Here is a 135,982-nt window from a genome sequence, read left to right as displayed (position 1 = left end):
GGCGCACCGCGCTGATCCGATGGCAGGAGCCAGGAGCCAGGAGCCAGGTGCTTTTCCTGGTCTCCCATGGGGTACAGGGCCCAAGCACCTGGGCCATCCTCCACTGCACTCCCTGGCCACAGCAGAGGGCTGGCCTGGAAGAGGGGCAACCGGGACAGAATCCGGCGCCCCGACCGGGACTAGAACCCGGGGTGCCGGCGCCGCTAGGCGGAGGATTAGCCTAGTGAGCCGCGGCGCCGGCCAGGTCCTAAGTTTTAAAAGGCGAACACACTTGGCTAGCTTTCACGGATGTCACAGGAGCCCAAGCCCCCGGCCGGGGGCTCCGCAGACCCGGCTTGCGCGGACCAAGGACAGGCAGGTGGGAGCCCAGGCACCTGTTTCCAACGCGGTCGGCCCTCGGCGGCGCTGGGTGCGGGGCCAGGCAGCGCCCCACGTGGACCTTTCTCTCCTTGTAGCTGAGAAGCCGCATCGGAACCCCGGCGGCCTCCGTGCCCTGCAGGACAGAGCTCTGTGATTGCCATGTCAACCACACCAACAAGCAGGTTCCTGGTAACCGGTTTCCATGCGGGCCGAGCCCCGGAGGTTATAAAGGGCTCTCAGAACCTTCTCCCAGGGCAGAAGGGCCCTGCCTATTTATAGTTCAGAGCTGCATCACATTTCATCAGATCTAATCTGTCCTGGATTTCGTAAGGTACACTCAACGCGCAGACGTCTAAGGGCAGAGAAAACACACACCTGCCAGTTAACCCCCCACCCCCACCCCAGGCCATTGACTGATGGGAGCCCTGCAGCGTAGCATGAGTGAGCAAGACCAGGCTCAAACCCCGCATCGGCCACATCCCTCATGTCTGGCTCCACTCCACACGCTGGAAGGCTCCTCACGCGGTGTTTCACCAGTCCCTTGTTGGTGGAAATCATTGTATGGGGGAAAGAAAGAAAAATAATAGGGTCATGGGGACATTGCGAAGGCGGACGTTCAAGGCCTGGGGCTGTTCAAAGAGGGAGAAGGAGTTGGGCAGCACCGGCGAGTCCAGGCAGGAGGCACACGCGTAGCACTCGGGCGGAGGCCGCCCAGCCACTGTGTGTTTCAAGATGTAAAGTCTCCCCACCAAGGGCACTTTTTTTTTTTTTTTTTTTTTTTAAGATTTACTCATTCAGTTGAAAGAGAGAAGGAGAGGCAGAGAGAGATCTCCCATCTGCTGGATCTCCCATCTGCTGGTTCACTCCCCAAACGGGTGTTATGACCAGAGCTGGGCCAGTCTAAAGCCAGGAGCCAGGAGCTTCATCCCGGTCTCCCATGTGGGTACAGGGGCCCAAGCAGTGGATTGGAAGTGGAGCAGCTGGGACTCGAACCAGTGCCCATAAGAGATGCCTGTGCTGCAGGCGGCGGCTTAGCCTGCTGCACCACAGTGCAGGCCGCAATGTTGCTTTTAAGTTTAAGATTTATTTTTATTTATTTGAAAGGCAGAGTTACAGAGAGAGGGTGGGGCAGATAGAGAAATCTTCCATCAGCTGGTTCACTCCCTCAGGTGACCACAACAAAGCCCGGAGCCTGAAACTCCATCAGTCTCTCATGTGGATGGCAGGGGCCCAAGCCCTTGGACCATCTTCTGCTGCTTTCCCAGGCACATTCGCAGGGAGCTGGATTGGAAACAGAGCAGCCAGGACTGGAACCGGTGCCAATGCTGAGGGAGGCTCAACCCTATGGCAATACTTTTGTAATGTAGGCTATAAGAGAGTGTGAAAAGATAATCCCATCTTTCTTCTAATGTGTTTAATAAGTTTATCAATGATAAGTTAGAGGAGTTTCTTTCAACGTCACAAATGCAAATGATGAGATTGTTGCAAATCTGGGAAAACTTCTATGTGGTTCCTTACATGAATAAGCCTGAAGGCTTTGTTGAATTAGGAGGGGATTATTTCTTAGATGATCGACCAAGAGAGAACTACTGTGGGCAGCCACAGGTAGTGGCTCCCTTTGTTTACACTTAAACATATGAATGGAGACTTCCCGGCACAGACAATTAGGCTAGGGGAGATTCCGGGAAGAGGCAGGGAGAACCTAAACCTTTCACAAGAGATAATCAGATAATCAGTCACACCTGTAACCTGCATTTATCACCTCAGTGTTTTATTGTACCCTTGTAATCAATAATTAAGAACCTTATTGGGAACTCTTTGTAACCTTAAGAGCCTTTTTGATATGTAAATCTTTTGTGCTCCTTCTTGTAAACAACTGGTCATGTTTAAATACTACTGGATTTATTCAATAAACGAGCCTTGATCAGGACTTGTCTTGGCTCCATTCTTTGCGTCCTTGTCCCCGCATTCCCACTCTGTTTCAGGAAGACCCACTTCATTGTGCCGCAGGCCGGCACAAACTACCATTATTACTGAGTGGGTTAGTTGTGCCTCGCTGTAGAACCAATCGACCCTCCTGTCGCTCCCCCTCTTCGTGGAGGAACGACACTAAACCCTGCCTAGGTTTCCTATCCGAGTCACGGCACCATTATGTCGCTCCCCCTCTTCGTGGAGGAGCCACACAGGACCCTGCGCTGTTCTTTTGTCTGCTCGGTCCTTCCTGGGTTTGCTGCTGGTTCTTCCCGGGTTGGCTGCCGATCCTTCCACCTCGGTTCCCCCTGCCACTTTCCCCACTTCCGCGGGGGAGCGGCACACCGCCAGCCGGCTCTCTCGGGGGCTGCTCAGATGTTATCCGGATGTTCCTTCAGATGTTCCTGGTGCATGTTGTCTCTCTCCTCCTTTATAGTCCTCTTCCACCAATCCCAACTCTGCTACCCACACGCCGAGTACGCTGCTCTCCTCCAATCAGGAGCAAGATCAGCTCCTGCAGCTCAGTCAATCAAATTGGCAAGAGGCAGCTGTTTGCTCCCTTCTCAGCGCCATATTGTGGGAGAGCAGATGCATAGAATAAGTCTTAATTCCAGTAACTTAGTCTAGTCCGAGTTGCTCCCCACACCCTCCAATGCAGTAGCTTAAAGTGACATTCATTGGCTCACCTGGTGAGCCGGGAACTCCGAACAGCGAGGCTGTGTGCAGTCAGGTTGTCGGCTGGGTGTGTGTCCCAGGAAGGACTGGCCGGGTTGCAGGGGCCATTTCCAAGCTGCTAACAGGAGACCTCGTGCTTCCCCCAGAGTAAGTGAAGAGTTTGAAGAGAGGGAGAGGCCCCAAGACGGAAGCTGGGGGCCGTTGTGCCTCTCACGACCCGGCCTGGGAAATGGCCAGCAGAGCCGCAGGGCCGCTGACGGCACTGGGGTCTGTCCTGGGGGCTGGTGTCCCTACCAGGTGTGAGTCACCGGTCCATCCGAGTGCCGCAGGGCAGGTTGATGGCGGGCTACAAGTGTGGGTGGCCCAGTGGGGGAGTAGCTGCGTACATTCTACATCTGCGTGCCGAGCACTAATGTAACTGCAGAAAGTGACTGTAAGCCCTGATGGACCAAGGACATAAGCTGCAGCCATTCTCCCTCATTGCCCAAAAGAGAGAAACTCTGGAATGTATTCCTTGCCCTTGAAACTCAATTGGGTCTCACACCCTATTGCCTTCATACCCCACCCTGCATTGTGTTCCAGGTTCCCAAGCCCCCACCCAGTTCCTGGAATTCCCCTCCCAGCTGCCCCCTACCCCTGCTCCCAGCCCTAACTCTCCTTAAAAAGGCCTGGTGGTCAGAGCCTTCTGCCACGTGCTCCATCGTGTACACACAGGCAGATGGTCACCCACCTCTGCAGATTTATTTTCTCTGAATAAATTCATTCTGGCTGTAAATTCATGTACTGCCTCCTCTCTGTTCTGCGACTCTTTTCCTAACATCTTGGTGCCCTGTGTGAGGAGGCACAAATCTGCAGCCTTTTTCCTAACAAGCCCCCATGCGAACATTCCAGAATCAGCTTACTGGCGCTCAGGCTCCTCTAAGCTAGGTCCCCAATGCCCAATAAGAGAAGCTATTGGCGCATTCAAGTGAGGAGGAAAAGGACCCTTAATCTTTGCCATTAAAATCTTGCTTTTGCAAAAAAAAAAAATTAGGGCTGACACTGTGGCAGTGCCAGCATCCCATATGGATGCCAGTTCGAGTCCTCGTTGCTCTACTTCTGGTCCAGCTCTCTACTATGGCCCGGGAAAGCAGAAGGAGGCCCAAGTGCTTGGGCCCCTGCACCCATGTGCGAGACCTGGAAGAAGCTCTTGGCTCCTGGCTTCAGATTGGTTCAGCTCCAGCCATTGTGGCCATTTGGGGAGTGAACCAGCAGAAGGAAGACCTTTCTCTCTCTCTCTTTCTGCCTCTGCCTCTCTGTAACTTTGCCTTTCAAATAAATAAATCTTTTTTTTAAAAGATATTTTTAAAAAAATTTAAACATTTCTTTATTTGAAGGCAAAGCAACAGAGAGTGAAGGAGATCTTCCATCTGCTGGTGCATTCCCCAGGTGCCCAAAACAGCTAGGGCTAGCCAGACTGAAGCCAGGAGGCAGGAACTTCACCCAGGGAGGAGGTGGCCCCCATGTGGGCAGCAGGGACTCAAGTCCTTGAGCCCTCGTCTTCTGCCCCCCCTGAGTGTGCATTAGCAGGAAGCTGGATTGGGAACGGAGGTGGGACTGGATCCCAGGCAGCCCAATATGGACTACTGGTGTCCCAGCGACAGCTTAACCTGCCGCACTACAACGCCTGCCCCTGCTTCTGCAAATTGTAGAATGACCACCCTGCTAGGGTCCTGCCCAGGGCCTGGAACGTCCATAGATGCATAGATGTCCTCATGGCTTCTCCCCAGAAAGCTGCAACAGCCAGGGCTGGGCCAGGCTTCACACCCAGACCCTGCAACTCCAAGCCGCTGCTCACTCTTGACCCCACTCATCACGCTCTGTCTGTGAGCTCCCCTTGCTCCAATTAAAGGACAAAAGTCGGGACCGGCGCCGTGGCTCACTTGGTTAATCCTCCACGTGCATTGCCGGCATCCCATATGGGTGCCAGATTCTAGTCCCGGTTGCCCCCCTTCCAGTCCAGCTCTCTGCTGTGCCCATGAGGGCAGTGGAGGATGGCCCAAGTGCTTGGGCCCCTGCACCCGCATAGGAGACCAGGAGGAAGCACCTGGCTCCTGGCTTCGGATCGGCTCAGCGCCCAACAGAAGGAAGACCTTTCTCTCTGTCTCTCTGTCTCTCTCTCTCACTGTCTGTAACTCTACCTGTCAAATAAATAAATAAAAATCTTAAAAAAAAAAAAAAAGGACAAAAGTCCCTCTCTTTTTCCTTCCAGACCCCCTGGCTGTCCGACCTCCGGTTTCTCCGCAGGTCCCCCGCCCCAACCCCGGATCCACACCTGGCTGTCGGTGTGGCCCAGGGTGCAGTGCTCGGCCCTCTCCATCCTCTCCCTGGGTGTCTTGTGCGTTTCCCCACACCAGGGGACTCCCAGGTCGTACCTCTGAGCCAGTCTCTGTTTCACTGCCTGCAGGTTCTCCAGTGGGCTGTGTCACAGGCACTTGGAATTCAGTATTCCAAACACTGATGTCATCGTTGTGTCCTGGACTCTCCTGCTAGCCCTGAAGTCTTTGTTTCCGTGCATGGTCACTGCCACCTTCGCTTCCAGAGGCCAAAGCCCTGGCAGTCATGAAGGTCCCCTCCCTTTCCCGCACTTCCCATATCCAAATACCCGAGAGCAGTTCTTAAATCTAATCACTTTGCCTGGCTAAGGCTTGTTTTCCCGATTGCTGTGACGGCCGCTCATTTATTGTGTGGCCATGGCTGTTGCCCTTTCTTTAATGGCCTTGCAATCTGCCACGCAATTTCTCTTTCTAAAATCCAAGTATAGTCTAAATACCACACATACAAGCTTGTGCATAGAGAATTTTCTGCAAGGATTACTAACCATGTTTGACTAAGGTGGAAGGAGACTTACTTTTTATGTCTTTTATTCTTCTGTGCCATTCAAATCTTGCTTTCTCATAGATGTGTTATTTTTATTATATAAAAGCTAGGTTTTTGGGTTCTGCGCTGTGGTGTAGTGGGTAAAGCCACCGCCTATAGTGCCAGCATCCCATATGGGCCCGATTCAAGTCCCGGCTGCTCCATTTCCAATCCCGCTCTCTGCTATGGCCTGGGAAAGTAGTGGAAGATGGCCCAAGTCCTTGAGCCCCTGCACCTGTGTGGGAGACCCAGAGGAAGCTCCTGGCTCCTGGCTTTGGATTGGCCCAGCTCCAGCCATTGTGGCCAATTGGGGAGTGAACCAGCAGATGGAAGACCTCTCTTTCCCTCTCTCTCTCTGCCTCTCCTTTTCTCTCTGTGTAACTCTTTCAAGTAAAAATAAATAAATCTTTTTTTTTTAAAGCTATGTTTTTAAACATCTCTACACTTTGATTCAGAATTCCACATCTAGAAGTTTGTCTTGTCTTTTTTTTTTGACAGGTAGTTATCGACAGTGAGAGAGAGAGACAGAGAGAAAGGTCTTCCTTCCGTTGGTCCACTCCCCAAATGGCCAATATGTCTGGAGCTGCACCGAACCAAAGCCAGGAGCCAGGTGCTTCTTCCTGGTCTCCCATGGGGTGCAGGGCCCAAGCACTTGGGCCATCCTCCACTGCACTCCCTGGCCACAGCAGAGAGCTGGCCTGGAAAAGGAGCAACTGGGACAGAACTGGCACCCCAACCGGACTAAAACCCGGCGCCCATATGGGATGCCGGTGCCGCAGGTGGAGGATTAACCGGGTGAGCCATGGCGCTAGGTCCTGTCCTGCCTTTTATACTCACACATGAACCTTTGGTGATACAGTTTAAATACTTCAGTTGTATGCCTGAAATTCTAGGCCATAATTAAGAATGTTGTGCTTTCTACTATGTATCTTGATTAATGCGTTAATGTATGACAATTGATGTATTAATATAGACAGGTGTGCAGAAACGTCTTATAAAATGTCACCATTTGTATCTCACAGAACTGGAAGAGTGCACAAGAGACCTGAGCAGTAGTCGCATCTGGGGCAAGCCAAGGGGGTCAGGCAGAACCAGGTGGATGGGCTAAGCAGAGCTTGCCCCCCCCCCCTTGTGGTGCTTCAATTTTATACCGTGTTTATGTATTAAGTACTCAAGCATTTTAACGCAGAGTAGTTCAGTGTGTCTCAGAGGAAGAGGTGAGAGTCACCTGCATTGTCTGCCCCTGCCCGGAGGCCACAGATAAGCTAGCAAGCTTATCTGTCACTGACCCACAGCATTAGGCAAAATGAAGGGTGGTGGCTCTAGTCTTGTGTTTCCTGATGGGTGGGCCAACTACTGTTTTACGGAGGATAGACCCTGGCATATACAGTATAATTGAGTCTATGTTGGTCGTGTGTCTAGCTTTCCTTCCATGTCTGCAAACACACAATCCCTCTGTATTGCAATATCTTTAAAACACATTATAGACCTGGCCCTGAACTTGGACTTATCTATGAATCAAAGCATCCTGAATGTCTGTGTTAAAATTATAATTTACTACCCTATTAAAAACCCTTTTTATATATCCTTTGCCTTTAGGGTGGCTTTTAAGCTGCTAATAAAGCCCTTCCAAACCTTACTGCTGCCTGCCTGTTCATCCCAGAACCTTACTTCTTCACTCCCCTCCGGTTCTTCTCTGGGTCCCGCGATTCCCTCACCGCGTTTACCGTCTCAGGCCGCCAGGGCTCTGCCCTTTCTCCCAGACTGCTTATCTCTGGGTTCTGGCAGTTTGTGACTTGTGACGGTGTCAGGTGTCACGGTGTCAGGTGTCACGTGGGGTGGGGCTTGACCTACAGGTCCCTGGCTCCTCCAGTACTGTGAGCTCCTGGAGAAGAGCGGGGAAGGTCCTGTCATAGCCCTGGGGCTGAAGGCATCCCGTGAGCCCTGAAGGGTGACTGTTAAGATGGGGGGGGATAAGGGAGCAGGTTTGAAGGCCAAGGGGGTTACAGAGAAGCACCATTGTGTGGAAGGGAGTAACTCCTGAGATGGACCCAGGCCGGAGGGGAGAGATTAGTGTCTTAAAACAAAATGTCAACAAATCAGGTTTAATGAGTTAATCAGTCCGTATTGGGGAGTCAGAAAGCGAGGCCAGAGGCCCATCTGTGGAACACAGGAGGTGGGCTGTGTACCCTTCCCCCACCCCCCAAAACACAAGGCTGAAGAGAGCAGAAACAAGGAACGAAAAGCAGAGTGGTCGTTTTTAATAATACACATCTGAAAGAAACATTTTTCTTTTCCATTTCTTTATTCTCATTTTATTTACAAAGACACAGATAGGAGCCCAGAACTCCGTCTGGGTCTCCCGCGTGGGTGGCAGGGACCCAAGGACGTGGGCCATCACTTGTGTCACCACCCAGGGTGCACTGAGTGGGGAGGGGAATACCTCAGCAAGTGCAAGGACTCAACCCCGGCGCTCCAGAGTGGGGGAGCCCGCCCCAGCAGGGACCCAGGTGGGCCATCGGTAAATTCGGTAAATGGCCTTCCTTACAGGGCCAAAGCAGAGGGGACTCACTCTCTGGCGATAGTTGCTGTGAATGTCTTTTTTTTTTTTTTTAATTTTTTGGTAAATTTTTCGTTCGATTTCTCGGTTTAGTTTGCTTGCGTGGCACCTGCACAAGTGACCCCACTGTGGTTTAGTCTGGTCTGTCGGGGAGTGCCTGCCTCTGTTAGGACCTGTCAGGCCACCGAGGCCTCAAATCCCCAAAACAAAACTGGGCGCAGATCATCTAAGGATAGTGGGATGTCTGCTGCTTGAGAAAGGTGCTCAGCTGGACATTCCAAATGGCTGAGACAAGACATTGTGGGGGGGGAGGAGAGGGAGAGTGAGGAAGAGGGAAGGAGAGGGAGAGAGGGAGAGGGAGGGGGAGAGAGAGGAGGAGAGAGAGAGAGGGAGAGGGATAGAGAGAGAGGGAGAGGGAGAGGGGCAGAGGGAGAGAGGGAGAGGGAGAGAGGGAGGGGGAGAGAGAGAGAGAGGGAGGGAGAGGGCAGGAGAGGGAGAGAGAGGGAGAGGGAGAGGAGGAGAGAGAGAGAGGGAGAGGGAGAGGAGCAGAGAGAGAGGGAGAGGGAGAGGGAGAGGGACAGAGAGAGGGAGAGGGACAGAGAGAGAGGGAGGGAGAGGGAGACAGAGACCGGCCCTTCTGCAACAGGACCTCTCAAAAACAACACGGACAGACCCACCAGCTGCTGCCCGGGGCACGGGGGCAGGGGAGGGGCTGAGCATTCGCCTTGAGCCCACCCCCGCCCCACCCTCCCAGAACCTACAGTCTTATCCCTGTCCTTTCTACAATGAAAGTCTTTTTTTGCTTTAATCCATCATCTCTGCACCTCTTAGAGTCCTGGAAAACCTAATATGGGTGCTGGTTCGAATCCCGGCTGCTCCACCTCTGATCCAGCTCTCTGTTATGGCCTGGGAAAGCAGGGGAAGATGGCCCACGTCCTTGGGCCCCTGCACCCACATGGGAGGCCCAGAAGAAGTGTCACTGATTTGCTTATTAATAATCTGACATATTAATAAGCCTTGTGGGTTCTTGCCATGAATTCAGAGAATTCTGGATACTGGTACAAATAAACCAGGCAGCGTGATATGTTTTTAAGCTTTCTATTTAGTGGGAGAAATGCGTAGGAGAGTGAGGGCTCTATCTAAGAAGGAAAAGGAAATCTGGATTCATACCGAGCACCAGGAGCCAGCCACGTGGAAGAGCATGCAGGCCAGAAGGCTCGGAACAGGTGGCCCAAAGGTCACAAGCCCCGGAGGGGTGGGGCAGCAAGTGGATCAGGCGCAGGGAAGGAGAAAGAGGGCAAAGGGAAAAAGAGCCGAAGAGGCAAAAAGGGCCTGGCCCACTGTGTTTCAGGCCCTTTAATCCACTTCCGAAGGGGAGTGGTTAATTAGTCTGATTGGCAGGTGGGCGCACAAGTGTGGCCAGGTAGGGGCCTGCGATCACACAGGGGCGTGCTGAGGGCGTGGTCTTCTGGCTCACAAACCTGATCAATTTTATCCTGTTTGCCTGCCTACAACAGAAGTTCCCGGCTCCTGGCTTCAGATCAGCCCAGCCCCAGCCGTTGTGGCCATCTTGGGGAGTGAACCAGCAAATGGAAGACCTCTCTCTCTCTCTCTAGCTCACTTTTTCTGCCTCGGTTTCTGTAACTCTGGCTTTCAAGTAAATAAATCTTTTTTCTTTAATTATTTATTTATTATTTGAAAGCCAGTGTTACACAGAGAAGAGGCAGAGAGAGAGAGGTCTTCCAGCCACTGGTTCACACCCTAGTTGGCTGCAACAGCCGGAGCTGCACCGATCTGAAACCAGGAACCAGGAGCTTCTTCTGGGTCTCCCACATGGGTGCAGGGGCCCAAGCACTTGGGCCATCTTCCACTGCTTTCGCAGGCCATAGTAGAAAGCTGGATTGGAAGTGGAGCAGCCAGGACACAAACCAGCAGCCCTATGGGATGCCAGCACTGCAGGTGGTGGCTTTACCCGCTATGCCACAGCACCAGTCCCAATAAATAAGTCTTTAAAAACAAAAAAGCCCTAGTTTGCCGCACCAGGTCCTGCAGGAAGCACTGGCCGCCAGGCCCTGCATTCCTCCCACACATTTCTTCACAAACTGACCCCTGTCACAAAACAGAGGGAGCAGAGGGTCTGACCCCCGGGGAGACACAAGGCTACAGAAATACGGCCAGTGGACTGGGAAGGCCCAAAGTGGATTTTCTTAGGTAGGAGCTTAGAAATAAGCCTGTGTGCGTGACAGCGGCCTAAGAAAAACCAAGCAAGCCCCTGTGGCGAGGAACGCAGCAGGCTCTCACAGCCTGGGAGCAGCCCAGTATTTCACAGCACAAGGTCCTGCCCGCACTCCAGTACTTTGACAGGTGGTCCAGCCTTCCCCCTAAGGAAGGGACCCGGGGAACCCCCTCTGCCCGGTGCCACGTGGGCTCCCAGATTGATAACACTGGATAACTTGACCTATTTCACACCCAGCAAACGCTTTGTTCAGGAGGAGAGGGTGGGAGAAAAAGAAATGGGGCAGGGGTCGGGGGGACCCAGCCCCATTCCCTTAAAAGCCTCTGTCTGCGTACTCAGCTCTTTCCCGAGACACCTGCCCGGTCTATCAGTTGTAGTCTCTCCTAATGGAGAGCCATGTAACCTCGCTTACCCCAGGTTGAATGCTGGGCGTTCGCTCTCTCTCTCTCTCTCTCAGATTCTGTTGAGAGAGGGGTCTGTGCCTCCTGACGGACGCCCTGCCTGCCCCTGCCCTGTTAAACCTGGCTCCCTTGCTGACAACCGCTCTCTGTCTCACATCTGAATTCTTTCTTGTGCAGACAAGAACCTCTCCCACCCATCTCCGCTAGCAATGCTGGGAAAGGACACGCAGGATTCCAAGAGGAAAACCGCTATGAGGGAAAGTGGCATCGTGGCCACCGAATGAGACGCAACCCGAAAGCCTTCAGGGAGACCCTGTCACACTGGGAGGGCTTAGGCAGGTGGAGGGAGGTGACCTGGAGGAGGGTATGAATAGGAAAGGGAGGAGACCAGGTAGCTTTGCTGTGGCACGGCGCTGATGGGGTTTAATGAAGATGGTGTAGTTTTACCCTCTGGGAAACCTATAGGAGCCTACACTAAGGCCTTTAGGAGGCAGTGAACTCCAGTTTCATTCCTTCAGGGCTTCTAGGATTTGAGCCAAGGAATTGATATCACTGCGGCAAAGCTTTCCAGCTCTACTGAGCAGTCGCTGCTTGGTTCCATTATTAGCATGGGCAGCAGGTGCCTGGGGCAGAGGCCAGCAGTCATAGGAGATCAGGGTAGAGCGGTATCTCCTAGTGGCTATTAGGGACCCGGCATTCCAGGGTGTGGCTCCAGGGAGTGTTTTGGTCTCTTTCTCATAGACACAGAGGCACCAGGGGCATCCTCAGAAACAAGCAGGGGCAGGTATTTGGTGCAGTGGTTTAGCTGCTGCTTGGGACACGTGCATTCTATGTTGGTTCAAGGCCTTGCTCCACTTCTGATTCCAGTGTCCTGTTACTGTGCACCCCGGGAGGCAGTGGGTGATGGTTCAAGCACTCAGGTCTCTGCTATAAACATGGGAGACCCAGATTGAGTTCCTGGCTCCAGCCTGACCCAGTTCTGGTTGTGGGAGGTCTTTGGAGAGTGAGACAGTGGACTGGCAATTCTCTCTCTCTGTCTCTCTCTCCCCCGCCCCCTTTCCTTTCTCTGTCTTTGCCTTTCAAATAAAGTTTCTGTTCCTTCCATGTGCTTCTGTGAGTCAATTAAGAATTAATTAGTTTTAGAGTTTTTAGAAAATTTGTTTTATTTTATTCTAGTAACTGCTTATATTCCCAGCCATACCGACAATACAATGTAATAGATCTTAAGGTATATAAAACAGAGGAAAATAGAAACTAAGTAATTAGAAGACTAAGCCTTTAAGAAAAGGACTTTAGGGCTGGTGTTGTGGTGTACCAGATTAAACCGCCGCCTGCAACGCCAGCATCTCATAAGGTGCCGGTTTGTGCCCCAGCTGTCACTTCTGATCTAGCTCCTGGCTGATGGCCTGGGAAAGACAGCAGAAGATGCCCGAGTGTTTGGACCCCGGCTACCCAGGTGGGAGACCTGGATGGTGCTCCTGCCTCAGCCTGGCCCAGCACTGGCTGTTGTGGCCATCTGGGAAGTGAACAGTGGATGGAAGATCTCTGTCTCTCTCTGTCTCTGGAACTCTGCCTTTCAAATGAATAAACAGATCTTTACAAAAATAGAAAGAAAAGGGTTTTGGAAATCAGTCCTGGCCCGTGCACCACTGAGCTGGGCGGCTCCAGGTGTTTCTGCTGCTGCTCGGGCAACAAACGCGTCGGAAGCAGCTGGTTCTGTCTCTGTAACACCCGACTGTCACGCTTCAGAGACTCTCATCCAACCGGGTTTAATTCTAAGCAAAAGCTGACAAGAGGTGGAAAAGACTCCGGGATGGACCCTGCATCCATTTATTTATTTATTTAATTTTTTTTTGAGAGGTAGAGTTAGAGAGAGAGAGAGAGAGAGATCTTCCATCTGCTGGTTTACTCTCCAAATGACCACAGTGGCTAGAGCTGGGCTGATCCGAAGCCAGGAACCAGGAGCTTCTTCCAGGTCTCCTACGCAGGTGCAGGGGCCCAAATACTTAGGCCATCTTCTACTGCTTTCCCAGGCCTTAGTGGAGAGCTGGATCAGAAGTGGAGTAGCTAGGACTCGAACCAGTGCCAATATGGGCTGCCGGAACTGGAGGCAGCGGCTTTACCAGCAATGCCACAGCGCTGTTTCCAGGAAGCAATGATTTGAACAAATGCAGGTCTCTCATCAGAAATTATGGCGACCAGAAAACAACGAAATGAAAGCTGTAACGTGGTGGAGAAAACATCTGTGGACCTGGGAACACATGCAAAAGTCATCTCAAAGATCGCCAGTGCGGGGGCACTTCTTCCTTACAGAAGAGTTTCAGTTAGCAATTGTAGGGGGAATGAAGAGAAAATGACCTTATGACACTATGATCTCATGATAGTCGCTACAGGCGAGATCCACCAGGAGACGCCAAGGTTAGCGGGAGAAGTTCTAAGGAGAAACCGAGTATTTGAATAGTCTCAAGGTATCTCCCTCCAGACGTTTACTTCAAAGGAGAACACAGTGACTTCACAGTGAAGCCACCTTGAGACGAAGCAACGAAGCAAGCAGCTGTGACATCACCATGGCAACACCTACTGCCATGATGCCCCAGCCCACGCACTGCAGCGAGAAGGGCACCTTCTACGGTATTCGCCCCAGAAATGCACAACCCCAGCCTACACGAAGCTGTGAGACAGACACCAACAGAGGAGTATCTCACCAGCTGGTACTGTTCAAGAGTGTCAAGGTCATGGCGCATAAGCCAGGAACGAGGAGCTGCCACTGACTGGGGGAGACCAAGAAGACATACCACACAGTATGTGGGGCCCTTCACTGGGTCCCGGGACAGGAAAAGGACGTTGGCAGATAGCTGGTAAAATCCCAGTAAAGTCTATTGGTTGGTTAAGGATATTATACTAATGTTTTTTTATAAAGAGTTATTTATTTATTTGAAAGGCAGACTTATAGAGGGGCAGAGAGAGAGGAGAAAGAGAGAGGGAGGAGAGAGAGAGAGAGGGAGGTCTTCCATCTACTGGTTTACTCCCCAAATGGCTGTAATGGCCAGAGCTTAGTTGATCTGAAGCCCTGAGCCAGGAGCTTCTTCAGGGTCTCCCAAGTGGGTGCAGGGGCCCAAGGACTTGGGCCATCTTCTACTGCTTTCCCAGATCATAGCAGAGAGCTGGATCAAAAATAGAGCAGCTGGGATTTGAACCAGTGCCCATATAGGATGCCGGCACTATAGGTGGCGGCTTTACCTGCTACACCACAATGCTGGCCCCACTAAGGTTATCTTCTTAGTTTTGATCATCGTATTATAGTTATACAATTTAAAACATCAGAGGATGTTTGGTGAAGTGTATGTGGGAAATTGCTATTATTTTTGCAACTTAAAAAAAAAAGGTTTATTTATTTATTTGAAATATGGGGGGGGGGGGAGAGAATCTTTTGTCTGCTGGTTTACTCCCCGAATGGCCATAGCAGCCAGGGCTGGGCCAGGCTGAAGGCAGGAGCTTCAGGCTGCACCACAACACCCGTCCCTGTTTTTGCATGTTATTTATATGTAAAAAAATTACTTCAGCCAGTGGCGTGGCTCACTTGGCTAATCCTCTGCCTGTGGCGCTGGCACACCGGATTCTAGTCCCGGTTCGGGCGGCGTCCCGGTTGCCCCTCTTCCAGTCCAGCTCTCTGCTGTGGCCCAGGAGTGCAGTGGAGGATGGCCCAAGTGCTTGGGCCCTGCACCCGCATGGGAGACCAGGAGGAAGCACCTGGCTCCCGGCTTCAGATCAGCGCAGCGCGCCAGCCATGGTGACCATCTGGGGGGTTAACCAACGGAAGGAAGACCTTTCTCTCTGTCTCTCCCTCTCTCACTGTCTAACTCTGCCTGTCCAAAAAAAAAAAAAAAAAAAAAAAAAAAAAAAAAAAAAAAAGACTTCTGGGGTCAGCACTGCGGTGCAGTGGGCTGAGCCACCAGAGCAAGGGTTTGAGTCCCGGCTGCTCTGATCCCAATCCAGCTCACTCCTAAGAAAGAGCCCACGGGCCGGGAAGACAAGGCGTTCCCACAGTGCACGCCACGCACGCTGGAGCTAGTGTGGGCAGACCTGCAAGGAGAGACAGACAAAGCCACAGCTGCAGGGGAAGGGTCAGCACTCCTCTCCCAGTCACCGACGGCAAAGCAGCCAGGACACGATGACCGGAACCACAGCCCTCAGCCGAATGGGCCCGCCTGCCGTCCGCCGGCGCGTCTCTCAGGCCCAGCGAGCGCGCATTCCCTTCCTGTGAAATCCCGCACTTGGAACACTCTGTCCTGATCCGGGATTTTCAGGAAGGGTCTTTTCCTTCTTAACAGAGAGCCAGGCTTCTCCAGGACACCGGGCACAAACCTGGACTTCTATGGGAGATCCTAGCTTCCGAGTGCAGGTTGCTTAGGGACCTGGTGTTTACATCCCAGCAGGACAGGCCCCGCCCCCCCGTGTGTGCCTGGGATTTCCCAGGACGCTGGGGGCTGGCTCTGCTTTGATGTGAGCAGGGACTTCTAGGAAGAAGCACTTCCCCTAAATAAATGCTGTAATCTGAGAGATAATCGGAACAAGCGTTATCAGGAAACCAGCACATGTTCCAGGTCTAGCAGCTTCTTCCCACACCTTCCTTTCTTCTCTTGAAACCCAGACACATGCACGTGCCTGCCTGCGCTCATGTCTTTGTGCTGCTCTGAATCTCACGATAGAGCTTCAGGCATAATCAGGTGCCATCGTCCGAGATGTTACATTTTCTTGGTAGCCATTCCCTTCCGAATCCCTGGAATCAGTGGGTCTGTCACCTTGCATGTAAAGAAGGACTTTGCAGGTAGGAGTAAAGGCCTTGAGATGGGGGACTCCCCCTGGGTTATCCCCGCCAGCCCAGTGTAATCTCAGGGCCCTTACAAGGAGGCAAGACAGTGAGAGGCTACAGAGGGGTGTAAAGACAGGAGCAGAGGGAGGAAGGGGCCGTGAGCTCTGAACGCAGGCCGCCTTCCGGGGCTGGGAGGCTGGACGAGTCCTGCTCCCCTGGAGCCTTGGGAAGGAATACGGCTCTGCCAGCACCTGGGGGAGCCCCAGCAGGCTCAGCCCAGACTTCCAAGTCTAGAGCTGCAAACAGTAGCGCTGTTTTAAGTCACTAAGTTTGCGGTTTGTGTTAAGTTTTCTTCTTTTTTAAAAAGGATGTATTTATTTATTCGAAAGGCAGAGTTAGAGAGATAGAGGGAGAGAGAGAGAGAGATTGATTTCCCCAAATGGCCACAGCAGCCAGGCCTGGGCCAAAGCCAGGAGCCAGGAGCTTCTTCCAGGTCTCCCACGCAGGTGCAGGGGCCCAAGCACTTGGACCATCTTCCAAGGCTTTCCCAGGTCATTAGCAGGGAGTTGGATTGGAAGTGGAGCAGCTGGGACTTGAACCGGTGCCCACAGGGGATGCTGGCGCTGCAGGCAGTGGCTTAACCCGGTAAGCCACACGCTGGTCCCTGTGTTAAGTTTTTACAGCAGCAACAGCAAACTAACACAGCAGTGAGATTTATCAGTCCGTCCTTGGAGAGCAGTCTGGGTTTGGGTATGTGTTTGGAAGGCTCTTTACTGCTCTGAGATTATACAACTTTCCCCCGCGTCTCCTTCTGGAACACCCATGGTTGTGTCACTTCAATAGATTTGGGAACTGAGATCCACATCTTAAACTGATAGAAGAGCAAGACGGACACGTGGGTGGAAGAACGGCCACCCATTTGCCCTTTGGGCCGGGCCTGTGTCGCCTCCCAGGGGTCTGCTATCCCAGGTGGGGATGGCCATGTACTGTCAGTCCAGCGGACACTGAAGATGCCATCACTTAGACTTGGGGCGCAGTGCGCTGGGGGAGGGTGAAGGTCCAAGGGAGCCAGAGCTCTTGCGAGAAGGCACGTGTTCTCGGTGGCAAGGGGGAGCTCAGGCCTCCCTATCTCAGGTGAGCACAGACACCTGTGTGCAGGCAAGGTGGGCCTGTGGGCACCGGGCTGGCTCCATGATGTATGGGGCCAGTGCAAAGTGAAAATGGGAGACCCTTGCTTAAAAAAAAAAAAATACAGCATCATTGAAGGTGCTATAATAGAACGTTTTCTCCACTCTTCCAGCTTCTTAACTTGTCTTAGTGTTTTGTCCTTTCTGGTTAATGCGATTGTAGGTAAAGTTCACATTTTCGATCATTAGCATGGACTTTGTCATTTGTCTTTATATCATGCTAAGCCAGTTTTTTTTTTTAATTTTATTTATTTATTTATTTATTTATTTTGACAGGCAGAGTTAGTGAGAGAGAGAGAGACAGAGAGAATGGTCTTCCTTTTCCGTTGGTTCACCCCCCAAGTGGCTGCCACGGCTGGCACGTTGCGGCCGGTGTACCACACCAATCCGAAGCCAGGAGCCAGGTGCTTCCTCCTGGTCTCCCATGCAGGTGGAGGGCCCAAGGACCTGAGCCATCCTCCACTGCCTTCCCGGGCCACAACAGGGAGCTGGACTGGAAGAGGAGCAACCGGGACAGAACTGGCGCCCCAACTGGGACTAGAACCCGGTGTGCCGGTGCCACAGGTGGAGATTAGCCAAGTAAGCCCTGGCGCCGGCCACTAAGCCAGTTTTAAATGCAAATGTAACAGCACTTGCTCGTGTGGAACCGCCACAATTGCACACTTCTTGTTCTGTAGGTTGTATAAACACCATGGATACTACTTGTCGACTCGGTGAATTCACCCACTTGCTAAAATTTTTTACAACCCCAGCATCAGTGCTGTCTGCACCTGTGGTCTTTGTGCAGACTTGAAGCGGGAACTCTTGCCTGGACCCTCGCACACGCGCCGCTCACGGCTGAGCAAAGCCAAGTCAGTCCTTTGAGTGGACCATTTAGTGCCAGTTTTTGCAGGTTTGTGCTTTTTGTTGGTAATTTCATGTTTCTGATGGCCTCCAAAGCGTAGTGGAATCTGGGGTTCCCAAATACAAAGACTGTGATGTGTTCAGTGAGAATGGGCTCCAGGTCAGTGTCCTCCATGTAGAGGCGAGTGTGCTTGGTTGTGGCTTCGGTGAATGAATCAACGTTAAGGCAGTAAATAAAGTCAGTGTCTCTTTAGGCAGAAACATGGAGAAAGCGAGCTGCGTACTGGTTGGCTGATGAGGTTGGGACGAAAGCTGACAGAGAGCCAACTCTGGGTTTCCCTTGAGGACAACACGTGCTTTTCTAAACCAGTGTTCTTAGAGATTTTACAGAACACCGAAGCCAGGAACCCAACTTTTAGAGCCACTGAGAATGAGAACTGAGTATATTTCTTTCTTCCTTGAGCAGGTGAAAAGCTCCCAGAACTAGCTACGTTCAGTGTGTTGGGCGGGACAGCAGGTTGCTGGGGAGAGGGGCACGCACGCTAACAGCCAGAGCAGCCCCACCAGCACTGCTTTCCGTCACACACACACACAAATGGCTGACATCTGCTCACGTGGGACAAACCCGCTTTCCTTCACTTTCACCACTGTCCGTCTTCACGATTATTCTGTTTTGCGATGCTTTAGCTTTACAGAAGAGTCACAGAACAGTGCCATGTTCCTCTAAACTCTTTCCTCAACTTTCCCTCATGTTAGGCGTAGACACCAGGCGATGAACATGGGTGCAACACCAGCAGCTAACACATGGACATTTAAACACTTCACATTAAACAAGTCTTTCTAAAGCTCTTTTTTTTCTGTTCTGGAATCCAACCCGAGGCACCATGTTGCATTTCGTCATCATTTCTCTTTGGTCTCCTCTGATCTGTGACAGGTTTTCCGTCTTTCCGTGAATTTCATGATTTTGACATTTTCAAGGGTTCTGCTTGTGCAATGTCATTCGGTGTGGGTTTTCCGATAAGACTGGAGTTATATGGGTTTGGGGAAGTAATTTTGATCAGATCAGAGGCGCATGATGCAACATGACTGATTTCTGCAGACTTAACTTTGTCCCTCGGTGAGGGTGGTGTCTGCCGGATTTCTCCGCTGTAAGTTTGTAATTTTCCTCTTTCTTCCTATATTTTACTGATTAGAAAAAGCCACTGAGTGCAGCCCACACTGGAGGGGAGGGAGCCAAGCTCCGAGCGAGGCATCATGTGACTTGCGGGCGGGTGTTACAACCCCCGTGGTGATGAACACACATTGGGGGCGATTCTTGGAGGCCATGCGACTATCTTGCCTCTCCTTAAAAGTCACTACTCATTCTAGCATTGGTCAGGGGGTCTGCCCACACCAACTGCGGTATCTTAACAGTGAGTTTTCAATTTCCCTCATTCTTCCTACAGCTATTTGGAATTCATCTGTAAGGAATAGCCGTCCTTTTTTCTGTATTTATTCAACCATTGGTAAGGATTTGTGGATATCTGCTCTGTTTGTTGGGTTCTTAATCAGTACGACAATCATTCATTCTCATTGTTCCTTCATGGCTCCTTTCCATATCCTCTCTCCCTCCCTTTCTCTCTCTGCTTTGCTTTTCTTTTCCACAAGATGTTCATCTTGGATTTTCCCTGCCCTAGTGTAGAACCAGCCATTTCTCCAAGAAGCTGTGGTTCCTTATATTGGAGAATCGTATTTAGAAACCCAGACTTGGGCTGGCGCCACGGCTCATTTAGCTAATCCTCCGCCTGTGGCGCCGGCACCCTGGGGTTCTAGTCCCAGTTGGGGCACTGGATTCTTTCCCGGTTGCCCCTCTTCCAGGCCAGCTCTCTGCTGTGGCCCGGGAAGGCAGTGGAGGATGGCCCAAGTGCTTGGATCCTGCACCCACATGGGAGACCAGGAGGAAGCACCTGGCTCCTGGCTTCGGATTGGCGCAGCGTGCTGGTTGTAGCAGCCATTTGGAAGGTGAACCAATGGAAAAGGAAGACCTTTCTCTCTGTCTCTCTCTCTCACCATCTAACTCTGCTTGTAAAAAAAGAAAGAAAGAAAGAAAGAAAGAAAGAAAGAAAGAAAGAAACCCAGACTTGAGTGCCAGGTGTTCTTATTGCTACTTGGGTGTCCTTGCTCCTGGGTCCTCTCAGAACTAGGAAACACGTATGCATACTAGACAGTGCATATACACAATTTACCTATATATTTCTCTATCTATTTGCATATATAAAATATGAGCTCATGCTCTGTCTCTAACTCTCTTCTTGAATATTATTTTCATTTTTTATTTGTAAGGCAGAGAGACAAAGAGGAAGAGAGAGAGACAGAGAGAGATCTTCCACATGCTGGTTTAGTCCCTAAATGCCTGCAAGAGGCAGGGGCGAGGCTAAGTTGAAGCCAGGAACACAGAATTCAATTCAGGTCTCCGCTGTGGGAGGGCAGGGACCCGAGGACTGGAGCTGCCTCCCAGGATGTGATTAGCAGGAAGCTGGAGGAGCTGCCACTCAAACCCAGCTTGGCAAGCAGTGGCTCAGCCACTGTGTCAAATCCCCACCTCCAATTCAGCACCGTGGGGCTCACTGCAGGCTTTCTTTTTTTATTTATTTTTTATTTTTTAATTTTTTTATTTTTATTTTTTTGACAGGCAGAGTGGATAGTGAGAGAGAGAGACAGAGAGAAAGGTCTTCCTTTTTGCCATTGGTTCACCCTCCAATGGCCGCTGCGGCCGGCGCACCGCGCTGATCTGAAGGCAGGAGCCAGGTGCTTCTTTCTCCTGGTCTCCCATGGGGTGCAGGGTCCAAGCACTTGGGCCACCCTCCACTGCACTCCCTGGCCACAGCAGAGAGCTGGCCTGGAAGAGGGGCAACCGGGAAAGAATCCAGTGCCCCGACCGGGACTAGAACCCGGTGTGCTGGTGCCGCTAGGTGGAAGATTAGCCTATTGAGCCGCGGCGCCGGCCTACAGGCTTTCTTATTGGCGTATTTGTCCCAGCTTTTCCTGACAGTGAGCAATTTCTCCTTATCTACGATATTTGACTTTTTTATTCCATCCTAGGAGGTACATAGTTGGGAACTGCTAACTCAAATGACTGCAAGATGCAGATTTGCCAGTGGGAGTGCAGAGTGGGTGTCCAGTTGTTTGCATCTGTATCTTACAGTTTCAAGTCAAAGCATTGTTTTCCAAAGTTAATTAGGTCAGCTCCTTCTTCGCCTGTGAAGTTATGTCATTCATTTGTAACACGATATACAAATAGATCTATTTGTCACAATCTGTGTATCATCCTAGGTCCCCTGAGAGCCTGGTTAACTTTTTAAAAATTTGCATACGGTTCTGTGTGCTTGACAAATGCACGCAGCTGTTCATCTGCCGCTGCAGAACCGCACGGAACAGCGCCCCCATCCTAAAAAATGCCCGCGAGCAGCCCCTCTGTCAACCCTTCTCCTCCCCCAAACCTGGCCACCACTGTCTCTTTCCATTCCTATAGTTTCCCTTTTCCCGAATATCACGCAGCTGCAATCACACCAGATGCAGACTTTTAAATCCAACTCTGTTCACGGAACAAAACCAAGTTAACCCGTGTCCGTGTTGCTTCGTGAGCCAACCGTCCATTCCTCGTTCCTGCTGGCTACAACGGACTCGGGGTGGATAGCCAGTTCCCCTGGCCATTCGCCCATAGAAGGTGTGTTCTGCTTGTTGGCAATTATGAATGAAGCTGCCAGAAAGAGTCACGCATAGTTTTTTTTTTTTTTTTTTTTTTTTGACAGGCAGAGTGGACAATGAGAGAGAGACAGAGAGAAAGGTCTTCCTTTGCCGTTGGTTCACCCTCCAATGGCCACCACGGCTGGTGCACTGCGGCCAGCGCACCACGTTGATCCGATGGCAGGAACCAGGTGCTTCTCCTGGTCTCCCATGGGGTGCAGGGTCTAAGCACTTGGGCCATCCTCCACTGCACTCCCTGGCCGCAGCAGAGAGCTGGCCTGGAAGAGGGGCAACCGGGACAGAATCAGGCGCCCCGACCGGGACTAGAACCCAGTGTGCCGGCGCCGCAAGGCGGAGGATTAGCCTAGTGAGCCGCGGCACTGGCCACACATAGGTTTTTGAGTGAACACGGTGTTCAGTCCACTTGCAGCAGTTCATAGGAGCGGATCGGGGGCCACGGAAGTGCCTGCTTTTGGGAGATGGCAGACACTTTTCCAGGTGGCTGTAGATGCTCCGTGGGGGCAGCAAGTGGGCTTCCTCCTGCCCTGCATCCTCAGGGCAGGGGGTGGCCGTCCTCCTGCTGCCATGGAGACTGCTTGCTCCCTCCTCTCCTCCTCCTTCCTTTGGCTCCTGCCCGGCTTACAAAACAGTCTGTACTCTGGCTTGCAGCCCACTGGGGCTGGTGAACCCCTCAGGCCCACTGCGTCCCAGCAGTCCCGGGAGGCGTCCGTGTGAATGTCCTCAGCTCTGTACGGAGACAGCGGCATCCCGCCTGGGGACAATTCCTGTCTGGCTTTCCCAACCCTTGCTTCCAGGCAGCTTTTTTATTTATTAATTTTTTTGCTTTTTACTTTTTTACTTTTTTTTTTAGCCAAACCGAGGGAATCTACTGAACTCCTAGGGTGGCCCAGAGTCTCCCTGAGGCTCTTCGGCAGCTAAGGAGCCGGCAGGACAGACGGTGTCATGGGGCGTTCCTGTCGGGGGCCTGGGCCTTAACTGGTCAGGAGGGAGCCAGGTGCCAGCGTCTTGGCCTCCCGGCTGGACAGCGAGCACATTCTCATAGTCACTCGAGTCCTCGCTGCACGTCCTCTCGCGCTGCAGCTGACAGCTCTGGCTCTCAGCAGGTGGCTGAAAGGCCACAACCTCCCCTGAAGCCAGCAGCCTCCTTGAGACAGGCTGGAGGTGGGTCCCTGGACCCTGCGCCCTGCCCGCTGCTGCGCTGTCTGGGCTGGAGGAGGTGGCCTCTCCCCCAGCCCGCTGCTGGCTGCCGTCTGGTTGAGCCGGGGCCACATTTCCGTCATCCCCGCAGCGCTGCAAGGCCGCCCAGAGCTGAGTCTCCTGGCTGCCCGCGAGCTCCAGCCTGGCCATGTTGACGTAGTCGTCCGAGGCCTGGGAGGAGCTGTCCGCCTCGCTCAGCGGGTCAGCTGGACACCAGAGAGTGCTGTAGTCGCCGGCACCATCACAGTCCTCGTGGCTTTCCTCGGTGAACCCCAGCCCCTGGGCGCCTTGGTGAGCGAAGCAGCACCCGGGGGCGCTGCAGACGGAGGCGGGGGGCTCGGCGGCGCTGCAGGCAGAGGCGGGGGGCTCAGTGGCCGCGTCGGCCGCGGGGACGTTCACATAGTCGTTGGCGTCCTCCGAAGCAGAGCTCGTCCGCTGTCTGGGGGCCCCGTCGTTGCCGTAGTGCGCCGAGGGCACCAGGGTCTGGCACACGTGGGGCACGGGGGCGTTGTCATAGATACCCACTGCGAACCCCACGGTGGGGATGCGGGCTCCGTGCCCCTGCAGGGTGCTGCTCCCTTGGGAGGGCTACGGGGAAGCAGAGACATCCGGTGATGAGAGGGAAGCAGAGAGGGGTCAGAGTGTCTGTTGCTCCCTGCGCGCAGGGCCACACGGGCCCCTCCCGCTGGTCCCCACCGCTGGCCTCCAGGGAGGTGTGAGTGAAAGGGCTTTGGCCACTGGCAGCGGTTCCACTGGGAGTGGGGGGTGGAGGCGTGTTACAAACTGGGGGGAGCTTGGCTCCGCAGAGCACGTGGAGAGGAAGGGCTGCAGGTGGCTGGAGGCAGAGGCTGGGGTCAGGACGGGAGGTGACGACCCCAGCTCCCCCGCTGAGTGCTGATCGAGTCTGAGCACTTGAACAGCTCCTGGTGCCTAGAAATGCTTAGCAATGCTCTCCTTGTTGTACAGGGGCAGCTGGCACACAGGCCCTGAGGGGTGCTGGTCTGATGTTTCCAGAATGTCTGGGTTTTTAGGAAAAGCTCAGGGTCTGGACTTCCTGTGTGAAACGCCTTCCATTTTTAAGGATTGGCCACTGGTTCCCAATGCGCTTCACGCGGCGGGGGCCTGCGTGCTGTCAATGCCACCGTCCGTCACGGCCCAGCCAAGCCCTGGGACGAGCGCTGGCAGTGGGTCTCCTGCTTGCTGCCCTGTCTCCGTCACGCGTCTTGCTCCCTGAGGACATCGTGGGGCAGGAGCTACGTGAGGAGAGGGAGGAGGGGGAAGCAGAGGCTTCTGTGTAGTCCCTGAGCCTCAACCTCTGGGTACGAGAAGCTGAGAGACCACAGACCCCTCCTCAGGGTGACCATGAAGCCAGAGGGACCAATTTTTCAACAAAGACCCTATCTGTGAGAATCAGCCTGGGGTGGGTGGGCATTGCGATGTAGCGGGTGAAGCCGCTGCCTGCGACGCGGGCATCCTGTATGGGCCCACTTCTGATCCAGCTCCCTGTTAACGTGCCTGGGAAAGCAGCAGAAGACTGGCCCTGCACCCATGCGGGACGCCCAGATGAAGCTCCTGGCTCCTGGCTTAGGCCTGGCTCAGCCCTGGCTGTGGCAGCCATTTGGGGAGTGGGCCAGTGGGTGAGTGAGCCCTCCGCCATGCCCTCTCTCTCTGTAACTCTGCCTTTCCAATAAATACATACATCTTAAGGAAAGGAAAGCAGCATAACCTTGATCTTCAAAGCAGTCCCTTCACTGTCCCTGGTGCCTCGGCACCCGGCTGCCCTCGGGCTCCTGACTGGCAGGTGCCTTTAGCGCCGGATGACCAGACCCTCGGGATGATCGGTGTGAGTTGTCACACAGCCCTTGCGACCTCAATGCTATCCCCATCCAGGGGCTTGACTGTGTTCACATGTTGGAAAGCGAAACAGCGCTGGGAGGTGGAGCCTCGGGGGAGGGGCCGTGGAGAGTCCCCCCGCGGCTCCGTGCGATGCTGCAGGAGTGGGTTCTGATGAGAGGCTGGCCCGCTCCTCTCTCGGGCCTTCTGGCTCTGGCTCTCTCTCGCACCTGCCCATGTGCTGCCTTCCTCCGAGTGGTGGTGCGGCCCTGGATCTGGGACTGCCCGGCCTCCACGACCGGGAGCCAACTACAATACTGCCCGGTACCCGTGACCCGGCCTGCGGTGTCCCCATCTGAGCCAACACTTTTTACTCCAGCCACGGAGATGAATGGGCGTCTCTGCTGCTGAGAGTAACTGAAATCAATGCACACAACCCCTCGGGGGGGTTCCCAAGGTGGGGCTCTCAGGGTGCGTGAGGCCCCAGCAGCAGGCTGGACCACGTAGGAACCTTCCCGAGTCGGCGGCTGGGGAGGAAACAGCACCAGTGTGGACACGCGAATCGCCATGTCTGCTAAAACCCGTCCGTGCCGGTTCTAGCATCGTGCGCTCGCCAAGCGTGCCTCGCTGGTTTTCTGACATCCCCAGCGCTGGCTCCTGTCTCCTCAGGCTTTCCCGCTGGGCAGGAAGGAGGCCGAGACTCATCTTCCCAACTTAAGAGGGCTGCAGGGCGAGTGCCAGAGGCCACACTGCCCGTCTGCCCCAGAAGGCTCTGGTACCCAGAAGTCCTTCCCCTCGGCTCTCCTGCCAGCGCCCTGCCATCCCCCAAGGGGCTCGTCTTGTCACTCAGCACTCACCACGTGCCCAGGGGGGTCAGGGTTTCTGGAGAGGAGGCTCTCGGTACTGAAGACACGGATGCTCCTGGACTGACATCTCCCTGGAAGAACAGAGAATGGCTCCTGAAGACAGCGGGCCTGTCCTCGGAGCACCTGGGCCCGAGCAAGGCCCACTCCCTGTGGGCTCCGACGTCCTGTGGGGAGGGGGTCAGAGGCCCAGGGAGCTTGCACTGGGAGACCCGGCGGTGCTGGGAGATGCTGGCACCAGGCATGGAGGCAGGCTGGGAAGAGAGCTCCTGCCGAGGGGCCCCCAGCCCTGCCTGGGACGCTGGTGCCAGGCTCTCCTGCTGCAGCGCTCCCCCAGCGGCTTTCCTCAAGAAGAAACAAAGCCCCCAGCCCAGACCACCCGCTGCACCCTTTCCAGAGCCCTGCCGGCCTGTCTCCGGAGTCGCAGCTGATGGTCTTTCCAGCCTGTTCTCCACCAAGCGCTCAGGGGGGCCGGAAGACCGGAAGCTTAGAGAAGGTCACCTCTGGGAGGTGCCAGGTGCATTCTGGGTGCAGAACGTGGGGCAGTCTGGCCTCAGGGATCAGAAGGAAAAACCTACCCAGGTCTTCTTGCCTTGGAGGCAAGAGGTCATAAATATTTTTGGCTCGCTGTCCAGGCCGAGGCAGAGTCAGTGAGGGCATGCCAGTGACCCGTAGGTAGGGGACACGACCTGCAAGATAACAAGGGGGCGCAGGTTACGGGAGGGCCACAGGAGGCCCACGGGAGGCCCATGGGAGGCCCACGGAAGGGCCAGCCGAGCAGAGCGGGGCACCTTCCCCACCCTCCGCAGACCTGGGCTGGAATCATTTCCTGGAGGAACAGGGGACTCGCTGGATAGAAGCTGAGAGGGGAAACTGGGCCCAGGGGTTCCAGAGCAAAGTCTTTCTCACAGGCCTTCAGTGAGCTGGGCCTTTGGAGCAAGGCCATGGCTAGTGTGTCAGGTAAGTGCCAAGGGCTCCCCAGCCCAGAAGTGCACACCCCTGGAAAACGAGCTGGGCTCTAGAGGACTGCCAGGCGAGGTCATGAATCCCACGGTGTGGGGCTGGCACCATGGCGCAGTGGGTTAAGGCCCCTGCAGTGCTGGCATCCCATCTGGGGGCCGGCTTGGGTCCCGACCTCTCCGCTTCTAATCCAGCTCCCTGCTGATGCGCCTGGGAAAGCAGCAGAGGATGGCCCAACTCCTTGGGCCTTTGCACCCACGTGGGAGATCTGGAAGAAGCTCCTGGCTCTTGGCTTCAGATCGGCTCAGCTCTGGCCATTGCAGCCACTGGGGAGCGAACCAGCAGATGAAAGACCTCTCTCTCTGTCTCTACTGCTTTCTCTAACTCTGCCTTTCAAAAGAAAAAAAAAAAAAAAGATCCCACTGTGCCTCAACCCAGGACCGGCAAGGGACTCACGCTTCTTCCGTTTGTTCCAGGTGCACAGGATGCAGGAAGCCGTGATGACCAGCAGGAGAGCGAGGAGCGTCGCGAACCCAAAAATGATGCCGCTGCTCGGGTCCTGACCTCTACAAGGAAAACCGCAGCGCGCTCCAGCCACGGTGGGCCGGGGCGGGGTGGAAGGGAAGCCGAGGTGTGTGCTGGGGGAGGCCCTCTCTGAGCAGCAACTCACAGAGGCGAGATGCCCAAGGGACAAGGGAGCTGTCCCTCTTGGACGCCTGCCTGGGGGGTGGGGATTTTGTATTCAACATTGCGACAACCTTATCTCTCTGTCTCTTTCTGTGGCCTGAGCAACCTGAGATTTTGAGTCAGAAAGGAAAAGTAGGGGCGGGTGTGTGTCACAGCGTGTTGAGCCACAGCTTGGGACGATTGCATCCTGTACCCGGGTGCGGGTTCAAGTCCCAGCTCCTCTGCTTCCGATCCAGCTCCCTGCTAACGTGCACCCTGAGAGGCAGCAGGGGATGGCCCAAGTACTTGGGCCCCTGCCACCCACATGGAGTTCCAGGCTCCTGGCTTCAGTCCTGGCATTTGAGGGATCACACAGCAGATGGAAGATCTGTTTCTCTCTCTTTGTCTCTCACGATAAAGCAAAAGGAGAAGGACCTGTCCCGGATGACACAGGTAGGACTGAGCAGGGGCGGAGGTGGCTCTAGGTCTGTTGGATCCACAGATCACGCTCTCTCCGTTCTAGCACACCCCTCTCCAAGCTCACAGAGTGGAATCGGCCCGCCCCCTGCTCCTGGGCTTCCTGGCTTGCTCAGAGGAGAGGCTCACTTAGCTCACAGCAGGGAGTGGCGCTGGGACAGAGGCCAGCTTGCAGGAACTCCAGTAACCCCCACAGCACTAACTGGTGGAGCTGGTCTCCAAGCAACACTCAACTGCTGCGTGGAATTTGACCAAGGCAACCTGTCTACCCTGTGACTCCTGCGGCAGGGCGGGAGACACTGCTGGGCTTTGCAAGGGTGCGGAAGTGCGTCCAGCCGATCATAGCCCCAGGTGGCTGCACATATGGTACCCAGAAGCAGCCCGGGGAAGTGGCAGCAGGAATCAGCAGCTGACCTGCTGGCCCCAGACCCTCGAAGCCTGGCCGTCTGCCAGGGAAGCTTTGTGTTCTAGGCTTGTTTTCCTGCTTTCTGCTGGATGGTTCCTCCAAGCTGCCTAACAGAACTCCGGCTGTCCCACAAGGCGGCTCCGCGCTGGTGCGCACCGTCATCCAGCGGCCGGCTTGAAAAGCTTGGCCTCTGTTTTGCTTCCATGTGCCACTTCCAGTCCACCAGCAGGTTCTGTCTGCCCCAGCCTGGGCGTCCGTCCCAAGCCCAACCCTCTCTTCCTCCTCCGCTGCTGACCCCGCTGACCTATGCGCCCACCTCCCCAGTGGGTCTCTGCTTTCACACCCGGCTCCAGGGTGTGATGCTATACACATGGGCTGGGATGATGGTTCTAAAGAGCCAATCAGACTGTGTCCCTCTCCGCTTGGAGCCCTCCGTGGCTTCTCGTCACACTCAGACTCAAGCCGGGGGTCCACCCAGGGAGGGCTCCCCAGAGCTGGACTTGGCCCACCAGCACTGCTTGCTGTCCCCGCCCATGCCTCAGCCTGCCTCGCCCTCCCCGCTGTCCCTCACCTCCTTCAGGTTTCTTCTGCAGTGCCACCTCCGCAGATGGGGCTTCCCTGGCCACACCCTGTCACCCCCAGGCCCTTTGTCCTGCCCTGCTGTGTTCACAGAGCTTCCGGCTGACTGCCATCCTAGTGAGCGGTCTCTACTGGTCTGGGCATCAGCCTCTGCTCCCACCTGTCTGTAAGCTTCCTGTTCACCTACTGCCTTCCAGGCTGCCTGGTACCTGGTAGGGGCCTGTTCAGTGAGTGAGTGACCACATGAACAAATGAACAAACATAGAAATACTTCTGGAGTAGTGCAGCCAATGTGGGATATTGTGTGAAGGGTCTTCGAAAATTAAAATTAGGGGTGTGCGTTTGCCCACACAGAAGTTAAGCTGCCTCTGGGGTCACCCACGTCCCATAGTGCACTGCCTGAGTTCCAGTCCTGCCTCCATTTCCCATCCAGCTTCCTGCCTATGCACGCCCTGGAAGGCAGGTGATGGCCTAAGTACTTGGTTTCCTGTACCCATGCAGAAAACCCGGATGGAGCTTCAAGTTCCTGGCTTTGGTCTGGCACAGCCCAGCCTGTTGCAGGCATTTGGAGAGTAAACCATCAGATAGAAGATCTCTTTCCTTCTCTCTCTCTCCAGCAGTTCTATTTTTAGTAGCATTATTGAAACAGCACTAAAATAGAACTCCTGTTTGATGCAGCAGTCCCACGGACTCAGAGGAAATGAAGTCAGTGTGTCAAAGCGACGCGTGCACTGCTGTGTTTGCTGAGCCTTATTTGCCATACTCAAGGCGTGGACTCCACCTCTGCGCCACTCAGCAGGTACATGGACAACGCAGATGTGCTGTACACACCCAGCTGTACTGTTCGGCCTTGAAGAAGAAGGGCATCTTGTCCTTTGGGGCAACACAGATGCAATGAGAGGCTATTGTGTCGAGCAGATAACCCAGGCCAGAAAGACAAACACGTATGATCTCCCATGCGACTTGGAGTCTAAGCCAGCTGAACTCACAGCAGCAGAGAGTAGACGGGGACCAGGGGCTGTGGGGGAGGGGTTGTAGGGATGACAGTTACCAGATACGAAATTTCAGTTAGAAGGAATAAACTCGGGGCCATGGCGCACTAGGTTAATACTCCACCTGTGGTGCTGGCATCCCATATGGGCGCCAGTTCTAGTCCCGGCTGCCCCTCTTCTGATCCAGCTCTCTGCTATGGCCTGGGAAAGCAGTAGAAGATGGCCCAAGTTCTTGGGCCCCTGCACGCACGTGGGAGACCTGGAAGAAGCTCCTGGCTCTTGGCTTCAGATCGGTGCAGCTCTGGCCATTGTGGCTGTCTGGGGAATGAACCAATGGAAGGAAGATCTTCCTGTCTCTCCCTCTCACTGTCTGTAGCTCTGCTCTGTCTCTCAAATAAATAAATAAAAAATCTTAAAAAAAAGAAGAAATAAACTCAAGAGGTCTACTGCACACTGTGGTGACTGTGGTTAATAACAATGTATCATAGCCCTAAAAATCAGAGAGAGTGAATTTTAAGAGTTCTCCCCATGAGAAAGGAAGTAAGTGAATTAGTGCATAGCCATTCTGCAATGTATACAATATTTCAAAACATGTTATGCACCATACATGATTGTTCTTTACAATTAAAAAACAAAATTATCTTAAAAATAAATAGCTTGGTGAGGGAGCAGGCTTCTGACAACTTTCAGGAATTCATTCTTCATCAGCACCCACGTCTCACTCGCAAGCGACATATGTTTGCCACAGTAAAAACGCGTTTCTCAAAATGACAGCGATTTTAAAATGTATTATCATGGGCTTGTATTTTTCTCACGGTACTGACCTTTCTTGCTAGCAGTGTTTCTAAAGATTCAATGGCTGATGGACTTATCTTTACTGGTGCGAGACCGAGAGTAGCAGCGGTGACACAGATGCCCCCTTAGTCCCAGGAGAGGCTATGTCCTAAAGATGAGTCTTTATGCTGATAGGATTCCATTTTCCATTCATGGCAGGTTTCTAGAACCTAAAGACACATCCTTGGGAAACTGGGCTTTTGTTTCTATCATGGTAGGATCATGTTTGCTTCACTTTCTACTTTTATTTATTCAAAAGTCACACAGGGAAGAGAAAGAGAGAAAGTTTGATTTCCCACTGGCTGGTTCACTCCCCACGAGCCTGAAATAGCCAGGGCTGGGCTAGGCTAAAGCTAGGAGCCCAGAACTCAATCTGGGTCTCCCACACAGGTGGTGGGGAGCCAGCTACAGCATCTGCTTCCTCCCAGGGTGCACGCCTGCAGGAAGCTGGCATCAGATGTGGAGATGGGACTTGAACTCAGGAGTAGGATGTGAGATGCGGGTATCCCAAGGGCATCTTAACGGCTGCGCCACATGCCCACTTCCTATTTTTTTTTTTTTTGAGGGGTGTTTGGTGGGACCTGAGTTAGGGAAGATGGAGGACGGGGCGCAGGGGCCCTGAGGGAAGTCCAGGGGAGTCAGGCCACCAGCAAAGAGGACCCGTGTAATTGGACTTCCTGACCCCTCATCGCCTGCCCGTCCTCCCGCCAGCCCCGAGCAAATGCCTCCGAGCCCAGAGCTTGTGGCCTTGGGGGACCCGAGCCTGTTTGAGGCTCCCCAAGGTGGGGGGGGGCGGGGAAGCCCCATGCTGTCACTCACCCTTCCAGGCTGCTGGCCTCCAGGGTGCTCCCTTGCATTCCTGACAGGGTCGGGGTGATGGCGCCCATCGTCCAGCAGCCTCTGAGGTATGCCCCGTCTTCAGCTTCTCGGCCTGCTCTGGCTCACAGCCGCCAGCCGGCGTGTCTGCCACACTCCCACTCCTCCTCTGGGGCTGACTCCCAGGAGAAAAGGCAAATGGGTTTGTATTTTGCATGTAACCACTTCTTGTTGTTGGTTCTGCAGCAGATCACGTAGAGTGAGAGACCTCCTGGTCACCCCGTCTTCCCAATACTCCCGGACACACCATCAAAACTTGCAAAACCTCTTCTTCTTAAATCTTTGTTCCCCAAAGTCCTTCACGAAAGCAGTATTTCGGTTTTACTTTCTTCCTAAACATCTTTTGTTCTAGAACTTTCTCCCCCGCCCCCAACATGCTGTCTTGCCCCCGAAGTGCCAGGCCCAGCTGACCCCACGTCACAGACAACAGGTTTGGTGCTACCTGGCTGTGGCCGCGATGTCTGCCGTCGGTGGTGATGGTTGCCTGGGCGCAGGGGCTCCCGGAGTGAGGAGGCTCAGGCCCAGCCTCCCAGCTCTGTCTTCCCAAGCAGACGCGAGGGGCACAGCGGGGCAGGCTGCCAAGAGGCCCAGGAGAGGCCCCGTGTGAAGCTCATCTTCCTCTCACCCCCAAAACTGTGTGAAAAAAAAAAAAACACAAACCACTCTCTGCCAGAATGGAAACGGAGAGTCAGCCACAGGAAGCGACGCCACCAACGTGCTAATGAAGCCAGGCAGGAAATGCTTCGCAGATAGCAGAAGGTGCAGCCCCCACCCGCAGCGCCTGGGTGGGCCAGGGGGCCCTGTGCTCTGTGCGCAGTGGGACCAGCACTGGGCATTTGCACCCCGGCTTTCTGAGCTACCTGGGGTCAAGGTGTTTCGGAGGCAGAGCCTGGGAGCACAGATGCACCCCCTTGTGATTAAGTGGGTGCAGGTGCAGCCGGAGCCGGCGGGGGGGCGGGGCAGGCTTTCTAAGTGTTTAACAGAGCAGGTGTGTTTTGCATTTTGAGAACTTCTGCTTTCAGGAATAGAGCTAACGCTGGGGTCGGCAGTCACCATCCTGGTTCTTATAGTCACAGTGTCCCCAGGGGCCACCGGAAACATCCCAGGTGTTGTTAACATCCTTGCCCTCCTGCCCCGCCCACCCGCCCTGCCTGACTGCTGGCCTGGGCGGGCAGAGCCCTCTCTTTGCAGGAGGAAGCCGCCTCCCTTAGTGGGGAAAGGGAAGACGTCTCAGTGCCTCCCCCACCCTGGACACTGGTGACCTCAGCTTTGCGGCCAGCAGGCCTTGTCCCACAAGTGTCCAGCACAGGCCCCGAGGCTGCAGGCGGGTCCTGGATGGCTCCCAGGAGCCCGGCCTGGCAGCCAGTTCTGGAGCTAGAGCCTGGCTCGCCGCCCTCTTCGCCTTCAATAAGGATCTGTCGCCCTGGTGTCCAGGATGGGTGCCCTGAGCCATGGACCTGAGACGGAGGGGCTGTGTGTGCACAAGGAGCCTGGCGGGCAGCGAGCAGACTGTCGCTCCTCAGAGCGCATGGCCCCCACGGCGACCCCTTCAAGGCCTCCTCTGCTTCTCCACCCAGCTGCCGCCCCGGGTGTCCTAACTCCCTCCCACCACGTCTGGGGAGACACCCTTGGGAGTGGCCGCGAGCCCCCTTGCTCCAGGCCCCTCTGTCCCATTTTCCTTGGGCTGGAGCCCACTGAGCCGGACTCTCTGGAATGCTTCACCCTAACGGAGAGGAAGCTGGGTACACTTTAAATCCAGTTGCTCTGCTGTTTCCCTTTAACCACTTCTCGTGATCTTAGGGGCTGAACGCCACGTACGATTAGACCAGGGTTCTACGCAAAGTTCACAGAAAAGCAGAACTATGAGCTCATTATGGTGCAATTTTTTGAAATCCAACCTTTAGGGTTTTTTATAAGACTTTTTCCACGTACTACAAAAAGCTATTTTTTTTGTGTGCCAAAAATTAACTCACACTTCTTTTTCTTAAAAAAAAAAAAAAAAAAAAGAGAGAGAGAGAGAAGATTGGGGCCAGAGCCCTAGCACACTTGGTTAATCTTCTGCCTGCGGTGCTGGCATCCCATATGGGCGCCGGATTCTGTCCCGGTTGCCCCTCTTCCAGTCCAGCTCTCTGCTGTGGCCCAGGAGTGCAGTGGGGATGGCCCAAGTGCTTGGGCCCTGCACCTGCATGGGAGACCAGGAGGAAGCACCTGGCTCCTGGCTTCGGATCAGCGCAGCGTGCCAGCTGTGACCTAGGTGACCTTGGTGCTGTGAATTTGCGACGTGACTGTGGGATAGGGTGAGATGCCCAGAAACAAATTCGCGGCTGGTCTTTTCTTCCTGTGTGCCCTCATCCGCCAAGGAAAAGGGCAACCCCCCACCCCCCAACTGCCTTCCCAGCAAGGCCAACCTGGGCTCCTGGGTTTGGTGTCCTGAGCCCTGAGAATGCACGAGCTGCCCCAAAGACAATCCCCCCCAGGCACGCAGGAGCAGCCCTGGCAGCCTTCTGTGGGGGAGCCCCCGCCCCCATCCCTTTGCCCGGAGGCCCCCCAAGTCTGGACACGTCTGAGCCTGGAACAGAGGCGGCACACTCCTTCCTCCTCCCAGGTGAGAACAGGAGGGTGTAGCGAGGGCCGTGCCCACTCCCCCCAAGAACCCTAGGCAGAGTGAGGGGCTTGGGGGGTGGGGGGTGGGAGCAGACTGGAGGAAGCGCCTGCGCGGGCTGAGTCCTCAAGGGGCTGGGTTGGTGTTGCCCACAGGCGGGAGTGGCGGCAGAACACTCCCCTGCATCCTGGGGCCCTGCGGGCAGAGGGGGCTCCGCCCTGGCTCCCTGCTGGGCTCTCTGCCAGACAGCGTCCCCCAGTGTCCCCTGGGACTCCCCGGCCAGCGCCCCCGGGGAAGGGGCCGTCAGGGGTCGGTCTGCCAACAGTGCAAAGCCTTGCGCCAGGCCCGGGGTGCACGGCAGTCTGTGGTAGGAAGTGGAGACCGAGCCCTCAGCAGCAGGAGTGGGCTGGGTGGTCGCACCAGGAATCAGAGGGGCTATGCCTGTCTCCAGGGAGCACAAGGGCAGAGGGACAACAGCGGACGCACCAGCAGGAGCGGAAGGCCGGCCCGGGGGGCACACAGGGCCAGCAGGAGCGGAAGGCCGGCCCGGGGGGCACACAGGGCAAGCTGGCTTTCTCTGTGCCCTCCGGTGGGAGCAGACCATTCCAACCAGCCAGGGTGCTACCTCACCGGCCAAGGCATCCCGACCTGCCTGGGGTGCCAACAGTGTGTCTTCATTTGATCTCTTTAACTGCACTTTCTTAATTTGTGTTTGTGTGTTTGGAAAGCAGAGCGACAGAGAGATGGAGACAGAGATTTTTCCATCTGCTGATTCAACCTCACTCCCACTCCCCCAAATGCTCGCAGCAGCTGGAAGCGGGCCAGGCTGCAGGCAGGAACCCAGGCACGGGAGCCATCAGCTGCTACCTCCCAGGGTGTGTGTAGGCAGCAGGCTGGATCCCAAGTGGAGCCAGGGGCTGGCATTGTGGGGCAGTGGGTGAAGCTGCCGCCTGTGACCAGTTGAAGCCCTGGCTGACCTCTACTTCCAATCCAGCTCCCTGGTTATTCACCTGGGAAAGCGGTGGAGGATGGCCTACGTGCTTGGCCCCGGCACCCCTGTGGGAGACCTGGACGGCCCAATCCTAGTCATTGCAGCCATTTGAGGAGTGAACCAGCAGCTGGAAGCGCTCTCTCTGTCTCTCTCTCTCTCTAACTCTGCCTTTCAAATAAATAAATAAGTCTTTAAAAAAAAAAGCGGAGGCAGGACTTGAACCCAGGTACTCTGGTATGGGACGTGGGTGTTCCAAGCAGTGACCTAATCATTGAGTTGAACAGCCAGCCGCCTTGGGCAACTGTGTGTGTCAGAGGACGCCCGTTTGTGCGGCTTGGCCTGCCCTGGGCTCTGCACAGCAGGCTGGGCCCACACGAGCTGCGTGTGTGGCTACCGATTCACTGCTCTTCCACTCTGCCCAGACTGCAGCCGCGCTGGAGCCCGCATGGCCCTGCTGGCCTGTTGGAGTCTTGTGGTTCTCGGTTCAGTCTTCCAGTGAATTCCTGTTTCCCAGAAGCCGATCTCACAGTGGGACACAGGTCCTGAAATCATGGGCATTCTCTCACTTGTCACCCTGGCCTCCTTCCACGCCCTGGAACAAATCGAGATCTGCGGCGGGGCCCTGGCCCGGGTGGCGCCCTCTTCCGGCCACTCCTTGCCTCCATGTAATTGTCCTCCTCGCCCTCTCACTTCCCCCAGGTCCGTCCTGGGCGTCTCCATCAGAGCCAGCTGCCTTGACCCCTCTGCATTCCCACCTCGCAGCCCTGCTGCCCGCACCTGACCTGACACGTCACCTGTTTGTCTTGTTTATCCTCAGAGCGCACACAGTGTGACCGTCATGATGGCTATTTCACTTGTTCGGTGAAGAAGGGACACGGTCACAAACAATGACGTGGCTGGGTGTGAGCTTGTCCGGTGCTGGGTTTGACTTAGCAGAGCCAAGGCACCTATTTCTTGCGCTTCGAGGGTGTGGAGCCCTCTGTCTGTGGCAGGGCCAGGATTGGGACAGGAGCCGTCAGATGCCGGGCTGTTAGCACCCCCTCTCGCGTGAGGCACCTTGCGTCTCCTCCCCGGTCTCCTGCACCCCCACTCCCAGACCCTGCCCGCTCCACAGGCGGTCCAAGGCACGGGGTGTCACCCCCAGCAGCCCCTGCTCCTCACGGCGAGGTTTTGTTCCGTCTCACCTGTGCGCACCCTGATAATTCTAACGGGCCAGAACTGAGACAGGACGCAAACGAGGCACAACTGCTCCTTCCGTTGCCACCCGGCTTTGCCTGATTTCAGCACAGGTTCTTTTGCGTGTTAATTGGAATCGAAGCCCTCCAGGGCCAGCAGGGACCTCAGAGCTGGGCTAGCTGAAGTGCTTTGAAGTCAGGTGACATGAAAGGCAAAAAAAAAAAAAAAAAAAAAAGTCTTAAAAAAAAGTGCTATCTTGGTGGCACACACACGGGCCCCGAATCTTCTCTGAGGGGCCCTTTCCTGATCTCCGCTGTGTAGCTGGGAAATCATCAGTGCGGCTCGATGGTCTCTTCGTAGCCAGAGTCCAGCAGGCCAGCAGGTGGGGTGGGACCAGGGTAGCGTGCACCTCCTGCCTCCCGGTCTGCCACACAGCAGAGTCTCGGCTCCGTTTCTCCGGTGGTGGGGTCCTTAGCTCCTCCAGCGCAGGCTCAGAGAGAAACAGGACAGCTCAGCTGAAAGGTCCCACAGGCGGGGGCAGGGGCGCCTGACTGCGGGCAGCGCGGGGCTCTGGGCCGCCACGGACCTGCTCCGCCTCCCAAGCACAGCTGGAGCCAGCACTGGTTGCTGTCCTTTGCTCCCCAGCTCTTTCAAACAGGTCTCCCTGTGCACTCAATTCTCAGGGGCCAAGACGTGGAGACCCGGAGCTAAAACCCCGACTCCGTCACTGCCGTGATCCCGGCCGGGCCGCAGGGACGCACCGTGGACTCGCTGTGCTGCTGGGCACCGGGCAGGTGCTGGAGGACGGCTCACGGATGTGGCCTCGGTCCCAGGCCGCCTAGCACACGGGGCCTGGCTGATGTGGCCGCCGCAGGCACGCGCTCGCCCCCGCCCCCGCCCCCGCCCCCGCCCCCGCGAACGTGATGGCAGCCAGGAGTGTGGACCCTGTAAGCTCTCATCGTGAGTGATGGGGCAGTCCAGGTTTGACACCAGCCTCTCTCGGGAGGCGACCAGAGGTCTTCTGAGGACAAGGAGGCCATGCTGGCCAAGGGCCATTATTTGAAGGACAGATCTGTCTACCTGGGTCCCACAGCAAGGTATAGGCAGGCTCGGAACCCCGACACCCCGCCCCCCTCCAGCTCAACCTGTTCAGGCCTGCTGGTTCCCTCCCCAGAGACCTCAGGCCAGGGGCTGGTAACCTTCTCTGGATTTGCCTGGCCGTGTGTGCACTTGGCAGGGAGCCAGTGGTTGGGGGCCAGCTTTGAGTCAACTCAGGGAGTACACAGGCAGGGGAGGAGACAGCGGCTGGGAAAGGGGACACACGGACGCTCCCTAAAGGCGCAGGGCAAGGGAGCCTTCTCCTGCAGAGCTGGGGGTGGGGACAAGGGGGGGCACGTTCCTTCCTTCACACACAGGACTGGCCAGGGGTCAAGTTGGCCTTCTTTTTTGTAATTCACAAATTGTTTAAACGTTTTTATTTGAAAGGGAGGGAGGGAAAGACAGAGATCTTCCATCTGCTGGTTCACTCCCCAAACACCTGCGCCAACCAGGGCTGGGCCAGGCAACAGCTGGGAGCCTGGAGCTCCATCGGAGTCTCCCACATGGGGGGCAGGGACCCAGGTTCCTGGGCCATCACCCCTGCCTCCCAGGGAAGGAAGCAGATCCAGGCTTGGGTGCGGGTGCCTTAAGCAGTGTCTTAACCCCTGTGCCAAATGACCGCCCCCACGAGTGGATTTGACTGTCCATTGAACTAGTCTTAGGGATACGGTTGTTTCTGCTAGAATACTTTTTTGAAAAAAAAAATATTTGAAAGGCAGAGTGACAAAGAGATTCCATCTGCTGATCTGCTGGTTCACTCCCTGAATGGTTGCTAACAGCCAGGGCTGTGCCAGGCGGAAGCCAGGAAGTCCACCCGGCTCTCCCAGGTGGGTGGCAAGGGCCCAAGTATTTGCTTTCCCAGGTACATCGGCAGGAAGCTGTATCAGAAGCAGAGCAGCCGGGACTCAAACCGGTGCTCTGGTCTGGGGTGCTGGTGTTGCAGGCGGTGGAGGTCTAACCCGCTGCGCCGGGCGCTGGCTCCGGGATACTCCCGAGGCTTCCGCACCATGTGCTGGGGTCAGGAGGCGGGGAGCCGTGGGAGCCTGTTTGGCAGAGCCGAGAGGCACAGACTGAGGCCCAACGGAGACAGGCGGCATTGAGAGCGGAAGACACAGGGCGGGGCTTCAGCAGAAAGGACCTTCGTTCTGTCTGTGATGATTTTGTGACTCCTGGGAGCAAATAAACCCCAGCTCGTTTTCACAAAAATTTTCACTTTTGCCTGTAGCTTTATTTATTTATTTATTTATTTATTTTCTATCCCAGCCCTTGGTGTAAAGAAGGGGAGCAGGCACCGTGCCGGCGGGGACAAGGCCTCTCAGGGGTCCTTTCCTGAAAGAGCTGGAGGGGGGGACACGGCCCTTTCCTGTCTCTGATGTTTCAAAGCAGAGAGGCGACCTGACTGTGCGCCTGCGTGACGGCTACAGGAAGGCTGAGCCAGACGGGAGGGCTCGGAGCACAGATGACCTTCCAGGAGGCAGCTGTCAGCTGGGCCAGTCATGCTCCATCAGAGCCAGGGCGTGATGGACAGAGAGAGGCAGGCCTGCCCAGACCGCCTCGTCCCTACCTTTCCAGAAGCTCCGGCGTCCCGCTCCTGGACGTGGCTTCTAACCACGCGGGCAGAGCCGAGCCCGATCTAGAGACAGCGAGGGTAGCAGCCAGGGCCGTGCGTGCCCAGCGACAGGCCGAGGCCTGCACCTGCTCTGATGGGGTGGCTAGGGCAGTTCCCTCCTCAACTTCGACGAGCGGTGGCCGTACGCAGAGGCGGCGACACAGGGAGGACAGCGCAGTTACAAGTGGGCACGGGCCTTTATTCTCAGTGCATGGCAGTACTGGTTTCTGCTCATCAGCAAGAATTATTCGTTCCAAAAAAAAAAAAAAAATCCCTTTGAAAACTCCTTTGCTCTTTTACCTTCTCAGTGGAACACCACATTTGAATGGCACATCTGCCAATATATAGCACCCCCCTCCCACCCCAAGAACCATATAAATACATGCGAAATATTGTCCACAGAGCTTAAAGATACCAAGATGCGATACAGGCCGGTGCTGAGCTGCAGTTGAGCCGCAAACACTGGGCACACGTCCTTTGTTTGTGTCATGCAGGCCACAAGAGTCAACCTTGTGTTTTTCTCTTTTGTACAAAAATACCAGCGCTTGTTCTACTAGCTAACAAAAAGGACAAGGTGGAACTCCAAGTCTACCTGCGTGCGCATTCCAAGAGCACACGCACACAGGTTTGTTGGCACGGACATAGGGCGTATGCACACGTGGCACACACACACACACGGGGACGAGACAGGAGCCCCGGGCCGACTGGGCACGGGGGGCTCATCTCCCTCCGCCTCCTGGAACAGCAGGCCCGACGGCAGGGTGGGAGGGCAACAGGACTGGCACGGAGCCACGCGGAACCGAGGGCCTGGTCTACTCTGGGGCGTTCCTCAGCGCCATGGCCTCCGTGTGGTCCCCACGCGGGACAGGTGAGGAAGTGCGCCAAGGGGGATGGTCCCGGGAGGGGGCGTGCGAGTGTGCCCGGCCTCGCTGGGTTTTGGGCAGCGAGGGAATCGCTCAGACTGACCTGGGCAGACGCTCCCCTCTTGACGCTCCGGGGGAAGAAAGCCAAGTAATGAAGCCTCCCTGGACCCCTCAAAGATGGGGGACCCCTACGGGAAGGGCTCAGCCCTGGGCCAGGACCAGTCACTGCTGCCCTGAGGCTGAGTCCGCTGTCCCCGACCCAGCACAAAGCACAAAACCTTTCTAGGGGAGGGAAGGAGCCTCAAATCAGGTGCGCGCACCAAGACTCACTCGCGGAAAACTCCCAGGGGAACAGGAAGTGAGACAGCCATAAAAAGCAGCGGACCCCAGACCGGAGCATCCTAGGGACTGGGAGGTGGTGCTGGCCTGGGGAGCACTTGGCCTGCCATTCTCTGAGAAACACACCGCGGGCAGAAGGTCCGGGCTCTAACGGCCGGCTGCCAGGAGCCTGTGGCTTGTGCGGGCCAGGCTGTGCTCCTCCCGGCCAGCCCGGGTTCCCTAAGCTCACGGGAGAGGATGCTAGGATGGCGCTTTCTCCCCTCCCCGTCAGACCCTTTCAGACCCAAAGCGCCATTTTGGGGAGAAGCGTTAGGAACTTGTGCCGTATCTGCTCACTGCCAATTGGATCGCTGAAACTCAATAGAAAAAACTTACATAAAACAAAATATATGCACATAAACACTGAAACTTAATTCCATATCAACAAAATTTATATTAAAAAAAGTCTAGAACCCGACAGATTTTTCCCCCCTAAGTACAAGGATGGCTGTTTGGCGAAAGGAAATACAGTGCGCTGGCTCTGAAACCAACGGCGGAGACACGAGGTCACCCCTCGTGTCAAGAGCTAGGTGCGCACTTCCTTCCACCGGGTTCCGTGACGGCACTGGATTGTGAATCCTTTAAATACAAGACATATGGCTGACGCAAAAATATCAGTTTCTAATCTAAAGAAGACTCTCTGTTTTTTTGCATAATATTTCTGTATTTTCTCTCCTATGGAAACTAGCGTGCGCGCGCGCACACACACACACACAGAAACCATTGACTTTAAAAACCTAGACCTGAGCTCTCCCTCCCGGGTCACCTGTCAGGCACGAGTCTCAGGAGCAGAAATGGTCGAGGAGGAGAGGAGCCTCCGAGCTTCTTATTGGCTTTTTAGAATGATCTGAGGTACTAAAAGACTTGACAGAATTCAGTCTTCCGATGTACTTAATAAATATTTATGTGAACACCTTACACCTTGGGTGAGCTGTTTATTACCCCCCTGTGGGTACTGAAGACAGAGAAAAATCGCTGAAGCACGGAACCTGCACAAAACCAAAGCCAAGTGTGCTTTTTCTCTTCCCTACTAGGATGGATTCTGCAGCAGTGCGGGGTGCGGTGGGCGTGGCTTCCTTGCTGGTCCCGCCTTCGACAGACAGCGCAGGAGAGTGGGGAGAGGGAACAGGGGTCTGGGAAGGGCTGGAGCAGGTGGCTCAGGTCACCTCCTCCCCCAGCGGGATTCACACGCCCTGGAGCCCTCTCCATTTTCTTCCCATTGCTCTCGGAGGAGGGGAGTGGGCTTCATTTATTACAGGGGACGGAATGAAGTTGGGGGGCCCCCTCCCATGTGCCCCCACCTGCCCCAGGGAGGAACACTGAGACACCCCCTCGCAAAGCCCCCAGCTCCTGAGGGGCAGGTGGGGAGGGCAGCGCTGGGGAGAGAAGGCACCGGGCTCTCCCCCATGGCAGCCGGACCCACTGCTGGCAGGGGGCTCGTGGGGGGGTGGGGGGCAGGCGTGCAGGAGGAAGGCGAGGGCAAGGGGGCGCTGCGGGGTGGGCCTTTTGGCCCCTGTGAGCCGGTCAATGCCACAGGCTCCCCCACTCTGGATACACATCTTTCAAGGTAAGAATATCTGAGAAAGGCTGGGATCTTCTCAGAGAGGGAGGAACAATGGGGCACGGGTAAGAGGCAGACCCGAGAGCCAAAGGGGATGCGTGGGCTGGAAGTGCGGGGCTTCTGGTCCCTGTGGGCAGGTGCTCTGGAGTCCTGCTGCAAGGGCCCGGGGGCTCCCTCAAGGCTTCGGGATGCTCACTCGCCCAACCCTTGGCTGATGGCTTTGAAAGCAGCAGTTGCCCCCAGGAGGAGCGCCCGGGAGCCTGCTCCGAAGGCCTGCCAGCTCCTGGCTGCAAGTCCAGCCAGGGGGCAGGGCACCCCCAGCTCCCCCTTCTGCCATCCCTTGAGGACGAGGCCAGGACTCAGGCCCCTGGTAAACTCTCCCGGATGTGTGCAGGCGCCCCAGCGGAGGCCGCGCTCCCCCTGCACCTGAGCCTCCCCAGCCCCGCCCGCCGGATGGCAGTTTAGAAGCAGAAGGTAGCCCGGCAACAGCAGGTGACCTCGGCAGCCCCTAGCTGCTCCCACAGGACCCTTCCTCAAGGGAGCCTCCCTGCCTGTGCAACTACACCGAGATTTCTACCGGGCCAGGAGGGAGAACGGTGCCGGTCCGCGCGATGCACCCACGTCCTCTCTAGTCTCTCAACAGACACAGCGCTAAAACAGAAACAAGCCGGGGGGAGGGAGACGATGGGGCTCACGAGAGACAGAGAGGATGCCGGGCAGGTGGGGCCGGAAGGGCAGGAGGAGCCAGAGGCCCTCAGGTGAAGCGTTTAAAACGGGACAGTTGTTGTGAGCTCGCTCACTCAGCCGGCTGACTCCACACCTCTCCGCATTTCATCTGGGGCGGGCTGTCTGTCTGTCTCAGCTCTCAGCGTGGCTGATCACCGGCCCAGACCCGCAGGGCAGCATCCCGAAGTCAGGAGAAGGTCACGCAGCTGTGAACACTGGGGTGGGGGTGTCGGGGGCGGGGCTCGGGTTGGGGTGACGCCCAGAGGATTGTCATCATTTCACCACGGACAGCGGACACCCCGAGGAGGAGACTGCCAGTACCTGCCCGGGGTTTGACTGGATCCTGCTACAAACCCCAGCTCAAGTTTTGGCTGCCATCCTGGTAGGTCTCTTGTTTATTCATCTTTTTTGTGCTCAGGTGGGGGGTGGGGTGGGGTTCAAACACACTTGGGAGCAGCTGACGTGACAGTGGCAAGTTGCATTGTCGCCTTACGGGGAGAGCAGATGAGAAGGGGCGCAGGGGAAGCAGGGGTGGGGGTCCTAGAACGAGTGTTCACACGGAGGTCTCCAGGCTGTGCAGAGGGCTGTCGGAGCGGGACGCGGCAGCTCGCGACGGCTTGCAGTCCACCGCGTTGTTGTTTTTGTTGGCGTAGGGCGCAGCCTCGCCGTCCGGCGGGAACACCTTGGACCCAGAGTCCAGGGCCTCGTGCAGACTGTCGTCCTCCTGCTCATCTAGGAAGGGTGTTCGTGGCGACTCCTCATCTATGGCGAATTCAGGGTGGGTCATGAAGTTGTGGATGGAGTTCTGGTTCCTGGGCTTCTGAATGCTTTCGTGGAGGGAGCTATGGAACGCTCTGACCACCTTGATCTGCACCGGGGGAAGCAGGAGGAGGACGAGAAAACAGCACAGTGAGAATCGGCCAGCAGGAAGGCAACCAGCGAGGAGAGAAACAAAGCCCAGACACAAACAACTGCTCCACAACCAAAAACCAAGAGACCATGGGGCATGAGAAACATCGCAAGGCTCAAATGTCAAGCAGGGGGCGGGGTGGGGGTGAGTGATGGCAGACAACTGTGACGCATCGGAAGCTGAATTAAAAAAAAAAAAAAAACAAAACAGGAAACCCAAAGCAAAGTCAGCATTCCCAAACAATCCATTTTTAAAATGAAACAGAAAACAAAATGAGTCATTAGTTCTTTCGGATGGAGGGCAAAGACGCTGGAACTGGGCGCAAGTTAACAGCCAAACGTTAAAAAAAAAAAAAAAAGATTCACACGTGTGGACTTCTGTGTCGAGGCCAAACATTTCGTGAATGCGGGATGGGAAAAAATGATACATCTAAGCTTCATTGTTTGTTGAACCCCCCTCCAAGGGCCAAGAGGAAACCGATCTGCACATTGAGTGACAAGTGACTGTAACCGCTACACAGCCAGGCAGACAAACCAGTGTTCACTTGTGTGGGCCGCATGCAGGCAACGAGAACCTCCAACCGAGTGAGCTGCCCTCGCGGTCAGAGGCATGCACGGGGTCACATCCCATAGCCTCCGCTGGGCCCCCTTCCCCGAGAGAAAAGGGGACTCGACTCCTTCACTGCTCCCCTGGACGAGGCTAAAACACAGGTGTCAAAGGACGCTCTCCTCCTGCCTACGAGGGGAGGCCTGGCTCCCACAACCCAAATCCATGTCCCTGTCTCTGCGCCCAACGAAGCCCCTGCCTCCAGCTGTTTGCAAACTGTGAAGAGGAACACGGTTCCGCGTGGAGAAGGGAAAGGGAGAGACGGGGCGGGGAACCCAGTCCAGGAAGCTGTGCTGCACACGAGTGGCGCATCCCAGAGGGCGGGCAAGGGGACTGCACCAGCCCGCGTCAGCCTTTGTCCTCCTGCACCGACAGGAAGGGGTCCAGAGGGAGAAGCTGATGTGGACTGATGTCTGGGACCAGGATCTGCTCCTTGGGCAGCTCCGCTGTCCTCACCTGTAGCTCACTCTCTCGCTCTCCCTCCCTCTCTCTGAGCCTGGGCTGGGAGAATCAGGGTAGGGGGAGAGGACTGGATGCCAGAGAACCTGGAGGGGCGTGGCCTCAGGGCAGCTGTAGCTGCGGGGAGGTGGCTGATCCTGGTCTCCTCCGCAGGGGAAGCTGCTGAGGCTGGGGCGGGGCGGGGCGAAGTGCTGAACACTGGGGCAGGGCATCTCTCTCGTTCTGCTGCTGCTCAGGCAGAGCACACTCATGGAGAGGACCTAAGAGTGTGGAGGAGCCAGCAGAGCAGTCAGCCCCGGGGCCGGCGCTGTGGCGTTAGCGGGCTAAGATGCCACCTGCAGTGCTGGCATCCCGTATGGGCGCTGGTTCCAGTCCCGGGCTGCTCCACTTCTGATCCCGCTTCCTGCTAATGCACCTGGGGAAGCAGGAGATGCACCAAGTGCTCCACCCTCGTGGGAGACCTGGAAGAAGCTCCTGGTTTCAGCCTGGTCCAGCTCTGGCTGTTGTGGCCGTTTTGGGAGCAAACCAGCAGATGGAAGACTTTTCTCTGTTTCTCCCTCTCTATCTTTCAAATAAAGAAAATAAATCTTTTAAAAAGAAAGCCAAATAAATTAGCTGAATCTCCTGTCCTAGGGCTTTCTGCCACTGTGTAGAATCTTCCAGAATACTGGGCAAAGAAGGCTCACCGTCAGTACGGTTGGTCCCTCCTCCCTGGAGACACTGCACGTCCACTGGCTAAGTTTTCTGCTCTTCCTCGCCCCACCACGGCCTGCAGCCCCCCTCAGCAGGGACGTGGCAAGGACTTCTTGCCGCTCAGTGCGATCAAGCAGCTTAACACCTCAGCTAGGAAGACTCAAGGAGCCGGGCCACACGCGCCCCTGACTGCACAGGACTGAGGACCCATGTTTCGCCCTCCTAGGATTCCTGCTGTGCACCCGAGGGTGGACTGTACCTGCACGATGCCTCTGCTCCCGATCCCGGTGAGCCGGGGGAGTGGAAGCTCCACTGGCGTCCAGCGAGCTCCCGCTTCCCACGGCTCCACGTCAGATCTTCGAGCGAGGCAAGTGGGGTCAGGTGGGCCCAAACCAACGCCTTCTCTCTTGGCCCCGGGGGCTACCCGGGCAGATGGACAGGCCCCAGCGCTCCCACCTGCTGCAGAAGTGCAGCCCACCCTGCTCATCTGCTTTTGGGATCTCAGAACCTCTAGGGGGAGCACTACAGGACGGCGTGCGCCCTCAGCGTCAGTGACGTCAGACTTCCTACTTCTGTTTTAGACGCAGGTGAGGCCTTCCTGAGACAAGTCCATGGGAAATCCACTGTGGAAAACAGACTTTTAAACAAACTGGGGCTGGAATGAGGGTCTGGAGTCCTGCTTGCTGGCTTTTCCTCTCACCTGCTGGGTGGCCAAGCATTGTTATAGGAGATAAAAAGTGATTTGGGGATAAGCAGATGGAAAAGGTAGGGGAGGCTTTTGGGGGAACAAGGAAGAGCCATCCAGCCTAGACTGCAGACCTTCGGGGATCTAAAGGGACACCGGGCACCTGTAAGGGAAGCTGAGTGTCAGAAAGCTAGGGCCCCCACCGGGCCAGCGGCAGGAGAGAAGGGGACGCCCGTGGGACATCACCGCCCCAGGTCCGCACCCTCCCTGCAGCGTGGTGTGTGGTGCGGGGACAGCAGTGGAGGCAGGACAGGGCTAACGCAGCAGGCGGGCGTCGTGCAAGCTCTGAGCCCCGCCCACTCAGCCGACCCCCCACCCTCCCTGCTCATTCGGGAAGGGGGCTCCTTGAGGACAACTCCTGCTCCTGTCCCAGGAGCCCCGAGCAGTGCCCGGGCACACTCTGGGGTCAGATGGAGACCCCCTTTCCTCGGCTGGAATTCAGCTGCTTTCTGCTTCCTTTCCAGAAAGCAGGGGAGGAAAGGCCCGGGCTCTCCCTGGAGAGGGAGGCCCTGCACAGCCGTCCCGTGAGGGTGGGACAGATATTCCAACGTGTAAGATCTGGAATGGGAAAATGCCTGACCCTGACTTCCCGGACTTCCCAGGAGGAAGGCCGGGGCGGCCTGCCTGTGCTCCGGGCGTCTACTGGAGCCAGCATGCGGGCTCCCTCCCGCTCAGTCTCCCGACACTCACCCTTCCCGCCAGAGAGGGAAGGAACAGACACCAGTTAGCAGGGAGAGCAAATGCGGAAGAGAGGCGGGATTAAGACAGGAACGTGGGAGGCCCGAGGGGGAGGCTCTTGGATACTCGCGGGCTGACACTTGTTCTTTCTTGCCTGCCTTTGAGCCTGTGGACGCAGCACGTGTCTCTGTCAAGCCCCACCCCCGCAAGTCTGACACCAGAACACTTATGGTTGGCTCAAAAATCTAAACGAATCCAACTCTGGTCAACCTGCCCGGTTCATAATGCGGCAAGCCACAGACAACGCAAAGGCTCTTCCTGCGGCTCTGTGCCGGGGTTGGGCACGGGGCTGGGCGGGGTGGCTGAAGGCGCGGACTCGACTCGACACGCAGATCTGGGAAGCCCCACGAGGGACTCACTACCGAGAAACTCCTTCACGGCCCTGTCGGGGAAGAGCTGGCTGCCTTCCTGCGTTCCCCTCCGGGAAAAGGCCCAGTGACCGGGGAGAGGAGAGCACAGCGTCAGCCAGGGTCTGACAATCTACCACCGGGACCGCCTGCTCTGAGCCCGAGAGTGGATGGCATTGCAGCGCCAGGCTGGCTGGCAGAGCGGCTCCTAGACTGCACGTGCAAACGAGACAGGAAGGGCTGGCTACCGGCGAAGCAATCGAACCAGAGGAGAGAAGCAAAGGAGGGTTGCTCTTCCAGAAACTCCTAAAAAAAAAATAGCTTAGTCGATGACGTAAAACATGTTGTTTTGATCCTTCCACGTGCCCAGAAGTGGGCCAATAGATTCTTTTTTTTTTTTTTTTTTTTTTGACAGGCAGAGTGGACAGTGAGAGAGAGAGACAGAGAGAAAGGTCTTCCTTTGCTGTTGGTTCACCCTCCAATGGCCGCCGCGGCCGGCGCACTGCGCTGATCCGAAGGCAGGAGCCACGTGCTTCTCCTGGTCTCCCATGGGGTGCAGGGCCCAAGCACTTGGGCCATCCTCCACTGCACTCCCTGGCCACAGCAGAGAGCTGGCCTAGAAGAGGGGCAACCGGGACAGAATCCGGCGCCCCGACCGGGACTAGAACCTGGTGTGCTGGCGCCGCAAGGCGGAGGATTAGCCTAGTGAGCGGCGGCGTCAGCCCAGTAGATTCTTAAAGTGAGAGCTTGCTTTATTTATGGGCCCTGCAAGGTAAAAGGTCCAGGACCCTCCACCCTGAGCTACCTGCCCCGCTATGGCCGCCGGGGGCGTGCCAGCAGGAGGGCTGTCTGAGCAAGCCCAGAACTAGCTGGGCTACGGCAGGTGCAGCCGTCAAAACCCACGGGCACGGTGGCTCTCTGTGTGCCTCTCCTCAAGCAATCCCCGCGTCACCCTCAAGTGAACAGACTCCCTGGGTGTCCACTCAGCCTCACCTTGCGTCTGAGCTTAGGAGGGAGAGTTTAGACTCAGAGGGAGTAGAGGAGCAGCGACATAGCCAAACAAAGCAAGAGACAAACAAAAAACCCTGAAAACAACAAAAACAAAACAAAGAGGCAAAGCAAAACAAAAACACAAGGAAAGGAAGAAACAAGCGACGCAGAGGCACAGGCGGAAAACAGGATTCTGGTCTTTAAAATGCTTAAGGTTTAATAGCTTTTCAACATTGAAAAATAATAATCAAAGGGCACACAGCCTGGTTTTAGAGTGGGACTTTTGTCTTTTCTTCCCTTGGGTCAAAGGTCAAAGGGAAAAACCAAAAGGAAAAGCTAACCACGGTGGGTTAGGGCGGAGGCCGCGTGCTCTCTTGTGGTCATCTTAGCAAATCATGCATCGTAAGAGACTCTCACTCACTGCCCACAGTAGGAGATGACGCGGCAGCAGCAACAGAAGTGGTGGGGGAGGTTCTGACTGGCGCAACCGACACATAGGACGAGCTAGGACCCAGTTTTACGTCAAGGTGCTGCCCCATGGTCTGGCGCCTTAGGACTCCCTTAATAGAGGCTCCCGTCTGGAATGTGTTAATTACTTCGATCTGCAAAGAATCAGAGAGTGAGACAGCTTTGCTCCCCAGTCAGCAGAGGGTAGGAGAGCGAGGGCGGGCGGTGGGGGGCTGGGGAGGGCACAGGAGAGAGAGAGAGAGAGAGAGAGAGAGAGAGAGAGAGGAGAGTCGCTCACACACAGCAGTGGTGAGGGGAGGGGGGTGCTCATTGCATATGGCACTTCAGTTAAGGAACGGTTACCATGGAGCCAAATGCCCGCTCAGGACTCAGAGCCCGGCTGTGCTGGGCATCTGAGTGTGCAGGTGTCCTTGCGTCTTCAGAGCTCAAAGCGGGCTGCCCCGCCTCCGGCCCTCCTTGCGCTAGGCAGGGCCTGGAGCCTGCGCATCGTCCTGACCCCGACTGTGAAACAGAAGGCGCTCAGCACCTGCACCAAGTCAACCGCAGCCTCTGTTTGCAGGTTCTCCAGGGAAATAACTCACGTGTTTCAGGAAAAACCCAGGGGGTGTGGCAGGCCGTACAGAGGCGGCCGGAGTGGAAAGGCGCCCGAACCCGAGACTCCTGGGATCACGGAGTCTCCTGGGATCCCCTTTCCCCAGGCTGAGGGGGACAGGGCCCGTGTGCCCGTGGCCAGGGAACGCGCTGGAGTTCCTGAGCGTCCAGCAGTTAGCCCGGGGTGTGGCAGCCGAGGCTCCAGGCCTGTGCCAACGTCTCCTCATGGGCAGGGCAGTGAACGCATTCGCTTCCCAACAATGGCCTTGATCTGCCGTGGTCACCCCTGAACCCGAGGGAACAAGGCACAGACCAGAGGGGAGTCCCTGCTCTGTCGTGCACCTGCAGGAATCGTGCCTGGCGCGCCCACACGCTTAGCTAACGCCCAGGGTCATCTACCGGGGCACCGGGAAAGGTGCTGCCTCTCTCGCCCGCCGCACCTCCCCGGGAGTGGAGGCCGGAAAGCGGGCACCTTGTGAACAAAGGGTTGTTCTCATGGAGGGGCGGCCTTCAAAAAGCTCATGGAAAATGCAAATGATGAAAAAGCCATGATGCATGGATAACAAGATTTTTTGCACCAAAATAAACGTTACCTTTTAATTCCACTTTCCACAAACTTTTTGAAGTACCTTTGCATTTATGAAGCTTCCTGAGAAGCCGTGAAGTGTTCTGGGCTGGTTTCTGGATTCGGATTCCAGGGAACTGCGGGAGGGCAGGCCTGGCACAGGGGAGGTTCCAGTTCCATGGGGGGGCGGGGTGCTGCAGGGACCCCCTAACTCAGTACTCATTCGGGCAGCTGAGTCCCAACCTTGACAGTGAAACTGGACGCCAGCTCACCTTCCCGGGACTCTGGCCCTTAAGTTTCTCAAAACTTCTGCTTTCTAGAGCTTTCAGAGTTCAGGGAGAATAATCTAGAACCAGGACTGGATAACAGCTTGGCACACCTCCAGTCGCCAGGGGTTGCGAGGACCATGACAGTGAGAAGCAACTGGCTGGCAGGGATCCTGTTAGCACCCCCTGGGGCCGAGGGTTTGGAGCCACGAGGGGACACACAGCTGCTCACAGGGGCAGGTGCCCGAGGGGGTGGCATGGCCGTGGTCACTGCAGCATCCCTGGCCGGTTGTTTCTGTGGCCCGGACTGCCTGGTGCTCCAACAGAGAAAGGTCGTAGGCCAAAGCCAGGCAGCCAGTGCCACCAGACAGAGAGGTGCACAGTCAAGGGGACAGAGGCTGGCAGTGGAGGGAGAGGAGGACCCGGGGGCCTCAGCCCCCCAGGAGAGGAGACGGGCAAGGAGGGAGCGAGGAGGCACTGCAGTGAGGGGCTCCTGGTTAGGAAAAAAACCACGCAATGGAAGAGGAGGCGGGTGTTCCTGAAGGGAAGAAAAGCAAAGAAAGGTTATTTTGGAAAAGAGTAGACCCCTGGGAAAGCACAGGGGCAGAGATGGGAGCCGCGGGCACCAGGTTCTAGGGGCACTTGACGGACTCGGCAGCTGGCGGCTGGGGTGGGCACCGTGCACACCCCCAGGGGCCTGTGCGGGTCCCGCTGGGGTGCCCCCTCTGGGAGGAGGACTCGAGTGAGGGGAGAGCAGCCGCAGGGCTCCCCTGCCCGGCCCTCATCCACTTCCCCGTCTGCCGTCTTGCCCGTGGGAGGCCCGGGCCTGCTGGGTGTGTGGCTGGATGTTTGCATCTGCTGGGAGGCAGGCCGCACCGGGGACCTCTCTGAGCCAGCTGCAAGGCCAGTTTCGAGGCTGAGCGTGATTTTTGGGATCAGCGGAGGGAGACAGGCCCAAGACGGGGAACCTCGGGATCGGCACAATAAGGTGTGTGGGGTGATGGCAGGGAAAGGTGGAACGGACCAGCCCAATCCAGAAGGGAGCCTCGGCTGCTGCGTGGAAGGTGGCAGGAAAGAAGCCACTCCGAGGTGACAGGCAGGGACTTGGGAGCAGCAGCAGGAGCCGCTTCCTAATCCCACTTCAGAAATGGCAAAAAGGGAAGAGGTTTGAAGAAATGACAGCTTCTTCCTTTTCGAGAAGCAAGCCGGAACCCTGCAAGAGACGCTCGGGCGTGGGGACGCTGCTGTCACAGGGCGGGAGGTCTGAGTGGGAGGTCAGGGCACGAGTTGGTTTTCCTGAGCTCCCTCCAGAGAACGGCGATTCCCGTAACGGCAGCGCAGGGGGCACCACGCGGCCTGCGGGGGATGCTGGCCCAGGATCTAACTTCCTCCTCCGAAGGGGTAGGGACACTGCCCAGTTTCTACCCTGGGGTCTGGTCCAGTGCTTGCAGGAAGCTTGCCCATCCAACAGAGGGCGGCAGAGAGCGCTCGAGCCCCAGCCCGCAGCTCTCAGGCTTGGCAGACAAGGTCCCAGGGCCCAGGCCCCGGGACTCCCTGCCTCCCACGCAGAAACCCCCATCTCTGTCCTGGAGCTCGGGAGCTGGGGCTGCCCTGGCCCGGGGAGAGACGCCGGCCGCCCGCCACCCTCTCCCAGCATGGGGTGGTGTCCTCCCCTGGGGCGAGCAGAGACCACGAGCGGAGTACCTGGGTCTGGATCCGGTTCAGGCCCCGGAACCAGAGGATCTGGCCTCGGCGCAGCTCCATCTCGGCGTGGTCGATCTCATCCAGCCCCTCGGCGTCCTTGCTGATCTCCTCCTTGGTGGTGCCGTGCCCGGCCTCCTTCAGGAACTTCAGGGATTGCGTGGGTATCGCAGAGATGATCTGAGGACGAGAAGAGCCGTCACCTCGTGGGGGCCACCTCGTGGGAGCCGGCCCGCGGGCAGTGACAAGCTGGGGGAGAGAGGATGTGGGAGGAGCTGGGCACGTGGTATGCGCACGGCCAAGGCGCAGGGACAAGGCCTGGGTGAGAAGGATCTTCTGGGTTCCCACTCCCACTGCAGCCTGTGTGGTCAACCTCGGGGAGGGGGTACCCCACGCTTCCACGGCGTGCAGCGCCCGAGCAGACTGTGTGCGACTCAGAACAAGTCACTGGGCGAGCTGGGGGCGTGGGCAGGTGGCGCTGGCACCACGTGCTGAGAGGGAGGAACACTTGGGCTTTGTGCTGCGATGCTGGGAGGGGCTGGGGGCTTCCGAAGGAAAGCTGCCGCGTGGCATCAAGGCCCGGGGGCGGCCCCACGGGGGACCGGCAGCAAGGGAGCGACACAAGGGGCCGGCAGCAGGGCAGCCTGGGGCCCGGGCTGCTGCTGTGTTCCAATACACACAGAGGAAGAACTCTTCTACTCCTAAGAGCCTCGATTAGAAACCACAAGGACTGGGTGCGGTGTTATGGAGCAGGGGGTAAAAGCCATCGCCTGCCACACCAGCATCCCACGTGGACGCAGCTTCCTGTCTCGGTAGTTCCACTTCTGACCCCCGCTTCCCTGCTAATGGCCTGGGAAAAGCAGAGGAAGATGGCCCAGGTGCTGGGCCCCTGCCACCTATATGCGAGCCATGGAAGAAGCTCCTGGCTCCGGGCTTCAGTCTGGCCCAGCCCTGGCCACTGTGGCTATCTGGGGCAGTGAACCAGTGGATGGAGGATCTCGCTCCCTCTCTCTCTGTAACTCTTTCAAATAAATGAATCAATCTTTTTTTTTTAATATCGTTTATTTGAAAGACAAAGAAAGAGAGATATCTCTTCTATCCACTATTTCACTCCCCAAATGTGTGCAACCAGTCGGGCAGGGCAGGGCTCAAGCCAGGAGCCTGGAACTCCATCCAGGTCTCCCTCTTGGGTGGCAGGGGTCCAGGTACCTGGGCCGTCATCCGCGGCCTCCCAGGGAGAGCACTGGCCGGAAGCGGAGCCAGGCCTTGAAGCCGGGTGCTCTGTTACGGCAGGTGGGCTGCATCAAATGCGGCCCCAGACCCTTCGGTTTTCTAAAGCTGAGTTCCACCGCAAAGTCCCACGCCCGCCTCAGGAAGCTAAGCGATCTGCCTGTGCCCAAGCACGGGTATAGAGGAGGCCAGGAGTTTCCGACGCGCAGGCCCCGATGCTCTCACCCCGGAAGACGGAGGGGACTCGAGGACTTGGGTGAGGAGAGGGGAGGGGAGGCTGAGGGCAGCTGGGAGCCCCTGCGGGTGCTCGTCCCGTCTCACAGAGGAGAGGGGTCTGCAGGCCGTGCAAACGCGTGGGGAAGGCACGCGGCTACTCACCTGGCCCCACAGGAGTTCTCCGATCCCAAAGAAGAGACACCACAGCCACTGCGACAGGCTGAGCTTTGTGCAGCTGAAGGGCTTGCCCCCAAATTCCACAATGAGAACCTAGAACAGAGAGTGGCGGCCCTCTAGACACGGCCGCAGATGCCACGGCTCCCCCTGCCCTCTCCGGGAGTTCTGGTTGGCTCGTTGCGGGAGGAGAGGGAAGCCTGGAAGGGGAGTGGGGAGGCGGTGAGGTGGGGAGAGGGGAGGCAGGGAGAGTCCACAGAGCAGCTGGACGGGCAGGCAGGCACACGTGCTGTGCTCGTGACTCCCGTAAGGTCAGAGCAGGGGCGTGGGGGCGTCCTGGGGCTAAAGCCAGCGGGCGACCAGGAGAGTGCACAGCATGGAGGGGGGCAGCGAGGGAGGGACCCTGCTGAGGCTGTGGCTGGACAGGGAGCTCCCAGTCCCTGGTACCCCCAGAGGGCAGGGAGGAAGGGGCCTGACCCTTTTATCTCAAGGTCCCCCATCTCCCTGACCCCAGTTCCCAGGCTGGACTCACTGCCAGCCCCGTGCCCCTCCCATCACTTCTCTTTCTCCGTGCCTTGCACGGCACTGTGCAGCACGCCACGTTGCCAGGAGGCACGGAGGTGGGCTGGAACAGCCTGACTGACCGTCCCCTGGTCACTCTGTGGAAGACGTGTACTTAGGAAGGTAATGAAAGGATCCATCTTGTCTTATTTGCATGCAGCACGTTGCCTTGTGCTGGAGCACTGGGCACACTGGGCTCCCGTTCTAGAGCAAGGTGCGCGTGGAGCTAAACTGGGAGCCCCAAGTGCTTGTCCTGCGGCCGCAGCCCCACCAGCTGCTCCCTTACTCCCTCTCCGAAGTACTTAGGGCGTCCTGGCTCCCAGCCTGGGGTCCCCGCCCTCCGCCCCGCTCCCGATGGGCCCTCACCTGGCTGATGAACGTGCCCAGGACCACCGAGCAGAAGATGAGGTTGTGGTAGATGCCAGCGAACACGTTCCTCTCGCCGTGGATCTTGCGGGAGTTGATCTCGTTGAAGAGCTGCATCAGCACGAAGGTGTTGAAGACGATGGTGTAGTGCTGGCTGGGCGGCGAGTGGAGCGGGGCCTTCCTCCCACTGTCGATGTGGAAGAACTTCTCACCTGTGGGGCGAGGGCAGGCTGAGTGGGAACACGCTGGCATGGCTACCCAGGGAGCGTATGGCTCGTGTGCACCCCAGGTGGGCAGCAGTGAGCCGTCCTGGCTCCTCCTACTTTAGCAGCCAGCCCTGCACTCAGCCTGCCTGCCTGGATCTTCCATTGTTCCATTGTATCTATCTGCCTTCTGGTGAAAATGAAGCCGACCACAGTAGGGCTGACATAGTTTTGCATTTTAGGGCCCCTATAGACTCATCCTACAGAATCATCGTCTGTATGACCTGAGCCACAGTGTTCTCGCGGGATGGAAAGGTGTAAAAACCGACCCTTGTGAAATTCTTCAGTGCGCTGGGCAGCGGCAATGCAGGCAGTGCTCAGCAGGTGGCGCCATCACTCCGGATCTGTGTCAACCTCTTTCCAGGGGCCATTCTCGGCCTCCATCTCCCTCCAGCACCCCCACCGCTGCCCCAGCCCCCGGCCCTGGCTCACCAGCAAAGACCAGGAAAAAGATGATGGTGAGCTGATAGACGGCGTGGCCCAGGATGTTCTTCATCATGGTCCGCGAGATCAGGGGCTTGTTGCGGCCGTAGGGGCGCCGCCGCAGCAGCGCGTCGGTGGGGGGCTCGGTGGCCAGGGCCAGCGAGGCGAAAGTGTCCATGATCAGGTTCACCCACAGCATCTGCACGGCTTTCAGCGGGGAGTCCTGGTGGGAGGAAGGTGCGGTCCCTTCAGCTTGCCCCAGGAGCGGCCCCTGCCCACTCAGGAGACCCCCTTCCGCCCCCGAGCTGGGTGGCCTCACTCCCACTGTCCACCTAGACTTCCAACCTGGCCGTGCTGTAGAAATGCACCTAACCTCCAGGCCGCAGATGGGCCGGCAACACCGCCCTGGCACGGCTGTTCTTGGAGAACAGACATGGTGCACCCTCGTGTTGGTGCCCACGGTGCTGGTCAACACATCAGAGCTATGAAGGGTGGACAGTTTATCTTCACTGGAGACAGTTGGCCCGGGGGCTCCGACATCGTGGGGACGCCCGGTGTACGGCGCACTCCCTGGCCCCTGCCTTGTCTCCCTCATCTGAGCCCACCGCAGGCCCCACTCACCTGAGTGATGCAGGCGCCCGTGAAGGCCACGATCACGGCCACCACGTTGACGGTGAGCTGGAACTGCAGGAACTTGGAGATGCTGTCGTAGACGTTCCGCCCCCACATCACGGCCTTGACGATGCTGGTGAAGTTGTCGTCGGTGAGGATGATGTCCGAGGCTTCCTTTGCCACGTCTGTGCCTGCAATCCCCTGGGGGGGGGGGGGGGAGGCGGGAGGGAACCCGGTGAGGGCTGGGCACCTCTGGAAGCCAGACTCCACTTCCTGATGGCCAGGAAACTTCCGAGCTGGGTGTGAACACTGGAGGGCACCCCAGAGGAAACGGGGGTGGGGTGGGGGTGACACACTGTGCCAGGGTCCCTACAGAGAAGGGCCGAGAGGGAGGGAGCCCATTCTCCCTGCCTAGGCCTGTTGGGAGCACAACTACGCAAAAGCGAAGTGGCTCGATGCCTTCACGGAACCTGATGTGCAGCCCTAGCAAATATACCTGTGGGCGGAAGACCTGGAAGAAGGCAGCCGGCTGGCTTTAGCTGACTCAGTGGATCAGTATTGTTACTGCTGTTTGGAAAGGATGACATATAGTTTAGGATAAAGCGAATGATGATTATGTTAATGCCACGACGAGTCAAAGTGTGGAGCATACGACATACAAATATAAAACCAGGGGGAGTCAAATCAAACGAGCAGGGTAGAAACTGGGAAGTGAGAATTCTCTCTTCCGAATGTGAAGGGGAGCTTGTTTTTGTTTTTGTTTTTAAACTTGAAATATTCTTGAAAATAAACAAGGGCAAAACCCAACAGGAGACAGTAAGAGCGTAACTCTTGGCTTTGCCTCCGAGAAGGCCTGGAAGCAAGGAACACCCTCTGGCTCCGGCTCTGTTCCCCACTGAACGGGACGGGGACTCCCAGGAGAAACGTGTGACGCCGGGCGCAGGCTCAGGCATCTGAGCTAAGGCCTGGAGAGAGCTGTGGGGGCCCCGCACTCAGCGGCACAGGGGCTCCGCGATGCTGAGGGGGCTTCTCCTGGCTGAGGGTGGGGCAGCCTGAGCGCCAAACACACACGGAACACACCGGAGAGAAACACACCAGCTATGCTTAAACCCACGAGGCTGTAAAATCGTGCTTAGAAAAACGCTCATCAGTCACCCTTGGAGGTTCCTAAGAAAACCAACTCGTCATCTTGAAAACTGGGGAGAGGAACAGCTAAGCTGCCTTTCACGTAAGAACTGAACCACACAGTAAGCTTGCTTCGTATAGAAGGAAAGCAAATAATTATTAATGGAAGTAAACCCATCAAATTACGATATTATCCTTTCACAGCCCCTAATGAGAGGAGGGATCTAGAATCTGATTGCTTCTAGAACTACTCACTTACAGGGATTACAAGAGGTGAGGGGAAATGTAAAGGGACATTCCAGGGATACGACCAACAAAATCCACACTGTGGGACAGCCTGTGTAGACAAGCAACACAGTTCCTTCAACGCTGAATCGCTGGGGGAAAAGGACGGAAGGGGTTGTGTAGGAGCTGACATCACTGGCCTGGGACTGCTGTCCTTAGATAGGCCCATCTGCAAGGCGGGCACTTGGCCAGCGTCCGGGAGCCTGGCTCTCCGAATGCTGGCAGTGAGTTAGCTGGCAAGGGAGGCGTGCTGGGTCTAGGCCGCGCCCAGACGGCGTGCTTCATCTGAGCACCTGCTCCCCCCCCAGGGGCCTGCGGTTCTGGTGCTTGCCGGGCAGGAGGGGCCTGTGTGACCAGTCCTAAAAGAACTGCGTGTGCGGAGACCGGGATGGGCTCCCGGGGGCGGGAGCATCACACGTGCACGTTGCGGGGTTTCTGCAGATGGCGGGAAGAGGGGACTCCGAGAGACGCCCCGGGAGGACAGCGCAGCCAGGCCTGGGTCCCCACACCCTGCCAGGCTCCTCCCCACGTCACTGGCACCATCTTTCTGTTTATTTAAAATTTATTTATTTTTATTTATTTGAAAGACAGAGTGACAGAGAGGTAGAGGAAGTGGGACAAGGAGAGGGAGGAGAGATTTTTTTAAAAAAAGATTTATTTATTCGAAAGGCAGTTACAGAGAGGCAGAGAGAGAGAGAGAGGTCTTTCATCTGCTGGTTTACTCCCCAGATGCCCTCAACGGTCAGAGCTGGGCTGATCTGAAGCCAGGGGCCAGGAGCCTCCTCCAGGTCTCCCACGTGGGTGCAGGGAGGGGCCCAAGGACTTGGGCCATCTTCTACTGCTTTCCCAGGCCACAGCACAGAGCTGGATCGGAAGTGGAGCAGCCGGGACTAGAACCAGTGCCCACATAGGATGTCAGTTGTCAGTACTACAGACAGCGGCTTTACTCGGACACCAAAGCATCATCCCCAGAGGGAGAGAGACAGAGACAGAGAGAGATCTCTCACCCACTGGTTCATTTTCCAAATGCCCACAGCACCCAGGAGCCAGGAGCCATGAGCTCCATCCTGGTCTCCCGAGTGGGTGGCAGGGACCCAAGCACTGAAGCCATTATTTCTGCTGCCCCCCAGGGTGCACGTTATTACCAAGAAGCCAGAGAGGATGGGGAGGTGAGATTTGACCCCAGGTTCTCTGGTATGGGAAGCAGGTGTCCCAAGCACAGGCTTAACCCCCTGGACTACAACACCTGCCTCAGGCTATAATAAACTGCTTTAAATATTTATTTTATTTACTTGAAAGGCAGAGTTCCAGAGAGAGAGAGGGAGACACACACACACACACAGGTCTTCCACTCACTGGTTCATTCCCCAAATGGCTGCAACGGCCAGGGCTGGGTCAAGAGCCAGGAGCTTCTTCTGGGTCTCCCAGGTGGGTGGAGGGACCCAAGCCCTTGGGTCGACCTCTGCTCGCTCAGGTGCATTAGCAGGGATCTGGATCAGAAGTGGAGCAGCTGGAACTCCAACCAAGCCCTTATGGGGTGCTGGCATCGCAGGCGGTGGTTGTACCCACTGTGCCACACTGCCGGCCCCTGCAGTAAATCTTAACCACGAGTACAACCATATGCTGAGTCCTAATGAGTACATGAATACAAGAGTGGTCTTTGGGACGCTCGACACAGGATTCCACAGAATTGGTGGTTTTCAACTTTTGAGTGCATCAGAATCAACGAGAGGGCTTTTATAGACACATATTTCTGGGGCCAGGGTTGTGGCACAGCACGCTAAGCCACTGCCTGCAATGCTGGTGGTTCGAGTCCCGGCTGCTCCACTTCCAATCCAGCTCCCTGCTAATGCGCCTGGGAAGGCAGCAGGAAATGGCCCAAACACTTGGATCCCTGCCACACACATGGGAGAAAAGGATGGAGATCCTGGCTCCTGGCTTCAGCCCAGCCCGGACCTGGCTGTTGCGGCCACTGGGGGGGAGAACCAGCAGATAGAAGCTGTGGACTGAGACGCGAGTGATGTACCCACCGCTGCAGTGCATGGATCTTTACTGGATTGTGATTTGGACAAATAAACTACAAAACAACACTTAGGAGCCAGCTGGGGCAACGCGAGCAGACTGGCCACGTGACAGTAAGGGTCAGTCTTGCTAGGCAATAATGGCGTTATCTTTCCTTTAGACACATTTTACGGATACACACTTATCATGAAGGGACATGGTCTGGAATTTTTATGGATCAAATGACACTGATGTCTTGGCTTGGCTTCAAAATAGTAAGTAAGCTGGGAGCAGGCTGCTGGCCTCAGAGCTGCGCCGGCCGGTCCCCCAGCAGAGCACCTCTGGCTCCCGAGTCCGGCTTCCTGCAAAGCAGACCCTGGAAGACTCGACCGCCTGGCTGCTGCCACCTGCATGGGAGACCTAAACGGGGCTCCTAGGGCCCAGCTGTGGCCTCGTCCAGCCCTTGTTGGTGCAGGCATCTGAGAGTGAACCAGAGGACAGGTTTTCTCACTCTGACTCTCAAAGTAAATACACAACAACAACAACAACAACAACAAAAACCTCAGGTGTGGACAGGCCACAGGGACTGGCCACATGTGGATCGTTGAAGCTGCCAGACAGACATGGAGGTACGCTAGCCAACTCTGCTTTTCGGCGCGCGTTCACACGGAACACGGCTGTAGCCTGGGCACACGGCGCACGCTCACACGGAACATGGCCTTTCTATAGTCTGCCCAGGCGGACATCACCATGTTTCAGTTGCTCTTGCTGTCCCGGGTCACGATCCTCCGTGACTTCCCTGCCTGTGCCTGATCCGTCAAGCCCGGCGGGTCTCCCGTCACACGTGTTAGCAGTGGCCAGGTAGGTGGGTGGGAGAGACGTAGTCAGGGGAAGGAGCACACAGAGGAACAGGAAGCAGCTGGCCACTGGAAGCGTGTCCCGGCCTCCCGACGGGGACGGCGGCTTCCCATGGGACAGGGACACCGCGCTGACCTTACCATGGCAAAACCAACGTCTGCCTTCTTGAGGGCCGGCCCATCGTTTGTGCCATCACCGGTGACAGCCACCACCTGCCGCTGGTCCCCAACGGTGCTGTCAATGATGCCTGAAAAGCAGACACGCGCCCCGGTGAGCTCGAGGCTGCCTGGCGGCTTCCGCCCGGCGCTGCCTCCCCGCCCCCGCCCCTGCACGCCCCTCTCCATCCTCTCTCCCTTCCCCCTGCTGCAAGGAACCTCCCAGGGCCCTCAGCTGCGGCTGGCTGGCGCCGCCGGCTGGGAAAGGCTGTCCTGTGCCAAGGAGAACAACACGGGGAGGATTTGAAGGCAGACAGCTGGGAGTCGCCTGCGCCACTCTCCCCCACGAGTGGGCAGGCCGGGAGGGGTCCTGTCTCCTCGGCCTCACACGTCCCTTGTTGTATCCCAGAAGCGTGGCCCTGCCCTGACCTGTTCCCAGAGCTACCGGCAAACAAGACGTGAGCAGGCTTCAAAAACCCAACACAGCCGCAGGATCTGGCCACCCAGGGCTGGCTGCTTGCTCTCCCCATCCGCCTGGTGCTCTCGGGACAGGAGACAGCCCCCTCCTGCCTGTGGCCGCCGGCACCAGCTCACCTTTCACCAGCGTGTGCTTGTCTGTGGGCGAGGACCGGGCCAGGACCCGAAGCTTGGGCCAGATCTTGTCCAGCTTCTCTTGTTCTACCTGCCAACGCCAGACACACCGTGGCTCAGCCAAACACGCAAAGCCACCTGGGAAGATCTGTCTGTGCCACACACGCCGAGCTCTGAGAGATCTGGGGCAGACAGGGAGTGCTTCTCCCGGCCCTGGAGGAGGTGACGCCAACTTAGTCTCCAAGGACAGAGCTATGGATGGCGGCCGCCGGGGTCAGCTGCTGGCTCCGGTGGCTACGGTGGTGCTTCGGGGTCTTAGGTTTGATTTCTACGTAGACCAGGAAGCTTTGTTCTGCTCCACACCTGGGCCACGGCCTCTCACAGCCTGAGCCACTGGGGGTCACATGGCAGGGGCGACGGAAGAAGCCGAAAGACACAAAAAGTTGGCTTGTGAACGATGCCAACAAGAAGGAAGACAATGGCCTGTTTTGCCAAGTGAGTGGCTCTGGGAGAGAGGGACGCTGGACGTGAGTTTAGAAACTGGCCGCCTTCTCCCAGTGCCCCTGATGCCTCAGGCTGGTGCCTCCCACCCAGGACCCACCTCGAGCCCAGCCTTCGCCCCCAGGGAGGCCCAGGTGCCTCCCACCCAGGACCCACCTCGAGCCCAGCCTTCACCCCCAGGGAGGCCCAGGTGCCTCCCACCCAGGACCCACCTTCAGCCCTGCCTTTGTCCCCAGGAAGGCCCAGGTGCCTCCCACCTAGGACCCACCTCTCCCTTTTCATTGCGAATGAGTCGGTTGAATTCTTTGCCTTCTAAACACAGGAAGTCATCGCCAGGTGTCAGGATGCCACATTTGGTGGCGATGGCTCGGGCTGTGTTGACATTGTCCCCGGTCACCATTCTGACAGTGATGCCAGCTCGCTTGCATTTGGAGATAGCTTCTGGGACCTGTGGGGGAGTGAGGAAAGGAGAGGTGGAGGTGGCAGCAGTGGCCTCTGGTGCCTCCAGTGTGGACAGCAGAGAGACCGCTGACAAGCACTGCCCCGGGCATGGGCTAAGTGTGGGCACTGCTATATCCGGGGTTTCCTCACTTCCGTCCACCTGCGACGGTCACATTGGGATAGGCCCTGTTGTGCCAGGAGATGAAGGGCTCCCTAGGAGCCTGGAGAATGCTCAGCGCCCAGGGGATGTGCACCACAGGGGTGTTGGCTGAAAGGCGGTGGCAGAAGTCAAGGCTGGTGTTCCAGTTGATCGCACCAATGGTGTGTCCGCTGATAGCTCCATTTCTCCCTGACTCGCACGCCATAAACCCCACGAGTGCTGCCTCCCACCACCCACCACCCCAGAGCAGCTCTGGGGAACTGGAAGCCCCGAAACACCTCCTGTTGTGGGCGAGAGGCAGGTGATCACCCGCATCTTGCTTCCCACTAGGTCACGGCTGGGCCGTGGTGGTCCCCACCACCCTGCCCCAGGCCAGGCCAGCGCCTCACCTCTGGGCGCACGGGGTCCTCGATGCCCACGACAGCGATGCAGGTGAGCTCGGTGAGGACCTCGCTCTCGTTGTCCCAGGAGGGCTCGGCGTCGTCGAAGTCCCGGTAGGCTATGCAGATGGTGCGCAGCCCCTCGCAGGCCATGGGTTCGATGACGCTGCGCACCATGTCGTCGCGGTCCTTGTTCTTGAACGGGACCGCCTCCCCCTTCTTGTCCAGGATCCGATTGCACCTGGGGAGGCACAGGGTCAGGAGGCGGGGTCCCCCCTCCCACTCCAGGCTGCTGCCGTCCCCGCCAGGCGCTCTGGCTGCTCGGCTTTATTCCTAATGACACCGCTTCATGGCCAAAGAGCTCCTCTAGCCGCCACCCTCTTTTGAAGGCGTCCAGGATGCGTGTGCGTGGGGCAGTGCCCGGGGAGCAGGAGCTGTGACTCTCCCACGTCATCTGTGCTCTTGTTTTTTGTTCAAAGATTTATTTATTTATTTGAAAGGCAGAGTTACAGAGAGGCAGTGGTGGGGTGGGGACAGTTTGTGGGGGTGGAGAGGAAGCCTTCCATCTGCTGGTTCACTCCCTAAATGGCCACAATGGCCGGTGCTGTGGTGTAGCGGGTAAAGCTGCTGCCTTCAGTGCCAGCATCCCATACAGGCACCGGTTTGAGTCCCAGCTGTTCCTCTTCTGGTCCAGCTCTCTGCTGTGTGAAAAGCAGTGGAAGATGGGCCCAGGTGCTTGGGCCCCTGCACCTGTGTGGGAGACCCAGAAGAAGCTCCTGCTTCCTGGCTTCAGATTGGCCCAGCTCTGGCTGTTGAGGCTATTTAGGGAGTGAACCAGCGGATGGAAGACCTCTCTCTGTCTCTCTGCCTCTGTAACTTTGCCTTCCAAATAAATAAATAAATCCTAAAAACAAAACAAAACAAAAGCACGCAACTTTCCTTCATCAGAATCGCGGACGGGTGTGACAGGGAATGATTTCCACCATGGGCCGTGTGCACGGCACCTCACCGGCACGGCTGGCGTCGTTTCGGGAGAGCGTTCCTCTCCCTGGGTTCGGATGGCGAGCTGGAGGCTTCGCTGTCTAGGGTGCATCCTGGCCGTGCCACTGTTGGCTGTCATCACCCTGAGCAAGCTGAACTCCCCTGGGCCTGGCTTCTCCCCTGCACAGAACAGGTCAGAACTGGCCCTGACCTCACTAGGGTGAGGACTGAAGGCAACGGGCCACGCAGAGTGTGGGAAAGCAACGGCTGGCCGAGTAAATGCCAGCAGGCTCGCGGGGCCGTGCGGGGCCGTGCGGGGCCGGGGGAGGGAGGCAGGGGGCGGTGCTCACTTGCGCAGCATGATCTCCGAGGCGCCCTTGCTGTACATGCGGAAGCCGCCGGCGGGCTTCCGGACGACCGTGCTCATGGACTTGCGCACCGAGTTGAAGGTGTACACCTTGTAGAGCTGCTCCTCGGGCACCTCGTTGCGCACCGCCTGGTAGTCCTGCTTCAGATCTGCGACAAAGCCCAGCAGAGCACACTCGGTCTTGTTGCCCACCTGCCGCGGCAGGCCTCCCTCCTTCTCCGGAGGCTGAGGGAGAGAGAACACACAGGGCACCGTTGAAGACGCCGCCGGCCGGGGCTGGAGCACCAGGCAGGGGAAGACCTCCCCTGCAAATCTTGCCCGATCACACCCGGAGTGTGGGGGCGAGGAGTGTGGGGGCGAGGAGTGTGGGGGCAGCGGTGGTGACGGGGGTGGGGGGTCTTTGTGGAGAGCACGCAGCACGGTGGTCAGGAGTGAGCCTGATTCCAGGGCCATCCGGGATTTCCCAGTTGGCTCCAGCTCGCGTCTCACCCTGTGTGGCTCTTATTCCCACACCCGCCCTTTGCTTCTGAAGTGCGGAATTTACTGATATGCCCGATCCTGCCACCAGCGTGAGTCCCTCCCGGGAGACACTGCCTACACGTGGCCGCTGGGCCCTAGGTTCTGACGCTCCTCGGTGCTCCAGCTACCGCCCCCATGTGGCCCCAGGGAGTCCCCTCCCCGCCCCCTGCCCGCCCCCCACCCCGAGTGTGCACGTGGAGGAAGGACTTACCAGGATCTTGGATGTGTAAGCGCTGTTGATGGCAATGCCGTTGACGATGAGGTCCAGGACCTTGGGCAGGAAGACGTCGGGGCTGGGCACCTGGTGGTAGTGGGTGCCCCCGACGTAGGCCTGCACCACGGTCATGCGGTTCATGGTCAGCGTGCCGGTCTTGTCGGAGCAGATGGCCGTGGCATTGCCCATCGTCTCACAGGCGTCCAGGTGCCGCACCAGGTTGTTGTCTTTCATCATTTTCTGCAAAGGGGAAGAGACGGGAGGTGGCTGACCAGACTCTCCCGGATACAGACCCAGGGGCGCTGCCCGGCCAGCTTCCTGCCCGGGTGCTACTGCTGTGGTGACTCTCTTAGGATCCTGCTGGGTTATTTACACGCTGATGCAACCAACTGATACGCCCACCGCGGTGGAGGCTGGGGAAGTTGCTGGGTGCGAGCTGGGTCCTCCCACCAGGGGCTCACGACACCCTCCCCTCGTGTCCGGTCGGCCCTGCCGCACCTTTACAGAGTAGGCCAGGGAGATGGTGACGGCCAGTGGCAGCCCCTCGGGCACGGCCACCACCAGCACGGTGACACCGATGATGAAGAACTTGACGAAGTACTGGATATAGACGGGGGTGCACTCGGCGAGCCACGGTCTGCCCTGGATCACGAAGTTGTCGATCACGAAGTACAGGATCAGGATGACGACAGTCACGGCGGACATGATGAGACCTGTGCGGGGAGACGGGTCACGGGAGGCTCCAGGGGCGCCGGCGCCAGCCGCGGCCTCGGCTGCCACTTCAAGGACATCACAGCGGGAGGGGGAGGCCCCCGCTCTAAAAGACACAGGCTCCTGTCTCGCGCTGGTGGCTTCTGTTCTCTGGCCACGCTCCTCGCTCAAATACGGGGCTTGGTCTGCCTCCTGGAGCAGCCTTCCACAGGACCCACTCCACCCGACCTGAGACCGCCACACTTCCCCTAACGACATGCTGACCATGTCTGTCCATGGCCTGGCAGCTCAGCGACTCCGACTTCTCCCCCACCCGCCTGTGAGTGCCGGGGTGCTAGCCCATTCCCGGTGCAAACGAAGCCCTTGGGACGGTGCCTTTGACCAAGCAAACACCCGCGTCCAGGCCAGGCCTCCCTGCAGCTCTGGGATGCAGGTGACTGTTAGCCCCTTTTTAAAGAAAGTAAGGCCAGATGGTCTGCCGTACTGACACTGGTGAGTGACGGTTTCCCGGGATGTGGGCGGCCCCAAGCCCACAGGGACGGTTGGTCACCTCACATACGGAGGTCCCTGCAAGAACTCGCTGAGGGTCAGCCAGCAGCTGGCCGCTCTGAGTGCCAGAGGGGCCACCATCAGGGCCCACCTGTGCCCGGCGGGGGCAAAGATCTGGGGAACGCTCTGCTGTAAACCGTGCTGGGTCTGGGCTCTACTGCCCCGAGCCCTGATGGACTCTGGGGCCCCAGAGCGGGGCTCGCGTGAGCAGGTCGACTCCAGCACATTCCTGGTACCCTGCTGGGTTAGGGAGGGTGCGGAGTTTGGGGGGGGGGGGTGCTTGCTCTGCAGGGGGTGGGAGGCACCGCAGCTGCCCACTCTAATCCTGGCCATGATTGAGTTTGCCCCTGGAGAAGAATAAGCCTGTGCCTGGCTCAGTGACGTCCTGCCGTTCGTCTCATCCACGGCAGTCAGAACCACAGCGCCAGGACCAAAGGAGGGTTCTGCACAACAGAACCTCCCATGATGCTTAGCACGCTTTCTCTTTGCGCTGCTGGCCACGTGTGACCACTGGCCAAGTGAAACGTGGCCTACTGTGACCGAGGGACTGGGCTTTTGCCTTTTTCATTTTAATCCATCCCAGTGGACATAGCCACAGGTGGCTGGTGGCTGCCGCAGCCTATACCACGGGTCCAGTGGGACACGGCTCCCCAGACTCGTGCAGAAGCTTAAACCCTGAAGCCTCACGTTAGCAGTGAACGGGTCACCCATGATGGGGGCCCAGCAGGTGTTTGGGTCACTGGGGCCGCCCAGGAGGGAGTTCTCAGGGGCAGGGTTGGTTATCTCAGCCCAGTCGGCCCAGCTTCTCGGCTCACCACGTGACCGCACCTGCACACCCACTCTGCCCCGGCCCGCCTCCCCCTGACCTTGAGTTGTGACCCTCCAAACTGAGATCCGCCACCTCCGGCCCCACACGCTGCTCTCGGTGAGTCACACAAAGCTGACCCGGTGCGCCTGGTGAGCAGGCAGCACGGGGGAGGCCAGGTGGAGGCAGACCCGCCGCACCGGCGCCTCAGCGAGAGCCCCATGCGAACAGCACACACAGAGGTGTGCCCGATGGGAGGGCAGGCTCAGATAATGAACTCCTTCTGCTCCCTCCCCCCACTGCTGAAAGAAGGTGGGGGGACAGAGGCAGAGAGCACACACAGGGCTGGTGTGGGGGAAGCCACCTGCTCACCCTGCACTCACAAGTGCATTAGGTAACCTCCAGACAGGGCCCCTCCGACCCTGCCCTCTTCCTCTAGCGTGTCCGCTGCCCCGGGCTCTGCCACGTGCCGCGGCTGCTGCTCGAGGGAACAGCCGAACTTCGGCCCACGGCAGCCTCTCCTCGCCTTCGGGACGTGGAAGCCAACACAGGGCAGGAGAGCAGGCATCTGTCTGTCTTCCCACGCTGGCCTCACACACGGGGAGACGCCGCTCTCTCAGAAAGCCCAGGGGGTGTCCGAGGCGCGGCAGAGACAGGGCCCCAGCCAGCCAGACCCCACCCGGCTCACCAGCTTTCCCGATCTGGACGGCCAGGCGCGTCAGCTTGCCCTGCAGCACCGACTTCTCCTTCTTGTGCACCTTGCTGGCCTTCTTGTCCTTGTCCTCGTTGTCGGCCCCCTCCTGGCTGTTGAGTGGCTGGATCTCCAGGGCCACGCCGTCCTGGGTCTTTGCTAGGGTGCACAAACAGGACACGTGAGCGGGCAGGGGAGCAGCATGGAGCAAGGGGCAGGCAGGCAGGAAGGGAACAGCCCCCAGTGTCCTGACATCTGCTCTGACCACGCCCGGCCTGTGCTGGACACGGAACCTGCCGTCAACCCCCTATTAGGGCCTGAGGGTGAGCGTCTAAGCACTGGAGCGGGGGTGCTTGAGGGTCCTGGATTTCCTTTTCGGAAGCAGCTTCCTGGCAGCCCCTCGGAGCCCCAGGCCAGGTTGAGTGCAGCAAGGCCATGCATCGCGGCCCTGAGTGCCGATGCCAGTAGCCATCCTGCCTGGAACCCAGGGCTTAACATCTCAGACCCTGTATTATCTTCCAGCTCTTTGTATGAGCAGATGGAGGGGGAAGGAGGACCCCTCCCTGCCCTGCCTGACCAAGGCCCCCCAGGGGGTCCGTGTTTTGGGGGAGAGGGAAGTCGCTGGTGTGAGGGGTGTCCCTGGAGTAAGATAAAGCTGGGACTAAGACGGACGCAGAAATAAACGCACTTTGCTTTTAAAAGAAGAGTAAAGGAAAACCAGCAATGACGGACGGTCGTGTCTGGCCCTGGTTCTCCAATGCAATGCTTTTTATTTCTAAAGACGACGGTGACGTGGGGTACAGAGGAAAGCAACCCCGCCCCTGGCGCTGTGGTCCCTGCGTGGCTCTGCCCGCACTGAGGCCAACCCGCCCGACACGTTGTCAAGCCCACACACACCACGGAGACACAGTGCAAACACGGCGACCGCAATAGAGACACACAGCGGACCAGGAGGAAGACAGCCTGGAGAGAACGCAGAGCGAGGTGGGGGGAGGCTGTAGCCCAGCGCCCCTCGGAGACTAGCAGAGAAGCCCCTGGTGAGGAAGCCAGCAGGAGGAGGGTGCAGGGACTGCCCACCCCGACTCCCTCCACCGGGAGGACCCTAGAAGTCTCCCGACTCCAAAAGGATGGCCCTTGGTGTTTAAAAAAAAAAATCCAGCTGAGGGCAATGAAGCAGAGTTAGGCACCCCGGAAAGAGCAGATCCTCCAGGTACCGGGTGAGACCTCGACGTGAGGTTCCAGGAGCCAACAGCAGAGGGCGCTCTTGCCCCATCTTAGATTGAGCCTGGGCGCCTCCCCACCCCATCTCTGCACCTTCCTCTGGGTGAGGCGTCCGGGCCGCAGCAGCAGGTAACAGGTGTATGAAGAGGGGAAGGGAGAAGGCGGATGGCCTGAGAGGTCTGGTTTGAGCGTGGACAGGTAGAAATGGCAGGTGAGTGTGTGGAGAGGTTACCTTTGTTGCGATTTTCAGGGACTCCTTGTTTTTTACCTGTTTGAACAAGAAAGAACAAAGTGGGGTGGAGACCCAAAGTGGCCAGGAAGAGATCTGCTGTCCAGCCGGCTGGCCTTGCTCCGAGCCCAGAAAGGTACCAGCCATGGGGCTGGGGGGAGGGCGGGTCACAGCTGGGCCTTCGTTTGATCCCCATGGACGCAGAGGCTGTCCCGGAGCCTGGGGACACTGACCAGCAAGGTCACAGCCCAGCCACCTCCTCCGGGAGTGTGCCCGGGCTGAGTCGCACCGCCTGGGAAAACGGGGGCGGCAGGGTGTTGGGGAGAGGGGTGTGAGCGAGCGGTCTGCGCGGATGGTGGCAGCCCAGGGGGTGGGGGTGGGGGTGCAGGAAGCTTCCTCCTTATCCGTGTGGTGGGTGCAGGAAGACATAGTCTCTCCGGAAAGCAGTGGGCTGCCCTGAGCGGCTCCAGCCAGGGGGCAGAAGTCCCCTCTGCCCGAGAGAACTCTTCCTCCTCCTGCGATTCCTTCCAAGACCGGCCTAACCTCGCGGGGCCTCTGCGTCTGCTCTCCCACTGACAGCCACTGGATCGCCCCGGCCTCGCCTCAAGGGAGACAGCGCGGGCAGGAGGACGACGCGGGGGAGTGCTGGGCCCACAGCGCCTGGCCTGTTCACCTGGGCAGGCTCAGGAACCCGTCCCTTCCAGACCCAGCAAAGGTGCCAGGCTCGAGGCCCGACTGCAGCCTGCCCTGGGCGCCCAGCGCCAGGAGCTGGCATCCATCAGAGCGGGGCTCTTCCTGCCAGGCGTCCGTCGAGATGAGCCCCCTCACTCTGAGCCCCCCTCCCCCCGGATGCCCCTTACCTTTCTTCTTCTTCTCCTCCTCGTCATCCTCACTGGCCCCCAGCAGAGTGAAGATGATCCCGGCCTGCGAGTTGACACCCACAGCGGTCACCACCATCCGGCCAGAGCCTTCCATGACGTGGGTCCCTATATGGGAAGGGAGTTGGGCGTCCAGATCCAGCCACGACGTGGCACGAGACACCAACGCCCCCCACGTTAGTAACGCCCACGAGACACTCGGCAGTGTCCAGGGCAGCCCTGACTGAAGGAACAGAGCACGCGCAGGAGGCAGACAGAGGCGACCCTGAGGGCGGGGCACGGGACGGAGCCCGAGGAGGGGGCAGGGTCTGGATCCCGGCCTGAGGCAGGGGCCCTACCTGAGAGCAGCATGGGGTCTTTGTCCAGGGACTTCCGGACGTGGTCGGACTCCCCCGTGAGAGAGCTCTCGTCAATCTTCAGGTCATTCCCCTGGATCAAGACTCCGTCAGCCGGCAGCAGGTCACCTGGCGCGCACAGGGGAGCAGTGACGGAGCCGGAGGCGAGGGCGGGGGCCGCCCCCAGCACCTCCACGCCCGCTAAGCTCTCCGATCACTAGGGAACACCCAGGGAGCCCCTCAGAGCCAGCTTCAGCTCTGTGCAGAGCAGGACAAGACCCCCTGCCTGCAGTCGGCGACCCCAGCTCCCGTCGCTCTCCCTATACCTTCCCAGGCCTGAATCTCACAGAGCCACTCACAACCCCACGACACGGTGCGGGCCTGCCAGTCACCCACAGAGAATCCGTTCCCAGGGAAGCGAGCACATGTGTGTATGTGTGTGTGTGTGTGTGTGTGTGTGTGTATGTGTATGGGGGGGGTCTCACCTTTCAGCCACTCCCAAGCCCCCTTGGGCGCGAGCGGGCTCTTACCGTACTTGATCTGGGCGATGTCGCCCACCACGATGTCAGCCACCGGCAGCTGGATGAGCTGGCCGTTGCGGATCACGGAGAACTTCTGCTCCTGCTCGATGCGGCTCTGGAGGCCCCGGAACTGCTTCTCCTTGCTCCAGTCGTTGAAGGCGGTCACCAGCACCACGATGATCACCGAGAACAGGATGGCTGCCCCCTCGATCCAGCCGGCTTCCGCCTCCCCTTCATCCTCCGCACTTTGTGCAATCTGACCACACACTGCGCCGGGGGAGGGAGACAGAGGGTCACCAAGGGGCTGGGGGGGGGACTGTGGCACCATCCCCCCACAATGGCATGGCAGGGAGGGGGAGGAAGAAAGCGGAACCCTTAGGCTATCACAGGGCAGTGGGATCGTGGGGTGTCTCATCACCAGGGTAACAATGTTTATCCGAGAGAAGCACAGGACCGAACGGCAAAAAAAAAAAAAAAAAAAAAAAATCCCATGCAAATTACAGGCAAGTCACATAGACAGACCTGGTGACTCCCAACACGGTGGGGGCCCCAGGGCTGCTGCCCGGCGTGCCACCAGCTGCCGGGGGCCCTCGGAGAGGCAGGGCCGGGAAGCTGGTGGGTGGGGGGACCCTGGACATTCTGGGGGAGGGGGAAAGACCTCCGAGCGGGAGGATGGGTTGGAGAAAGAGCTTCCTGTCTCTGGGCAGCGGGGGTTAAGCTTTAAGCTGCAGCCCCTTGACCACCAACCCCGGGGGGCTCCCTGGTGGTGGGGACGAGAACCCCGGGACCCCGGCAAGGCCACGGGTGGCACTCACGCTCATTTTCTCCGCCGGGCGGGCGATAGAAGGACAGGACCAGGGAGATGATGGCCGCGATCTCCAGGATGATGAGGGTGACGTCTTGAAGGGCTTCCCACACCAACTCTAAGAAGGTCTTGGGCTTTTTGGGGGGGATCAGGTTCTGCCCAAATACCTGCCTGCGTTTCTCCAGGTCGGCAGGGTTCCCAGAGAGACCTGCAGAGGAGGAAGGGGAGGGGGGGACACAGAAGGGAGCAGCTAAAGAATTCTTTTTGACAAAGCGCCTCTTGCTTCCTGGTCTTCCCACCCGGGAGGCCCAGTGAGTGTGGCCAACTTTCCCAATCTGCCCAGGACCACAGGGTCTAGAACCTTCCAGCTCAGGACGGGCGGAGTGGGGCTGGCTGGCCGCAGGTGCCACTCACACCTCCCGTATCTCAGAGAGGCCAACCCAGGCGTAGGGCTTCTCCGGCTTCTCATCAGGTGCCCTCTGGGCACCGACCCCAGGAACAGCAACATTGAAATGGTTCTCAGGCTAACATGAGGACGCTGCCCAGGATTTGAACAGGGCCGGCCTCCGTCCACGGGCTTCACGCCAAGGCCATCTGCCCATGGCCGTGGGCGGTGCAGGTGCCGCCGGCCCTCGAGACCCGAGGCGCTCACTCACTGGGGCAGAGGCTCCGAGACCGTCAGCCCTGCAGCTCGGCCACACACAGCCCGGGGAGAGGTCCAATGTCCCAGCAAGTCCCAAGCCCTCGGAATGTGCTCAACAGCTACAGAGAAGCACCGCTAAGAGAGGGGAGGCCGCGGCCTGTTCAGATACCCCCCAGGCCAGCACTGCGCACACCCTCCCCAGTGACACACACCCCACATCACACACACCACACCAACACACAGCACTTGGGATCTCACTGTATACAATCCCCACCCGGCACACCACACAGCACACACAACACCCCCACCCCGGCACACATGTCCTAAGAGTTCTCGAGCCCCTTTCCCAGCCCCGGGCGGGGGGGCTCCTCTCTAAGGGAAGCCCTCGCGCAGTGACTAACGCCCGCCGGCTCCAGCACGCTGTTTACACAGAGCAGCGAATGAGTCCTGGTTTGGCACTGGGAGCTCTTGGCTGCCCGGCTGATGGGTTCCCCACAGGCAGGGTGGGGCCGCGTGTTTGAGTACAGGTCAGCAGCTGAGCGGGCTTGGTCGGCGGAGGGGATTCGCACACCCTGCTGGGCTTCTCCCAGGCGGCATGCACCAGCAGAGGGCTGGCAGCCCAGGGTGACACAGAGGACCTCACGGACGGCCTGCTGTGGGGGCGCGAGCACAGAACCAAGGGTGCAACTCGAAGGACAAGGATGTGGGTGAGATCCAAGGCCAGACGAGATTTTGAAAATGGGAAAACAGGAACTCACAGGAATACTGTTGCAGGGCCTACGACAGCCCCCAGGCCCTACCCTAAAAGCAAAAACCACGGGCAGGGGTCCTGTCTGGGAAGGCAGTCGCGGGGGAGGCCGCCTGGACGCCTTGCTGGGAGAACTCTCACTGGCCAGTGCTGGGGGGTGGGGGGGACGACACAGGGGCTGGGCAGGGTGAGGGGGCGGAGTCCGTGTTCCTCTCCAGGGTGGCCCCCCCTCCCTGGTGCCCGAGTCCTTCACCCTGGCCTGAGTCCCGCAGGGAGGCGCCCCTGCCTCCGCCGCCCTGAGAAGCCAGGTTCCCAGTCGGGAGGGAAAGCAAGGGCCTGGGAAAGGAGAATGGGGCAGGGCCTCAGGGTCCCCAGGCAGGCAGGGGCAGGCCGAGTGGCCCGAGGCCAGGGCCTGGCCGCCTCATGCCCCCCAGGGACTGGGCTGGCAAGGCTGTGACGAGTGGCGACTGCCAGGGTTGGTCACTTGTTAATGCACCTGGGCTTCTTCCTGAAGCGGACCCCCGTGTGGAGGGAGGGACGCCCTTCCTTCCCTCACACGGCCAGTGGATGATGGTGGGGCAAACCAGGACGGCAGATATTAAAAGACATGCAGGGTCCTCCTCCTCTCTCCCAGCCCCGTGTGCTGCAGGCGGAAGTCCCACCAGCTCTACCTTCAAAGTACAACCAAAGTCCGGCCACCTCCCCTGCCCACTGCTGTCACTCTGGCCAAATTATGGCAGGCGACTTCTCCTCGCCTCCACTCCACCCTTGTACCCCTGTTATCAACTCCGTGGCCAGAGGAGCTTTGCTAAGATCCAAGGCAGGGGGCCGGCGCTGTGGCACAGCAGGTTAAAGCCCTGGCCTGAAGCACGGGCATCCCATATGGGCGCCAGTTCGAGACCTGACTGTTCCATTTTCCATCCAGCTCTCTGCTTTGGCCTGAGAAAGCATGAGAAGATGGCCCAAGTCCTTGGGGCCCTGGCACCTGCGTGGAGACTCGGAAGAAGCTCCTGGTGTCCAATCGGCATAGTTCTGGCCATTGCAGCCATCTGGGGAGTGAACCAGCGGATAGAAGACCTCTCTCTGTCTCTTTCTCTGTAACTCTTTCAAATAAATAAAATAAATCTTAAAAAAAAAAAAAAGACCCAAGGCAGGACATGTGACGTGTCTGCTCAGAGCCATGTGGTGGCTTTTACTGGGGGGTGAAACTGGGTACCAGGGACCTTGTGATGCCCTCCCAGCCCCCCGAGAGTCCCCGGGCCCTCAGCCCTGGCCCCCTCCTACTCACCCCTGGCTCACTGCCACCCGGCCAGCTGGCCTTCTTGCTGTTGTGGGAACGCACCGCACAAGCCATCCCTGCGCCGTCCCACGGGTCTCTGAGCTGCTCCACCCAGCACCCCCAGTCACCCCCATCTTGGCGGTTACTTCCCCCGACAAGGGCTGTCACCTCGCAGGTGACATGATGTGGTCTCTGGGGGTCTGTCTGAGCCCTCCACGGGGGCAGGCAGCCTGGGTTCCCCGGGCCTACAGCAGTGCCTCCTCCGCCACGCACACGCAGATCGCTGAATGAACGGAGCGAATGAGTAACAAAGTGGAGACTGGGTGCCAGACGCTTCCGGCACACCCGTGCCTCTCGTTCAAGCACCACGAGGGCAGCTACTCTCAAACCCACTTTACATGGAAGCAAGCCGAGGCCTGGCGAGGCGGTGCCACTCTGTGGGCTAGGGAGCGGCAGTGTCTGTACCCCGGGGAGGTGGCTCGATGCCCACTGGGGGCAGCCGCGCTCAGCTGAGGCTTCGGTCTTATGTGAGCAGCCTGTCCCAGCCGGCCCCAGACCTGCCAGGCTTTGCACTGAGGCTGCTGCCTGCTGGGAGCCGCCCTCCCTCGCCCCACTCCTCACTCCACGGGGCAGGCCCCACGCCGCCCCCACTGGACGCATTTTGGGGGCAGTCGGTCCTGTCTTCCTGTCTCAGGGGTGGGGGACATCAAGGCGGTCGGATCTAACCTGTAGGCCTGTTTTGGGCTTAAGAGAGAGAACGAAGCGAGACCTTAGGGTCAGCCTCGCCCTTGCCTCGATGCCCCCAGTCACACCCCTGCTTCCTCTCTGCCATGTCTTCTCATCTCTGCTCCACCTTAAGCCGTCCTGCGCTCAGACCGCAGCTGCCTAAAGAAGTCAAGTGTCCGCCCAGTTCCCAGCCTGCCCTGCAGCAGGGCAGGGCAGGTGGAGCCCTGGGAATCCTCTCTGCCATGTGGCCTGCACGGGGAAGCCATGTGGGCCTGGGAGCCCGGCCAATCCCCAATTTTGGGCTTTTCCATTCCAATTCTTTCTGCCCCAGGAGGCTCTCCAGCCCGGTCTCAGCAGCTGTCATTTCACACACATGCTTGTCCCGCCCCGGGAATCCCGGAGAGGGGAGAGGGTTTCCCCTCTTAGAAATCCACCGGGAAGACAGGAAGCCTGGCCCCCAGAGTGGGAGGGCGCCGGCCCCACCCAGCCCTGGAGGACTCCTGGCTCTGAGAACCCCACGGAACCCCTGCCCGGGAGAGGCAGAGAGTGTTGGGCGGTGAAGTCACTGCCCCCACCCGAGCCTGGGGGGCCGGGGAGTCACTGCCGGCACAGGGGGCGCGGGAGGACATTTGTGTGTGCTGAGAGCCTGCGCAGGACCCAGGGCCTGGGAAGAGGAGTGGGGCCCAGCCCTCGGGGATGGGCCCAGGGCAGGGGGCAGGGGTACCCCTTATCAGCACCGGCTCAGCTCCAGAAAGGGTGGGGCTCGGGCGGGACTTCCCAGCTGTCCCTGCAAGGCAGCAGTTTCTCGGGCTGGGAAGGCGGTCCCCTCTTGGCACACAAGAACGGGCAGGAGAACGCCTTTCCTGTCCTGCCTGAACAACCCCTGAAGCGGGGACGAGGGGAAGGAATTCCTTCAAATCCCTGCGGCATGCAGACAGCTGCTGTTGCTAACCAAGTACTTTCCTCCCAGGCAGTGCAAAGCAGTCTCCCCATTTCAGCGGCTCCAGCTTAACACGCCCACGGCCTGGAGAAGTGCTCCTCTACCCGCCAGACTCCCAGTCCCGAGGGATGGAGCTGCCCGCTCAAGGTCACAGCAGGAGGAGGGGGACTTGGGAGACCAGCCTCCTTTCCTCCTCTGGTCCACAGGGCCCCGTGGGCAGCTCCCTCGGGGTACACCTCCCTGCATCCAGCCCCCTGCTTTCTGCCTTTTCTGAAAACCTCAACTCTGGCACAGGGCAGAGAAAGCTCCCAGCATGCCCTCCTCTCGCCTTCTGCTCTGCCACCTTCTCCTGCAATGCAAGCCTGTGCTACCAGCCAGTGTCACACCACCGGCGCTCACACCTTGGAGCTAAATAAAGAGAGCCAAAGCCCCACTTGCAAGGGTGGATGCACTGTCCGCCCCAGCCATCTTTCTGCCCACCCCCAGCCGCTGGTTCCATGCGAGGCAGCACAGGAAGGCTGAAAACCGAGCCCAGCAAGCGTGGCTGCTGAGCCCCGGGGGACGCAGCAATGGGGGTCCAGGCCCAGTGCGAGGGGAGAACGCAGGGACGCTCTCCCCGTCACGCTGGTTACCCAGAGGCCCGGCTCTCAGAAAGGCCTCTGTGGAGCCTCTGGGGCGGCTGGGCTGGAAAGAGAAGGCCCACAGCTGTCCCTAACGCAGCCCTGGGCCTGTCACTCAAACCAGACAGGGAGGTCCCGGGTGCCGCCTGGAGTTCCCTGCGCAGGGAGGCGAGCCAGGACCAGCGCCCTTCTCAGCCGGGCTGCCTCCCCCACGCTGATGAGGACTTTCCCCACCCGACCCCGCCTAGGCATTCCCTTGATAAGGGCGGGCCCTGCCTTGACCATCCGCACTGCAGCGTGGCTGGGCCCCTTCCAGGCTGTCTGGGCTCAGCTGTCCACCACCACCCCTCCACACCCCCCAGGACCTCCTTCTGACCGGAGCCTCCTTCCCTCCTAACCTGGTGCCCGAGCTGCGGCAGCCAGAGTGACCGCAGAAAGCTCAGCGAGGCGCACGCCCAGGGTGCTGTGAGGATCATTTCTGGTGGAGCGGGGGCGAGAGTTCAAGGTGAGAGGAGGAAAGGTGGATGGGAGCTACGCTGCCACCTGCTGATCCAAAAGCTCCTAAAAACAGATGTTCCAGTGGAGGACAGGGCAGGAAACCTCCAGGAAGGCAGAGGCCCGGCTGCCTGTGCCTCCTGTTCACTCGCCTGCCGGCCCCATCTCCCCTCCTGGTCACTCCATTTCCCCTCCTGGTCACCCCATCTCCCCCCACCCCGGCCATCCCATCTCCCCTCCTGGTCACCCCATCCCCCCTCCTGGTCACCCCATCTCCCCCTCCTGGTCACCCCATCTCCCCTCCCGGTCACCCCATCTCCCCCCCCCGGCCATCCCATCTCCCCTCCTGGCCGCCCCATTTCCCCTCCTGGTCACCCCATCTCCCCTCCTGGTCACCCCATCTCCCCTCCCGGTCACCCCATCTCCCCCCCCCGGCCATCCCATCTCCCCTCCTGGCCGCCCCATTTCCCCTCCTGGTCACCCCATCTCCCCTCCTGGTCACCCCATCCCCCCTCCTGGTCACCCCCTCCTGCCCGCCCCATCTCCCCTCCTGGAACTCCCTGGAGCAGTGGTCTCTAAGGGGGGAGGGGGCAGCTATCTGTTGGCACTTGGGAAAATATTACAACTTTTTAAACAAATTTTTTTATTTCTTCATTTTCAACTTATTTGAAAGACAGAAAGGGACCTTCCTTCTAAGGGTTCACTCCCCAAATGTCTGACCTAATTTTGAGTCTCCCACATGGGTGGCACAGACCCAGGAACTGGAGCCATCAACTGCTGCTCCCCCCCGCCCCGCCCAGGTCCGTGTTAGCAGGAAGTTGGATTGGAAGCGGAGGAGCCAGGACTCAAGCCAGGAACTCCAACATGGGACGTGGACATCCCAAGCAGCTTCTTAACCACTGAGCCAAATGCCCGCCTCCAGAACTCTCTGTATCACCTCATGCACGTCTACACTTGTGCACGGTATATAAACAGCACTAGTGTTAGAAGTGCTAATAGTAGGGGCCGGTGCTGTCGCCTAGTGGGTAACGCTGCCGCCTGCAGGGCTGGCATCCCATAGGGCACCAGTTTGAGTCCTGGATGCTCCAATTCTGATCCAGCTCCCTGCTAATGCACCCGGGACAGCAGCAGCAGATGGCCCAAGTGCTTGGGGCCCTGCACCTGCGTAGGAGACCCAGAAGAAGCTCCTGGCTTTGATCAGCCCAGCTCGGCCATTGCTGCCACCTGGGGAGTGAACCAGCGGATGGAAAGCCTCTCTGTCTCTCCCTCTCTCTGTCTGTAACTCTACCTCTCAAATAAATAAATCTTAAAAAAAAAAAAAAAAAAAAAAAAAAAAAAAAAAAGAACTAATTGTGATACACTTGCTGGGGATGTGTGCTCAATTTTTTCCAGACTGATGATGCCACCAGAACTTTCCATTTTCTATGCCAAGGAAGGGCCCAGTTCCTGTCTGTCCCAGCTTGTGGCAAAAGAGACAATTCTTGGTAGAACATACCACTGCCCTCAAGATGCAGTTAAACCCCAGAGAGCTTAAGGTGACACAGTAGTTAATGTGAACTCTGAGGTTAATGAACCAAAATCATCAAAATTGCAACTTGGGCTGTCTTAGAACAGATCCCTCCCCCACCCCCAGGAATCCCAGCTCCTTAAACCTTGTATCAATCATGGAAGGCAAAGAGGCTTGCATCTTCTCACCAGAACATTCTGAAAGGGATAGCTCGGCCACGCTGGCGCCTCCCCAGGTAATCCCTACACGACACAGGGTCCTAGGCTCACCTGCTGGTCCTCGGGTCCCCACACGGTGCTCCCACAACACCCTGTTCTTCCCTTCGGAGCCCTGTGCCAGTGCTTCTGAGACTGCCTTCAGCCTCACGCATCTCCTTAGCCTGTGAGTTCCCGGGGAGGAGGGACTGTGCCTGTCATGTCCAGCCCGTGTCCCAGGCACCTAGTGGGCATTAAACAGCTGTTGAAGGGGAAGTGGAAGCCCTCAGTACCCCACGGTCCCATCCTCAACTCTGCAGAGAGCAGAAGTAGAAAGGCACAGAGGGAACATGAACTAGAAAGTCCCATCGACACCCTTCGGATCCAAATTCCACAAAGCAGCCTTTGGGAAGAAGAGTCCCCTCCTCTGCCCTTTCTGGTCTGGACCTGGAACTACCCAAGTGCTGGCCCAGCTTCTGCTCAGAAAACATCACTCTTCCTCCTTAAAGTGTAGCACCGCAGAGGACCAACGTGGAAAAGTCTTATGGGGAAGAAAGAATACCTACAGGAGCAGACAATCTCTCACCTACCTAAGATCATCCCTTCTTCCTGCACACAAGGGAGACTGACAGGGAGGGCAACCATTCTCCTTTCCTCCCCTTAAGCCAGAGGTGACTCAGTCCAGACGCACCAAGGAGTTCTGCTCACAAAGCCTTAAGACACCCTGGGGAACAGCTCTGAAGACAAGCAACAGGGGCAGGCATTATGGTGCAGACGTCAACCTGCGTCTTAGGACACCCGCAACCCATATGGGAGTGCCTGGGAGCCTGCCCTGCTCCAGCCTCCTGCTAACAGGCACCCTGGGAGACAGCAAGTGATGGCTCAAGTACTTGGGTCCTTGGCACCCATGCGGAAGACCTGGACGGAGCTCCTGGCTCCCAGCTTTGGCCTGGCCCAGCCTTGGCAGTTGCAGGCATTTGGGAAGTGAACCAGTGGATGGAAGATCTCTCTGTGTCTGCCCTTCTGCCTCTTAATAATAACAGTAATAATAAAGGCTATGTTCTAATTGGTGTCAACCAAACTTCCCTGGTCCTGGGGGACTGGAGAGCAGGGTTGGGGATGGCACTGGGGGCAGGGAAAGGAGGAGACAACAGGAGGAGGGGGGTAAAGACACTGGAACGGGGAAGAAGCCAACGCGAAGGCTTCCGATGGGACAGAATGCTTGATCTTCCCTCCCAAGAAACCCAAGGCAACATGGCCTGCTTAGGAGCCACAGCCTCACCCCTGCGTCGTTGTCTTGTTTCCCTAAATCTCTTTCTCTGTCTCTCGGCCTTCTTTCTGGGTCGTTACTGAACATTGAGGCAGCTGAATACCTCCAAGATTTTATTTTTCCCTCTTTTTCCAGATTTATTTATTTGAAAGGCAGAATTACAGAGAGAGAGGGATCCCCCATCTGCTGGTTCACTCCCCAGACGGCTGCACTGGCCAAGGCCAAGCCAGGCCAAAGCCAGGAGCTTCATCAGGGTCTCCCATGAGGGTGGAAGGAGCCCTCCTCCACTGCTTTTTCCAGGCCATCAGGAGGGAGTTGGATTGGAAGTGGAGCAGCCAGAACACCAATTGGTGCCCATATGGGATGCTGGCGAAGCAGCCAGTGGCTTTATTTGCTATGCCAACAACGTGGGCCCCAGGCTTTCTTCATTCTAACCAGGTCTTTACACTGGGGCCACTCCTCTTACCCCAACCATAACCAACGTATTTTCAGGGACACGAGAGCCACACAAGCACTGGGTCACAATGGGGCATTTTATCTGGCACTAAAATGTAAAAGAAGCTTTGAAAATTTTATTTATTTATTTGAAAGGTAGAGAGAAAGTGACACACAGAGAGAGGGATCAATCTTCCAATTGTTGGTTCACTCTCTAAATACATGCAGCAGCCAAGGCTAGGGCAGACCAAAGCTGGCACTGGAAGCAGAGCTGAGACTTGGAGCCCGGGCACTCCTGCACGGGGTCTAAGCACCCCACGTGGCAGCTTATCCACTGTACCAAACTCAGCCAAGCGTGACCTGTGCTTCTGAGAATCCCTGTGCTGCTACCCTCACAGAAGGGCACTATGAGCCAGCAAACGTGAACCATCGTCAGCTCCTACCCAGTGGTAAGGCCTCAGGCGATGGGGCTGGCACTGTGGTGTAGCAGGTGAAGCCACCGCCTGCAGTGCCGCCATCCCATATGGGTGCCAATTTGAGTCCTGGCTGCTCCACTTCCGATCCAGCTCTCTGCTTATGGCCTGGGAAAGCATTAGAAGATGGCCCAAGTCCTTGGGCTCCTGTACCCATGTGGGAGACCTGGAAGAAGCTCCTGGCTCCTGGCTTCGGATGGGCACAGCTCCAGTCGTTGCTGCCAATTGGGGAGTGAACCAGCAGATGGAAGACCTCTCTCTCTCTCTCTCTCTCTCTCTGCCTCTCTCTAACTCTGCCTTTCAAATAAATAAATAAATCTTAAATAAAAGACCTTAGGCAAGTCATTTAAACCTTGTCACCCCGAAGAGAGACGGGGGTGGGAGGAGAATGAACTGGCACTTGCCTTCCAGTTGTGGAAATCTGGATAAACAAAACCTCGTTAGTGTCAGAAACGTTACCGGTTCCCTACCGTCCATGGTAAAACCCACACTGCGATCTACAGGGAAGATGCTTCCGGTCCAGAGAATAAAGGCAAAGGGTCAGACTCCAGGACCCAACCTTCCCGGGCCCACGTCTCCTAGGTTTCCAACCCACAGGCCTCAGGCACCAGGGAGAAGTCTTTATTCCCGTCATGTGTCTGCAGGGGCCTCCCATGGGCGACAGAGTCACGCCACGCTGCCAGACACCTCGGCGTGGTCCTCTGAGCACAGCTGCTTTTTATAGCATCAGCACCTGGACGCTGCTGCTCTTCCTCTGCCTGCCCAGCTCAGCAGCACCCTTGTCTGTGTGGAGACGCCTGGGGCTTGGCTGCTCAGTGTCTTTCTCCTGTCCCTTTATTATTCGCACACACACGGCAGTCACTGTTGGCACTGGGGGTAAAAAAGATGCTGTTTTCCAACACCCTGCTGCCCCAGCTCCAGGATGAGCCTCAGGATGAGCCTTAGGTGAAAACGATGCAGGACACCTACATATATGTGACCCGCAGAAGCAGCGAGTGGCCACAGACAGCCGTGCCGGGGGTGGGAGTCTTGGGATGTGGTCGCAGCCTGGGTCTGTAGCGAGAGAGGCTCCCGTCACCAGAAGGGGTGGCTTCCACGTGAGGGACTGACACCGGGACCAGGAAGGAAAGCATTAGCTATGCCTGCCACACTGCGTGCCCAGTGCTAAGAGGAAGCAGCCCTGCCTGCTGGCCTTCGGGATCGGAAGTTCCCTGGCAGGCAGGAAGCGACCCGAGGCGGCTACGGGAAAGGAGCTGGAAAACTGGAAACGCGGAGGGCAGGCGGGCTCCCGCCGTTAGGAGCTCCCCAGCCTGCAGCTGAGTTCTGCTCGGGGCGAGAACCGCGAGACCGGGTACGGAGAGGGGAAGGCTCTGCTGAGATCCTGACGGGCGTTTGTCAAGTGCTGGGGCTCGGTCTCCGGGAAAACAGATTCCCTCCGAGGCCGCTTACACTACACAAGTGACCAAACAGAACAATCAGGCTGATGAGAAGCGGGCCATGCCTGAAACACGGGCATCAGAGAGAGAGAAGGCGGGGACTGATCCACACTACAGCAAGCCACCATTTGCCGTCTTCACCAAGTCTGTTTGTCCCCGAGAAGGACAGTGGGAGACAGACGGGGATGAGGTCCACATGCAGCCGCTTTGCAGACGTAACGGCAGACTGTACCCCATAGGCGCGTGAGTTCTGGGGAATGTCTGCAGACACACACACCCTGCTTTCCTGAGACAGCTAATGAACGGGACACTTCTTCTAAGCGCAGGCACCGGACGCACTCGGGGTGACTTGGTTCCAGTAACTCCGCGAGCTCAGCATCACCAACACTATTTTAGAGGGAGAAGCTACCCGGTGAATTCTGGAGTTGGCATTTGAGTGCAAAGCCTAGGAGACAGGAAACTGAATTCTAGAAGTAGAGAGACTACACAGGGATGCTCCCTTAGGTAGGGAAGAAAGACAAAGACACGGGCATTGTACAGATAGGGAGGGAACAGTAATTCTTTTTCATCCTGAAGAGGCTAGGCTCCAAGGAAGGCTCAGAAGCAGGAGCCGGCGAGAGGCTGCAGGTCTCGAAGGGCAGGGTCTCCGCTGCCTCTCGCTTGCCAAGCAAGACTGCACGCAGGTGCCGGAATCAGCGGAAGTGAGAGAGAACTTTCCTCTCATTCTCCCTACGTGTGCATAAGGCGAAATTTGGTAATGCCGTGCTGTACCTGGCAGCTGGGCTGAGCCAGGCAGGCATGGGGCTGGACGTCTCATCCTCTGCTGTGATTAGATTAAGGAGAGCTGGTTCTTTGGTTCTTTTCTGCCTTTTTTTTTTTTTTTTTTTTTTTTTGACAGGCAGAGTAGACAGAGAGAGAGACAGAGAGAAAGGTCTTCCTTCCATTGGTTCACCCCCCAAATGGCCGCTACAGCGGGAGCTACGCCGATCCGAAGCCAGGAGCCAGGTGCTTCTCCTGGTCTCCCATGGGGTGCAGGGCCCAAGCACTTGGGCCATCCTCCACTGCACTCCAGGGCCACAGCAGAGAGCTGGCCTGGAAGAGGGGCAACCGGGACAGAATCCGGCGCCCCGACCAGGACTAGAACCCGGTGTGCCAGCACCGCTAGGCGGAGGATTAGCCTAGTGAGCCGCGGCGCTGGCCAAGGAGAGCTGCAGTAAAAGTGCCTCAGGCGTGGCTGGAAAAAACCCTTCCGTGGCCAGTTATTTCTGCCCCGCCCCAGGCCGCGGCCCTTTCAGAGCGCGGGCGCGCGGGCAGGCGGTTGCTCGCGTGGCGCGTGGCTCGGGTCGCGGCGGCGGCTGGTTCAAGCGCGGGTGCTGCAGCGGGAAGGCGAGGAAGCAGCAGCCCGCAGTGCCTGTATCGCCCCGCGCGCGGCGGGCAGCGCCCAGGGGACGCGTGGCAGCGCTTGGTCTCGCGGCGGCCCAGCCGTTGGCGGCGAGCGCGTCTGCGCCTGCGTGGAATACAAACCAAAAAAAACCAACAACAACAACAACAAACAAACCAACCCGTAATTCCCTGAAAGCAAACACCGAGTGTCCGGAGATGCGGCGGGCACCACTACGCGCCCACCCTGGGCGTCAAGGGACTTACTCGTGCCCTCCCCCCCCCGCCCCCATCACCCTCCAAGACCGTGAGGGTAAGAATTCCACCTAAAACTGCTGTACCCAGCGACTGGCGCAGAACAGGAACCTGATGCCTTACTAATGAACCACAACCATCGGTAAGGTAAACCCGCCTCCTTCCTGCACACGGACACGGAACGGCGAGACGAGAGACCTTCGGAGAGCGCCACAGCGCCTCAGCTCCGCGCGTGGGAGCACAGGGGCCCCTCCAGGCCGCACTGCCTTCCAGCACTTCAGACACCATGCTTTGCCCACCAGACCGGCCGGGCCTGCAGACGTGCGTCCCCTCTGGGAGCCGGGAACACGTCCCACGGACGCCGCCCTCCCCGCCCTCCTCCAGCCCAGCCTGCCCGGCCTCTACCTTCCACGGGGGAGGTTCTCAGGCGACTGCAGAGGTTCTGCACGCCTCCGTACTGCACGTTGACCTGCGTCACCGCATCGCTCGAACGCTGCTCCATGAGCTTCCTCAGGTCCATGAGTGTGCAGCCAAAGTCCCCTTCGTGACTCTCGGCCACCGAGTTGGCCGGCAAGGCGTGTTCTGATGGGTTCGTCATTTTGCCGGCTGTTACCACGCCCCTCTACCAGACCGGAAGCGGGGTTCCCTTTAACTGTTGGGCGTCTCCTGTCCCCCTGTTCCCGCTTCTTCCTCCTTCTTGCTTCTCTGGGGGCCCCGTCGGGAAACAGACCAACTCTATCTTGTGCAACACGCTTCAGAGGAGCCACGCCAAGTCCAGATCTTCTCTTCTGTGTGAGGCTGGCAGTTGAGAGGAGGAAGAAGGTGGGGGAACGGAGTAGAAGCCGGACGTCGTGTCACAATGATTGGGGTCCCCAGGTGGAGATGCAGTGGTTGACCAGGGTAGGTAGGTTCCTAGCTTAGACTGACTTGCCCAGATGGAGGTACAAACAGGATGTGCACGTTACCATGGAGGCCACCTTAGCAACACCCAGCAACTGCGGTGGTAGAGTGGCAGCAGGAGGAGGAGGACGACGAGGAGGGCTCCCTGGATACCGAGGACGACTGGGTCTCTGGAATCAAGATTCAAAGGGGGACAAAAAGAAACGATCAGAGCGGCCACAGGGACCCAGCATCCACACGGGCAGAAGGTGCCCACGCCGGGACGAGGGCTGCGGTGACAGTTGGTGTCTGAGCTGGACTGATAGCTGGGGCCCAGCTGAGTCACCTGACTCACGGGAGGCCCTCTCCTCCCTGGGAGACCCCAGCAGCCGGGAAACTCCAAGGCCTGTAAGTTATTTCAGACACCCAGCCTCCACGGCTCCCAAACCAAGCAACGCAAATTCCACAAGGCCACAGCTCTGTGCTCTCCCTGTGGACTGGAGAGACCTGTCCCAGGAAGCTTTAGTCTGATCTTACCTGTAAACGGAGATCAGAGAAAGGAGTCCAGGCCCCAGCGGGCTGGCCAGTGGCCTGCGGCCTGCTGCCCTCCCCGACGCCCCACGTCCTTCCCCATTCCCAACGCACACATCCACACACCAGCAAGATGGCCCGAGAGATGCCTGAACCCTCCAGGGCCCCCGGGAAGCCGCGCCGGCTGCACAGATGTTCTGCAGCCTGTTCCGGCTGCCAGCGGGGCAGGCACCGAGCTTTGGTCCCGAGGCTCTGGGGGGAAGGGCGGAGTAAAGCTCTTTAGCAGTTGGCAGCGCAGGGCGGGCCCCTCTTCTTTTAATTGGAGGGGACCGAAGGCCCTGTGAGCAGGAGAGATAGTGCACTGGAAGCCCGTGCGTGTGGACGTTTCTCCGGGTGGAAGGGATAAGATGGCAACCGATTCAGATAGGGCAGAGGGGCCCCAGCACTGCCCGCGGCAGGACCAGGCAGTCTGCCTGCCTGTGAGTGAGCCCCAGAGGTCTCGGTTCAGACACCTGGGAGAGAGGCGATGGCTGGAGCTGCCTGGGTTCCCCCTCCCGCAGCAGGGTGTGGGGCCGGGGCTACGTGCAGGTATCGAGGGCTGAAGGGGGAGTTCTGCTCCTGAGTCCTGTTCTCAGCTTCCCAGAGTGGCCAGCGCGTGTCCTGCAGAAGCCGTCGCCACACACCTGGGTTCAGATGAGGAAGGGCTCCTCCCGGAGCAGCACCAGATTCCAGGGCCCGGCCCCCGACCCGAGTTCAGTCAGCAGGGGTGGCAAGGACCTCAGCTCGGCCGCCCTCTATTCAAGATGCCAGGCAAGCCGGGAGAAACCAGGACCATCAGATAAGGACTCGAGTCCTTTATCAGCCACAGGTGTCCAAGCCCCTGTGACTCCACTGCATGCAATGGGATGGCGGGTGTCACAGCCCTTCCTCTCCCAGGTGCCGCCTGCCGCCTCCCCCTGCCATGGATGCTTGGCACTACTCTGGCTTACAGAAGGGAAGTAAGCAAGATTCACCTGTTTCGAAACATCACACTCTCTTTTCGCAGGCCATGGGGAGTCCTGGGGGACGAGGTCTGAAAAGGAGGCAAGGCAGAGGCCTAACCCCCTGCGTGCAGGCTGGCACGGGACCAGGCAGCAGGCGGTCCCCTTATTTGTGCAGTCCTAGCTATGCAGGGAAGCAGGAGTAGAGTTTAAGGTATTTTGAGAGAGAGAGGCCACAGTCATATGACTTTATTACCGCGTATCGATATAACTGTTCTTTCTTTAAATTAATAGTCACTCCTGTTAACCTCTTGCCTAATTTATAAATTAAACTTTATCATAGATCAGATGGATAGAAAAAAACAGGGCTCTGTCCTCCGTGAGCTCTCAGGCTTTCTCTCTCTGGGGGCCTCGGAACACGTTCCCGTGGACAAGGGCCACAGATGTTCTGGTCTCTCCTTCAAGCCTGTTAGGGTGTGTGCGTGGGGGCAGGGGGAGGGGAGGCTACAGCAGCAGGAAACCCCTCCCAACCCCTAAGTAGAGCTCTTTCACCTTCAGAGAGCATGCTGGGACAAAGCCGGAAGAGTCTAAAACTGGGAGGCCAAACCCTGCGCTTTCTCAGTCCCTGCCCCCTCCAACAGCTGCTCCGGGAGCCCAGGAGGTTTGACCTCTCTCGCTGGCTGCTTTGTGCCCTGTGCCTGGAGGAGAGCCTGCACACAGTGGGCACTCATTTAAGCTTCTTTTGTTCATGGTCCAGGAGCGCATCAGAGCTGGGTCCACCGCCTCCTGGGCACCTCTTAAGTGAACACTCGCCTCCCTGCGGCTCAGGTCCTCCCAGCTAGAATGCAGGGGGAAGAAGGAGCCCCAGCCTTCGCTGAATGAGGCTACCGACAGAAATGGGGCCGGGGACTCTCTGACGAAAGGTGCCCCGGGTCCGGCTCAGGGCGCTCAAGGGCGGGGACAAAGCTTGGCCTGCTCTCCAGCCGCTGTTACCTACAAGCAGAGGACGGTCCGTGCGTGTCTCAGCCGGGGCAGCTCCCACTCCCTCCCCTCCACCCCCCTCCAGGAAGGGGAAAAATCCCAAGGCAGATTCGTTCACAGTCACCACTGGGTCACTAGAGGAAAAGAACTGACAGGGTCTGGGTCCCTCCGGCCACCAGAGGGGAGAGGGTCCTCCACGCACAAAGGCTGGCGACGGGAAAGTCATGTAAGATGAGAACGTGTGGGGCTCCACACGCGGAGACACGAGGAATGTGGCAGCTCCGGGCTGATGCAGGGGCCCACACACAGTAGGCCGGCACACACAGCAGGGTCGGCGCATGGCCGGGCTGGGCGCAGGGTGGGCTCTGCAGGAGTCCCCGTCACTGCCCAGGCTTCCCTGCGCGCTCTGAGCCCAGCTGGATGTGCATCCCCCGCCACTGCCGGCTAGCCTGGCCCCTGACCTTATTAGGCAACTGCCCAAGAGCAATCCGCAGACACTCACGGCGGCGCCGCTGCCCGAGCCAGGCCAGGCTGGATGCCGGGGAACACCAGGCCGGGTCAGTCCCTCGGCCTGGGCGTTCCGGGCGGGCGAGGTATGTGCTCACTCCCTGTTTCTAGCGTTTTGCCAGCCCAGGGAGGAGAGGAGGGAGCAGCAAGCTCTCCCACTGCGTCCCCACGTGACGCTGTCTGCCCACAAGCCCATTTTAAGGTTTTCCTTCCAAAGTTGAGAGATGTCATCCCAGACAGCGTGGGAAGGCAATGCCGTGTGAATTCTAGGGAGGACTGCGGGGACCCCCACGTTACAGGGGAAAACAGCTCCACGGAGATCAAAAGTGGTCTGGTCTTGGGGGCCTGGTCTTGTTGCACAGTGGGTAAAGCCGCAGCCAGCAGCACCCGCATCCCATGCAGGTGCTGTTGAGTGCCGGTTGCTCCACTTCCAATCTCGTTCCGTGTTAATGCTTCTGGAAAAGCAGTGGAAGATGGCCCAAGCATTTGGACCCCTGCACCCGTGTGGGAGACCCAGAAGCAGCTCCCAGCTCCTGGCTTTGGCCTGGCACAGTCCCGGCAGTTGTGGCCATCTGGGGAGTGAACCAGTGAATGGAAGACCCCTCTCTCTCTGTCACTTTCAAATAAACAAATATATCTTAAAAAAAAAAAGTGGGCTGGTCTTTGGCAAGTCAGCGGCTGTGACTGCCCCACGCCGTCCGTGTGCCGCTTCACTCCTCTCCTGAGTCCGGACCCTGCGTTCTCTGACAAACACCTAAGAGGCCCTTTCCGATGCTGGCACCTCTAGGGCACGGGAGATTCCCCACCCCCACTGAGAGGAGGAGCCAGCTCTTGCCCCTCCTCTTTCTCTCTCGGAATCAGCTACGCCAGTCCTGGACCCGGGAGAGCAGAACCGCCCCCGTGCCCCTTTCATCCACTCCCGAGATGCCCACGACCCAGACCCTGCCCTTCCCGACAGCCCAACCTGCAGCTGGGCTCCCTAGACTAGAGCGTCACGCCCTGTGCCAGCAAGTCATCGACTGTGTGACCCTGTCCCTGCAGTTCTGTCCAAGGAGTCCCTTGCTCATGGATGCTCCCCAGGGTGCTAAGGAGGACACTGGTCCTCAGCCGGGGAGAAGCAAAGGGCATCTCCCTGTAGCAGACGCAGGCACAGCTGACGTCGGGAGCGGAGCCCACGCCACAGATCTCCCCCTCCACCGGCACCTACTGACTGTGGTGGGAGGCACAGGAGACGGCAACAGGGGGGGCCGGGCCGAGGGCTGCAGGCTGGTGCAGCGCCGCAGACAGACCTGCCTGGAATACTAAGTGGCTCCGGTCAGCCCTGGCCTCCGGGCTGGGCTGCAGGCGGGGGCCGCTCAGTCCCACCCTGCCCTGTGCTCCTGGCGCTGAGGGCCTCTGCCCAGGAGCAGACTGGCAGCACTCAGAGGACACGCTGGCCACCGCCGGGGAGGAGGTGAGAGTGGCAGGGAGACCTCGGGGAGGGAGACCCAGCACCCTGCAACGCGGAGCGAGGGTCGGGCCCTCGGCACACTTCTCGCCTCGTTTCTCATCCAGAGCCTCGCTCCTCTCCAGAAGTCCTACCTCTCCCTCCATGCAGAGGTGTGGGATGTGAGGCCTGTCGTGCTGAGCACCCACTATGCGCCAGGTGCCACAGTAGGCACTTGATGTAAAAACTAGAAATTGTGTGTGTGTTTGTGTGTGTGTGTGTGTGTGTGTTACTACCCAACATACTGGTTGGTCCAAGTGCAAAACCTGTCATCATTATTGCATAGATGAGGGTATTTCAAAAGGTTCATGGCAAAATGGAAGTAAAAGCTAAGTTTATTTAAGAATTTTTTTTTTAAATTCACACATAAGTTTTTCATGAACATTCTGAACACTTGTCCCATTTCACTGAATCCTCACCAATGACCAACCCTAGAAGAACGTTCTCACTTTAAAAAAAAGTTTGGGGCCAGTGTCGTGGTGCAGTGGGGTTAAGCCGCTGCCTGTGACATCAGCACCCATGAGCGTGGATCTGAGCCCCAGCTGCTCTCCTTCTGATCCAGCTCCCTGCTCATGCACCTGGGGAGGCAGTGGAGGATGGCCCAAGTGCTTGGGCCCTGCACCCGCACGGGAGACCAGCAGGAAGCACCTGGCTCCTGGCTTCGGATCGGCGCAGCGCGCCAGCTGTAGTGGCCATTTGGGGGGTGAACCAATGGAAGGAAGACTTTTCTGTCTCTCACTAACTCTGCCTGTCAAAAAAAAATTTACTTATTTTCTTCTACTTGAAAGGCAGAGGACAGAGAGAAAGAGAAAAGGTGAGAGTTCTTCCATTCAGTGGTTCACTAACCAAATGTCCACCAGAGCCAGGGCTGGACCAGGCCAAAATCAGGTGCCTGGAACCCCACCCAGGCCTCCCACATGGGTGGTAGGGACCCAAGCACCTGAGCCCAAGTCTGCTGCCTTCCAGGGTGCGTCAGCAGGGAGCAAGTGGGAAGCAGGGGAACTGGGACTCAAGCTGCCCCTCTGACATGGGACGAGGGTGTCCCGAGCAGAGGTTTAACCCACTGCACCACAACGCCCACCCCACATTCCCGGTATAGCAGGGGCAGACAGGTTCAGAGAGAGGATTTGTGCCCTCACCCAAATCCCAAGCTGGCCTGCCTCCAGTACAAGAAACAGCGTTGCAGGAAGATGGAAACCAAGCTGCGTATTTGCTTCCTACACCTTGATGGGAGGGTCCACATAACCCCACGGGCCCTTCGCACTTGACCCCTAAAAGGCTCTGCAATAGGTCAGGGAACCACCCAGGTGGGAGCAGAGCTAGACCCGGGTGATCAGGGCACACACCCTCCCCTCTCTTGTCCCCCCACCCCCAGCCAGAGGTACTAAGCTCTGCACTGACCCCAGCAGGAGAGCCTGGGAGAGGGGGTGAGCGTTTCCTCCACTCTCACCTCGCAGCCCTGGCCTTGCAACCCTGTGTGCCCCAGGTGCTCGCCCCTACTCCAGCAGGGCTATTTCCTGTGCATCACCTGGGGTGGTTACACTCTGCTCCTCTCTCAGGCACTCCCACGCTTCTACAACGGCCACGCCCTGGCCACGGCAGGCTGCCCGGCCTGAGCCTTCCCTGGCCGGCCCCTCTCAGGGGAGGCAGGAGCCCCACACAGGGGTCGCTCCACTCCCCTCATTACAGACCCCTTGTTTCCCAGAGCCACCCCGGCCGATCCCCGTCACTCGGGCAGAGCAGCCACCCTCACTGCGGCCCCGGCTCTTGCCCGCCCCCGCCGTGCCTGCCTCGCCCTGACTGCTCCTCCCAGCCTGCTGGCTGGCAGCAGAGCAGAGCACACGCCCTTCTCCAGGCCACGGGGCCCTGTGCAGGCATGGGAAGAAGGTCAGAGGCTCAGTGCGTTGGCGAAAGTTCAGGAGGTGGGTGGCATCGTTTGTCATCATCGTTCAGCAGCCACACCCTCGCCAGGAAGCCAAGTGAGGGCTGCGGCACCCAAGCCAGGCCTGTGCCCTGACCACAGGATGGCGCGCTGGGGCCTGGCCCGGGAACGGGGTGCTGATGCTCAGCTGGTTCCTACACGCGAGTCTCTGGGTGGGCACTTGCTTTTTTGTTTTTAAAGATTCATTTTATTTATTTGAAAGACAGAGTTACAGAGAGAGGCAGAGAGAGAGAGGTCTTCCATCTGCTGGTTCACTCCCCAGATGGCTGCAACGGCTAGAGCTGAGCCAATCCGAAGCCAGGAGCCAGGAGCTTCTTCCTGGTCTCCCACATGGGTGCAGGGGCCCAAGGACTTGGGCCATCTTCTACTGCTTTCCCAGGCCACAGCAGAGAGATGGATTGGAAGTGGGGCAGCCAGGACTTGAACCAGCGCCCATATGGGATGCGGGCACTGCAGGCCAGGGCGTTAACCCGCTGCACCACAGCACCGGCTCCAGGCACATGTTTCTTACATACAGAAAAGGGCAGGCTGCTTCCCGCTAGCAGGTGGTTCCCAGGCAGGAGGCTCCTTCCCTCTCCCCCCCCCCCCAAGTCTGCGACCCTGAGGGCAGCTTCAGTTCAGCAGCAGAGATGTAGTACCAGAATCAAAGCATCCAGCCGGAGAAAATGGGTCACGCTGAACCCCTGGGCCGCGGGGATCCCGACTGCATCGCCCCGCCCCACAGCCACCTGGTGCTCCCCGGTAGGTGAAGCCTATGCACACCCTTGACCCAGCGACCCACTCCTGTATGCGATCCTCAAAGAAACGCTTGCACAGGGCCCGAAAAGGAGCAGGGGCAAGGATGCTCACTGTGCACTCTTTGGGGTAACAGGAAGTCGGAAGCCCCCGGGGATGCACTTTCCCCGTGCTGGACAGGTAAAACACGGAGCTAGATAGCACGCGATATCATGCAACAGTTAGAAACAAGAGTCGACACACACGTGATAGTACTGTGATCTCAAGAACACAGTGCCTAGTGGCGGAAAACTGGCTAGTATTTATATCAATTAAAGACACACGCATCAGGCCGGCGCCGTGGCTCACTTGGCTAATCCTCCGCCTGGGGCGCTGGCACCCCGGGTTCTAGTCCCGGTTGGGGCACCAGGTACTACTCCCGGTTGCTCCTCTTCCAGTCTGTGGGGAGCAACCCGGACTAGACTAAGTTACTGGAATTAAGACTTATTCTATGCATCTGCTCTCCCACAATATGGCGCTGGGAGAGGAGGAAACAGCTTCTACCCAGCTGCCTTTCACCAACTTGACAAGCTGCAGGAGCTGCTCCTGATTGGAGGAGAGCAGTGTACTCGGCCTGTGGGTAGCAGAGTTGGGATTGGTGGAAGAGGACTATAAAGGAGGAGAGAGACAACATGCACCAGGAACATCTATCTGAAGGAACACCTGTGCAGCCCCCGAGAGAGCCGGCCGGCGGTGTGCCGCTCCCCCGCGGAAGTGGGGAAAGTGGCAGGGGGAACCGTCCTTCCACGGAGGTGGAAGGGTCAGTAGCCAACCCGGGAAGAACCAGCAGCAAACCCGGGAGGGCCGAGCAGACGAAAGAACAACGCAGGGTTCTGTGTCGTTCCTCCACGAAGACGGGGAACGACACAGTCCAGCTCTCTGCTGTGGCCTGGGAAGGCAGTGGAGGATGGCCCAAGTGCTTGGGTCCCTGCACCCACACGGGAGACCGGGAGGAAGGACCCGGCTCCTGGCTTTGGATCGGCGCAGCTCCGGCCGTGGCGGCCATTTGGGGAGTGAACCAACGGAAGGAAGACCTTTCTCTCAGTCTCTCTCTCTCACTGTCTATAACTCTACCTGTCAAAAAAAAGCACGCATCTACCTGTCAAAAAAAAAAAAAACACACACACACACACATGCATTTAAAGCAGTGCCGTGGATTTTAAAGGACGCATTGCGATCAGTAGCACTACTAGCCTGCTGTCCACGGGCAGAGAAGGGAACAGAAACAGGAGGCAAAGGAAGGGCCTCACACAATGGGACTCGCTCTGCACCTGAGGATCAAGAAAGCAAAAAGGAAACGTGACACGAGGCTGACAGCCCCACAGTGTTGACGACACGCTGTGACAGCAGCTGCAGGGCTCATCAGCCGTGACCAGACGCCTGCAGGAGGCAGGGAGAAGGACAGGCCCTTAGAGGGCACACGCAAGTCTGCCAGCCAGCCCTTGCCCATACGGCCTGGCAAGATCCAGCCCGCGGGGGCCAGCGCCGCGGGTTAAGCCGCAGCCCACGGCGCCGGTTTAAGTCCCGGCTGCTCCGCTAGGAATCCAGCTCCCTGCTAATGCTCCTGGGGAAGCAGCGGAGGACGGCCAAGTCCTAGGGCCCCTGCACTCACATGAGAGACCTGGGTGAACTCCTGGCTCCTGGCTTCAGCTTGGCCCAGCTCCAATAGCTCCAGTCACTGTAGCCTTTTGGGGAGTGAAACAGCAGATGGAAGATTCTCTCTCTCTCTCTCCCTCTCCCTCTCTCACAGCAGATGGAAGATTCTCTCTTTCTCCCTCCCTCCCTCTGCAACTACCTTTCAAGTAAATAGAAAAATCTTTAAAAAAAAAAAAAAAAAAGATCCAGCCCACGTCAGAGACCCAGGAAGCTCCATGGCATGAGTAGGGGAGGAAGCAGGAACTGGTCCCCGGAGGGCAACGTCACCCCCGGGTCTCTGTCCTAGGACAGCGTCGATGTCATCAAGATGACATGGGCAGTCCCTGCGGCCCAGGGCCTCGGGGAAGGCACCCTCTTCCAAATTCTCTGAGTCACCCTGGCGTGGGTCACCACTGAATCGTCCTGTGACTCAGAGGGGACGTGGGGTGCTCACAGCAGGCAAAGCTCAGACAGTCGGACAGGGTGAGGCCAGGAGCTGACTTCAGGTGGCAGTGGGCGCTTCATGCGAGGGGCGCTGGCAGGCTCCCCCAGCCCCCTGGCCCAATGGGGGGCAGAGCTCAGGAGGAGGGTCAGCGAGGGCATCAGCTCCTCTCCGCTCGGAACTGGGACAGGAAGCCACGGGCCACAGACAGGACGCCCAGCCTGGGCAGCGGCGCGCGCCCTCCGTGTGGGCACGCCCTCAGACTACACAGATTGCCTTTCTTGGGGCGGCTGTGGTTTTTCCACATTTCGGTTCCAAGGGAACAAAGGGGCTTTTTAGCAGCTGGACGGCATCCTGGGTTATTTTTAGAAACAAATTTCAGAGGAGTTGTGTCCTGCTCCGGGAGAGCGAGAGGAGGGTCACTCTCCCCTGGCTGTGGGAGGCAGGACCTGCTTGCTCCCAGACCTCAGCCCCGGGAGGCCACAGCTCATCCCCCACCAGGGAGGGCCCAGGCAGCTGCTCTGTCCCCAGGGGCTCAGCAGGACAGGAGGCAGGAAAACACCAGCCTACACAGGCTGTCACACCTGGCCACGCCCATGACTGTTCTGACTCCATGACAGGCTCACCTGTCAAAGGACAGAGACCCCTCCCCACTTCTGCCTGTTCCAGGCTTTGCTCAGCCTGACTTTCCTGGACATCACAGAAAACGAGCAAGGGCTCCACGCTGAGAAGCTGGTGTTCACTGAGGGCGAGGGCCAGGGCCACTCCCTAATAGCTCATCACCTCTCTGCCCACAGGGCCTCCTCCTGGGACACACTCCACAGACAGGAGCCTCGGTGCCAGCCCATGGCTTTTTTTTTTTTTTTTTAATTCTAGATGTACTCAGTTATTTGAAAGGTAGAGTGACAGAGAAAGGAGCAGAGGGCAGGCAGAGATCTTCCACCTGCTGGTTCACTCCCCAAGTGTCTGCAACAACAGAAGTTGGGCCAGGCTGAAGTCAGGAGCCAGGAATCCCATCTGGGTCTCCTACGTGGGTGGCAGGCACTCAAGCACTTGAGCTGTCGTCTGCTGCCTTCCCAGGGGCAGTAGCAGAGAGCTGGATCAGAAGTAGAGCAGCCAGGACTAGAACTGGTGCTCTGATACGGATTGCCAGTGTCAGAGGTGGTGGCTTAACCCATCGTGCCACAATGCCAGCCCCAGCCCAGGGCTCTAGAAAGGGGGCTGGTCATGCTCCCTTGCACCTGCAGGGGGCATCAGAGTGGGCATCTCCTGCAGGGCTGGTGAAAGCCCCAAGAGGCCTGGGGATGGGCCTGCCTACAGGTTCCTAAACAAGAGGAGCCTACGCTCCCGGTCTCCCGCTTTGCCAGCACTGCAGATCAGAGCTCAGCATTTCTGCGCTCAGCCCCGTGAGGCTCTCCAAGCCCAGGACGGAGCCCCAGCCCAGCAAGCTCTCCGCGCTTCTCCCCTCCCCTCTTCCCTCTCCCTCCACCCTCCTGGAGGCTGGTCCCTGCCTCCCCAGGGGGACCCCAGTGCTTCCCAAGGACAGCCCGCCTGCCAGTCTGGGCAAACACATGGGAGAGGCGGTCACGGAACAGACCGTGGCAGAAGCCCGAGTGCTTCAGGAAGTTAAAGCCGGCTGCCTCGCGAGGATCGCAGGGACACCCAGGCCCCGTTCAGGTTCAGGGAGCTCAGAAGGAGGAGAGGCAGCACACAAGTGAGGGAGAATAGAAACCCGACACTCACAGCTCACTCACAGCTCCCCAGATATTACTGCCCAGCCCCTGCAAGTCTGCCATCCCCCCCAACCCCCAGCAGAGGGCCAGCCCCGCCCATTCATCCCCCACCCCCTCACCATTCCAGGGAGCGCCCACCCACTGCCCCCAGGCCAGGGCCAAGGCCAGGGCAGCTGCCCGAGAAGGGTTGCAGACCGCGGCAGCTGCTGTTTTCCAGCCGGTCGACAGGCTGTTATAAACACTCGTTCTAGGTTGCTATGGCAAAGTGAGTGTGCGGCCTGGCTACGGGGGAAGCTATTTATGTGCCTGTCATGGCACAGTGGGCTGTTTTTTATTATTTTACTTTTAGAGTTTTCCTTTCCCAACCCCCTAAAACAGCTTAAAAAAAAAAAAAAAACTTAGCCACCACAACTTTCTCAGGAACGAAAAGAGTGGATAGCCAGAAAACGGAGCTTCTGGCCGAGCCGAGTGGGTGAGGAGTCTGGGAAGGTGTGGCCCTGGGCCACAGAGGCCTGGTCACTCCGGAGCCAGACCCGCCTCTGTGCGGCTCCCTAAGGGTCAACGCTCACCTCATCTGCTCCCCCCAGCCAGCAGCCTCCCTCCCACGCTCCTGCTCAATCGGCTCCCCCTCAGGGAGAGGACCACCTCCTGTGGGCAGCAGTGCCACCAGGGCTCCAGGCTCATGGGGGACAACCCCTAGGGCATGCTGGAGGGGCCCATTTCCTCCACGTGTGCAGAGGGCGCTCATCCAATTCCCCTCCCCAGGGAGCGGGGGCAAAGGGTACAGGTGCACGACTTTCAGATGGTAGTCAGGGTGGTGAGGACCCCTGGCCAGCAACAGGGGCCTGCGTGCAAGGTTCAGAGGCTGAAGGGCCACCGAAAGGAAGGTTGGGTCTCCCTGGACACAGCCTGTCTCCACAGCCCTGTCACTTGGCTCGTGGGAGTGGCTCTGGCAGAGGAGGTAGGGGTGATCAGAGGCGCCACGCCCTCTGCCTTGTCCACTCTCCTAGCTGAAAATCCAAGCAATAAGAAAACATGAACTGGGCTCCAGGCCATGTCAGCTGGAGAAGACCAAGAGAACAGAAGTCACCAGCCCGGGGCCAGCGCTGTGGTGTAGTGGGTAGAGATGCCCCCTGCAGTGCCGGCATCCCATATGAGCGCCGGTTCGAGTCCTGGCTGCTCCTCTTCCGATCCAGCTCTCTGCTATGGTCTGGGAAAGCAGTAGAGGACGGCCAAAGTTCTTGGGCCCTTGCACCTGCCTGGGAGACCTGGAGGAAGCTCCTGGCTCCTGGCTTTGGATCGGTGCAGCTCCAGCCATTGTGACCATTTGAGGAGTGAAGCAGTGGGTGGAAGACCTCTCTCTCTCTGCCTCTCTTGTTACTCTGCCTTTCAAATAAATAAATATTTAAATAAATAAATAAAAAGTCACCAGCCCATGAGGCTATGATACTCGTACACACACATTCTGTCATGTGTGCACACGCACACGCACACACACACACACAGACCCCAAAGCTGAAAATGTCCTGATTTGACAAATGCGCTCTAGGACGTCAATCACTAAACAGTGTGGAAGAGAGAGTGACCTTGCAGAAGCAGCTGGCTGCAATCCAAAAGACATGTGGGGACTTTGTTGTCCCTCTCTCCCCATCTAATTCCAGCTCCCTCTGCAAAACAAAACAAAACAAAATAACCCTCCCACCACCAACGGGCGTATCAACCAGATACAGATAAAGTTAGGGCAGTGTTGCAGAGCAAATCCCACAGACCGGTCTAGTTCTTCCCATCTCCTGTGATAGCTGAGTATCTCCCCCGTTCCAGTGCGGCTGAGAAAGTATAGGGACAACAACCCCACGGGGACGCGAGCCTGGAGATGCTGCCGACTCTCTTTTGCCGCCTCAGGAGAGGTCAAAGGCCTAACTGACAGCCCCGGTTAGCTGATAAAGACTTGCTGGAAAAAATCAGGTCTTGGGACAGAAATCAGCCTTGGCAGCACCTTGAGGTCAAGAGCAGAGCAGGCCTCATTTCTAACCCTGTCAAGCTGACTGCCATCAGCGCCCCAGCCCCTGTGGGAGGACCCGGGGGACACGGTGGGCAGTCGTGGACAGCTGGGAGTGGGCTGAGAGCAAGACACCAGCTACCAGCCCATCAGCGCTCCAGAGAACCGGGGCTTCTCTTCCCAGTATGAACTCAAGCTAAACGGCCACTCGTGACTTGGGAATACGTAAGACGACAAAGACACACAGGCGTGTTTCGGAAGGCCGAGGTAGCGCAAGCTTCCAGGAACCACGAGCTATATATAAAGAGCACCTATTTAGATAGGCTTGGATTCTTGGTGGCGGCCGCAGGCCCATTGTGGAGGCAGAAAAAGGGCAGGTGAGGGCTGACTCAGCCCAGCTGGCCACTGTTGACAGAGCCTTTCAGGGGAGGGCGCTATGGATTTGTCTTCCGAGTGAGCAGAAAGGTGGGATCTCCTCTCTGTCCTAGCCCCAGCCCCAGCACCTGCCCAACATGTGGAATCTGTGACGGTGCCTCCCTTCTCTGCTCCCGTCTCCAAAGGGAGGAAGAGTACGGAAGTCCCAGGCAGGGCTCCAGCTGCCAGGTGCACCGGTTAGGAGTGGCACCATTCCTCCGGCACTCGCTCCATCCCCAGCCCCTGCCATTCTGTGAGCCCTGACATTGGTGGACTGAAAGGGCTGGGGGTGCAGTGGGGCTGGCCGAGGAGCAGAGAGGAAGAGGCAAGGGAACCTCCCTCCATTCTAACCACCACCCCTCCTAGCATCGCACCATTACTGCGACGCCTTGGAGGAGACACCTGGGAGAGCCGCGGCGTGGCGGCCGTGGTGGCGAGGAGGGCTGCAGAAGTGGCAGGAAAGGACTTTTTCCGTATTATTTTATTTCTGAAGCGCGAAACTGCTTCCTCTCGTTTCTCTCCACACTTCATTCCCAAGCCCCCGGCTTTAATCTTTGGGGTCCGTCTACATCCCTACCCCACACTCTAACCTGTCTCTCATGCTCTTTTACCAGCCCTCCGGGGACGGCGTAATTGGATGGGATTTAGTTCTCCTTACCTGCGATTCTATTTCTACAAGCAATCAGCTCTGCCCCAGGCCCACTGGCTCTAATAGCAGAAAGAGCAGGATGTGCAAGCCGGGCCGTGTGGGGCCACCCGGCTGGTAGCAGCACAGAGCCCTTCTGTGTCCCTGGGGTCCTGGATGATAAGCCTGAGGCACACAGAGTCAATTTACCTTCTCCCAAGGCCATCTGGAGCTCGCCTGGCTAACCCATGGATTTATGCAGCATCTAACTCGGCTTGAAGCAGAGGCAAATTTCTCACGGTGTGGACCCAGAGGTGAGGAGCCGTAACAGAGAAGGGGAGGCGTAGGAGAAGATTCCTGAGGATGGAAAACAAAAGGCAGGATCTGGGACGCTCAGCCAAGCTCCCAGTACAGCATGAATAGGGGAGTGGCCTGAAGGAGGAGGAAGGGGCTGGGAGACCAGACAGGTGGCGCAGACACCCCAGGCTACCGTCTGACCCTGGCTCCCAAGGAGGCCGACCGAGCAAGAGCGGGGACCCGAAAAGCCAGACATATCCAACCACGCGCTGCAAGATGGCGCCGACGTCCCACCTCGGCCCCGTGCTGAGCCTACGGAACTTGGGTAGGGCATAGGTGTACCAAGGCTAAAATCCAACTCCCTGGGTGCAGCCTCCTAACTCCTCCCACCACAATACCCAGGGACTCAGAGGGAGCCGAGGAGGGGCTCAAGGGGCATCCTCACCCAGCTGAGCCAAGCCACCGCGGGTCTCACATGCTATTTCTCCTACGTTTGCTTCTGCAGAAGTTGGCCAGGGTGAGCCCCCTCCCAGTTGCTCCACCCCACCCCCACCAGCTGTTCCAAATTAGCAAGATGCCTCTCACCAGAGGGCAATCCTTTTCAAGTGGGAGCGGGTGGGGGAGTGGGGGGTGGTCGGAGCCAAGGAGAAGCTGAGGACAGGCCGGCCTGCTCCCTCTCCTCCCTCCTCCAGGGCCAGCCCGAGAGACAGAGGCCTCTCCTTCATGGGGGAGGCAGCCCCGGGCAGGGAAGCCATGGGAACTTCACCATCTAAGGCTGTGGGATTCTTCCCCTGGGCTCCTGCAGTTAATCACTGTAGCTCCCTGGACTCCCAACTCGGGGCTTTAAAAGGTAGCGCCAGAGCAAGGAGGACAAACATGTCAAGGCAAAGAGAAGGAAAAAAAGCTGGCGCACGCCGAAAGATACCACCTCCGCCAGCAGCCGTCGGAGTGACAGTGAGATGGGGGAGAGGCAGGGAGCAGAAGGAAGCCGGGTATAGACCACAGCCCGGACTCCCAGCAGACACCACTGCTACCCGGCTCGGGAGAGGATCCCCTAGGGGCTGGGTCTCTGAACCTTCTCCTTGTAGCAGCTCTGAGCAGGCGGAGACTGCTGTCCTGCTTCTGGGGACACGTGCTGGAGAGCGTGCAGGTGTGAGTGCACAGCTCTGGCATAGGAGCTTCCAAGACGGTAGCCATGGTTTCCAAGAGACCAAGCACGAGGCTTGGCCCTAAGAAGGGGTGGGATGGGCTGGGCTGGACTCCACAGAAGGAGGAACAGGGTACGCAGCGCGGGAAGGAATCGGACAGTCTGAACAGTTCCCGCTCCCCCTGGGGAGCAAGGGGTGGAAGGCCCCATCGGCAGGATGATCAGGTCCTATTTAATCCAAAGCCCACCAACCAAACCTGGAGGCCCAAGCCGAGCCGCTCTGGGAAAAGCCACGGGCCTCCAAAGGCTCTGAGGTTTGCCTGCAAGAAGGCGGGTGAGTCAGGAACCCCAGAAGTGATGTGTGGAGGTGCCGTTCTCCCCAGGATGGAGGCTGTCCCGCTGCCCATTCCCCCCAGTGGCATCCCCTGGTCAGGTCCCTTTCAGCTCTTGTTCCAAATGGGTGAGTGGCACAGCGGGAAGTGCCAACGTGCTACCAGGTCCTCCCGGCAGGCGCTGTCGCCAAGGAATTCCCTTTCTGACTCAAGGACAGCTCTCGGCAGAGCACGAGAGCCCCCCTGGAGGCTCCCTGCTGAGCTGGTGCCAGCGTGGCTCCTCCTGGAGATGGCAGGGAGACCGAGCCGCTCAGGACTCTGCTATGCCCAGAAGCAGCAACTTGGGCACCACTGCAGGTTACGTTCCATTTATGGCCTGCCACCTTCTCAGGGCAGAGCGGGGTCAGCCTTGGACGGCCACAGGCTAGGAGGCAGTCAAACCTAACGCATCAGAGTTTCGTTACTAATAAACGCACTAGCTATTAAGTTCCTGGCCTTTTTAGGAAGCAGACCCCTTGCTTTTCCTACTGATTATATCAAACAACTCATCAAAGCCCAAGAATCAGCCTTGTAGAGGGCTTTGGGCAAAGTCTAATACAACCGCCCTGAACTTATACTTAAGTACGTGTCAGTCACACACTGTGCTGGGCACCGCACAGAGACGCTGTGCAGTCCAGACAGGCAGGACAGAGCAGAAGCAAAGCACGCAGGGAGTCTGAGTGCAGCGTGAGCAGAGGGCCAGAGACCTCCCTGACTCGCTCACCTGCGTGTGTTCAATGGCTCTGGAAAGAACCCTGCAGCCCAGCGACCTCAGCTGCTGCAGGAGGCCACCCACTCGCACCCTGCAGTGGGCTCAGCCCTGTACCCTGAGCCAACGGGAGCTTCCTTAGGTTTTTCCAGAGTTGCTATACCATTGTGTGTGTGTGTGTGCGCGCGCGCACGACGGGGAGTGTGGCCTGTAAGGAGGTGGCTGGGAGACAAAATCCTCTCTACATTTTGCTGGATGAGTGTGGCAGCCCCGGGCTATATTCATCCTTCCAAAACCCAGGAAAAGGTGCCTATGGGCTCGCAGCCGCACTTGGCTGTCAGCTTGGCACAGCCGCCTCAGTCACTACGGCCTAAGAAATAGCTAAGGAAGAAAACCGGAAGCCCATCCAGTGTGGCCAGGGGTGCCGGGAAAGCAGGGCTAAGTCTGCCAAATCAGCGTCGCCATGAGCCCCCACCCCAGGCCCACCTGAGCTCTGCCCATGGGGCCAGGGCTGCCCATTGCTGGCCAAGCTCCTGCACCTCACAAGGTCTCCCCAAGTCCTTCCCAATCCATCTTCCTGAGGATGCAGATTGGGGGCCAGGGTCATGGCGCAGCAAGTAAAGCCACCACCTACAATGCCCACATCCCAAACGGGTGCTGGATCTTGTCCCAGCTGCTCCACTTCTGCTCCAGCTCCCCAGCCCGGGAAAAGCAGCGGAAGACGGCCCAAGTGCCTGAGCCCAGGCCAACGAAGTGTGAAATCCAGATGAAGCTCCAGGTTTTAGCCTGGCTCAGCGCTGGCTGTTGCAGCCACATAAGGAGTGAGCCAGCAGATGGGAGATCTCTCTCTCTCTCTCTCTCTCTGAGCTTTAGCCCGGGCATTTGCCATTCACAGACTTCCAAGGACCTGGGGAATCCGTCTGCCTGAGGCCCCCAGTTAAGGGGCCATCAGCAAGACCAAGCAGAAGGCAGAGTTCATGAAAGGAGGCGGAGGCTGTGTTAAGAACTCACAGTTTCTGGGGCTCTGCTGTTTGATCTTCGTGACGCCCCTGTGAGAGCTCTGACGCTATCATTCCTTCGACAGATTTTATAACACATAAAGGTGGAATGACTCACTCGGCGAAGGCCCTGCCACCACAGGAGGAGCCGGGCGAAGCTGAGACAGGCTCCCTGTGCGGAGGTCCCACGAGCAGGCGGAGTTAAGCGGCACTGAGAGAACAAAGGAGCAGCCTGTGTGAAGCAGATCCCTGCAGGCCCACCCAGGCCACTGCTACGGGGGAATTCCTGTCCCGATGAGCTCAGAGGATTCATCCGGCTTCTCCTACTTCCTCCCAGCGGCGACGATGAGACACGCTGAGTGTGTGTATGTGTGTGTGTGTGTGTCTGTGTCTGTGTCATCGTCTTCAGCTGGGACGCCTTGGAGGTACAGATTATGGTGTAGACAGAGGCGGCTGCGATGCAGCTCCTGGTGGACTGAGGGGCGGGCGGAGAAGGAGAGGAACAAAGGAGACCAAACAGAAGGGGAGGGCGAAGGCCTTTTCCCAGGGGAAGTCCCAGGCCACCCCAGTCTAATTAAAGAAGGCGGACACACCCGCGTGAAGAAGGCCTTAGGTTATAGCCCAGTGCCTACAGAAGCACTGAAGTGCATCCAAGCCAAGCAGCCGGGGCAACAATACAGAAACCAAAACAAACAAAGCCCCCCGAAGTATAAACACAGGGAAGGCGGCTGCTCTGTCTCCAGATCCTACAGCGGGGAGAGCGGGGGATCCCCGGGGAAGGCAGGCGGAGGCAAGGCTGAGGTCCCAGTGGCCACCTTTGCCCAGCACAGAGACCTCTGTGAGGGAGGAGCCCCGGGAGCAGAGGCAGCCTCAGGCGGCTTCACAAACAGCACAGGCACCTACATCCCCCTGCCCCGCTACGCCCTGCAACCCATGCCGCCCCCCAGTGATCTTTTCAGCACCTGCCTCAGGCAAGGAGGCGCTTTTCTCCCTATTACTGCACATTATGATATGCCCAAACACAGTTGATCAAGTCTATTCCTTTATTTATTTTGAAAGAGAGGGAGAGGGGGAGTGAGAGTGAGAGAGTGTGAGAGAGAGAAACTTCCATCTGCTGGTTCATTCCCCAAATGCCTTCAGTTCCCCCAATGCTGGGCCAGGCCGAAGCCTGGTCCATGCCTCCCACCTAGGCAGCAGGGGCTCAGTGAGCCGTCCCCTGCTACCTCCCAGGGGGTGCATCAGCAGGAAGTGGAGCTGGACACAGGCGCTCTGATATGGGACACAGGTGTTCCAAGTGGTGTCTAATTGCTGGGCCAAACGCCCACCCTGGAAGTTTGATTCAAGAGAGAAGAGCTGGGCAAGCATCGTGGTTAGCAGGGTGAGCCGCTGACTGGGATATCCACATCCCACCTCAGGGTGCCTGGGACAAGTCCCACCTCCGCTTCCAACCCAGCTCCTTGCTGTCGTGCACCCTGGCAGGCAGCAGGTGACGGCCCAAGTAGTGGGGTCCCTGCCACCCACAGGGGAGACCCAGATGGGAGTTCCTGGCTCCTGACTTGGGCCTGGCCCAGCCCAGGCAGTTGGGAGTATTTGGGGAGTGAACTAGCAGATGTTAGGTCTATTTCTCTCTCTCTGCTTTCAAATAAAGTGAATGAGTGAGTGAGTGAGTGAATAGGAGAAAGGAGAGCTCCACGGGCAGATGAACAGACAAAGGAAATTCCGGCATCTGCTACGACACGGATGGACTTTGAAAACATGAAATGCGCTGGACACAAAAGGACAAACACCATTAATCCCATGTATATGAATGACCTGGGATAGGGTAACTCAGAGGGTACAGGGCTGGCGGGAGGGGGAACGGGGGCTGCCGTTTAATGGGCACAGAGTCTCTGTTTGGGAAGATGATGCACAACAGTGAATGTACTTAGCATGCCTGATGGGGTCAAGTTCATTCCTGGGGTCAAGTTCATTCCTGGTAGACTTCATCACAATAAGAGGAGGAGGAAGGAGAGCAATTGGATGTGCAGTACTGCGACAGGCAGGGACGGGGTGGGGGAGGAAAGGGGCTCAGCCCGTCGTGGTCACGGAGCAGCGGCCAGCAGCACGGAGGTGAGGTCAGGGCTGCGAGTCCACAGCAAACAGCTCAACAGGTGACCCGGCCAGGCGCAGCAGGCGGGGGAAGGGAGGCAGCCCGGGCTTTCTGAACACAGTGCAGTGAGCCTGGGTGGCAGGGAGTGGGCAGAGGGCAGACAGGGAGCGGGTGCAGGAGGTCAGCTTTCATCTGCCCACTCTCCCACGGTTGCCGCGTCGTCCGCACAGAGCGCACAGGCGCCTGGCCAGAGCAGGGACAGCTGAGGCCTTCTGAGCCCCAGATCTGCAGGTTTTTCGAGCCCCTCACCTGTGATTCCACTTGACCTTCCCAACCACCTTGGGGAAATGGGTCAGACCACTCCCATTTAACAGAAGGCAAAGCTGGTTGTGTGTCTCCTCTACAGCCACACAGTGGGAAGCAGAGCCAGAATCCAAACCCTAACTGGGCACAGGCCACCCTTTCCCCATAGCACTGCCTTTGAGGTGCCCTTGCCCAGGGACCAGTCACCATATATGGCACACCTGTGTGGCACTGGGGAAGATAGCGCCTCCACTCCTCAACCCTGGCACTGATAAAGGGGGGACAGTAACAGCCCCGATTCCACGAGATCCTGAGATACTTGCTAACCCACGTGCCTCAGCCAGCAAGCTCCCATTAGAACACCTGTTATTCCTGGATGCTCCCAGTCAGCCCATTTCACAGGTTCAGTCCAGGTGAGGGATGGGCTCGCGGGTCAGAAGGTTCGCGGCAGAGGGCAGAGGCTGCAGTTGCATTATGGATACCTGGATACGGTCCAAGCTCTGTGACTGGGCCCATGTCCTGACAGTACCACCTACCCCTGCGGTCACCCAGCATTTAAGGGGCACTATTCTGTGTCATCATCCGCCTTATTTTTAGAGATGAGAAAGCTGAGTGGGCAAAATACACAGGGGGACTTCAAAAGGTCATGGGAAAATGGAATGATAGCTTTTTTTTCAATTTGTTTATTATGAAGAGTTACAGAGAGAGATATCTTCATCTGCTGGTTCACTCCCCAAATGGCTGCAACAGGCCAAAGCCAGGAGCCTCTTCTGGGTCTCCCACGTGAATGGAGGGGCCCAAGCACTTGGGTCATCTGCTTCCCAGGCCATTAGCAGGGAGAAGGATCAGAAGTGAAGTGGCTGGGGTTCGAACCAGCACCCACATGCGATGTCAGCATTGCGGGCAGCAGCTTAACCCGCTGTGCCATAGTGTTGCCCCCAGAAAGACAGATTTATTTTGGTGCAACATTTTTTTTAAAAATCCATGCAATTTTTTCATATTATGTCTTTTCATGTTCTTCTTTAAGACCCCTGAATGAACGGATTTCAAGTCAGGTTTTTTGGGCACTAAAATACTGTAATCTTTTAATTCCAGTTTCCACAAACTTTTAAAAGTGCTGTGGAATTCTGCTCAGAACCACAAAGTCCCCAAATACAGCAGGTAAGCCTCAGCTGCGTCCTGACACGCTCTTTTCTTCTTTAGCAGAACCTCGGCCCGATCATCTTTATATTGGAATCAATACTTTCACCCATTTAATTTATTCTTCAACAAATATGAATGGCGGGGCTGGCGGTGTGGTGTGGCAGGTTAAACCACCACTTGCAATGCTGGCATCCCATATTAGAGTCCCGGTTGCTCGGCTTCTGATCCAACTCCCTGCTAATGCACCTTGGAAAACAGCAGAAGATGGCCCCAGTGCTCGGCCCCTGCCACTCATGTGGGAGACCTGCATAACGTTCCCGGCTCCTGGCTTCAGCCTGGCCCAGCTCCAGCTGTTGCAGTCATCTGGGGACTGAACCAGTGGGTGGAGGATCACTCTTTTCTCTGTCTCTCTGCCTTTCAAATATGTAAATCTTCAAAAATAAACAAATGAGTGTGAGTAGCCTGTATAAGCTCCAGTCTTGTTTTAGGTACAGTTAGAGTAGTAATAGAACCTACAGGTTTTACTGCCTGCTTTGTGTCTGCCTCTCTCACCTATTTTACATGAAATTATGAAGATTATTGATGCAAAGTGACAAGGTAGCTCAAGAATGGTTATAGCAATTCTTGTTTCCTCTATCATATTCTTAAAATTTATTATTAAAGCTCCCCATTTCCTATTCATTTGTGTTTTCTTTTTCCTCCCTTTCTATGAGTTTGGAAATGACATAGTGGCTAAATTGTTAGTGTCTGCCTAGAAATCTTAACGTGTATATGTAACTTAAAGACTCCTGATGATCAATATCTCTTTAGAAAAGATTTATTTCTTTATTTATTTGAAAGTCAGGGACAGATCGGTCTTCCATCCACTAACCGGTTAGTCCCCACATGGCTGCCATGACTGGGGCTGGGCCAGGCTGAAGCTAGGAGTCAGGAGCTCCCTCTGGGTCTCCCACGTGGGTGACAGGGGCTCAGGGACTTGGGCCACCTTCCGCTGCTTTCCCAGGCGCATTAGCAGGGAGCTGGATCAGAAGTGGAGCAGCCAGGACTCAGCCAGAGCCCTTAAGGGATGACGGTGCTGCAGGTGGTGGCTTATGATGGAACAAGGACATTTTTGCTCATTGCCCAAAACATAGATAAGCAGTGGAATGTATTCCTTGCCCTTGAATCTCAATTGGGTCTCACACCCTATTGCCTTCATACCCCACCCTGCATTCTTTCCCTGGTTCCCAAGGCCCCACCCAGTTCCAGGAATTCCCCTCCACCTGCTGCCCCCCACCCCCAGCCCCAGCCCCAGCCCCAGCCCTCCTTAAAAAGGCCCGCCCCCCCCCCCCAGGGGTCAGAGCCTTCCGCCACGTGCTCCATCAGTGTGCAGGCAGGCAGCTGATCACCCACTCTACGGATTTATTTTCTCTGAATAAATTTGGTCTGGCTGTAGATTCGTACACTGCCTCCTCTCTATTCTGCACCTCTTTTCCTAATATTTTGGTGCCGTGTATGAGGAGACAAGGGCTCCCTTTTCCTTTTTTTTTTTTTTTTTTTTTTGACAGGCAGAGTGGACAGTGAGAGACAGAGAGAAAGGTCTTCCTTTGCCGCAGGTTCACCCTCCAATGGCCGCCACGGCTGGCGCGCTGCGGCCAGCGCACCGCGCTGATCCGATGGCAGGAGCCAGGTGCTTTTCCTGGTCTCCCATGGGGTTGCAGGGCCCAAGGACTTGGGCCATCCTCCACTGCACTCCCTGGCCACAGCAGAGAGCTGGCCTGGAAGAGGGGCAACTGGGACAGAATCCGGCACCCCGACCGGGACTAGAACCCGGTGTGCCGGCGCCGCTAGGTGGAGGATTAGCCTAGTGAGCCACGGCGCTGGCTTGGGCTCCCTTTTCCTAACAGCTTACCCTGCTGTGCCACAGCACCGGCCGACCCAGATAATCAGTATCTTTAACCTCTTCCCAAACAATAACGATCTCAATATACTTAAACTCTGATTATCTGCCTTCCAACGTAGATACTGTAGTTACCAAAGATTTTAATTGCAGCTTCATATTTATCCCCACACAAATTAGACACTGTCATTTGCATTTTCTCCACTCTCAGCACTCAGATTCGTTCTACACTTACTGTTGGAGTCGCTCACCATTCCTACTTGAATCTGTGCCCTTCCTTTTATTTTTATTCTTCTTGAGCTCTCTCTCAGAAGTTTCTTCTGCGCGGATTCTTTTGATAGAAACCTCTGCTTTTGTTTGCCTGCAGACGGCTTTATTCGGCCTACATTCTTGAAGAGGTGTTTCCTGATGGCAGAATTTTGTATTTAGCAGTGATGTTTCTCAGCACTCTGAAGATATGATTTCACTGTTTCAGTCTTTAATTGTTAATGTTGCAAAAGCAACCATCAGTTAGCTGCCCTGAAGGAAACCTACCTTTTGGGTTTACTTTAAAATTATCTATCTTTTGTGTTTTATAGTCTCATGATGATAGATCAACGGGTGAAATTTTACTTGTCAATTGGGATAAGTCATCTCATAAATATGATCGTATTCAATCGATGCTTGATCATTGCTTCTTCAAATATTGTAATCCTACACTATTATCACCTAGAACGCTCATTAAAATATGCCGGGGCCTTTTTATTCCATCCCAGGAGTCAGCAAAAATTATCGTGTGTGGGCCAAATCCGGCCCACTGCCTGTTTTTGTAAATAAAGTTTTATCAGCACAGAGCCACACCCGTTCATTTACATGTGAGCCTAGGAAAGCTGAGTTATAACAGAGAAGTTATAACAGAGAAGGCGATGAAGCCTAACAAACAGGGACATGGCGGCCCTCAACCAAATGCTGCCACGCCCTGCTCATTCTCCCCGCCTCTACTGCTCCACCACACCGTCCTCTCTTCCAGCTTCTACACCATCTCTTTAGAAACACCTTCCATGTTACCACTTTTAATTTCCTCATCCGACCTTTTCATTCAGCGTCTCTGGCTGTCACACGCGTGCCCTGGTCAGCTGAATTCCCAGTCCTCCATTCTTCAGTGCCCTCCTATTTAACCTATTAAACAGCTGCTTTATTGTCTACATCTGGATCTCCAGTATCTGCGAAGAGCTACTCCTGCTGCTCGGCTTCCGTGGTGACCAGAGCACGGGATGCCAGTATTTGCCACTCGGATGGCAAAAATGGGAAAGTCCAGCCACACCCAGAAGGTGAGAAGATGCAGTCACAGCATCATCTACACATCGCTGGCGGGAACAGAAACTACTACAAACGTGGGAAGTCGAAGATTCACATGCCAAGACCCAGCAACCCCCTCCCAAGACTCGAACCCGGGAAACACACATGCACGCTAGGAGGCAGGAGCAGGAATGTTTGTGGCTGTGCTGTTCTATCTCGGTGGAAAGCCTGCAGCCGTGGGCCAGCACTGCGGCTTAGCGGGTAAAGCAGCCTCCCTTGTGGGCACCAGTTCAAGTCCCGGCTGCTCCACTTCCAATCCAGCTCTCTGCTCTGGCCTTGGGTGAGCTGTAGAAGATGGCCCAAGTCCTTAGGTCTCTGCACCCCGTGGGATACCCAGAAGCAGCTCCTGGCTCCTGGGTTCAGATCAGCCCAGCTCTGGCGTCATTTGGGGAGTGAACCAGCAGATGGAAGACCTCTCTTTCTCTCTCTGCTTTTCAAATAATTAATTAATCAATTAAGAAAAAAAAAAAAAGGCTGCAGTGCTGCCCAGGGCACCATCACCCAATAGGCCCCACTGGACGTGCGACAGCTGCTGTCAACAGGCCTGGGTCTCAGCACTGCAACCCCCAACCCAGTAACCAAGACCCAGGAGACTGTATGTGGTATATTTGTAAGAACGCACGTGGAGCAGGACTGAACACCTCTTTCGGTATATGCATATTTACCAAGGGCATGGGGAACACACACTCCAGAAGGGACTGGGATGGAGGCTGAGGAAGGACACCAGGTGGTGACCTCAGGCTGTGGTTTTTGGTGGTGGGTTCAAGTGTATAAGTATTTGATTCGTTCAATGATGTGCACCTGAAAAATAAAGCAAACAGGAAAAAGAGCTAGAAATGAGAGAGGGAAGGAGACAGAAGAATAAAAAAACCGAACAGGTTCACTATTTCCACTTGCGACATCTGTGACCCTATGTGAGCAGCAGGAAGGCCCTAAGACTTCTGTCTGAGTTTCATGGGCCACGGACGGTTCCTCAAAGATGGTGGGAATGGAATTAAAAGGTAAGTTTATTTTCGTGCAATTTTTATTTTTTTGCAAATCCATGCATAGCTTTTTCACAGCACACATTTCCCATGAACTTTTTGAAGACTCCTTGTATATACGATTTTAAGAGTTTTTTCAAAAAATAATCTTTTTAAAAAAGATTTATTTTATTTATTTGAAAGACAGAGTTACAGAGAGAGGTAGAGACAGAGAGAGAGAGGTCTTCCATCTGCTGGTTCACTCCCCAGTTGGCCACAACAGCGTGAAGCCAGGAGCCAGGAGCTTCTTCCAGGGCTCCCACGTGGGTGCAGGGTCCCAAGGAGTTGGGCCATCTTCCACTGTTTTCCCAGGCCACAGCAGCTGCCTGGGGCAGGAGCCTGACCTGAGGGGAAGGGACCGCCTGGGCACCTCTGGCAGGCCTCCAGGCCCCGAGGGAGGCGGCCGGCCCCACCCCGGCACCAGCGCTCCCTGGGATCCCTTCCAGGGCCACCCTGCCCCTCGCCCTGTCCCTCACCCGGCCTCCCTTAAACAAAACCCTATGGTTTCCGTGGCTCAGCGACTTCTCAGCACTGCTTCCTCCGGACGGCCTCGGTCCCTAAGCTGCCCAGTGGCGCTGAGCCAGGCATCAGGGGATGCGGGCTGTAAGAGCCCAGTATGGCCCAGGACAGCGAGGGGAGAAGGAGCCCTGGTGGGTCTGAGACGCCCCACAGCGGATGGACATCGCGGCGTCCACGGACCAGGTGGCCTTGTGACCCCTGCCCAGCTCGGGGAGGAGGGGGCTGAGGCCTGGAGAGCTTGGGTGGGGGACCTGTGCCCTAGGGCTAGGCTCAGAGGTGCCCTGCATGGTCAGGGAGGCACAGGCACCTCCGGGCATTTCCATGTGGATTCCACACGCTGCCCTTAGAGACGGCCCTAACAGTTCTTGGTGGTTAGAAATAAAGGAAGCCGGTGCCGCGGCTCACTAGGCTAATCCTCCGCCTGCAGTGCCGGCACACCGGGTTCTAGTCCCGGTCGGGGCGCCGGATTCTGTCCCGGTTGCCCCTCTTCCAGGCCAGCTCTCTGCTGTGGCCAGGGAGTGCAGTGGAGGATGGCCCAAGTGTTTGGGCCCTGCACCCCATGGGAGACCAGGAGGGAGAAGCACCTGGCTCCTGCCATCGGATCAGCGTGGTGTGCGCCGGCCGTGGCGGCCCTTGGAGGGTGAACCAACGGCAAAGGAAGACCTTTCTCTCATTGTCCACTCTGCTTGTCAAAAAAAAAAAAAAAAAAAAAAAGTAAAAAAGAAAAGAAATAAAGGACTAATCACAAAACTGGGGGGGGGGGGGGGGGCAGCGGCTCTGACTTGCTTAAGGTCTTCGGCTGCAGGGGAGCTGCAGAACGGCCTCCCCCATCCCAGGGCGAAGGAGCGCCAGGGAGGCTTGCCATTCGAGAACCCACCAAATAGCAACCCACCAATCGGTAGGCAAGCCCCTGTGCACACAGCACTTCCGCACCCCTCATCTCAGGTGATCTGTAACAACCTGTAAGGTGTTCAAGGTCGCAGCATCTGATGGTTCAAGTTCACAGCTAAAGGTAGCACTGTTCCCTTCCTGTGCTGCTACAGGAGTTCTGGGTTAGCCGTGGCAGTAAGAATCCTGTACGTCTCCCCCTCCTCCCCGCCAAGAAACCTTTTGTTTAAGGAGTACAAATTTCACAAGTACAACTTTAGGAATACAGTGATTCTTCCCACCATACCCGCCCTCCCTTTACGTCCTTAAGGGAAGCCCAAAGCACCTCTACCCCCACCCCTATTTCCTCCTCCAAGTCCCCAGATGCCCAGGAAGGAGGAAGGTGGAGGAGTGAAACCTCCCCATGGGTCAGGGGGCAGACCATGGGCACCGCATGGCCCACGGCTTCCCCAGAGTCACACAGCAAGGTGGCACCAGCTCACCCATGGTCCCTGGATTCTGCACTAAGCAGGTGCCAACATTCCCTGCGCAAGCCTGGATCTGCCACGCAGGCCACCAGGCCTCTGCCACTCTGGAACTCACAGCAGCCATTGGCACAACCTCCAAGCGGCTGGTGCCCTACAGCCACTCCGGGGCACCCTCCGTGCTGAGTGCACGCAGGGGCCTGGGCAAGCTCTGGGCCTCTGTCCCCATCACACTGGCTAGCTGCCCTGTAGCCTCCGGGCTCCTACCTGCTGCATTCTCAGATGAACTTTTTCTCAAGGACCTTTCTTCTTTACAACTGCGCTCAGCTTCTCTTCCACTCACAGACATCTGAGAGGAGGAAGCAGGAAAGCCCCAGGTTCTCTCCAGCCCGAGGCGTGGGTCAGAGCCACACCGGGCAGGAGGACACCCCCAGTGAGTAATCCCACTGGCTGGTTTACAGGGACCGGGTTCAGGGCGTCGCACTTCTTCTTCCGGAAAGCCCGGCCTCAGCTGAGCCTGTATAAAAGCCATTTTGTGACTTCAGCTCCCACTTCAAGCACAGGCTGTGCTGCTCACTCCTCACATCCTACGTGGGATCACACACAAAGGGGCAGGAGGGGACTTTCCCGAGGCAAACCACGAGCTCCAAGCTTTCTCACCTGTGATCTCTTAAGCCAGGCTCAGAGCCCCACACCCCACCCAGGCTCCTGCCCGACAGTCAGCTTTCAAGGCACGGGCTGCTGGCATCACTGTCTAGTCCCTTTCTTCTTCTTTTCAGAAATATTTATGGGGGAGCTGGTGCCGTGGCACAGTAGGTTAATCTTCTGCCTGCAGTGCCGGCATCCCATATGGGCGTCGGTTCAAGTCCCAGCTGCCCCTCTTCCAACCAGCTCTCTGCTATGGCCTGGGAAAGCAGTAGAAGATGGCCCAAGTGCTTGGACCCCTGCACCCGCATGGGAGACCCAAAAAAAGGTCCTGCCTCTCTGTAACTCTGGCTTTCAAATAAATAAACAAATAAATCTTCGGCGCTGCAGCTCACTAGGCTAATCCTCCGCCTAGCGGCGCCAGCACACCAGGTTCTAGTCCCGGTTGGGGCGCCGGATTCTGTCCCGGTTGTCCCTCTTCCAGGCCAGCTCTCTGCTGTGGCCAGGGAGTGCAGTGGAGGATGGCCCAGGTGCTTGGGCCCTGCACCCCATGGGAGACCAGGAAAAGCACCTGGCTCCTGGCTCCTGCCATTGGATCAGCGCGGTGTGCGCCGGCCACGCAGCCATTGGAGGGTGAACCAACAGCAAAGGAAGACCTTTCTCTCTGTCTCTCTCTCTCACTGTCCACTCTGCCTGTCAAAAAATAAAATAAATAAATAAATAAATAAATAAATAAATCTTAAAAAAAAATTCACCAGTTGCATTAAAGGGCACTCAGAAAACAGCAAAAGCTCCCCCTGAAAATAGAGTAGCTCTAAAGTGAATGGAACGAGAGCCATCATGATGTGACGGGGCGGGTAGGTGTGGTACAGCTGGTGAAGCCGCTTCTTGGGACACCTGCATCCCATAACAGAGGGTCTGGTTCAGGTCCTGCCTCAGCTTCCGATCCAGTGCTCCCCACTAATGCACTGGGAGGCAGCAAGTGATGGCCCAAGTCCTTGGGTCCCTGCCACCCCGTGGGAGACCTGGATGAAGCTCCTGGCTCCTGGCTTCAGCCTGGCCCAGCCCTGGCCATTGCAACCATTTGGAAAGTGAACCAGGGAATGGAAGATCTCTCTTTCTCCTCTCTGTGTGTGTGCGTGCGTGTGTGTGTGTGTGTGTAACTCTGCCTTTCAAATAAATCAAAAGTATCTTTCTTTTTAAAAATTTTGTTCATTTTCATTCTATTTGAAAGGCAGAGACAGACAGGGGGAACTCTTCCATCCGCTCACTCACTCACGCCCCAGATGACTGCTTTCCCCACATGCACTAGCAGAGTACTGGATTGGAAGCTTAGCCTGCTGTGCCACAGTGCCAGCCCCATAGACAGTGTGAAAGGCAAACCCTCCACAGAACTAGCAGATCAGACTCCAGACTCCGGCTTCATATCAAGCACAAGGGTAAGAAAAGCGCAGAAACCAGGAAGTTGGAAGAGCAGAGTGTAGCAGGGGAGGTGTTAAGACCTTACAGGGGCAGTGCTGGCGAGGGCTCGGCCTGAGTGACAAACAGCCCCCGCTTCCACTGGATGGAAGTTAGCCCAAGCTGGATAAGGGACTTCGGGGGTCAAGGTTACGGATTCCGTCAGCCCCAGGGAGCTCCGAAATGCATCTGTCTATGGCAACAGGTGCATGAGACAACCGGGGCACCTTCACGGAAAAGGTGCACTTCAGCAGCCTCAAGAGAGCTGGGCCTGCTCTGTGCCCTGATACAAGAGGAGGTCGGACAGCAGAGGAAGGGGAGTTACCACCACTGCCAGGGTCCTCGGGGGGAGCCCAGGCCCTCCTCTCCACCCTGGGGCAGTGGCCACAGAGGTATTCCAAAGCGGGACTGTGGGAGCCTCGTGAGCTCTTGCCCAGACCAGGATTCCACAGCCGAGTCCCTCAGGTCCCTCAGCACGGTCTCACGGGGCACTGGCCACAGCCCCATTCCCCAGGCTCTGCTGCTGACACTCAGCTGGTCCCCAGGCTGTCCCCACGCCCTGGGTATCCCCTCTTCTGCCCTTACAAGTCTTCTTTTCCCCCTTCTAGGTGTGCACACATTCAGATGCCTACAGAGACCAGGCAGGTGTCAAACAGGAGTGACGCCGCCTGGGCGGTAGGCGACAGGGGAGGAGGAGGACTGAGACGAACGAGGAAGTGCACGCTCCTCGGAGCCGGGCAGCAGCTCCGCGGCTCCTGCTGGCTGTTGCCATGGAAAACAAGGTAGGCCAATATTGTCAGAGCTTCTGATTTGGGGGAAGAAGCAAGAAATTTGGATTTCTATGTGAAATCTTACTTTTAAATTTTGGTAACCAACTATAATTAACCTGCAGGGTTGTTTGGGTGGGAGGAAGCAGAGAATTTTGGAGTTGAAATGTCCTTGAAGTAGATTTAGCCCAAACTATTCATTTCCTGCACGAACCCTTGCAAGCCCAGGAAGGCTCAGCGATTTCCCAAAAGCAACAGAGCGGCTTCAATGGCTCAAACCCCAGGTCTTTCAAGCGCTGAGTGTAGAACTCACCCCTCCAGACTGCTGTGCCTGTCATCAGGAGACCTTAGCAACTGTTCAGGCCGGAGAGGTGGAAATGTCGAACTGCGATGGCAGCCCCAGGAACGAAGCGGGTAAACTTTACTGTGATCTTTGAATATTAAGGAAACATTTCCATTTGTTCATCCATCCACCCACCCACCCATGTATCCATCCCTTACAGATCACTCTGTAAGTCAGTGCTAAACACTGGGTACACAGCCGTGACTAAGGCACCACTCCCTCCTTTCAAGTAGCTCCTGGCTGGGTGAGTGGGCCCGGTGAAAATGCTGCAGCCAGAGCGCCAGGGCACCGCGTCCCAGCTATCGCGCTGCCCATGCCTATTCCTGTGAACTCTAGGCAAGCAGTCACGCCCTCGTCCGTAAGTCACGGCCTCTGCAAGCATTTCCCATCGTGGGGCGCTACCCCTGAGAAACTGGGAGAAGACTGGAGAATTTCCCTCACTCCACGAGACCCCTGGGCACCTAAGTGATCCCGGGTAGCAGGAACATAAACTATGCTCACCGTCATGCCCTCTCTAGCACACGGAAGCCACATTCTGGTTCATGTGTTATCTTGGCCAAGCTGCCGCTGCATTCCAGCTATCACGCCTCCGTGTGGGTGTGCACTGGGGCAACCAGGGGAGATCCCAGCCTGGGACTCTCCTGCCTGTTTTATCTCGTGGCCTGCTCCATCCCAGTGGCAACTCTGGCAGCTGATCTTGGTGACCAAACAGTGATGACTCCCTCGAGCCACAGCTTCTACGAAAGCCGGGTGGAGCGTTCCCCTCCCTGTCTGAGTCTCCTCGTCAACAAGAGGTTTCCCAGCACTGCTGTTACAGCGTCTGCTCCCTGGGGAGGAAAGCAGGGAGCGAGCAAACAAGGCGGGCTACTTGCAGTTCCCCACCCTCCACTCTGCCTTCCGTTTTGTCAGGACTCAAGCAAATATCAAGCTCAAATGTCAAGCCAAACCCTAGAGCTGGCGCCAACGGGGTCACCTGTCCCTTGGAAATGATGGCACTCCTGGCGGGCCCTACAGGTCCTTTGCTGGAGAATAGCAAGAGCCGGGGCGGCCTGTGCGCCTTTTAGTTACTGAGAGATAATGAGCCATGAGCCTTTTATGAATGCCCTGAGCCCAGAGGTTGGCAGGGGGTGGGGAGGCACACTGATGCCAGCATCTATGGAGAAGGAAAGGGGATGAAGAGGGACAGAAGAAGAAATGAGAATCTGATGAGCACCCACTCTGGGCCAGCCCCTCAGAACATGTGCCACTCTTGATGGACTCATATACTCCCATTTTCCAGAGAAAAGTGAGTCTGGAGGGCGCTAAAACCTTTGTCCATGGTCACACAGCTGGTCAGGCACACTTGAACCCAGTTCCATCCCATTTCCTGGAACCAGGGATCCAGGATCTGGCAAACTCTGACCCCAGGGGTTGAAAAGCCAGTGGAAACCAGCATTCTTTTCTCTATCACTCAGGAGCTCTGCATCCTATTTCCAATTCTAGTAAATGGATTTTCCAGCATTAGGGAAACCCTGCTGCACCTGCTCCCCTCCCAGGGCTCTGTCTTAGGTCAGATTACAGAACAGGAAACACAGGGGGTCTAGGGTCGTACCTTCCTTCAGACATTTCCACATGAAGAAATTGCTCCTGGTGTCCTCCATCAATGTAGACCACTGGGTTTTACGGCCAAGGGTTACCCCCTGATTTCAGTGGCTCATACTCTGGGTGTCTAGAATACCACCGTTTCCTTCTGACCTTGGGATGCCCGGGAGTGCAGACGTTACAGAAGCAAAATGCACTCGGCAGCCTCTCACTGAGCTCTCAGTATGTGCCAGGTACTGTCCTGGGTACCAGGAATGTCTCAGTGCACAACACACTCCAGACAAGTCAAAGGAAAAGAAACCTGATTAGAAGGTAATGCCGCACTGTAAGGGAAGGGCCTTGGGGGCGACAGGCGGGGTCAAACATCAGCCCCGACCCCTACCAGAAAGATGACCCCACCCAGAGCGTTAGCTTTTGTACCTGTGAAATGGGGACAAAAACAGGAGTGTTGGAAGGATTAAAGATGATGTATATAAAATGCCTGGCTTACAGCAGGGTTCAAAAGTTGCAATATTATGTTCCCAGTCCCCCCCCCCCCACCGAACCCACAGATTCTGGGACAAGGCGCCCACGGGGCGTTATCTGCACAGCATCCTAGGGTCAGGCTGGTGAGAGGAGCAAGTCGGATCCAAATCCACCTGCAGCCAAGGACTTTCTCCTCTGGAAACATCGACTCGACCCAGGGACCCTGTGGAAGACACAGGCTGGGGGCTGGGGGCAGGTTTGATGGCCCCCCTAGGGGGCCACAGACCACTGGAGCAGGGCGGACAGGAGAGCTGAGCCAGAACCAGCAGCTCTGGGCACTGGGAGTGTGAGACCCTCGGGAGAGCTAAGCGGCAAGGCCACAGAGACTTCGAGAGGAAGCCTGCTGCCTGGTTAAGCATGACAGGTCCTGTGGGAGCACAGGAGCCCTTCTGTGGGGTGAGGACGCTCATAGCCCCAGGGAGAAGGTGTGGCCCCCACACCCAAGCTCAGTGCTAGTTCCCTGTAACCGCTGTGAAAGTCCCCGTTGACTCTGGCTTCTGTGCAGGGAACTTCTGTTCTTACACCCAGACAATCTCTAACGCACATCCTGCACCTGTCCCAGAAGGTGGCTGTTATGACATAATTTGCAAGCAGCTGCCATTTAGCCTACATCCAATGACGGCTGTCGAATTTCCGACGTTCTTGTCAACCAGTCAGTCACCCAGCAACGGAGAGAGGAGATCCAGCATTGGACTGGATGGGGTTGCCTCTCAGCCTCACATTCCATGAACACATCTCTATTCAGCTGTGGAGTGAACACAACGCTAGTGTTGACGGCACTGTTTGCGGGGAGTTTTAAACAGGATGATCCAAATTTAACTCCGAGCCTGGATTATTACTTCTACCATGGACATTGTTGGTTAAGACACAGCAAGTGCTGTTTAAGGTGTTGAGCTAGGAGGGGCCGGCGCTGTGGCGTAGCTGGCCAAGCCGCCACCTGCAGTGCTGGCATTCCCATATGGGTGCCGGTTCGAGTCCCGGCTGCTCTACTTCTGATCCAGCTCTCTGCTATGGCCTGGGAAAGCAGTAGAAGATGGCCCAAGTCCTTGGGCCCCTGCACCCATCCAGGAGACCCGGAAGAAGCTCCTGGCTCCTGGCTTCAGATCGGCCAACTCGAAACATTGCGGCCATTTGGGGAGTGAACCAGAGGATGAAAGACCTTTCTCTCTGCCTCTCCCTCTGTCTGTAACTCTACCTCTCAAATTAAAATAATAATAAAAATTTTTTAAAAAGTCTCGAGTTGGGCCAGGACGGAGGACACAGTGGGAGCAGGATCTGGAGCAGGCAGGGAGACGACAGGGAAGGGACAGAGAGGGAGAGTGGGGAACAGGACAGGGGGCAGTTGGGCAGAAACCGTGGCCCGGCAGGTTAAGCCACGAGGCCAGCATCCCCTCAGAGTGCTGGTTTTAGTCCCGGCCACTCTGCTTCTGATCCAGCTCCTTGTTAATGTGCCTAGGACGCACTGGATGATGGCTCAGGTACTTGAGTCTCTGCCTGAATGGAGTTCCTGGCTCCTGGCTTCAGCTCACTCTGCCTTCCAACTAAACAAACAGACCTTAACAGGGAGGGTCAGTGGAATAATAAGTCGCAGGTGTATGCCACACTTTGATGTCGATGCAGTGCTGTCACCTACAGTAACTCATCTGTCTCTCACAGCATCCCACAGGTGGCCAAGGAAAGGTGACATTCCACGCCCTCTGTAGATGGAAGAACTCAGGCTCAGTGCAGGTACTGAGTACTGCGTACTCAGGTACGTGCAGGACGCACGCCCGAAGTTAAGGCCACTCCTTCACCCTTTATGCCACACCAGCCCCGAATGCAGGGTGGAGGGCCTGAAGTGAGAAAGACAGGAACGGAAACTGGGGGGCTTCTCTCTAACTTTACCTTTTCGTTTCAAGTTTACCTTTTCATTTCAAGGCTTTACCATTCAGGCCAGGCTAGCGGCAGGGCAGCCCTGCAATGGTGTCTAATGCCCACTCCCAGCTCAGACGGGTGCTGCCCAGGTCTGAAGGCAGGGGGGAAGGTGCTGCCCAGGTCTGAAGGCAGGGGGGAAGGTGCTGCCCAGGTCTGAAGGCAGGGGGGAAGGTGCTGCCCAGGTCTGAAGGCAGGGGGGAAGGTGCTCTCCAGGGAGACAAATGCAAACTCCCGGAGCATCGCCAGCCCCCAGGCTCGGGGAGCGCACCCGGGAGCTGGCGGTGAGCAATTCTCGCCCCCTCTCTACCCCTTGATTACTGCGCCTCCCCAAGCCCTGCCGTAACACTTGGCATATGGTCTGCGTTCACTTCAGACTCGCTGATTGAATAAATGAATAAGCGAACAAGCAAACACACAAATGAATGACAGATTGGCGCTGGCGATAAAAATCAGCCTGGGCTGTCACATCACGGCGGCTCCGCCCTGCTGACTCTCAGACCCCAAATCGCAGCTCAGCACCAGCCGGGCTCGGCGCTTCCCCCTTTCTGAGGAGCCACGCCCTCAGGAAGGGGCAGGGCCAGGGATACCCAGGCAGGAGGAAGACCCTGCCAATCCCTTTCCTGGACCCCTGTTTTCCCCATGCAATGCCCTGCGTCTCCCAGCTCCAGATCCACTAGGCAGATAAACTTCTCTGCGGAGATAAGGGTGGTGCCAACGGTGCTTCCCCTTTGCGTTTTCACTACGTCATTCATCGGTTTCAACTAAAGACCTTGATTGCCAGTAACCTCAGCAACAGCAAAAACACATCCGTCTTTCCAAGTGCTCCTGGGGCAAGAGCCCACTGTGCCGCCCACCATCCCCGTGTGCCAGGAATGGTCTCCCTGTGGGCGTGGGGAGAGACACAGCCCCCGGCCCCCGCGGAGGTCAGCCTGCTGCAGTGATGGGATCAAGCACCCAATCACAGTCCTTGGAGTGGGGAGAATGGGGCTGCAGCCCTGGCTCTGCCTCAAACCCATGTCCCTGGGCAAGTGTCTCGGGAGAGACAAGGGACCAGGTGTCCAGTGTTACCCATCTCAAATGCTCGGCGCCCTGCTCCAGGTCAGAAAGCCCCTGCAAATTTGCATGCCAGCCGTGCCTGTCCTCGGGCCCTAACAGATGTCCTAGGAGCGCTCCCCATAGGAGGGCTGCAGCACAGACGGCAGGGAGGAGACGTCTAAAGAACCATCCTAATGGCCCACGGGCAGCAGAGGAGCAGGCGGGCAGCAGGCGCCGTGCAGGCCAGATGCCACCCTGCGGGTGACATGGGCGCTGGCTCAGCTGAGGCTGGAGGCGCTCCAGCGGGGGAGGGGGCACATACAGCCTCCCCCCAACCTGCCAGTGCATCTGAAGCTCATCAGCCAGAGGGGCAGTCCAGCCCCTCCTCCCCAGCCCCGCTGCCTCCCTCCAGCCTCTTCTCCATCCCAGCCTCTAGCCTTTCTCCTCCTTCAAATCCTGTTTGGCAATCGCCTCCTCCAAGAATAATTTCCAGTTGGGTCCTGCCAAATTCTGGTCTTCCCATTCCCACTAACACCTCTTCAGCTCCCAGCGATTCCATCAGCAGCTCCCCACCGCCACTTGGTCATGTGTCCCTGTGCCAGACGAGGCTTCACGTGTGTGTTCCTGCTCTCGGCTGCCCCCAGAAAGAGGGTGGGCATTTCCCACTTCCTCCTTTCTTCATCGTCAGCTTCCAAGGCAAGAAAACAGGGCATGTAGGATGCAGGAACAGTGGTCTATAGATGGACCATACTTCTCTCCCTACCCGTGGACAGCTGCCCTGGCCAGTCCCCAGGAAGGCCAGTGCTGGAATCTCAGCCAGTCTGGACAAGGGCTCGGCCAACATGTCTACCTCCGGGGCCAAAGTCTGGATTGAGAGGGAGGGCAAGCTGTCCCAGCAGCTGGTGGCTATACGCACATGTTTCCTAATCCAACTCACAATTCCAATGAAAACCTCATCTCCCCAGCCCACAGCATTGCCCACAATCCTAATGTCTAATAATATTAATTCTGGGATGAGCCACATAAAATGGCCTTTTATAGGTCAGAAGTGGCCACGTTATGACGATTTCATTTGGTTCAATCCAGCAGCCCCTTGGTGGGGATCATACGCCCCAGGAGGCAGTAAACCCCCTGAAGGCCTAGACTTCTCCACTGGTGGCCAATACTTCCTGCTTTCCAGCTCGACACGTGATGGAGTCACGGAAGGACTGGGGAAATGCTTCCCAACTGAACCAGGCAGGCAGAGCGGGGCATCCTATCGCTAAGCCTCAAGGGAGGAAGTCTGAGGCAGGCGGGACCTTGCTGGCCTCTTGGTCATTGTGGACAGAAGCACGGAACGTGGCTGCAGGCTGAGGCGCTCAGCGTCTCGCCGCCCTTTGTCTTCCCTACAAGAGGAGGGTCTTAGGTCGGAAATGTCTTGCGTCCAATGTCCAAACTTGGTTTCACGTTGCAGCGGGGGAGGCAAAGGCCCAGAGGTGTCACCTGCCCCACTCAAGGTCACACAGCAGGTAGAGTCCAGATCCCAAGTTTTCTGCCTGTCGGTCCCTGGGCTCTTCTGGCACAGGACAACACACTCCTCTCCACCTGCCCCCTCGCCAACTTCCTGGCACTCGCTCTTTCAGGCTCCCTAGGAGCACGGAAGGGGAACTGACGGAAGCGCTGTCCTCCAGGAAAGAGCGCTGGGTCACGTCGGGCCTCGCCTGCAGTTCCCAGGGAGCAGAGAGGAGGAGGAATCCCGGAAACTCACCCTCTCCCGGGGCAGGACCAGGCTGGGAAGGTGGGGGTGGGCAGCCAGGTGTGCTGTCCCTGCCAAGGGCCCCCTAGCAGGCTTTGCTTAGCTCAGGCATGAAGGCCCGCACAGGCAACAGCCAGGTTCTCTCTGAATCACCTGGTTATGGAATTCAAAGCGGACCAGAAAGGCTGACCCACAACGACCTCTGGCTGAATCCGTCTGTCCTCTGTCCACCAGGGCCCCTCTTTGAAAGGGAGGAGTTCTAGAAGCCCCCAGTCCCCAGGCTGTCTCTGTGCACCTGCTGCAGAGCCGGACAGGAAAGGCTGATGCCAGTGGCACTGAGGATGGAGAGGGAGAGTCCCCGAGGGCAGCCCCTCTGCGTGCTCTGTGGGGAGTTAGGGAAGACAATGGCGTTGCTCAGGGGTCTGGGAGACAGCAGTCCTTCCTGGCACTGACTGCTTCCCTATCTTAGGATGTAAAACTGCAAACCTGAAACACAGGAAACAGCACAACCAACAACTCGGGATCCTTCACTTGGGCTCAGTAGTTGTCAGCATCCTGTATGCCCTCCCACTTGGCATATGAGAATACTTCATAAAGACCACAGGAAAACAGTATTAAAGGGGAAGTTTATTTTGGTGCAAAAAAAGAAAAAAAAGCTTGAAATCTATGCTTTTAAGGGTCTTCAAAAAATTAATGGAAAATGTCGCCGTATGGAAAGACTGCATGAATTTCAAATTTTTTTTTGCACCAAAAATAAATTCATCTTTTAATTCTATGTTCCAAGAACTTAAAAAAAGTTTAGTGGGGCCAGTGCTGTGGCCAAGTGGGTGAAGCCATCACCAGCAGAGCCAGCATCCCATATGGGCACCAGTTGGAGTCCTAGCTACTCCACTTCCAATTCAGCTCCCTGCTGGTGCACCTGAGAAAGCAGCAAAGAATGGCCCATGTCCTAGGGCCCCTGCACCCACGTGGGAGACCTGGAGGAAGCTCCTGGCTCCTGGCTTCAGATCAGTGCAGCTCTGGCCATTGCAGCCATCTGGGGGGTGAACCAGTGGATGGAAGACCTCTCTCTACCTTTCTCTGTAACTCTTTCAAATAAATAAAATAAATCTTAAAAAAAAATAGTTCAGCTAGTTCTTTAAATTTTGTTTTATTTATTTAAGAGGCAGAGAGAGAGAACGAAAGTGGGTGAGCTCCTGTCTACTGGCTCACCCCCCAAATGCCCTCAACGGCTGGGGCTGGGCCAGGCCAAAGCAGGGCGCTGGGAACTCCATCCAGGTGTCCCATGGTGGGGGCAGGCGCCATCACCACTGGCTCCGAGGGTCTGCTGGGGCAGGAAGCTGGAGCCAGGGATTGATCCCAGGCACGCAGATGTGGGACGTGGGCTCTTAACCAGCGTCTGGGCTATACTCACTCTCACTTCCCGAGACATTTTGAAGTACCTTCACATATATGCACACACACACCTTTCCCTGAGTCATCTGGAAATAACTTACACTTTGGCCTTAAATAAAATTTGCATAATCTCTAAGAATATTCTCCTATGAAACCACATTACCATTCTCATACCTAAAAAACTTAATAATTTAAATAATTTCATATTTATTTTGAAAATTTCCCAGAATATCTTTCATTATTAATTTTTGACTCAGATCCTGAAGTGCCAGCATCCCATACAGGCGCTGGTTCGAGTCCTGGCTGCTCCATTTTAATCCAGCTCTCTGCTGTGGCCTGGGAAAGCAGTGGAGGATGGCCCCAGTCCTTGGGCCCCTGCACCTGCGTGGGAGACCTGGAAGAAGCTCCTGGCTCCTAGCTTTCGATCAGTCCAGCTCCAACTGTTGCTGCCATTTGGGAGTGAACCAGCGGATGGAAGACCTGTCTCTCTGCCTCTCTCTAATTCTGCATTTCAAATAAATAAATAAAAATCTTAAAACAACAAAAAAAAGTTTACCCACAGCATATGGCTGTCACATCTATTTAGCTTCCTTTATTCCAGACTGGTTTCCACCTCCACACCTTTCCCCTTTGACCCATCAGTGCTCAACTTTAACATTTTTTAAAATTACATTCACTTTTCTTTCTTATTTTGCATGTATAATGAAAGTTGTTTGCATGTCTTTGTAAAATTTTTTCATATAAGTTAATGCACCATTCCTGAAAAAACTCATCTGAAGCAATACTCCATTTAGAAACATGGCCTCGCTACAGCAGCACCACCGCGGCGTCCAGGCCGGCAGCACTTGCGTGGGCTGCTCCCAGCCTGCCACCCCAAGCCTCTGATGACACTGATGTTTAAATTTACAGCGCGGGCCGGCAGTGGCTTTCAAGCTGTCTGTGCTTTGCTGGTTGACGAGACAGATCCAGGCACACCTTAAACCTGGAATAACGTTATCCTCATTTAGAGCAAAAATAGTTACTACTCTAAAATTTGCCCTGGCTATGACATTTGCTGGGTCTTAGTCCACCCGAACGAGGATGGACGGGGTCCGAAGAAAGGTAAGTGCGTCGCTCGCCCGTTCCCCAGCCTCCCGATCCTGGAGACAGTCAGACGCAGCGGGGAGTCAAGTCAAGCAAGCAAGAACTCCGTTTATTGGCACATGGTAAAGCCTTTTAAAGCACAAGACCACATGATTACTGGGGCAGGGCTTAAGGACCGACCAGTTACTTAAAAGGTCATTTTACAGGGCGACTTTTTACAGGACCAGCCATGTCTGTACACTGTCATCAGTTGTCACCTCCCCTGATGCTGAGCGGCCAATCAGCTTGGGTGGTAAACGCCTTCGGGTACCGCCCACCTTACTTCCTTTGGGCGCCATCTTTGAATTGCCACGGGATCTTACCCGTCCTTGACTACTACTCCAGCTGTTAAGGGCTGCGCCAGACGATCTTACCCATCATTGGCTACCACCTCAGCAACTCAGTGTATGATGTATTATACCTCTGCATCTTGGCAGTGGCCGTGGGTGGATGTAGAGTTCCCAATCTGGTGCTTAAAGAGCGGCATAACCCAGTTCTTAAAGAGTGGCATATAGTTGTCGGACCACCATTAACTGGACCGCAGCAATGCAATCTTAGACAAATTTACAAGGACAATGGAGACCAAGGGTCCACAAGGGGGAGGAGATAAGGAAGCCATCCCCCAAGGCCCGACCACAGGTAACTAGGGCTTCAAGGTCTTCTTGGAGGGTCTTGACCTTGTCCTTGATGATGCTGGAGGGATTAGCACAGAAGCAGCACTCCTGATGTACCATGATGATCCAGTCACAATGAGGCAGGGAGTTCAATATGGTCCTTTTATCCCCGTAAGAGAGGAGTGCTGAGGATGGCTTACATTCTAGATTTCTCTTTTATCTCTTTATAATGAAGATTGAGAACAAGGGGCTGGCATTGTGGCATGGTGGGTAAAGCCGCCACTGTGACGCTGGCATACCATATGGGCACTGATTCAAGTGCCGGCTGCTCCACTTCTGGTCCAGCTCCCTGCTAATGCACCTGGGAAAGCAGCAGAAGATGGTCCCAGTGCTTGGGCCCTGCACCCACGTGGGAGACCCGGGTGAAGCTCCTGGCTCTGCACCAGCCCAGATCCAGTTGTTGCATCCATCTGGGGAGCGAATCAGAGGATGGAAGATCTCTCCCTTGTCTCCCTCTCTCTAACCCTGCCTTTCAAATAAATAAATCTAAAAAGAAAAAGAGGTCCAGGACAAACGTTGTTGGCAGCTACACAGGGGTATGGTTAGCATCCTTACTGCAACACTGCAGGCTAAGGTGAGCCGGCCGGGGAGAGCTGGAGTCCGATGACTGGCTGAGGTGGCAGTGCAGGATGTCCCCATCCACGGCTCCCGGAAGAACTAAGTCCCCTGGAAGGGGATGTGCTGTGCTGTGGGCTGAACGTCCCCAGGCGATGGTGCGGGGAGGCAGGGCTCTGGGAAGTCATTAGATCACCAGAGTGCAGCCCTTGTGAACAGGAGAGATGGCGTCTCTCTCCCTCTCTCTGCCACATGAGGACATGGCCTTGTGCAAACCAGGAAGTGGGCCCTCTCCAGACACCACGTGTCCCAGACCTCCCACCTCCAGAGCAGTGAGCAACAGACGCCTGTCGTCCAAGGCCCCTGGTGTTCCTGCAACAGCGGCCTGAGCTGAGACACATTAACACCACCCTCTTCACCCTTTGTTTCAGCACCCATTAGTGAGCCAGCCTGAACCTGGTATTACTGTGGGGGCTGCAAATCTGTGGACTGAAAGTTCAGAAGCAGGGAGGGGGGGCAGCAGATGCTGGCCCCAGGGTGCAATGTTTCACAAAGGCAAAAAGGACACGTTTTTGAGATCTACTGCAGGTGGTAATAACATAATGTGCGGCCAGTGCTCTGGTGTAGCGGGTTAAAGCCACTACCTGTGGTGACTGCATCCCGTATAGGTGCCGGTTCGAGTCCTGACTGCTCCACTTCAGATCCAGATCCCTGCTAATGCACCTGTGAAAGTAATGGAAGATGGCCCAAAGGCTTGGGCCCCTGCCACCCATGTGGGAGACCTGGAGGAAGCTCCTGGCTCCCGGCTTCAGTCTGGCTCCACTCCAGCCAATGTGGCCATTTGGGGAGTGAACCAAATGGAAGATGAAAGATCACTCTCTCTGTGTCTCTTGCTCTCTCTCTCTATTCTGCCTTTCAAACAAATAAATATTTTTAAAAATGTAATGTATATTCCAAAATTGCCAAGAGAGCAGATTTAAATGTACACACACACACACACACAAATATGTGATTGAGATGCTAGCTTGAGTTAATCATTCCATAATATACATGTATCAAAACACCACATTACACCCCAATAAATAAAATTAGTATTTGTCAATTAAATTAAAATTGTTTTTAAGTTCTCTGATTACTCTGACTTCCTGCTCCTCCCTGCCCTGTCACCTGTCAGAACTGCCTCACGGCACCTTTTTTACTTTGTAAGGATTTATTTTATTTATTTGAAAGAGAGTTGGCCGGCGCCGTGGCTCAAAAGGCTAATCCTCTGCCTTGCGGTGCCGGCACACCGGGTTCTAGTCCCGGTCGGGGCGCCGGATTCTGTCCCGGTTGCCCCTCTTCCAGGCCAGCTCTCTGCTGTGGACCAGGAGTGCAGTAGAGGATGGCCCAGGTCCTTGGGCCCTGCACCCCATGGGAGACCAGGAGAAGCACCTGGCTCCTGCCATCGGATCAGCGCAATGTGCCAGCCGCAGCGCGCCAGCCGTGGCGGCCATTGGAAGGTAAACCAATGGCAAAAGGAAGACCTTTCTCTCTGTCTCTCTCTCTCACTGTCCACTCTGCCTGTCAAAAAAAAAAAAAAAAAAAAGAGAGAGAGAGAGAGAGAGAGTTACAGAGAAAGATGGAGATAGAGACAGAAAGGTCTTCCATTTGCTGGTTCACTCCCCAGTGACCACAACAGCTGGGGCTAGGGCTGGGCCAGGCCAAAGCCAGGAGCCAGGAGCTTCACCCGGGTCTCCTACACCAGGGTCTCCTACATGAGTGCAGGGGCCCAAGCACCAGAGGCATCCTCTGCTGCTTTCCCAGGCGCATCAGCAGGGAGCTGGATCAGAAGTGGAGCAGCTGAAGCCAGCACTGTGGTTTAGTGGGCAAAGAAGTGGAGCAGCTGGGACTCAAACCAGCACCACATGGGATGCAGTGTCACAGGCTGCAGCTTTACCCACTAGGCTGCAACACCAGCCTCCATCCGGAATTGTTGTGCTCCGTGTGTCCGGCTTTTTGATGCTCAGTGCACCCCACTCACCCCATAGAAGCCCCATTAAGACAGTTCCTGTGCCCTCTAAAGTGCCGTATGCTTTCACTTTCTGGCACAGCATGGTTCACCTGGACTTCCCCAGGCCCAGGCTTGGAATCAGCCACTTCTCCAAACAGCACTGGTTTCTTGTAGCGGTAAATGGTCCTCAGAAATTAAACCCCAGGGGCCAGCGCTGTGGTATGGTGGGTAAAGCCACTGCCCTCGACACCAGCATCCCATATGACTGCCAGTTCAAGTCCCGGCTGTTCCACTTCCAATCCAGCTCCCTGCTAATGGCCTGGGAAAGCAGTGGAGGATGGCCCAGGTGCTTGGGCCCCTGCACCCAAGTGGGAGACCCGGCTGAAGCTCCTGGCTTGTTGCAGCCATCTGGAGAGTGAACCAGTAGATGGAAGATCTCTTTCTCTCACCGTCTATCTATCTATATAACTCTGACTTCCAAATAAATGCATCTTTAAAAAAAGAGAAATTAAACTCCAGGTGCTAGATGCGTTGAATGCTACCTGGGGCAGCACTGCCTCCAGACCCTTTCGCTGGGCAGACCTAGGAGCACACAAACACCACGGGTCCCCCTCCCCAGCCCCACCTCATCCTTGTTTCTCTCTTGTTCCCTGGGGAGGCCTTGCTTTACAGCAGTAGCAACACGGTTACTCCTCTGCCCTAACCCCCAGCAAACACAGCAGAGTTTCCGATTTCTGATGCCAAGACTACCACCAAAAACAGGCCTGCAGGCTCCAAGGTTTCTGGGCAGCTCTTTTTGTCCACAGACAGCACCAAGCTTTAAAAATTCCTTGAATCCCCGCTTCCCCTTGTCGTGAAGTTGATGTTAGTCACTGTTTCTGTTGTGGCTGACATTAGGGTCGCTTTCTCCTTCTTTTGGATCAAAACTGTCTGAGAAGGCGAAACGAGAAAAGCCTCTCCCGTGTGTCTCTCTTCCACCCTGGACCCATCCGCTCCCTATCAGCAACCACTTTAATCAGCTACGGCTTATCCTTTCTGTGTATGTGTTTGCAAAACAGACTTATTCCTCCTACTTTCTCACCCCAAAGGTGCCATACTCTCCATACTTTCCTGTATCTTCCTTTTTTTTTTTCTTTTTTCTTTAGCAATGCACTCTATAAATCGCAGCGTGAGTTCCTAGGACCCCTACTCACTCCTTCTCTCTTATTGGCTGTGTAATACTCCATTCTGTGCACGTACCACTGCTCATTCAACCGGTCCCTTAAGGATGGGAATCTGAGTAGTTTCCTATTACAAATACGCCTGCAAGAGTCACCAGGTGCATCCGTGGCTCCGGGCTCGGGAACGCGCACCTTCCGGGTGAGTTCCTCGGCACAGGCTGCTGGTAAATGTGGGTGTAGTTTTGCTGACTTCCCCTCCACAGAGGGCACACTAGTGTGTACCCCTGGCACTGATTTTGCAGCCAAGGCAGACCTCACTGTGAAGTGTCCTGAGCTGTTTTCCTTGAACCCGGCCTCGACGAAACACCACCCCAGGCTCCCTCTCTGTGCCCCAGCTGACGTGGCAGGGCAGTAAGTGCCCCCTCCTGAAACTTCCAGGGATTTGTGCATGAAACGTAGGGACGCAGAGCCAAGGGAAAGATGAGGCTGACCTCAGCCAGAGAGGAACCAGGCAGGAGAGCGCGGGACCTCACCCCTGATGCCTCCGGCTCCTGACCTTTCCACCAGCGCCCCTGCCCTGCCCCCCACCAGCTTCCAGCTTCCCTGACCGGGAGCCCTGGCTCTGCTTCTAACCAGATCCTGCCTGGTTTCTCGTGGGCCGAGGTGGAGGCAGAGCAGAAAGTGCCCGTCATTTCTGTTTTAACATGCACAGAGGAAATCAGTCAGTGGAACAAGAATGGTTCACACGAGGGAAAAAGGAAAGAGGAGACAAAGAGAGACGCTGGGAGAGGAAGCGGAGCACAAAACCTTCCACACCGGCCTCTGGACTCCAGCCCCAGGTCTGCTCGGCTCCTGCGACCCACAGAACATGGGAAATGAGTGGAGAAAGCTCCATCACATCACGACTGGGTCCAGGGGCCTGCCTCTCATCCCTCCTTCCAAAGGCAGAATCCATGCCTGGGAGCCTGGAATAGGGGTCAGATGGTCTGAGAAGGCCCCCAGGGAAGGCCAGTGGGGCCCAGGCTGGACCACTCCCCTGCAAGCTCAAGCCCATCAGGCTTCTTAGAGTCCTGGGGACCAGGAATGCACACCTTCCTTTCCTCCCTCCAAAGCCTGGTGGCTCTGGAATGTTCTACCTTACATGGGCATGGCCCAGATGTGGGGCTGGGCTGTGTGTGGGTGCTGGGTCTCCAGGCCAGGAGCTTTGAAAGAAAAGGACCCATGGGGTGTGGGGGTGGGGGCGGTGTTCCTGAGAGAAGAGAACTTGAACGAGAGGCACTTCCCTGTGGAAGGCTTCGCTTGCTGACAGGTAGCAGCTGGGGCAGTGCTGGGCCGAGCAGCCCCGGCCCCCTTCCTCCCTGGACCCAGGTCAGTGAGGGCAGGAAGGGCAAAGCTCTCAACAACCTTGCCCACTGAGCCCCTCCCCACCTTACTTCCCCCAGCATTCAACACCCTGGGCAATGCTAACTGCTCTGCTCAGGCCCAGCCCCGGCCCGCCTGTTTGGATTTGAATCCACAGCAGTCTGGCAAATCTGACCCGGGCAGCCCCTGCCCACCACGGGCTGTGCAGAGGGAGCAACCTGCCAGGCTGAGGTTCACTGCCAGACGCGCCCAAGCCGCCCCTTCCTTCTCCCAGTAAAGGGCCTCCCAGGTCTCAGGCACTGTGCTGGGCGCTAGGAACGTGACTTGACCTTGAATCCAAGAACCGGGAGGTGGGAAGGGCAAGGGGGCTAGGGCTCGGCGCGGTAGGGGGCAGGAAGTCGCGCGCTCGGAGTCTCGGGCAGAGGCCGGGCCCGGGAGGGTGGAGCCGAGCTGCGGGAGAGGCAGACAACCGGGCGCGGCCACAGAGGCAGCCGAGAGCGGAGGGGGCCGCCGCTCTGCTGCAGTCCCGGTCCCGCCCGGAGCCGCGAGCCCCGAGCCCGAGCCCTGAGCCCCGGAGGGGAAGGGCCCGGCTGCGGGGACACGTTCCCCCCACCCCGCCCAGACTCTGGGCCATCGGAGCGGGCGCCCGGTGCACGCTCACCAGGAACCTGCTTCTCAGCCAGCAGCCCTGCCAGACTGCCGTAATCGTCCCCTGTCAGAGCTCCGAAAACGGACAGGCCGGCCGCAGGGGCGGTGGGACCAGGGGCCGGCTGGACGAGAAGCAGGGAGCTGGGGTGGGGGCCGGCGTGGTTTGGGGCTTGCACCTCAGCAAGATGGTGGCAGGCACGACTGCTCGCCCAAGGAGGGGCGTAGACATGGATTCTCCTCCCCTCCCTGCTGAACAAGGGCACGGATTCTGTCCTGGGGCCCCTGTCCATGGCCAAGCCCACAGGTAGGGACCTGCGTCAGCCTTGGGGTGCAGATCCATCACCTGGGGCCCCAAATGGACACTGGTTCCTGTTGCTACCCGGCACCCCTAGGCTCTCCCGGCCAAGTCTTGCTTCCTCCTTCCCCAGCCAAACTCTCCACCAGGGCTGGAGGCAGAAGCGCGGGCTCCCCCGCCTGACTCTCACAGCCTCGTCTCTCTCCCTGGGCACAGGGAGGTTGCCAGGCTCACCAACAGCCCGGGCCCTGGCCGTGCTCACCCCGAGGCCCCTCGCCATCACCTGGCCCCGACAGGGATGACCCCGGTTCCTCCCCTCTTTCCAAGTAAAGAGAGCCCGAGCAGAGGGGGGCGCAGCGAGGCCTCCCAAAGCGGGGGTGGGGGGTAGCTCTGGGGAGGGGCCGAGTCTCCCACACCAGGCGCCCCACCCAGAGGAGGAGGAGGTGGCGCTGCAGAACGGGATGTGGTGTTGGCTCTCCCCCTCCACCGCCCTCAGCAGGGTGCCCGCCGATTTCTCCTCCGACGGTTTCCCCCCCCCAGACCAGCGCCTGCAGCGTTCGGCGAGTCCCTTCCAGGATGCGGCGGCCACCGCCGGGCCCTCCACTCACGCACGCACGCACACCGCCGCAGCAGGCGAGGGGCACCCCCGTGGGCAGCGGACCGCGGGCCCCCTGCAGCAGGCGCGCGCCAGGCGTGTGCGTGAGCGTGTGAGGGTCGCGAGGGGACAGCGCGGAGCAGCCCCGGCCTGCATCGCAGCCTGGAAACCGCGAACTTTTCGGCCTCGCCCCTTGCCCGCCCTCCCCGGTGGGCCCCGAGAGGCGCGGCGCCCTCCTCGCACTCCTACAGTTGGTTCTGGACGCACACTCAGACAACAGCCGAGCGAGGGAACTCCCAGCTTTTTCCACAGCTAATTATAGACGTGAGCGTCTGAAGATGTTTTTGCAAGCGGCAGAGAGAAACTGCTGAGGCTTCTCCGCAAAGCAAAGCCGTCTGGCGCGCACTCCGCCCTCGCCACCCCCCGGAGCCCCTCTCCCAGGTCCCCAAGCAGCCCCTCCTTCCTGCTTCTTTTCTTCTTCTTCTTCTTTTTTTTTTTTTTTCCAATCTCTCTTTGGGGCTTTCGAGAAAGGGAACAGACGCGGAAAATATTTTTGCAACAGTTTTCCATTCTGCGTCTCGTTCCCAAGCCAAGGGGGAGGGGAGAGGCAGGCGCGGAGCGGGGGGCGGGGTGGGTAACTGCGCTCTCCGAGAGCTCCACCCGGGCGTGGAGAAGGCCCCTCCGCACCCCCTGCCCGCGCGGTCCCGCGACGCCGAGAGCCGGGGAAGGGAAGCCCTCGTTCGGCTGCGCGGCTCCTCCGGACCGAGAGCGAGGAGGCAGCGCCCCGCACACCTGCGCGCGCACGCCCGCCCGCCGAAAACGCTGCAGGCGACGCGGCGCGAAACGGGCTCGGGAGCCCGAGGGCCGGCGAGGCGAAGCGGGAAAGAAAGTTTGCTCGGAGTCCCGCATCCCCGGCGAGCCTACCTCGCTCCAGCCGCGATCCGGGTTCGTGCACGCGGGACGCTGTCTCCGCGCGCCTCTGCAAGGGGCCGCCGGGCGCCCCCCGCGCTGCTCCCGGAGCCGAGCCGCCGGCCGCGGCCGCGCCTCTCCACGCGCAGCCGGGGACCGGGCTGGGTCTCCTCCCCGCGCCCCTGGAGGAACGCGGCGCAGGGGAGCCGGGCGGCTGCTCGGGCGTCGCCGCGGCGGGGGGATGCGGCCCCCGGGGGAGTTCGTGGCCGCCTCGCGACCCCCGGCTCCGGACGGCGTCAGCAGCGGAGCTCCGAGCCGAAAACGCTTGTGCCGCGCGCGAGGAGAGGGGCGGAGCGCGGCGGGGCGGGGCGGGGGCGGGGCTTGGCGCGCGGCCACACCGCGACTCCGCCGTTAAGGTGGCCCCGTAAGGGCGGCCGCCGCTTCCTGGGTCGTCTTAAGGGGGAATACGCGCCGAGTCCTCTTCCGCGCGCTCCGAATCGCCCACCCCAGGCTCGCGCCGGTCGGGCCGGGGGCGGGTGCGGAGGTAGGGCGTGGGCGCGGGTGGCGGCGTTCAACCGTTGTTGGGCGGAGGGGAGAAAAGGAAGTCTTAGGCCGGCGCCGCGGCTCACTAGGCTAATCCTCCGCCTTGCGGCGCCGGCACACCGGGTTCTAGTCCCGGTCGGGGCGCCGGATTCTGAGCCCGGTTGCACACTTTCAAGTGCTTGGGCCCTGCACCCCATGCAGAAGCACCTGGCTCCTGCCTGCGGATCAGCACGGTACGCTGGCCGCGGCGGCCATTGGAGGGTGAAGGAAGACCTTTCTCTCTGTCTCTCTCTCTCCCTGTCCACTCTGCCTGTTAAAAAAAAAAAAAGGAAGTCTTTGCGGCTGCGGGGCCTCTCAGCCTCCTGCTGGGACCCGGGCGCCCTGCGGGGTGTGTGTGGACTGGCACCGGGCGGCTCCTTGGAGCGGGAGAGGAGAAGGCATTGCTTTGGTCGTGCACACACGCACATTTCATGCACAGAACAGAGCCCTAGCCGTGTGAGCTACAGAATCTGTTAAAAGTTGTTTTATTCACTACCCAAATGCCCACAGCAGCCAGGACTGAACCAGGCCAAAGCCAGGAGTGGCAGGGACCCATGCACCTGGGAAGGTGCACTAGCGGGGAGGGGAGTATCCAGGGCTCCACCCAGGCACTCCCTGTAGGATTCGGGAGGCAGCCGCAGCTGCTGCAGCCAGTGCCGGCCCCTGCAGTCATTTCTGGTCTTCGTGGCAACCTTCAAAGGTGCTCCTCGCCATCCTCGCTTTATGGCTGAGGAAATTGAAGATTGAGTGGCTCTCCCAAGGTTACGCATCTGCTTAATGACAGAGCTGGGAGTCAGGGCCACGTCAGACTGACTCCAAAACCCATTACTCTCTCCCCTACTCTGCACTCATTTCGGTCTTCATTTGTACACACTCGGACCTCCGTGCCCAGTTGTCCACAGCCTGTGAACTGCTCCTCACACCCCCGCAGCCACACCCCCACCTGCGTTGTGCAACAGTGCCACCCCTAGATTTTGCATAGAACCTTACAGCTGTCAAGTACAAACACGCACCACCAGCTGCTTCACTGGCTGATGGATTCCCACACCCACCTCAGCAAACACACTCCTGTTCATGTACTGAGGGAAGGCAGGCCGGTGTTCACCCCCAGGTTGCCCCGTCGGCTCTGCTGGGCAGCTTCCCAACTAACAGGGTTTTGTCAAAAAGGCCCGTTTGGTGTGACCACCCCAGCCGACACCCACAGTGCACCTGCCCCAGATGCCGAGTTGTGTGTGCGTGGACAGTCAGCAATAAGAGCCCGGGATTCGGCTTCCCTCTATTCATCAGCGCCCCCCCCCTCAAATTTCCTAACATTTGGGCCCTTTCTATTTTTTTATTTTCCTCTCCTACTGTTGCTCCGCAATTCATCCACACCCTATTTGTGAGCTCAGGAAAGTCAAACAGATGAAAGTAAAGCAACTATCTTAGAACAGTGGGCCGGGCTCAGGACTCACGGCTCCTTGGGGTGGCGCTTGCCGGGTTCCCCCGCCTCCATCTGCCCTAGGAACCCAGTCCAAAGCAAGGCCCTGCCTGTGCTGGTGTCCCTCTTGTCCCCACCAGCCCAACCCAGCCCAGCTAAGGGAGGTTGCAGGGCTGGGAGAGGCTTTGGGGTCACCTCTATGGAACCCACCTAGCAGCTGTTTCCCCAGCAGCTCCTTCTTCTTGGGGATTGAGGGCGCCCATGGATACCAAAGGTGCCTTTTGTTCTCCGTTGTTCCTCCCAGCCCCCCACTCCCAGCTCCCCCTGTCTCCCTCAGCTCCCTAGGGCACCTCACTGGAAGAAGAGACGGTGCCTGGTAAGATTTGTGCAGGTCCTTCCAAGACGCCCGTTTTGGGAGCCCAAGTCCGTTGTTGGGGAAGGGCAGAGCAGAGCTTCAGATCTGATGGCTGTGAGGCTCCCTGCTGGATAGCAACAACTTGACATTTTAGTGCCCAATGAGTGTCAGTTGTATCTTTATCATGAGAAAGCCTGTCTCTGAAATGGCTCTTTAAATGTATTAAAGTATATTTTAAGCTTTTCTGCCGAGGCTGTGCGTGGAGGCATCGCCTAACCGTTCAGTAAACTTGTCTTGCGGGAATAACAATTTAGGCCAGATGTGTGGTCCCAGTCAAGGAGATGTCTGCTCCTGCTGCCTGGCCGCTGGGCAGCTGGGAAACCGCGCCGTTCAGTGGCTGGTTGTTATTGGAGAGACAAGATCTGTTCTTCAAACTCCCTGGATGGGGGGGGGGGGGGGGGGGACGGGCTGTGCAGGGGAGGGCTGGTGGAGGAGGCCCAGAGGCTGTCCCACTGATCCATGGGCTGGCCCAGGGTCATGACCTCTGTGGTGGTCACAGGGCCCCCCCTTCTCTGAGAGACGAGAACCCCTCTGCTCATCCCGTCCCACCCCGCTCCACCTGCAGACAGGAGAGAGGGATGCGACAGGCGGTGGCCGAGGTGTCTCCAGGGAGGGCCGCACCCTGATCTGTGTCGCTGAGCCCCCCACAGCCCCATTTGTCTGGAAGCCCAGAACCGTGGCTGGCTGATTTCTTCCAGCAGCAGGTTTAAGGTCTACAAGGGGTAAAACTAAATCTGGCCTTAAAAATAAGCACTAGATGTGGGAATGTTTTGCCTCATGGGACCAGAGAGAGGGCACTGCCCCTGGTGTCAGGAGTTCATGGTTGGACTGTTCTCCTCTCTCACTTGAAGAAAATGCAGTCAGCGGGCTCCGGCATCGTGGAGAGCGGGTTCAGCCTTGAGCGCCGGCATCCCGTCCGGGGAGGCTGGTTGGGGTCTCCGCTGCTCTGCCTCTGCCCCAGCTCTTTGCTAAAGCAGCAGATCATGGTCTGAGTGCTTGCATCCCCGCCACCCACATGGGAGACCCGGATGGAGCTCCTGCCTCCTGGCTTCAGCCTGGCCCAGCCCTGGCCGTTGCAGCCATTTGGGGAATGAACCAGCAGATGGAAGATCTCTTTGTCTGTTACTCTCTCTCTCTGTCACTCTACCTTTCAAATAAATAAATAGATCTTTTATTAAAAATGCAATCAGCACTGTCGCTTCCTTACGTCCTTCATAGAACACATTCCCCACCCAAGTCCCCCAAATCCCCCTTGCAGTCTCGCCACGCCTCCCTTGTTGCAAACTGCAGGGCTCCCCATTGTGTGGCTGTGGAGAGAGCAGCAGCCATCCTCCCTAGGCCCAAAGCCTGCTCTTGAAAGTTCTCTGTCTTATCGCCATGCAGAACGAGACTGTCATTTGACTTGAGGGCCCGCCCCGACCTGTCCCAGGCTGAGCCATTGCATCCTTTCTTGGGATTTTTGAACTTTAGACCAAGAGAGAGCAAACCTTGATTCCAGCAGTGAACAGCAGGAAGAGTGGGAATCTGAACGGGTCCGAGGCCAAGTTCCCAGCCACATGGAGGGAGCTGGCCAATGGCAAGGAGTAGTGTCAGCCAGAGAGGCAGGGAGAGAGCCCAGAGCAGTGGGCCGCTTGCACCGCTGTAGGACTGCACCCTTGCCTTTCCTGCGATGAGCTAGGTGACTTGTTACGCGTGCACGTGCTAGAGGAAGCTGGGTTTTCTGGTCATTTGTACTA

The 135,982-nt window shown here is 57.2% G+C and overlaps 2 protein-coding genes and 2 long non-coding RNA genes across 12 annotated transcripts; 2 read left to right on the top strand and 2 right to left on the bottom strand.

Moving 5' to 3' along the window:
* Positions 1–22,482: 22,482 nt before the first annotated feature.
* Positions 22,483–32,147, bottom strand: LAX1 (lymphocyte transmembrane adaptor 1). 4 transcript variants are annotated; one of them, XM_051821148.2, is made up of 6 exons: positions 31,817–32,144; positions 31,318–31,489; positions 27,001–27,110; positions 26,163–26,273; positions 25,579–25,658; positions 22,483–23,476 (listed from the first exon to the last, which is right to left on the bottom strand). In XM_051821148.2, the coding sequence occupies exons 2-6, from the start codon at positions 31,383–31,385 to the stop codon at positions 22,568–22,570; spliced, it is 1,278 nt and encodes a 425-aa protein (XP_051677108.2). In that variant the 5' UTR covers positions 31,386–31,489; positions 31,817–32,144; the 3' UTR covers positions 22,483–22,567. The 4 variants fall into 4 exon arrangements, with proteins under 4 accessions (XP_051677108.2, XP_017203331.2, XP_069911223.1 ...); XM_017347842.3 differs by having other exon boundaries at positions 31,318–32,144; XM_070055122.1 differs by lacking the exon at positions 27,001–27,110 and having other exon boundaries at positions 31,817–31,981.
* On the top strand, positions 22,768–30,115 carry LOC103350999 (uncharacterized). Its single transcript, XR_011381354.1, has 4 exons — positions 22,768–23,179; positions 27,021–27,143; positions 29,351–29,471; positions 29,852–30,115. It is a non-coding gene; the product is annotated as an uncharacterized lncRNA (long non-coding RNA).
* A 10,596-nt stretch (positions 32,148–42,743) lies between the features above and the next one.
* On the bottom strand, positions 42,744–131,984 carry LOC100353865 (plasma membrane calcium-transporting ATPase 4). 6 transcript variants are annotated; one of them, XM_051821144.2, is made up of 22 exons: positions 131,845–131,984; positions 83,432–84,096; positions 70,636–70,833; positions 69,830–70,087; positions 69,303–69,428; positions 68,947–69,072; positions 68,090–68,125; positions 66,634–66,795; positions 64,379–64,593; positions 63,878–64,120; positions 63,131–63,372; positions 61,809–62,040; positions 61,087–61,266; positions 60,321–60,408; positions 59,712–59,818; positions 55,312–55,503; positions 54,700–54,913; positions 54,005–54,216; positions 53,066–53,173; positions 51,461–51,637; positions 48,288–48,468; positions 42,744–43,246 (listed from the first exon to the last, which is right to left on the bottom strand). In XM_051821144.2, the coding sequence occupies exons 2-22, from the start codon at positions 83,622–83,624 to the stop codon at positions 43,221–43,223; spliced, it is 3,516 nt and encodes a 1,171-aa protein (XP_051677104.1). In that variant the 5' UTR covers positions 83,625–84,096; positions 131,845–131,984; the 3' UTR covers positions 42,744–43,220. The 6 variants fall into 6 exon arrangements, with proteins under 6 accessions (XP_051677104.1, XP_069911221.1, XP_002717626.1 ...); XM_070055120.1 differs by having other exon boundaries at positions 48,388–48,468; XM_002717580.5 differs by lacking the exon at positions 48,288–48,468.
* Positions 43,246–47,866, top strand: LOC138844924 (uncharacterized). The gene is made up of 2 exons (XR_011381353.1): positions 43,246–45,633; positions 46,635–47,866. It is a non-coding gene; the product is annotated as an uncharacterized lncRNA (long non-coding RNA).
* Positions 131,985–135,982: the final 3,998 nt, after the last annotated feature.

Source organism: Oryctolagus cuniculus, chromosome 13 (genome assembly GCF_964237555.1).
Source record: "Oryctolagus cuniculus chromosome 13, mOryCun1.1, whole genome shotgun sequence".
In the NCBI taxonomy this organism is placed as follows: Eukaryota; Metazoa; Chordata; class Mammalia; order Lagomorpha; family Leporidae; genus Oryctolagus; species Oryctolagus cuniculus.
The sequence above is the reverse complement of the archived record's forward strand: the minus strand, read 5'-3'. Positions and strand labels throughout refer to the sequence as shown.

What these genes read in the sequence shown, in the direction of transcription:
- LAX1 (XM_070055121.1), bottom strand. Translation starts at nt 31,531, where the DNA reads ATGCAAAATACAAACCCATTTGCCTTTTCTCCTGGGAGTCAGCCCCAG. An exon ending in TCCAAGGCAAGAAGACCTGG is followed by an intron (nt 25,659 to 26,162) that starts GTAGGTTTTTCC and finishes CTGTTCTTCCAG; the next exon opens with GGAGATGTCAGTCCAGGAGC. An exon ending in CTGACCCCCCTGGGCACGTG is followed by an intron (nt 23,477 to 25,578) that starts GTGAGTGCTGAG and finishes GCTTCCCCGTAG; the next exon opens with CCCTCCCAAGGGAGCAGCAC.
- LOC100353865 (XM_070055120.1), bottom strand. Translation starts at nt 83,624, where the DNA reads ATGACGAACCCATCAGAACACGCCTTGCCGGCCAACTCGGTGGCCGAG. An exon ending in CCCTGAAAATCGCAACAAAG is followed by an intron (nt 66,796 to 68,089) that starts GTAACCTCTCCA and finishes TGTGCACCCTAG; the next exon opens with CAAAGACCCAGGACGGCGTG. An exon ending in CGGGCGCCTGCATCACTCAG is followed by an intron (nt 54,914 to 55,311) that starts GTGAGTGGGGCC and finishes TCCTCCCACCAG; the next exon opens with GACTCCCCGCTGAAAGCCGT.